We start from the raw sequence: 144179 nt of genomic DNA on the forward strand, positions 1-144179 counted from the left end.
GAGGTGTGGACTGATATCTTTCAGAATATTTAATCCAGTTCCTTCTGCTTGAACGCTGGATTGTGCAGTGGACTCTTTCATAGTCTTCGTTGAGGGTCTGTACAGATGCCATCATGGCGATGAAATCTTTGAAGGGAATTGATCTCTAGGGCTTGTCTAGTTGTTGTGGTTTCCGCTAGTATTCAGGGTTGTTGTGGTCGTCACAATGTGCTGTTCCACCATCTGTGCTGCTTTTCCCAAAAGCATTGTAAGCCTAAATTGATCGCAGAATGTCAGCAATGTAGCTACGATCAACTTAGGTTTATGATGCTTTTGGGAAACGCAGCCCTAGTCTGGATACAGACCAAATCCGGGTGACTATCTCGGGATATGAATGAAAATTTTGAAGGCCGTCCGTCACTTTGACAGATTACACTGAGGGTGATCTATTGTCACATCTAACTGTAATTCCCACTCCTGTCCAGTTGGTGGCGAGTGTGCTCCTGTGTAACAGCAGAGAACTGGATCCAGAACAAAAACGAAACTGTCACGAATGATAATGTACCGGCCAGTACCCAGAAGTTACAAACGATCTATCACGTCACATTTATTGCTTGAATTTTCTAATGAAATGGACAGAATTTGAAATCTGAGACTGTTTCATATCAAAAGTAACACAAAGCTTAGCCTATTGTGATTTATTGGATGAGAGGAACACTATGTACTGTTCAATCATCAACTGAAAACAGCATAAACCAAAAGAACGATTGGGATTTACAAATCGATATTGGTTCATTAAAAATGAGAATATATTAAAATCGCTGTAACTGTGGGGTGTGCTGTTGAACATGAAAAGTTAAGCAGTGTCATCTGTTCATCTGTTCTCTTCAAAATAAATCATAAGCCTATATTGTCCTGTAGGTTTTTCAAAAATGAAAATGTCAACAAAAATATAAGCAATTAAAACATGAAAATTAAAATGACAGGTAATAACAGATTATGACTGAATTTTTACGACCCGGTCCATCAAAATGACAGACAATGTTAAAGTCTAATGCAACCTCTGCATAAGAGTGTTTTTTTTTGTTGTTGTTGTTGTTGTTGTTGTTGTTTTGGTTTTGTTTATTTTTTTGGGTTTTTTTTAAAGCCCATTTCTGCAACTGAATAAAAAAAAAATGTAATTGCATATTATAAAGTCAGAATTGCAAAATAAACTCACAATTTTTAAATGTAAAGTTGGTTTGTATCTCGCAATTGCAAGTTTATATGTCATAATTCCGACTTTTTTCTTGCAATTTAAATTTGTTATAAAGTCCAATTCTGAGGAAAAAGGACTAATTTGTTCTCAGAATTGCAGGTTATCTCACAATTCTGGCTTAAACATAAAAAAGTCTGAATTCTAAGTTTATATCTCACAATTCCGACTTTATTTCTCAGAACTGTGACTTCATTTTTAGCATTTGCCAGTTTATCACGCAATTTTGAGAAAACAAAAAGTCAAATTGCGAGATGTAAACTCGCAATTGCAAGAAAAAAAAGCCTGAATTGTGAGATAAAAAATTAAATTACTTTTTATTTATTTATTTATTTATTTTTATTCAGTGGCAGTGGCAGAATGGGCTTCCATAGTTTTTTTCTATAAATAAATACAAAAACCCTCCATATTTTGCAGTGCTGTTTTTGACATTTGACTCGGCCCAACTTTATTTTAATGCAACTTCTGTCTTTAAATAGTCAAACTTATATTCAGTCACACTCATACTTCAGTCACACTTGTCTTTAGAACACTGTATATAAGCAACACTGGCTTGTACATGCAAGCAGCGTATTGACCAAATGGTAATTTTCTGTGTAGGCATAAGCTGGTCTGACCTATATGAAAAATTGTAACTTTGAGTACATTGTGACTTCATGAGGAAATAGTGAAACCATGACTGCAGGCTCTTTCTCTCTATAACCTATCTAGCTTTTTGAAACATCAACACTAATAGAGATGATGGAAGGAAGATCATTGCAAGTATTGAAACACCACTGTTAATTCTTTTCTAGCTTGGCAAGTTGCCTTTGGTCAAACTGACTGACTTATCACCTCCATGAGCTTCTCTAATATGATTTTCACAAGGCACTATATATATAAGCAAACACCAATTCAAGGATGTAACAGAGCAAACATGCATATATATAAAAGGAAATAATCTCCCAGGTAGTATAGCGATGTATAACATAATTAGATTTTGCTGTGCAGTTCTTTAGTACGGATTCAAAAGTGAACGGACAATGATATACTGTTATAATATTTGACCACAGGGCATTTTGAAATGCTTAAATGAATGTTCATGTTGCCCTTTGAAAATATAAATACCGTCAGTTTACAATTTATGGCTTCAGAGTAACCAATACACCATCATAACAGCATTGAGGAGTTTAGATGTGAAATGTTCTTGAGAAATAAGGCCTTGATTTGTTACAGAATCCCAAATCACATCAACACAATAGTCACACACTGCCTGTGCTGGGAATTGAAACATTATACCCATGATTACTTTTGCAAAATAATAAAAAAGGAAGGAAAAAAATGTTCCCAAGGTTCTCATTAAATTATTTGTAGACAGAGATTGGACTCTGGGGACAAATCAATGTGTTTAATAAATACCCACTTTCAGACTAAGCTCAACTCCCAGCAGATCAGACTAACCACACAGAGTTAATTGGCTTGTGGATGGAAGGTTGATCCATTGACTCCCATCAATCCCCGCTGACTGCAGTCAGTTAATCACCAACCACTGACATCAACAAAGGTAAATACTGTATGACATCACTGAATAATGCATACATTTTAGTTGAGATGGCACTATTGATCTATAGTTTTAAATGTTCATACTTACTGGTTATGTGTGTAAGACACCTATTTATAGTCTTTTTCTACAAATGAGAATCATGCATAATTCAGTCCTCTGTGGTGTGCATTATAAAATACAAAATGATCTTGTCTTACTAAAAAACTACTTAAAAAGTAACACAATAACAGGGAGTTCTGTGAATGTATAGTCATTGTAAATTATAAGATGACTTGTTCTTTTACTTATTTAGAATTCTGAGATATAAACTCACATTTGACATTTTTTCTTGCTATTCTGTGTCTCACAATTCTGACTTTCTTTCTCAGAATTGTGAGTTATAAATTCCAATTCTCAGAATTGCAACTTTGTCACATGCTGACTTAATAAATTGCAACTGTGAGTTATAAAGTCAGAATTGCAAGATACAGACTCACAATTCTGAGAAAAGCTTTTATCACACAAATCTGAATTTTGTTCAAATTGTGAGATATAAACTTTCATTTCTAAGGAAAAAAGACTGATATGTGCTCAGAATTGCAACTTCTTATCTCATAATACTGACTTAATACCTTGCAGTTACGTGTTATAAAGTCAGAATTATGAGATACAGACTTGCAATTCTGAGAAAAAAAGCCTGAATTCTAAGTTTATATCTTGCAATACTGACTTAATAAGAATTGCAATTTTTTTTTTTACAATTGCTAATTTATATCACGCAATTATAAGAAAAATTAAACTCGCAATTGCAGGAAAAGTTGGAATTGTTAGATAAAATTCAGTTACCTTTTTTGTTTTTTAAAAAAAGTGTTTATCTTAAAAGAAAAAAGAAAACCTCCATATCGTGCAGTACTGTTTTTGTCTAATTTGACTATTCAAATAAATAGTCCCAACTTTATTTTAATGCAACTTCTATCTTTAAATAGTCAAACTTATAACAGGCAGACTTCCAACTGTACATTGCACAGTATTTTTACTGTAAAACTACACTTACGCTTACTTTTAAACAATTTTTAACCATTTCGTCACCTTATATGGTGCTATCTGACATTTTTGTCAAAATTTAGTTATTTACGTTTTGCTATTTGGTGACAACTTACTTACATTATGTGATGTTTCTTTTGTAAGCTGTGTACATTTTAGGCCTTTTTTAGAAAACAAAAATGGTTCTATGGAACGGAAAAACTTTGAAGCTCAGTGTCTTAAAAGTGCTCAGAATGCAGAACCTTATAATTCCAAGGCAACGATTTTACAGGCTTTTACTTGAAAAATTACTGTAGAATAATGTTTTTGCAGTGTATATTCTAAATATTTTTTTATTTGATTTTGATTATTTAATTAGTTTAATTTTGATTCATTTTGTTTTAATTAGTTTGTTTCAACAACATTGTACCATGCATGAAAATGATTAATTTTAGAGCAAAAAATAAAATAAAATAAATAAAATAAAATAAAATAATACAATAAAAAATTAAATTGCAGCCAATATTTGAAATGAATGCATTTATCTATTTTTAATGCATTCTATGTGGAACCACTGATCAACTGATGTGTGCAACAACAACAAACAGTACTGGGGAATGGCAGACCACATTTTACATAATAACATATAGTTAAACATTCTACATAACATCAAAAATCATAACATCGTAATCGTGTGGATTAAGCAGCACAACTGTTTTTGAATTGATTATTATAGTTGTTTTCTGTATAGAAAAAGTGTGTGTATGTGCGTATACAAACACACACATGTACGCACACACACACAGTGTGACACACTTAAAGGATTATCAAAAAAAAAGAACATAAAATAAATCAATGAGAGGTCAAAGAGTTATTAATTCAAAGAAATGTGCAGCTTATTCATGAAAACTGTGGAAAACGCTTTGAAGTAGGTGGACAAAAACCTTGACCAGAGCTAAGGAACCTTGGCGCCTCATTGTAGACCACCTGACAGTGCAATTCTTTGCCAGTGGGAAGTGCTGGTGTGAGAATCACTAAATTGTATTAGCCATGTGACCTTGGCACAGTATCAGAGTTGGGTCTGATCCAAAGGGATATAATAAGTAATGCAGGAGAGCAAAGAGGAGCAGACAGTGTAATGGACCATTTGACCAGAGGCAGACATTTAGCTCTGAGCCTGAAGAGGGCCAAGATGTAACACTGCAGTGCTGATAACATGAGAGCAACTGAAGGCGGAGGAAACCAAAGACAAATTCACCTGCTACACATCATGGAAAGGGATAGCTATTCTATCATCATTTACTCACCCTCAGGTTGTTTTAAAATTGTGTGACTTACTGCTTAACATAAATATATTTTGAAGAATGTTACAGTGCTTTCCATACAATGGAATTCGATGAGGTCTAACGTGTTTGGAATTAAATTTGAAATATCTTCTTTCGTGAATGTACTATACTTTTGTGATTTTTATAATCTGATATGTGTGACCGTTTTTAATCTAAAGAGACAAACCAGCACTGTTTGGTCCATAAAGTGAAATCTACAGAGACTTCATGTCTCTCCTCCATTTTCTTTTAAGCAGGAAATATGACAAACCCGAACAAAGCCCATTTTAGCAATGCGGTGAGCACCGTGGCATGAAAAAATTACACAGAAGTGGTTATGAAAATGTCACGTTATGCAAGGGTTGAAAAGAGATTCTTGTAATAAGAGATCCGGATAAACCTTTAGCACTGAAGATGATGAAATCGATCTAAATATAAATTAAGTAAAGGTCAACAGTGTGTTCGTGGACCTGCGGTTCTCACCTGACTTCAGCCGCATATGTAAGTAGGTTATATTGCATGTGATTAGAACTGCTGAACGCTGCTGCCTCTTTACGGTTCTCAAAATGGTGTGATGTGGTTGTACGTGGGAGAAATTTAGGTATTACATATTGCTGCAAATTCAGTGAACAGTAAATATGTTCAGTCAGGCATTTTGATAGAATTATGAGGTCTCCATCAAAAATACCACTGAATTTCATACCATACAATTAAAGCCGTTCATGTATAATGTCAGTCTAAATATTTACCTACAAGTGACAGTTCAGCCCAAAAAGAAAATTTGCTGAACATTTACTTACCCTCAGGCCATCCAAGATGTACTGTAGATGAGTTTTTTTATTGGAACAGATTTGGAGAAATATAGCATCACTTGCTCACCAATGGTTCTTCTGCAGTAAATGGGTGCTGTCAGAATGAAAGTCCAAACAGCTGATAAAAACATCACAATTTGATCCACATGACTCCTGGTGATAATTTAATGTCTTGTATAGTTAATAGCAGCGTGTTTTTAGTAAATAAATGCATAATTAATGCATTTTCAAAAGAGAACTCCAGAACAACAATTTGCAAATAATTTACTCACCCCCTTGTCATCCACGATGGTTATGTCTTTTTTTCTTCAGTCGTAAAGAAATTGTTTTTTGAGGAAAACATTTCAGCATTTTTCTCCATATAATTGACTGCTATGGTGCCCCGATTTTGGACTTCCAAAAGGCAGTTTAAATGCGGCTTCAAACGATCCCAAATGTGGTTGTAAACTATCCCAGCGAGGAAGAAGGGTCTTATCCAGCGAAACGATCGGTTATTTACATAAAAAATATATATATATATATATACAATTTAAATACTTTTTATTCTCAAACGCTCATCTTGCCTTGCTCTCCCTGAACTCTGTGTATTCTGGCTCAAGACAGTCAGGGTATGTCGAAAAATTTCAAAACCATCCTACATCATTGCAGAAGTTCCGCCCCAGTCTTTGCAAAGTGAACATGCAAAGAAGATCAAACACCCTTAACACCCTTAACAAAAAAGGTAAAACAGCAATATAGGATGATTTTGAAGTTGAGGGAGAGCATGAGATGGGAGTTTTTCAACATACCCTAACTGTCATGAACGGGAACAAAAACAGTCCAGGCAGAGCAAGACAAGACAAGTGTTTGGCATTAAAAAGTTTAGATTAGTTTTATTAGAATTTTTTTATTAAAATAACCGATCGTTACGCTAGATAAGACCATTTTTCCTCAGCTGGGATCGTTTGAAGCCGCATTTAAACTGCATTTTGGAAGTTCAAAATTGAGGCACCATATCAGTCCATTATATGGAGAAAAATGCTGAAATGTTTTCCTCAAAAAACATAATTTCTTTACGACTGAAATAAGAAAAGACATGAACATCGTGAATGAAAAGGGGGTGAGTAAATCATTTGTAAATTGTTGTTCTGGAAGTGGAGTTCTCCTTTAACTTCAAACCATTGCTTCTGGCAAAAATCATTTTTTACCACATAATATTCCTTTCTCCTGTGAAAAAGCCATCTCGTCTGAATCTAGAGAGAAATATGCATAGATCGAGCACTATTTACAACCAAAACAGTTCTAAACAAATTCGTTTATGTGAGAGGAAAACAGAGATGGACTTTTTTTGCTGAAAGTATCATTATTATAGACTTGTATTTTGGCTAGAAGTGACAGTTTAAATTTAAAAGCCTTAATGATGGATTTGTTTTTTCTTCTTCTTACATGCAGGCAGTTCTTAGCTTCACAAGATATTAAATGAGGAACTGGAGTCATGTGGATTATTTGTAAATCATTGTGAGTCAGTTGTTTGGACTCTCATTCTGACGGCACCTATGCACTGCTTAGGAATTTATTGGTGAGCAAGTGATGTAATGCTTAATTTCTAAATCTGTTATGATGAAAAAAACAAACTCATCTATATCTTGGCCAGCCTGAGCTCATTTTTCAGTAAATTTCTTTAAAGGGATAGTTCACCCAAAAATGGAAGCATCACAAGCCGGCTGTTGTGAACGCGCATAAGACAGTTGGACATTGTGGTGTATCAGAGGTAAAAAAAAAAAATATATGAATACTGTTCAGTTTCTTACACAGACCAGTTGTTTTGTGTCTTAAAGCGGTCATCGGATGCAAACTTCACTTTTTCATGTTGTTTGAACATTAATGTGTGTTGGCAGTGTATGTACAAATCTACCCTATAATGATAAAAATCCATGCAGAGGTTTTTATTAATCTGTTAATTAATTAATCTGTAAAAATAATATCCCCTATCCCCTTTTTCAAATCGAGCCGTTCTCAGATGCCTGTCAGTGTGCCATCACACCGCCTGAGGCCACTCCCACGATAGTTGATTGACATGAGCTTCTTACCTCAGACCAGCTGTCACAGTCCAGTAACTTTGCTTGTTTCAATGCCGAAGCAGGGATGTAAGTTAGACAAGAATATCTTTTTGCCTTTATTTGTAACATGGTAGTTAGGAAGTTTAGCGGTGTAACAGGGTCAGTGACTGATCCGGAGTCGTTGGATCCATTTGCGACACTTTATTGAACAAAACTCGGAGTAAAACAGGCTGAGTTAAATCCACGGCAGACGGGGGCAACACAGATAATCCAAAGAGTAAACGATAGTCCAGGCAAAAGGTCGGGGAAGGCAGCAATAAATCAAACACGAGTAATAAACAGTCCGATCGGCAACAGGTAGGCAATACACAAGAAAACGCTCAGGATTGAATAGTCAGACTAACCAAAACTTCGCGAAGAGGCCCACCAACCGGGAGGGTATAAATGGCCGCCAAGGGGAAGTGACCCGAGAGGACCCGGAACCGGAAGTGGAGGACCGAGGTACGGGATAGTGGGAAATGTAGTGAGTTAAAAGTCCGGTGATGGTTCCCGCTGACGGCGGTCGGAGGGAGCCACAGAGACCGCGTTTGTGACAAGCGGCTAAACGCGGCTAAATGCGGCTAAAATAAACAAGCTTGTTATTCCACAGGGAGAAGAGAGGGGTGGGGCGAGCAGAGCTCATTTGCATTTAAAGGAACAACCCCTTAGAATGAGATGATTTTTGCAGAGCTCATTTTGACAAGGTAAAAAGGGTGTTGTTTTACAAAACCATTGAGAATTTTTAATCAAAGTATATTAGAGACTTTTCATTAAGACCCTAAAGAATCATATCAACTTGTGGAAAATGGGCATCCGATGACTCCTTTAAGACCTCAACGTATCGTCACGAGCTGCAGGGTTTTGTCTGTGTATGTATTATTTTTTATTTTTTTTATTTTTTGACTCTCAAAGCCACGGGTCCCATTGACTGCCATTATATGACTGACAGACTGCAATGGTTTGAGTTAAAAATCTTTGTTTGTGTTCTACTGAAGAAACAAAGTCACCTACATCTTGGATGCCCTAGGAGCAAGCAGATAAACATCAAATTTAAATTTTTGGGTAAACTATCCCTTTTTTATTCACCCTCATGCCTTTACAGACCGATAACAATACTGGACCCCACTGACTGTCATTTGTTTCTTTGCTAAAAAAAAAAAAAATACATAAACTTTAGTTTAAAAAATGTTTAAAAAGAACATCCTGTTATCAGTGGCAGCTGAAGAAAAAAATGAAAATGCATCGGGTTGAAATTTCATCTTCGGAGCTTAGTGTCTAGTGCTTAGATGATTCATTGTTATTTGTGTGACTTATCTAATGCATATAAGGCACATATTGAACTTCCTGTGAGTGTAGGATGTCACATGTTCTTTTCTCTGCTTGTGACTCACTAAATTGTTTTGTGCTCTAGAGAACAAGCATATGTCTTATTGAGAAAAAATAAATAAATAAAAAAACAGCAATCGTCATTCCTTACAGTCATGCCTCTTCACACATCTCAGAGTGAAAATTTACATTTGGAGGCAACGTGAGACATCAGTCATGAATTTGCATGGCCTCTTTTAACCTCAGGCAGAAATGTCATTTTTAATATTATTTAGTTTGAAATCCCTAATGTTAACATGACATAAATAAATATAGTTATGTGTATTATATTCAAATAAACATACATGTTAAAACAAAGGCACCTGCACTGCTCATAAACACGGCTGCACATTCATTTCAAATGAAATAGTTCAGTGTGAATGGCAGTATTATATAAAGAGACTTAGAGAAATAGTGGCTAATATATTTAAAATAACATCAAATCTGAGCTTTAAAGCTAAGCCAGAAAACTCTGAAAGTAGACAGAGTGACAAATGTTTAAAAGAGGATTTTTTGCTTTAGCGCCAGATTATATAATGGTGTTAAAAGGGGCAAATCACATTTATCTGTTTTTGTGCACTATAGTGTTTTGTAACTGGCAGATTTTACAGTAACAGGATCAAATTAAAGTGAAAAATAGATGAAAAATCATCTAAACTATCATATTTATTAAATCAATTGATTAAGCGTAACTTAAATTGATGTAGTTCATGATCCTACGGTGTAAAGATGTTTAATACTGTACATGCTTGATAATGTCCTTCATATTAGATAATAAGCACAGTTAGCTGTTGAAAAATCTATATGTCAGTCTGCTGCTTTGGCACATGAACACACATGCAAATATAAGAGCCCTCACCTACACCATCCTCACTTTGTTGGATGTACGCTGTTAAAGTGCTATGCTGTCAAATGAATTTGCCGCTAGACGATTTAGAGGAATTTTAAGAATTTTATGCAGACATTTACTGGGAACATGCATATGTATGTTTCATTATTTTGTTTAACTTTCAGTGCAGATTTTTATGTTTTTTTCTGTAGCACTCCACATTAAAACCAAATAGCAGTAGAAAAACACCCACCAGAGCAGACTTCATAGCTTTTATTAAGAGCTTAACCGTGTGTTAAGATACATGTTGCCTACACTGCTAGATTTCTGTATTTATATGCTACAGTTTTGTGGGTAATCACCCCTGTACACGGTAGCTAATCAACCCAATCCTTGTTGAGGTGCATCTTGGGCATTGCACAGTAATATCCAGATAAAAGACTTAGAGCAAGCTAATTCTGAACTAAACTTTAATTAAGGTTAAGACTTTATTAAAAAAAAAAAAATGTGTTGGGACACATGACAATGTCCTTAGGTGAGATATCATGGCAGTGGATGCATGGTAACATGGCAGGGTCAGTTAATGGTTCACTGTTACCGCTCACAGTAGTCTCATTCAATGTAGCCTAAGGTGATACTGATGCTCATCCAGCAAAACAGACAAGACAATTTAATGTCTTTAAATGGATTAAACAGACATTCTGGCATGTGTATCTACCAAACAGCTTAAAAACACATTACAGCTTTTGAAGAATTCCCTTAAAAATGATAGCAATCAAATTACTCTGCGCCTATTCACCGCATGGGTCAAAAAACAAATTTCCCCCCCTCACAAAATAAATAAATAAAATGTAAAATGTTGCTTTGAAGACAACAAAACAAGCTATTACCTGTCCAGCAAACCCGCAGTACTAATCAGTGCTGAGGAGATGTTCCTGCCCTCAGACAAAATCACCACATCTGCCAGTCATCCATTCCTCCATTAGATTAAACAGCCTCAAACAGGCACAACATGCAGGATGTGGAGTTTAGTTTAGAATCCTTTTAAAAAGTATAGTAAATTATTCAATTAAAAGGATCGTTGAACCAAACATGAAAATTCTGTCATTAATTACTCACCCTCATGTCGTTCCGAAAACCGGAAGACTTTAATTCATCTTCGGAACACAAATTTAGATATTTTTGATGAAATCTGAGAGCTTTCATTGGAAGCCGTTTCTGCCATTTAGTTTGTTGTTGTTGTTGTTGTTGTTGTTGTTTCTCACCATTGTGTGATTTATAAATTTGTAATTGCAAGTTATGAAGTCAGAATTGCATGATATTAAAATTATAATTGCAAGAAATATAGTCAGAATTGAAAGATGTAAACTCACAATTGTGAATTTTAAAGTACAACACTGAGGGGAAAAAAAGACTGATATATTCTCAGAATTGTGAGCTTCTATCATGCAGTTCTAAGGAAAAAAACGTGTTATTAACGTAATTTTGGGAGGAGTACACCCATCTAATCTTCCAATTAATATCCAAGTATAAATACAGCCTCTTACCACTTCTGTTGTTAGTTTTTTCGGCATCCCTCCTCTTCTCCATCTCCTCTTTGTATGCATATTTATTTATTTATCTTTCTGTCCATAAGGGGGCTATCGGAGCTAGAGTAGAATAGTCTCTCTGAGCCCTCCGTTGCAGACATCAAGCCAAATCTGTTTACCACGAATGCTAAGATTATATGGGCACACAAACTCATGAAGTCAGAATTGACTTTATATCTCGCAATTCTGACCTTTTTCACACAATTCTGACTTTTTCTCAGAACTGTGAGATATAAACTCGTAACTGTGAGTTATGAAGTCCAGTACTGAAGGGGAAAAAAGACTGATATGCTCTCAGAATTGTGAGTTTATGTCTCGCAATTCGGACTTTATAACTCACAATTGCGTGTTATAATGTCAGAATTAGAGAAAAATATTTTCGAGTGAGTAAATTGTGAGATTTAAACAAAAAAAAAATTGTTTATATCTTGCAGGTTTGATTTTTTTTCTCAGAATTGTGACTTATTTCTCAGACTTGCAACTTTATTTCTCAGAACTGTGACTTTATTTCTCTGTTTGAGTTTATAACTCGCAATTGCAGGTTTATATCACACAGTTCTGAGGAAAAAAAAAAAAAGTCTGTTTCCAAGTCAGTCTTCCAAGTTTTCATTTGAGTCAGTCTTTGACGCGCGTTCATGAAAGTACCACGACACATGCGTGTACATTCCTCTGCTTGTAAACAAGGCGCATCACATCCCTTTCCAGGCCTTGAATGTGTCAGTTGCGTAGCTGTCTATGCATGATCAGAAAGCTCTTGGATTTCATCAAAAATATCTTCATTTGTGTTCCATACATGAACAAAGGTCTTATGGGATTGGAACAACATCAGGGTGAGTAATTAATTACAGAATTTTCATTTTTGGATGAACTAAATATAAAGTGTGCAAACGGTCATGCAAACGTTTAATACAAAGGGAAAAAAAACCCAAATAAATAGGAGTAACTGCTCAGGGGTGCTTTTCCCATACAACAACGCAACTTTCTAATTAACAATCATAGTATGATGCATCGTTGTGGAAACGAACTAGCTAGTCATGAGTGTTTCCCAAACACGGTTAAACCACATTAGTTTAACAATATAGGGCCACTATTAATGACGTCACAGACATATGGTGGAGTAATAAATCTTTACAATGCTACTGTATTGAACATGGCACCCGATGACTAATTTACTATCTTTGTTCCCTGTCATTTCACATTATTTGACGTTTTATTCATTGCGGGTTCCCTCTTACGTCATACTCTGGGGTTCCCCTAGGCATTTATGCACATGCGCACTCTTCAAAAACTGCATTTAATGAGGACGTGCAAAAATACATTGATTAAAATGCATTTATATTTAGACAGAATGGAATTGTACTGCATGTTAGTTGCTTATTGTGCCCAAGAGCATAATTTAAGCCAATAGTGTTACAAAACAGAAACTATGCTGCTAACCACAGGTAGAAAGCTGTAGTTCCAACCACGTAGGTTTGAGACACTGTTTGCGAATGTTCATTTGAACTGTGGTTTTGGGAAACACTGAACTGTTGAACTATGTTTGTTAACGAAGTAACTCGCAACCATAGTCGGCTAATGATGCTTTTGGGAAACGCACCCCAGAATGATGCTGGATATTGGTAAATATCTAGTGAAGTGCCAGTTTTGAACATCCAGTTGATTCATTTTTATTACAGTTTATTATTGTATAATATACTATTTAAAATACATTTTGAATAATATGTAATATTTGTAATTATATGTAATATATTTTTACTGATTGCTTTGTATGTTGTGACTTTTTAGCAGAAGTTCATAATGTTTTTTTTTTGTTGTTGTTTTTTTTTTGTTTTTTTAATTAATCTTTGATGATGTATTATCACTTAATGATTTGCCTACATGAAATGATGATAGCCTAAATTAATTGCAGGCCATTATAATGCTATGTACCAATTGTCATCGGTTCTGCTTTGGTATATTAACTGTCCCTCTAATTTGAGGCTGGAAATGACAGCGAGACTATTCATAATGTATAAGGCCAATTACCAAAGACCATATTAACACTGTCCTTATTTGGTATTATCTGTTATAATTTTTCTTTTTTTTTATGAGTTCTCATTATGTGCAAGATGTAAAAGGGATTTGGAATCATAAGGTGCATGCCAGATAATAGCTACCATTAGAAGCTCTCTAATCAGCTTTGCCCTATTTCACATGAAATCTAAGCACAGTATTGCTCCATATGAAGAGAGATTAGATTGAGTGAGAGCTCTTTGCTCAGATTAGTGGTGGTCTGTCAGAGAGGTGGATATTTGTTTCCTAAATGATTGAGCTGGAGAAAATGGCTGCTCTTATCAACAGCAAAGAACCTTTAACCATTTACCAAAGGTCAAGAGTGTATGCAGAGATTTACTCGTAATGAGAGCCTCCATTGGTTCATAATGATAGTCAAAGGAGCTTTGCTCAGGGAAAACATCTATTTTCAAAGGTGAAGCTAATAAAAATTGAGTTGTTTTTTTATTTTAGCAATCAGAACTTTGTGTGTCAGAAGAACGTGCGTATCCAAGGTTTAAACATGAAAAGTTCTATGCGCTATTTATTGTCTTGTGAGTTGAAAAGACAGAGCGGCTGATTGGCAGGCAGACTGTAAACAGTTCCATCATTGCCTTTCAGGAAAAAGACATTTAGAAAGTCTGTCAGTTCAGCCATGACGTATCTCTTCTTTGTGCTTTATTGCAAATGGCAACCGTAGTGTCCCGTACAGCACTTCACTCTCTTTGATTTGCATGAGGTTTTTCAAGGGCAGAACAAAGACTGAGGGCAGCCACTGCCGGCCGTCTACCAGCGTGCCAAAGACATTGATCACTGACCTGTCTTGTTACGGTGACATAAACCTGCTGCTGCGGCCAGGGCTTAGCCTCTAGCCCAGATCAAAAAGCTCTCAGGCTGAACGCGGAGGTGATTAATGCCTTCTGTTACAGCGTGCTCTCTGGTCACTGTGTCAATCACATGGACAGATGCTTTGTCATAACACTGCAAACCCAATGCTGTTGCAGAATCTGTGGATCTAGAGGTGAATCATGCTATTTTTTTACAAGTCGGTGTGAGTATGCAGGGAGAAGATGTGTTGGAGGTATACCTGGGTCTGTTTTTTTGCAAAGTTTTCTCTCTCTTCTACTTAAAATGCTTTTCCCTTGCCATAGTTGCTTGTGGATTGCCTACTGGAAGGATTTGTGAGGCGCTCTTTTCAGTAAAGCTGTTTTGGAATTATATGTATAAGTGCCAAACAAATAAAACTAATTAGGACAGCTTGAAGTAAATTATGCATAATTCCTTGTGAAAATATCCATATTACATTAAGCTATAGTTGGGATTTGCATGCTGTCGGTGACCTATTTCTAAAGTTTGTGAAATTGTTGTGCCCATTCAAAACTGAGGTGGCAAGATTTTTTTTTAAAAAATATAAAAAAATATTATAGGTAAAGAGAAAATATTGTCAGTCTGTGAGTTGCAGTTGCTGAAGGTCATTTGCGTAAAGAAAAAGAAAATTCATATAAAAACTATTTTATTAAATATGTTCTGTATTGTATTTTAATATTATGTAATATTTCAATTAATACTGTTATATTGTTAATTGTTATGTTAATCATATTGTTAAGTATATTTATTTCAAAATTAATTAATTAATTAATTAATTAATTAATTTAGCTAGCAGAATCTTTAGGGTAAGTCTAATAAATGAATACTGTTATAACTTTCTACTGTTATATCTATCTTTCTTTCTTTCTTTCTTTCTTTAGGGTAGGAAAGCCCATTTCCACCACTGAATAAAAAATATAAAAAAAAGGTAATTGTGAATTTTGATCTCACAATTCTGACTATTTTCCTCATAATTGTGTGATGCAAACTCACAGTTTGGACCTTTTTTTTTCTCAGAATTGTGATAGAAACTCACAGTTGCGAGTTGCGAGAATTGTGAGTTTATATTTCGCAATGATGACTTTTTTCCCAGAATTGCGAGTTTATATCAGTTGCAAGTTATCAAGTGTGAGATTTGCAATTCTGAGAAGTTAGTCTTTTTTCCCCTCAAAATCTGACTTTATAACTTGCAGTTGTGAGTTTATATCATTCGATTCTGAGAAAAAAGAATTTTGAGTTTATGTCTCACAGTTCTGACTTGTGACTTCTGACTTCTGACTTGTTCTGACATGAATGAATGGATGGATGGATGGATAAGTAAATAAATAAATAAATAAATAAATAAATAAATGAAGGTGTCTTCGGATTTAAAATGAAGTTCCCTTGCGTACTACACTACTACTACTACCTTGCGTACTAAAAAAAAAAATATATATATATATATATATATATATATATAAACCAGTGTCTACTTCAAAGTGCCAGGTTTAATTGAGTGTGTTTTGTAATTATTTGTAAAATTTACTTGCAATTTCTGAGTGGAAATTGTTTTGTTTTTTTAAGGGTACACAAAAAAATTAATTTTTACACAAAAAAGTTAATTCAGGCAATATTTAAAAAATAAAGTAAATTCTATATTAGTACTCAATTCAAGATTTTAGAAATTAAGTGTAAATAACAATGTGCAAAATTAAGTAAAACCTACTTAACTTTTCTGATACTGGTGTTCCCATGATGCACTGCAACACTATTTTTTATTTATTTATTTATTTATTTATTTATTTTATTATTATTATTTTTTTTTTGTTGTTGCTGTTTTCCAGCTGTATTTACACAGTTGTATCACTGCTTTCGTTGTTAGGTTTAGTAACTTGTGATTTTGTTACATCTGGAGCTCATTTTCTACTCAAAGACGACCCACAGAATTTTATCGTCATTGTGCACCAAGTATTGAAGTCTCAGTGTTCAGATGAGTGCCGTAGTATGCATGGTGTCTATATGATATCTATTGTATTATTTACTTGGCTGTTCCTAAATAACACAAACACTTCAAAAGCATGGTTTAATTCAGTGCTATATTGAAAAAGGTGTAAAAGGTCATTTTTACTTAGTCTTAACTTTACTGGCCAAGCTAAAGTTATTTATTTTCATTGTTAAATTTACTTAACTGAGGTACAGTAAGTAGATTTTACTCAACAGTATTTCTGTTTAGGTAAGATCAAAGATATATGTACTGTATGCCATGGCTAATACAACAACATTACAATGAGCGACCTGTAGTTCTGTTCTTGGCTTTCTCTACAGCCCCTGACAGAATTGCTTTATTATCCTCTAAGCATCATCCCACAGACATCACGCACTCCTCTGACATTTGGCCTGTGACAGGAGCAGAGATGAGGGCAGAGGAAATATTAACATTCTCCACCACCTCTCCATCTCCTACAAATCTGACAACAGTGCCGTGGGTTAAGACAAAGTGGAGTGACAGCGGGTCGAAATGGCAATTCTCAGACCAGGGAAAAAAAGCCAAAGCACAAAACAGGGAATGACGAAAAGGAAACGTTTGATGCACTGACTGAATGCAAGGTCTCCCCAGAGATTGGCATTCACAACAGCTTACTCCTGCTTTGAACCTCTTGTAGGGGCAGACAGTGTGAGGACATTAAGAGCGAAGAAAGGCAGAGGGAGAGATTGTGATGGAAACTCTCAGTGAAATAATCAGCACATGTTCGACGCTCCTAGCCATGGAGCGAGAAAGCAAAGAGAACAAAGCTTCGGCTCACACGGGGCAGGAGAGCATGGAGGAAATGGAGTGGAAGAGAGGTCACTGTCGGCGTTTTCTCTTTCAGGACTGAGCATGCTGTGAATTGTCTCGTGTATGGCTGCTGTTTAAACACAATAACATGCTCGAGTTTGAAGTGTAATGCAAGAGAAGGGCACACCACTGATCTCAAAATAACAACCTTCAACACGGAGATGTTATTTGGGTTTCAGATTACATTATATATAATGCACGGATCTCTGGAATACGTAATCATGATTGATCATGACTGTTTTTCCAGTCCAACCATTTTTCAAGTCCAGTCTAAAAGAACAGCATTTATTTGAAACTGTATATTTGTAACATTATAAATGTCTTTTCTGTCACTTTTGATCAGTTTATTGCATCCTTGCTAAATAGAAGTAAAATAAATTATTAAACAAACAAACGTTTCTATGGTAGTTGTAATGAAACATTGTATCCATAATATTTAATATTAATAAAATAAAAAAATAAAAAAGTGAACATTACCAGTGTTCAAGCGCTTTAAGAAATTTAAGCAAATATGAAAAAGCCTGTAACAACCTAAATCAGTGAAATGTCATAAACACACAAAAAAAGCATTTTTGATTTGACAAAATGTTTATGACAGTTATAGTGCTAACTGTGGTCCAATCTCTCTCAAACTTTGTATGTTTGCTCAGAATTACTTGTCGCATATGCTCACCAGGTTTTGTGAAGTTTTGAGTTTTTGTTTAGGCTTTATAGGCTTTTGGGTATATTTGGACAGGCCCCTTTTCTAAACTACCCATTTATTGCTTCCCAACGGGTAAATTTCAAGGTGTTTTTTTTTTTTTTTTTTTTTTTTTTGATAATTTATGACCTAGAGAGTCCAGAAAATTGTAGAGCAGTGGTTTCTTTCAGACTGAACTAAAACCCTAGGACTAGTTCACAAAAGTATTTCACAAACAATTTGATTGATGGCAGTGGTTGTAGAAGTTGTTCACAATGAGGAGGGTATGATACAAATATCATGCATATGTGTGAAAAACCACACAATATAAGCATTTACACCCTTGAAAAATGCGATAATTTGTGGCCAATTTCTTTCAAATTTCTCACAGACCATGGTCCACTTGGTCCACTTTGGACCAAGACTGTGTGTACCAATTTTCATGTCGATAGGACGAATGGTTGCATAGTTATGGGCGTTTTAATGTTTTTTTTCCCTATTATAGCACCACCAAGTGGCAAAATCTGCAAGTTTTTTCATGTAACCTCAGATTTAGCTCTTGCATACTATATGTCTTGTGAGTTTGGCAAAGACATCTCATTCCATTCAAAAGCTACAGCCATTTTAGTAAAAGCAACCCTGCTGCTTTTGAACGTTTTGGCATTCCTTTGCGATGCAGAATTGAAAGTTCAACTTTTTTTTTGATTGATAATTATTGTATTATTATTATTATTTAATTTTTTTAATTTATTTTTTTTTTTTTTGTGATAATTGATACCCACTCTCCAGAGAATCTTCCTGCACCTAGTTCACAAGGTTTTAAATGAAAATTAAATAATTAAATTAAATTAAATTAAATTAAATTAAATTAAATTAAATTAAATTAAATTAAAATCCGAAAGCAGGCATTTTTCCAGGATTCCAGTGACATAAGACACTTGAGCCTGCAGCAAACGGTTTAGGAGTTATGAACGATTTTGTACTTTTGATTGCTGTTGCACCCCATCAGGCTGATTGGGGCGAGCCTTGGTGACATTTTAGACAGTGTGAGTACTACCATCCCTCCAAGTTTCAAGTCTCTACCATTTACCGAGTGCCCACTGCCCGATCAGTTTTACATGGAGATTGCTGATCCTTGGCTGTTCTAACAATTGCTGGTTTCAGTCCTACGTGTTTAAACCCCCAATAAAAGTTTAAAATAATAAAATAAAATAAAATAAAATCTGTTGTAAATATGGATGATTTCCTGGCAGGAGATTGCTAGTTCATTTTTTTTTTTTTTTTTTAATCGTAAAGCATTATACATTGCAATGCGAAATTTAAAATACATGTAATATTACTGTAAGTAAATCAATAAGAAAAAATCCTGTTATATTAACATAGTACGTCATTATTTTTACAGACTTTTCTTGGCGTATAATGGCTGATTTTTCTTAGCAGAAGCTGCAGCTGTATAAAAAGAAAATAATTTCTCCCCAAAAAATGCTTTGTTTGTATCAATTTAATCAGTGGCATCATGTAAAGCAAGCTACTCATTATCTCAGAATAATCCCCTTCAGGATGACAAAAGAGCCCGCAGCTTTGCATTAGGGTCACGCTCACCCCATCAAACTTTAATGTTGTGATGATGACCAGCTGGCAATATATTATCCCTTACATATTAATATACATAAATTTTCAAAGTCATCTTATTTTTTCTCTGCCTCAAATGAACAAAGCAACTAAAACTTAAATCTGAAAGCAGCTGCATCTGTCCTAAACACATCTTCCTATGAGATCACACTATAAAAAAATATTATTTCATCCATAGCTTCCTGTTGGGATTACCTGCTAAATATGTAAGTCCACTAGATCTGACTGAGCAAGATAAAGTTTAGAGCGTACCAGCAGACCACCCCTTCACTTTGATCAAGAGTATTACCCTTGGAAAACAAGCAAGCTGTACAGAAATAAAGTCCTCCTTCGATCCCTGTCAGTGCAGCTGACATTAGAATCCATCACTGTCAGCAAAATGAGTGTCTGCATCAACACTATCCAAGGTTTAAGCTCAAAATAAACAGGATATTTCAGAATTCTAGGATAATAGCCAGGCCGAAGCAATGTTTCCTTTTAAACCACGAACATTACCAGCCACTTTGATGATTCTAAATATATCATTTAAAAGGGATATTTCACCCACAAATGAACAATCTGTCATTATTTACTCACCTTCATGCTGTTCCAAACCTGTGTTTTTTCTTGGTTTCGAACACAAACAGAGATGTTCAGGGTGTTGTTGACATTGCTCTTTACTGTACTATGAAATTGAATAGTGACCAGAGACTGTCGAGCTTCAAAAATGCAACAAAAGACCCATATGACTCATGTGAAATATCCCCGAACTGAAGTCTATTATTTATTGCAATCTTCCCGTCCACCAAGTCTCAAAGCATAGGGACTATTTTTATGGTGCTTTTGTCACCTTTGGAGCTTGAAATAAAAAAAGTAGTGTTCACTAGAGTGACCAAACCATTTTCCTGGATGTCTTACCATTCTAAATTGCCTAATATGTCTGGATTTTAGCTTTGTTTTCCTATTTGCTGAAGGTAATGACTGAAAAGTAGTTTGACCAATAGTGTGCAGGCATTGTATATAATTGACCAGTCATGACGTGCAAGGAGGTGGGAACTACAAAGAACAGTCAAAGCAATGAAAATGTGTGTTCAAGTAATGTATGAAGACTGTACACTCTAAAAAAATGCTGGGTTAAAAACAACCCAACTTGGGTTATTTGGCAACCCAGCGCTGGGTACATATTGGACAGAACACATGCTGGATTATTTTGACCCAGCTGGTCAGGTTAAACATTTTTAACATGCTGGGTTATTTTGTTTAAGTCAACTATTGTTTAAAAATTATTATATTGCTGGTTTAAAATAGCCGGGAACTTATAAAAACACACAGAATTACTAGAGGCAACAGCAATTATCAAAAGAAGAACATTTATTATTAAGCAAGAAAACATGGACAAAATACATGACAAATTGATTTATTTGAGTGAATACTGCAGAGTTTACAATATTACATACATTTAAACTCATTTAACAAGCATTTTAGACATAAAAAAATGTAACATTTAAAAGTAGAATTTTAAGTGTAGTAAACAGTTCTCTGTAATAGCTTTTTACTGAAATTCTCATGCTGGTGTTTCGCCGAAATCTGAGCCTGTGAAGGGCTGCTGTTCGCCGGGTTAACTGCAAACTTCAGACCGTGGCTTCGCGTTTCACTCATAGCTGAAAGATGCAAAAACAAAGCCAAAACCCACCAGGACATGTCTGGGGAAAACAGGACATATGGTCACCCTAGTGGACAGTATTTTTTATACCAAGCTCCAAATATGTCAAAAGCACCATAAAAATAGTCCATTGTAACAAATAACACCCTAGCGTACACACTCGGCTAAATTTTTTTATGTTTCACAGAAGACAGAAAAATCATACAGGTTCACAAAACCTTAAGAATGAGTAAATGATGACCAAATATACATTTTTAGCTAAAACACTATTCTAACTAACTAACTAAAGATGTTGATCCTAGACAGATATACATTTAAAGAAAAGCAGTAGGTAGTGAATGAAGTTAGTTGCTAGAGTTGTTGTATTACAATTCTTTGCGCTTTCGCATTAATTGTGTAAAAAGCATGTGAAGTGGCCTCGTTTAGTGAGGTATTGCGCAATGAGACCATCTCACACTTCTGTGTTTAGTGTCTTGGGTTCTGCCTTATGTAACTCCAAATACAACAAAACATGTTTCTTTAAAACCATGAATGTGAATATTAAAAGACTTCTTCTCTCCAAGACCAATTTGATGAACAAAAACATTAACATTTAAACAATTTAGGAACAGCTTGTTTCTATGCTTGTAGCTGTTACTGTGTTTTGGTTTAATAGACCTGCTGGTGTGCGCTTGTGTCAGGGGTGTTTCTTTTGAGGCAAGGGAGGCAGTGCCTCTTCAAAATATTGGATGAGGAAAAAATTTGTAGTACAAAAATAAAACAATGCAAATATTACTAAATATGATATTAAAATGTGTATAAATAACATTGTCCAACAGCGACATCAGCAGGTAAAGTTACAGTAACTGAGAATGAATGGGGAAAGTCACGGGAGGAGGCAATGCCTCCATCGCAGTATGATTGGATATGACTGGTTATGTTCGGCTGTGATTGGTTCATGCAATAAACCCCGCCTCTTGTGTTTGTGCAATTTCAGCGTTCGCAAATCAGTCCGAATGAACAATATAATGCTGTTAATGGGAAGACTAACTGAAAAAAAGTAAACAATACACACACTTAGGTATAACCATTTTGTTACATCAAGATTAGACTTAAAATGAAAACACGAACTGTGGAAGTTTTTAGTTAGTAATCAGCTTGGTGAAATTTAACGTAAATCTCTGTGTCTGTGACCAATATTTAAGTTTTGATGACTGATGATCCGAAAAATTCTAAACTAGTTAAACGTTAACTAGTAAAAAGAACAGCAGAACATGCGTTCACTAATACAATATATTGTTTAAATTGTTGCTGCCTTGAGTTATTATTTTGGAATAAATGTAAAATGCTTTAAAACGCCAACTTGATGAGATTCATACTTGGCTTTAAAAAACAGAATAGCCAAGGATGGACAGGATAAGCCAAGGCAGATCAGATGGAGGGCAGAGCCAGGGAGAAGACAGGAGGGACCCTGAGCAGGAAGAGCCAGGTGGGACCCAGGCTGCAGCCATGAAGGCGACCCACGGCGGAGTCGATGCAGGAAGGAGCCATGGTGGAGGAAGGGTAGACGACTCCAGGGGGCAGACCGATGGTGGCGGAGCAGGCGGGAGAGGAGCCTGAGGTGGGAACAGAGAGCTAATAGCCTGGGTGATGCTGAGGATCTGGATGGGCCAAGGTGGAGCAAATTGTTCCGGCGACCGTGGCGGAGGCAGGGATCTGGAAGGCTACAGTGGAGCCAGAGCGACAGAGGACCAAGGTGGAGCCGGAGGGAAGGAGGAGCCTGGCAGAGCCAGAGGGATGGAGGGATGAGGAGTAGCTTGAGGAGTGGAGTTCTGAGGCGGCGGATGATTGACGACTGACCAAGGTGGTGTCGGAGGGACAAGGGAGCCCGGCGGAGTTGGTGGACTGACGGGCCACGGTGGAGAGAAGGGAGCTAGGAGCCGTTGTGGAGCCGCTGGTTCAACAAGCCGAGGCAGAGTCCAGGACTCAGAGGCTGGAGGCGTAGACAAGGGATCCTCCAACCACAATGGCAATAAAGACTTGCAGACTCACGGTGATCCCACCACACAGATGGTGGGCTAAGGGTGAGCATAGGGGCTGCCAGGAGACAGCGATCTCCAGCTCTGTTGCTCTTCTGGCTCGTTGATCACAGTAGACATGGGCTCTTCGTCTGCAGTGGGCTCGGGCTTTGGCTCCACATAGCGGAGTGATGGTGGGCAGGGCTCTGGGTCTGGCAGTGTTCTGGATCTGGGGTAGACACTCTCCAGACACCAGATAATGGTAACCAGATAACTCCAACTCAGTCCAGTAGTGTCTGGGAGGTCGACGGGACGATGCTAATTTGCCCCGATCCAGAACAGTGAGCTCAGCGTAGCATCGTCTAATGCTGTTAAAACAGCAAGCTGACTGAACTCAAGAGCATACTCCAAAAAAGGAAGGTCTTTACGGGCTAAAGAGGTGAATCTAGCAGCGGTATCCATAATAAAAAAACAAACAAGACATTGAATACACAAAATGAATGGAAAAGGTGCCACTTACTATTCTCTACTTTCTACTGTAGGTCCGGTCTTCTGTCACGTTGCATGGTCTATAAAACAAGCACAAAGAAGAAGATCAAGTTAAATAGTCTTTAATAAATCCACAAGAGGTATCTCCACCAACAGAAGGGCAGAAGACACACGTAGGGACGTAGTAGACCAAACGAGGAAAAAACGGGACAACTAGGAATAAATACACAGGCAAATGAAGATAATTAGCAAGACACACTTGAACCAAATTACATAAGCAGACATAGATGGAAAAATGGTCAAACTGAGCACATGAGGGATGAAATCAACAAAACAGTTTATTGGTGTGACAATTACATTGTTCATGTAAAAACATAAAAAGAGCAAATGTTTATTTAACAAAGAAAATGTGACTGGGACATTAATTTACATTTGATTAAAAAAAAAAAAAAACTTTTCAGAACACTTTTCAGTGATATTTCAGAACACCACTGACTTGTGTGTACTGTGTCATGCCACAGAGTATGTTCATTACCGCAGTAACTATTTGTGACATTACAACGGGCATTCCCTAAGTTCATTTCCAAAGGAGGATGGGTAATAAAGGATAAAGAAGCTTATGTAGGATAAAAGTTGTCACCGCTGCTAACAGCATACCCAGCATCAAATGCAATCTCCCTTTGTGTTGACTGTGAATGTAAGCAGTAACCAGTAATACTTCAGCAGGGGCTGAGTCACTTTCCTCCAAGCACAGGTCCAAACTCCGCTGTATTTGCCTCTGCCGGAAGGGATTTCGTTGCTCACTGGTTCTGAATTATCTCCTCAGCTGTTGGAATGAATGAATGGATTTCTTGAATGAATAGATTAGGTTTACTAAGTACTGTACCTTACAGTTCTGTTGTATGGCTTGACTGTATATTACATTACCAGTTCATAAAAGAGAAAATGCTTTGGAAGTTCTTTAGAATCATGCCCGTTTGTTGAGTTCACTAGTATATTATGACTCAACACGTCTACTTCTTATCAAATATTTAAAATTTCATTTTTTTTTTTTTTTTTACCTGTCTTCTTTAGTCGTTTTTTGAATGAACTTCAAATCTGACCTTGTAACTCAAATGGCCACCAGAGTGACAGTGTCCAGATTAATGCTTCCTCTTTAGTGATCTCGTCTCTCAGAGCCGTTGCCCTGGCCATGAAAATAAATTACAAGTTGCCGCATCCATCCATCATATTTAAATAATGCCAAAGTGTAGAATTTCAATGTGACACTTATCCCCAAATTCAAAAGATATGAGATGTGCGGTCTCCCATCTCATTATAAAACCTCAGGAGAACAGCGGCTACAAACACATGACGGCATTTTCTTTCAACATTGACATTCAATCAATGTCTTAGGGTGTACTTAGGAAAAAAAAAAAAAACTGATTAAAAATAAACACAAGCATGAGCTGCCAAGCAAATTAAAAAAATGAGCTGTCAGCTACGCCATTCATTCATACATTAATTCATTTATTTTATGTGTAATGTTATGTTATAATGATTATGTGATGAAGTTATGTATAATATAAACATGTATTGTTTCAATATAAATTTATGTGAATGTATTTGGACATTCATAACTCATAGCATATATAAAATCTTACAGGAGAGCTTGAATAACTGTAACATTTAATAAATGTAATGTCTAGTAACAAAAAATAACTCAAACCTCTACAATTTTCACCTTTGAGTTATAAATTATTGCTTATATATATTTATATCCTCCTAAAATGTATCCATGATTTGTCTTCATATGTCAAATGCTTGATGATGCTATTCAGTTTCTCTCAAAGAGGCAAATGAAATGGGATTTTCCTTTGCTTAACTGCAGACAGATTCTCATTCTCATCTTCTGGCTATGAAACGGTGTTCATTTATTGGAGTCGAGCCAAAATGACAGTAAATGTGGTGAGGAAGAATCCAAGCAGCAGAGTGAGGCATTACAAGGTAGAAGATAATCTGCTGGGCCACATACTCTGTGGCCGGGGCTGAAATGAAAGCTCCATATCAGTATAAAAATGTTTATTTGTTTGTGAACATGCCATGATAGAAATCGTGTCTTTTTCTGGCTCATATATACACACTGATGTGCTACACAGTGATGCACATATACAAGATGGGCATCGGCAGGAAATGAGAGGCTATCATGTTTTCCACTGCTAGGCTTTTCTCCATTTCGCTGAGGTGTAACACACACTGTTGTGATTGTCTCAGCAGAGCTTGTGTTTTGTCACAGCAGTATAGAAGCCCGCCAGTATGTCGTAGCACGGCATGCACCCCTGAATGTCAATAAGCTAGTGGCCTCTGACTAGCCCACTGTCTAACGGACCATTACCCGCTGTGATGAATTCTGTGTCTATGTCAACACTTTGACCCTGTGCACTGCCTTGCTGTTGCTTCTCACACTGTGTGGACTTTATCACGTTTAGTGAGGGTAAGAGTATATCTACTGTATCATGTCTAGAATTGTCAAATGAAAGCATATTTACAATTTAGCAATGGCATATTACACAGGCTATAAGTACTTCTTCTTTTGTATATCTTCTGTGCTTCAATACACAAGAGGTTAATACTAAGTAACTTACATATTAGACACAAAAATGCCAGTTATTTTGTCAAATTTTTGCTTTGCTAATGAAAACACTTACAGGAACGCTCCACTTTTTTTGAAAATAGGCTCATTGTCCAACTCCCCTAGAGTTAAACTGTTGAGTTTTACCGTTTTTGAATCCATTCAGCCGATCTCCGGGTCTGGAGGTAGCACTTTTAGCATAGCTTAGCATAGATAATTGAATCTGATTGGACCGTTAGCATCTCAGTCAATAATGACCATATGTAATGACGATATTTTTCCTATTTAAAACTTGACTCTTCTGTACTTACATCGTGTACTAAGACTGATGGAAAATGAAACATTGTGATTTTCTTGGCTGATATGACTAGGAACTATACTCTCATTGTGGCATAATAATCAAGGAACTTTGCTGTACCATGGGTGCAGCAGGCGCAATAATATTACGCAGCGCCTGAAAGTGACCGGTACTAAGTTTGTGTAGATGCAGAGTTGCAGCCGGCAGAGTTGGCGGCTGCATAATATCATTGCGCCTGCTGCACCCATGGTATGGCAGCAAAGTTCCTTGCTTATTACGCCGAAATGAGAGTATAGTTCCTAGCCATATCAGCCTAGAAAATCGCAACTTTTTATTTTTCACCCCTTTTTGTACACGATGTAACTACATAAGAGTCAAGTTTTAAATAGGAAAAATATTGAAAATCTTTGGTCATTTTTGAGCTGGATGCTAACGGTCTAATCAGATTCAATGATCTGTGCTAACTTATGCTAAAAGTGCTACCGCCAGAAATGGAAAATGAGCCCATTTTCAAAAATTATTTAAAATAAAGTGTTACCAAAGCATTTACTAATACTTCATTAAAATGTGAATAATTTTAACAAAGTAAGAGAGATCATACAAAATGCCTTTTTATGTTTTGTTTGTTACTGTCCTGAGTAAGATATTTTACATAAAAGATGTTCACATATAGTCCACAAGACAAAAAAAAAAAAAAAAAAAAAATACCTGAAATTATCAAAATAACCCCCTCCAAAAGTTTGGGAACCTTTGGTTCTTAATACTGTGTGTGTTTTGATGGTTCTTCATGAGTCCCTTGTTTGTTCTGAACAATTAAACTGAGCGCTCTTCTTCAGAAAAATCCTCCAGGTCCTGCAGATTCTTTAATTTTCCAGCATCTTTTGCATATTTGAACCCTTTCCAGCAGTGACTATGATTTTGAGATCCATCTTTTCACACTGAGGACAACTGAGGGACTCAAACACAACTATTAAAAACAGGTTCAAACATTCACTGATGCTCCAGAAGGAAAAACGATGCATTAAGAGCTGGGGGTGAAAACTTCTGAACAGGATAAAGATGTCTACATTTTTCTCTTTTTTTTTTTCAATAACTTTTTTTTTTCCCCCCATTTAGTACTGCCCTTCGGAAGCAACAGAAGATACTTGCATGTTTCCCGAAAGACAAATTACAATTTACCTTGATCTTCAAATTCAGAGTCCCTCAGTTGTCCTCAGTGTGAAAAGATGGATCTCAAAATCATACACTAACTGCTGGAAAGGGTTCAAATAGGCAAAAGATGCTGGAAAACTGAAGAATCTGCAAGACTTGGAGGAATTTCCTAAAGAACAGTGCTCAGTTTAACTGTTCAGAACAAACAAGGGACTCATGAACAACTATCACAAAACCAAAAAAAAAAAGTCATAGATCATTCAGGTAACCACACACAGTATTAAGAACCAAGGGTTCCCAAACTTTTGAAGGGGGTTATTTTAATAATTTCAGCTATTTCTTGATCTTGTGGACTATATGTAAACATCTTTTATGTAAAATACCTGTTACTGTAATCTAATATGGACTAACAGGGTGTCACGCTTCAGGCAAGAACAGACTAACAACGACGTAATGAAACAATATCTTTAATAATCCACAAGGAACACTGGAAACACAGGGAGGTAACGTTAACGTCCGACAAACGACAAGGGGAAACACACGCTATATATACACACAGACTGATTACAAACACAAGTGCAGACAATGAGGGAGATACCAAAACACACAGAGCTGCAGGGGGAAATGATGGTAGAAACCAACTAAAGAGTCCAGGGGTGTGACATTACCTCCCCCTCCCAGAAGGCGCGTCCTCGCGCCGACAAACAGGGAAAACAAAATGTACAAAGTCTTAGGAGGGGGCTTCGGCGGAGGACGGACACCCGGGAGGAGGGCAAAAGATGGAGTCCAGGGTGATGATGGAATATTCCATGGAGGTGATGACGGAGGGAGGAGCCAAGGAGGTGACAGGAGGGGGCTGGAGCAGGAGGAGCCAGGTGAGACCCAGACCGCAGCCATGATGGAACCCCACGGTGGAGCCGATGGAGGGAGGAGCCATGGTGGAGGAAAGGCTACCGACTCCATGGGGCCGACCGACGGAGGCAGAGCAGGTGGTGGTAGAGCCCGAGGCGGAGACGGAGAGCCGATGATCCTTGGCGACACCGAGGATCCGGAGGGCCCAGGCGGAGCCCAAGGCTCTGGCGACCAAGGCGGAGATGGAGATCCGGAGGTCCGCGGCGGAGCCGGAGCTGAGGGCTGAGGCTGTGCCAGAGGGATGGAGGAGTTCCACGGAGCCGGTGGGATGGAGCGACGAGGCGCAGCCGGAGGAGTAGAATCCTGAGGCGAAGGTGGGATGACGACAGACAAAAGCCGAAAGGACGATGGAGCCTGGTGGAGCTGGTGGACCAACGGGCGACGGTGGAGACGAGGGAGCTGAGAGACGGGGTGGAGCCGCAGGGTCGGAGGGCCGAGGTGGAGTCCAGGACTCAGAGGCTGAAGGCGGAGATGAGGGATCCTCCAGCCATGACGCCGATGGTGACTGGCAGACCTGCGGCGAACCCACCGCACAGATGGTGGGCTGAGGGTGAGTAGAGGGACTGACAGGCAGCAGTGGTGGCATGGCTGAAACATTATGGTTCTTAGACTGAGGGAGGGTGGGTGGGAAATCAGAGCAGGTGGATAGTTCGGAAATTACAGAGAGTCCAGTATTAACATCCTCAGAATTATCAGGTATATCGTTCATTGTCAAATGTCCCAAAATCCAATTCAGCTCACCCTCAGCGGTGGTGCAGTGGGTAATGCTGTCCTCAGCACTCTCATTTTCCACTGACCCCTCCACCGTCGTGGTCATTGTGGCCGGCTCACGCACCTGATCTGACGGCTCGTGCAACTCCGTCATCGGTGGGCTCTGGCTGGGATTCCGCGGGTCGGGGTGGCTGGCTGGGTTCTGGGTCTGGAGTGGCACTGGCGAGATTATCCATGGAACAGGCGGGGAACAAGGATCGGTTTCTCGCCAGTGTCCACTCCACAAACGCGGCGAAATCCGCTCGAGGGCCGTCTTCGGACGACGGCGCTCTGCATGACGCGTTGAGGCTGGCGTCATAAAACGCACAGAGCGCGTCGTCCGGGTAGCTGGTGGTGTGAGCTATAAGCTGGAACATGATGGTATATCCCTCGAGCGGTAAATCCCCCTGCTTCAGCTGGAGGAGGATGAATTCTGGTCGGATGTGATACATAATAAACACACAACGGAAACAAAAGACTGGAAAACGAAGGATAAACAAAACGGGGGGGAATACACAAAAAAAAAAACTGTGTAGGTCGGACGTTCTGTCACGCTTCAGGCAAGAACAGACTAACAACAACGTAATGAAACAAAATATCTTTAATAATCCACAAGGAATACTGGAAACACAGGGAGGTAACATTAACGTCCGACAAACGACAAGGGGAAACACACGCTATATATACACACAGACTGATTACAAACACAGGTGCAGACAATGAGGGAGATACCAAAACACACAGAGCTGCAGGGGGAAATGATGGTAGAAACCAACTAAAGAGTCCAGGGGTGTGACACAGGAACAGCTGTAAGTTCATTAACTAACGTTAACAAAGATTAATAAATACTACAGCAAATGCATTACTTGTTATTTATTTATGCATTTAACTAATGTTAACTAATAGGACCTTATTGTGAAGTATTAGCAAAATTTCCTCCCATAATGCAAGAACTGCAATTACAGTAGCAATTATACCTCTTATAAATTCTTATAAGAAAAGTCCTGCCACTGATTTTGTGCTAGATGAAAACAAGTTTAGTTTTTACATTTTTGATTTGCTTCAGGGATAAATGCTCTCTGACACTGTGTAACACAGATGCCAGATTAAGAGATTGGATAATGGGCCCCTGTCAAATCTGCTCATTTTAAGTCATTGCTATGGCTGGAGGGTCTGGTTTAACTTCACTCTGAAAGTATTGGGATGTCAGATCCCTTTATATTAAGCCTAAAACATACTCCGATCATGCAGCCAAATGTATTTATCATCACAGGCCCCGGACTGCTCACATTGTCAGTAAAGATATAATTCCATGTATTATATTTGTTAGGAAGTGTTTGGTAGAATCTTAAATGTTAAAGGGGACATCAGATGCAAAATTCACTTATACATGGTGTTTGCATATAAATGTCTTAGCAGTGTGTGGACACAACCACCCTGCAATGATAAAAATCCATTCACTTCTCTTCTTTTTTTTTTTTTAAATTACCAAAGAAACCTAAACAGTCTGAATTATTAAGCTGTTTTGATTTTATGAGCAATATGATGTCATATTGCTCAAGCTCCGCCCACGACCGCTGACGGACTGTCCTATATCGGCATATTTCTGCCCTCAGCCAGTTGTGCTCAAGCAGCTATAGTGACAACAATGTCTTGTAAGCAATGCAGGGTTTTTCTAGTTGGAAATAAAAGAGGGGTGTGGTGCTGCAGACATTCATGAAGACCCTAAAGAAACATACCAACCTGTGGAAAATGTGCATCTTGTACATTTTTCTTTTCTTTTTTTTTTCAGATTTGATTCTTCTGTGAAGGCCTGTGTTTAGTCACACATGAGTTTTCTTGTGTGCAGATGTAGTCATTACCAATACAAAGAGTTGTTCAGTGTCTGTGGGAGATTAGATTATACACTGAAAGGTCTAACCTCAGAGACGGATGTCAAGTGATTTATGGGCTGTTAAGGTCTCACACTAGCTACACACTGTAATGGGAAAGAATATAGTAATTAGAGGCCAAACGACTTTGGTGAAAATTCATTCACAACAGACTGAGATTGAAATTGAGTCAAGAATCTGACCGCCACAAAGATGAGGTTCCTAGCTGTGCAGAATGGAAGTAATGTCCATTTACAGAACACAGTCAGAAAATAGAAGAACAGTTATATTTCTTTCTTTCTTTCTTTCCTTCTTTCCTTCTTTCCTTCTTTTGTTCGTTCTCATTCTTTCTTTCCTTCCTTCCTTCGCTCTCTTTCTTTCCTTCGTTCATTCTTTCTTTCTTTTCTTCGTTCTCTTTCTTTTTCTTCATTCATTCTCTTTTTCTTTCTTTCTTTCCTTCGTTCGTTCTTTTTCTTTCTCTTTCTTTCTTTCGTTCGTTCGTTCATTCTTTTTCTTTCTTTCCTTCATTCGTTTGTTCGTTCTTTTTTTCTTTCCTTCATTTGTTCGTTCGTTCTCTTTTTTGTCTTTCTCTTTCTTTCTTTCTTTCTTTCTTTCTTTCTTTCTTTCTTTCTTTCTTTCTTTCTTTCTTTCTTTCCTTTGTTCGCTCTCTTTTTCTTTTTTTCTTTCTTTCCTTTGTTCATTCTCTTTCTTTCTTTCCTTCATTCATTCATTTTTTTCTTTTTCTTTTTCTTTCTTTTTTTTTATTTCTTTCCTTAATTTGTTTTCTTTTTCTTTCTTTCCTTCATTTGTTTGTTCTTTCTCTTTCTTTCTGTCATTCTCTTTCTTTCTTACATCCATAAATACATACATCCATAAATAAATAAATAAATAAATAAATGTTGGCTATTCATCCATAAAGAATGAATGAACTGACTAAGTGCTTAATTTGCTATGGAGCTAATGGGTTCTCACTTCTGTCTTGACAGCACGGGTCGTTAACCAGGTACCTGTTTAATGGATTTAATGTATGTAACACATACTGTGACAAATCTAGCCATGCCTTTGTATTTTTAGGTATTTTCTCTTTTTGTTTTATTTTTTTAATATTTGAGAGTTGCAAAGTTGACAATTTTGTTGATATTACCAAAGAAGTGCGAAAGTGTCTGTTTTCAGTAAATGCCAGAGGAAGAAAGGGGTCAAATGCTGTTACAGCTTTCAGACAGAGTTCATTCCCACTTGAGAACTCAAAAATAAATGGTCTTCGGTGCACTTTAAATCAGCTCCTAGAATAGTATCAGGTCACTAGACTTACCCTTAATGCATTTACCTTTACTGCCATTATCACTCTGACACAGTTATTACTCATAGCTGGTCTCCCCAATATAATACATCCTGTTGTGTGTCTGGATGTTTGAATAGATAAAAAGGAACAAAGGATGTAATTGAAATCTTGATGGTCTTTTTCATTAATTCTAATCTTGGGATGAATGAATAAACCCAGTATAGAAAGCACAGATAATTTTCTCAAGAATAATGGAAAAAGAGGCAGTCCATCAGTCTTGAAAATGAGGAGCCACCCGAACCTTCATGACAAAATATGTACCTTCGTTAGCAATAAGTTGTTTTCATGTTGTATGTCATGTTCATTGAAAAACATCTCTCTCTGTTGTTGGCATTGACACTGGAATAAGCTTAACAATTTTTAGAGAAGGACAGTAGGGCAGTGTGCAATGTGCTCTTTTGTTTTGCCCCGAGCACCTCTGGTTGGGTTATGCAGGCTTAAAGTGAAATTGAAGCATGTGAGCACGGGCCGCAGAACAAATCCTCCACCCCAACCCAATTAAACATGCATCTCAATGGAGCCCTGAATGGAGAGGAGGCATTTCAGATATTGGATTGAGATGTTTATATCATATTATGTAAGCAGAAGTGTAAAATCAGAGGCTTGTTCGTTGGAATGTTGCCTGCGTTTGGTGCCATTTGCACAGTGAATTCAAATGCTATTTTTTGAAGATCATAATCCTCTTGCAGGCATCTTTGCTCTCAAATCCAGTCAACAGGTATCTAAAGTTCAGTCCTTCACTTTTCCAGTACTTTTTCTAAACCGTAGGGTTCACAGTGAGTTTACATTTATTTTTGACTCAAGGATCCTTTTAGCCTAAAACGATGTGTTTTTTGGATATATTGGTCTTTGTTTTCCTTCCAGAAACAAAATGCAGCAAAATTATTTTCTACACAAATAGTTTAAATTAGATTTATTGGTAGAATCTACAATAAGGTGTCATTTGTTAACATTAGTTAATGTATTAACTAACATGAACGAACATTAACTAATGTTCACAGTGCATTAACTAATGTTAACAAAAACAGCTTTTGATTTTAATAATGCGTTAGTAAAAGTTGAAATTAGCATAAAAGGAGTTCCAGAACAAAAATGTATAGATAATTTACTTACCCCCTTGTCATCCAAGATGTTCATGTCTTGCTCTCTTCAGTTGTAAAGAAATTGTTTTTTGAGGAAACAATATAGTGGACTTCTATGGTGCCCCCCGAGTTTGAACTTCCAAAATGCAGTTTAAATGCAGCTTCAAAGGGATCTAAATGATCCAAGCTGAGTAAGAAGGGTCTTATCTAGTAAAATGATCAGTTATTTTCTCAAAAAAAAAAAAAAAAATGTATATACTTTTTTACCTCAAATGCTCATCTTGTCTAGCTCTCTGTGAACTCTGTGTATTCCGGTTCATGACAGTTAGGGTATGTTGAAAATCGTCCTACATCTCTGTTTTACCTGTTTTTGTAAAGGCCATCTTTGCATGTTCACTTTGTAAACATTGGGTTGGTATTTCTGCAGTGATGTAGGATGATTTTTAGAGCCATTTGAAGCTGCATTTTAATAGTTCAAACTCAGGGGCACCATAGAAGTCCACTATTTGGAGAGACATTCTGAAATGTTTTTTTTTTTCTTTACTACTTAAGAAAGAAAGACATGAACATCTTGGTTGACAAGGGGTTGAGTAAATTATCTGTAATTTTTTGTTCTGGAAGTGAACTTCTCCTTTAAGATTAATTTAGAGCAGATGCATGTTACTACATTACACTTAACAGTAATTTGTTATCAGAGGTGACAATGTGAAAGTAATGTCCATATGGCAGAAATGTACAGTTCTAAAATAATACAAATCATCTAATGAGATGCATTCAAGCATAAACTGTGAACAGGCAATGTTTACATGTTATGATTATAATAATAACAATGTAAGAAATTTACTGTGTGTTGTAAAAGTAAAAAGCATTACTAAAAAGTAAAAAAGGAATCTATTTCAAATCTTTGATTGAATGTGGTCATTTATCACCACTCTTGACACTCACTCATGCTTGAATTCCACCTAAAAATTTGACACAAGATTCATCCAAGTGCATAATCTGTTTTTTCCCACAATTTGCTGAGCAATGATTTGCTTTGTTCAATATCCAAACTCCCATTTGCTGTCTTATGCATGTCTTCACAAACACAATCAGTAATGTTTCTAATAGTTACTCAGCAGTTGTACTGTCAAGGTGATGTGTTTTGTTTCATTATTACATCATAACACTTATGAAGTCAGTAGCCAAAGCTTAAAAGAGCAACAAGCCATTCAGTTTTTCAAAATAATCTTGCAAATCTGTGTTTATCGTAGCATAAACTTGACACCTGGTCATTAACTGTTTTATAATTCTGATACAGCTTTAGCTATGTCATGCTTAGCTGGGGATATAATAGTTTTGTTTTTGCAAAAACAAAAATGTATTTGACAACCAGACAGCAAAGCTGATTAGATGAAGAAGAATTTAGATTGTATTATAGTATGATTAAAAGTTTTTGAACAGTAACATATTCAATATTTTTAAAGAAGCCTCTTCTCCTCAGCAAGCCTGATCTAGAGTACGGCAAAAACAGTACAATTCTAAAATATTTTTAATATTTAAAATAACTATTTTCTATTTGAATATATTTAAAAATGTAATTTATTCCTGTGATTTCAAAGCTAAATTTTTAGCATCATTACTCCAGTCTTCAGTGTCACACGATCCTTCAGAAATCATTCTAATACTCTGATTTGCTGTTCAAAAAACATTTATTATTATTATGTTGAAAACATAGTAGAGTATTTTTTGCCTTTATCATCATTTTTGAACAGTTTAAAGCATTCTTGCTAAATAAAAGTATTAATTTATCCAAGTTATCTTTGGATAACTGACCATGCTGATCTTTGGATCATTCTATGCATCAAAGAATCCTGAAAAAATGTACTCAACTGTTTTAAATATTATTAATAATGTAGTAATAATAATAAATGTTTCTTGAACAGCAAATCAGCATATTAGAATGATTTCTGAAGGATCACGTGACACTGAAGACTGCAGTAATGATGCTAAAAATTTAGATCATTGGAATAAATTAAATTTTAAAATATATCCAAATAGAAAACGGTTATTTTAAATAGTAAAAATATTTCAAACTTTTACTGTTTTTGCTGTACTTTGGATCAAATAAATGCAGGCTTGAAAAAAAAAAAATCTTACTGTTCAAAAACTTTTGACTGATAGTGTATGTTTAAATGTTTATATATTATATTATATTATATTACAATCTGTGTACTCACATACAATTACGATTCGTTTGATTTAAAATTGGCATCAAAAAAATTATATGTGCATATTTTAATGACAGCATTCAACATCATAATCTTAGTTCAGCATCATTTCACATAAGCCATTCTCAAGCCCACCTGCAAGGACACCAGCGGAGCTGAGGAAGAGGTGGAGGCAATGTAAATAAATAAATGGAGTTGAAAAGATAAATCATCATCCTGTGCTGAGGCTGAAAGGACAGGGGGAGACCTGGAGGTAAATGATGGATGGCCTCCGAGAGCAAGCCGAGAGTTTGATGACTCGAAGTTGCGGTACATAAAGCTCCTTCTTTTCCCTCAAGGCCTTTGTTTTATCACATTTTCATTTTACCTTTCCACAGAGCTACCGCCCTGTTCTTGATGCCCTCTGTTATGTTATGAGCTGACAGGGTAGCCTTCCTTCTGAAAGAAAGAAAAAAAATGGCCTTCAGTCTTGAGGGGCTCCGCATACACAGGCATCACATCCTTCTTGCTTCCCCCACGCTCCCTCTATATTATTAATTAGGTTTCCTTCTGGAGTCACATTATTGCCTTAAACCAAACACTGCCTGCACTGCTCACCGTTGAGAACATGTGTGCCTCTCCTGGCTGCAGATGGAGGGGGAGAGAGAAAGAGACTAAAAGATAAAGCGAGCGAGGTAGAGTCAGAGATGTAAAGCGAGAGAGTGAGCGAACGGATAGGAAATGCGAGAGGGAAAAAAGCAGAGCTGACTTTCTCTGTGTGTGTGTGGATATGACAGCGTGTGTAGCCGGCCAATCAGAGCGCGCCTCCTGAGCTGCAGCAGGCTGGCAGATTTGGGAGCTCTAGCGGTTCTGTTCTGGACTGGATTGAGCTGCTGCACACATACTCTCTGTGTGACTTAAAAAAAATGTGGAGGAACGTTGGGAGCGCTCCTCCGTATTCCAAAGCCTTGTCATCTTTTAAGGAAAGACTGAGAAGGTAAGAGGCACTCTGTGTTTTTTTTTTTTTTTTCTTTTTTTCTCTTTACTCATCTGCTGATTGAAGCTTGAGTGCTGCCTCTGTTTGTCTGGCTTGTGTGAGGTGGCGTTCAGAGAAAGTCTGAGAGTTGGTCTAGTGTACATGTGGTCGACGTAGACGAAACCGAGGAGCGGGATGAGGGAAGGAAGGCAGCGTCTGTCCATTGATCTGTGCCTCTTTCATTACTCCAGCACTTTATTGTGGCCGCATGCGATTCTTCAAAGCTCCGTCTCACTTTCCAGTGAACAAACAGCACAGCAAGTGCAGCTGTTGAAAGCCCTTGTGTCTGATTCTTTAGTGCTTCTTGATTGCCTTGAGAAAAATGGACTGCAAGCTTGCTTGCTTGCTTTTTTCACTTATATTCTTTACAAATATTTAGTTAGGATTATTTATTTGGTTTTCTCAGATGATACAATGGACTTCAAAACACATGCTTGTTAATGTTATATATATATATATATATATGCATTCTTCATCATTCTTAGAAAATCATTCAGGCATTCAGAGTAAATTGAAAATGCCTAACAATCAGACACTGAGGGCTGTCTGACAGTGATTAAGCATTTAGACCAGCCTGTATTTGATGCATGGGGGAAGTTGTGGTGATGCCTCCATGCAGTGGACATGCCAAGGTGACAAACGCACATCAATGGATCCCCTGAGTCCCTCCCCCGATATTACTAATCCTGTAGCAGGCAATCAGTCTCAGCATCACCTTCTCCTCACGCCACTGGATTGACTGCAAACGGCAGGGAGAGCTTTGAGGTTACAAAACCACTTCAGTTCTATAAAAAGAACTGCAATTTAGTGCTGTGAAGTGAATAAGACATGAGAAGTTGAAGGGAGAAAAAATATTAAATTGAATAAAGTGGGCTGAATCAACTGCACTGGGGAAATTTTTACCGCTTTAGTGTCTCGAAGGTTGTCTCTGATGCATGAGCCGACCTGAACATGGAAGGAATGTTTTGGGTTTAGTCAAGCTCAATTGGCAGCACTTGTGGTACCAAAAAACATTTCTGCTCATTCCTTGTTTTTTTTTTTTGTTATTTTTAAAAAATAAAAGCTAAAAATCTAGGTTATCGTGAGGCTCTTATGAGGGGGTGAATTGAGACTTTTTGAGAAATTGAATTTTATAGAAGCACCTAAAGCATAAGTATTATTTAGCTGTTATCATATTTATGGTAATTTTAGGGTTTTATGTTGCAATGGCAACTTTACACAGAAAAATGTTAGTAAGACAAGTTCACTCATTTACACTCTAAAAATGCTGGGTTAAAAACAACCAAACTTCGGTGATTTGGCAACCCAGCGCTGGGTAAATACTGGACAGAACACATGCTGGGTTATTTTGACCCCTGCTGGTTGGGTTAAATGTTTTTACCAAACATGCTGGGTTATTTTATTTAAGTCAACTATTGTTTACATTATTATTATTATATTGCTGGTTTAAAATGGACTAGAACTTATAAAAACACACACAGAGTTACTAGGCAACAGCAATATTCAAAAGATGAACATTTATAATTAAGCAAGAACATATGGACAAAATTCAAGACAAATTGAATTTATTTGGGTGAATACGGCATAGTTTACATACATTACATTTAAACTTGTTTAACAAGCATTTTAGACATAAAAATGTAATATTTAAAAGTAGAAGTTTAATTTTAGTTTATTCAATCATTCTCTGTAATCGCTTTTTACTGAAATAGCGGTAATTTTCATGCCTGTGGGTCGTCGAAATCTGAGCCGGTGAAGAGCTGATGTTCGCCGGGTTAACTGCGAACTTCAGACCGCGGCCTCACGTTTCACTCTTAGCCGAAAGATGCTATGACTGACTCCAAAAACGGCCCATAAACAAACAGTACTGACATTAGATAACATATTTTAATATTAAACTCAGTACAATAATGAATAAAATCCATTTATTTTATGCAAAGCAAAAGGCGTTCCCATCCTGCGAAACAACCGCCGCTGACTGCCGTCTCGCCCTTATGTTGCGTTGCGTAAAATAATACAATTAACAGCACAGTAAATGTTTTATAAATGAAATAAAATGTATACAAACCTTTATTTTGCTGAAGAAGTGCAAATCGGCGGCACTGAGAACCAGTCTCTCCTGTAGAGCACTTAAAAAGCGCGCTCTCTGACTGACTGTAACTCAGCAACTGGTTTGTCTCATCAGCCACTCAGCGGTTGGTTAGAAAAAAATAACCCAGCAGCTTAGTTACAGAAAAACTACCCAGCACCTGGGTAAAAAAATAAATAAAATGACCCAACAAGTTGAACCCAGCATTTGGGTTAAAAACGAAAATAAACCTGGGTAAAATATTAAAAATAACCCAATAAAATGATCCAACGAACTGACTACTGTTGAATCAGTGAGTATTTTAATGTTTACTTATTGACTTACTCCATTCTAAGTTCCCTCACTGTGACCTAAATCTTTGCTTTTTTTAGAGTAAAGGAAAAGCCAAATCTAATTTTTGTGGTAAGTGCTTTCGATTGAGCTTAACTTGTACTGAACACAGGAAGTGTTCCTTAAACGTTATCTCACAATGCAGAATGACTCCTAGATTCAATTTACATCACTAACGTTCCTTTTTGCATGTATACAAAGATTAATGCAAGCAATGAGTGGGGTAGAGAGCCGACAGGAACAAACATGGAAAAATGTCATTGTGAAAAGACGCCTCTCAGCCACTGTTCCATCCGAGCCTCACTCCATTCCAATTAGCATCCTAATTAGCTGCACTGGATTCTAATCAGTATTACAAATTTGTTTTGAAGACCTCGAGAAACCTGCGTGAATCAGTCGAGACCCTTTTGCTCTTGAAGTGCAGAACAAGGCCACGTGAGTTATCGCTGCCTCCTGGCCTGCTGTGGTTTTAGGTGTCGCTGGAACAGTGTTTTGTTTACATGTGTGACACCATTTTTCTTTAATCTTTAACACCAGACGGATACTATTTTTGTATTTCTGTACTCAATTCACTTAATTAATGAACTGATGCTTTCTGTATTCTGCATGAAATTCACACTGTGGCACAAATCCACAAAATGTCTTCCTTTTAAAAGGCTTAAACTTGGAAACTGATCGTTATGTAAAACTGGTCGGATTTGGAAAAATTGGTCTGGATGTAATATCATGGGCAGATGTAGTTTGGATGGCAAATTGCGAGGATGAGTGTTCAACGGCTGAAAACTTTGACAACTGTCTGTTTTAACATAAACCACTGGAAGAGCCTGAAAGAAAGGGAGCTGTCACCCAGTATTAGTCAAAATGCACTCAAAAAGCAATTTCTTTTCAAGGCAACACAATAAGCTTGAAAGAGCAAGTAAAGGCTTTGCCCTCCCTCCTCCTCTTGAAAAAATCTTCAGCAAGACTCAGTAAATAAATTGCATTTCTGATTGAGCAGATGGACATTATTCTGAATGAGAAGCTAGCATATTCATTTCCTCTCAAAACTAGACTCAGGCTTCTGCTTTTATTCAGCATAGTCTGAAAAAAATATTTTCTTGGTCTTTTTCTTTCATATTTAGCCAGTAAAAAGCATATTTATATGTTTTATCCTTTTAAAAGATGTTTTTAAAAGCACAACTGGCTAACATGGCTAATTCCCTGCTTCCACTATTCGAGGTACAAGGTGTCAAGCATGCTGAGATTCCTTGTAGAAAAAATCTCAAAATACAATCCACTCCTTTGTGACGGACTCACTGTCCAGTGGCCTGAGGCCAATAGTCTGGTAATTCTTATCAGACTGGTGCTCAGAGTTGCATCAAACTGGTGAGTTCAGTCAGGCAGGTTCACATTAGCTACATTTCATCACACAGATGAATTCAGATTCACAGATGTGAGTTGCTGCATTTAGAAATGTTTATTTTGAGTCCTGTGCTCATCATAATCATTTATATTTCAAAACGCAAAGTCTGAACTGTGTTTAAAGGGTTAGTTCACCCAAAAATGAAAATTACCTAATGATTTACTCATCCTCAAGGCATCCTAGGTATATATGACTTGTTCTTTCAGAGAATTACAGTGTATTAAAAAATGTCCTGGCTTTTCCAGGCTTTATAATGGTAGTGATTGGGTGTTGAGATTTTAAAAGTCCAAAAAAAAGTGCAAGAAGAAAGTCATATACTGTGCACCTAGGATAGCTTGAAGATGAATAAATCATGGGGTAATTATCATATTTGGGTGAACTATCACTTTAATGTGAGAAGCTTTGTTTATGTATTTATTATTATTATTATTTTAATGATTATTCCAGTTCTCAAATTTTGTCTTTTAGCAGTAGGGATTTTTCCAAATACACTTTTCGCAAGTTACATTGTTAGACAAGTAGGTGGCGAGTGACTTACTTGATTTTGATTTTGAATCATTCAGTCAGTCTATTCATTCAAAAATGAAAAAGAAAAAAAAAAAAAAAAAAAAAAAAAACTCATGATTCAGTCACAAATGAACAAGTACCTCTCTTTATGAGTGAATCATAATTCATTCAACTGATTCAAACAAAAATGTTGATTTATTCAGGATCAAAATATGCGTGTCTTTGAACTGACTTAATTGATTTGTTCAAAAAAATCATTGTGATTGCGTCATTCTTTAACCAGACTATACAGGTAGTGTACAAAATTTACAATGGTACAGACAATAGTGAAGTCAGGAGTGAAATACATTTTTGATTCATTTTATTGATTTGTTCAAAAAAAAAAAAAAACTTTTAAATTGACTTTATGAGTGAGTCATTCTCTAACCGATTTGTTCAAAAACACTGATTAATTTATCAATGAAATAAGTGAGTCTCTAAATCATTTACTCAGTCGATTCATTGGAACATGAAACATCACTGCTGTATGTTGCTCAGTCAGTAGAATGTTTGTCTGTTTTCTTTTACGGAACAAAAATGAAGTAACTAGCAATTGTGTCTGAAGTGTAAGTTACTCGGTATTAACTTTATTGCGGTCTTGTGACTGACTGTACCCTGTTCCCATCAATACCCATTAGTTTCACTTCAGATTGGTATAGTGGTTTCAGGGCTCAAAAGCACCAGTACACTAATGCTTTTCTATGGAAAAAGAGAGCAAAAAGTCATATCTTGAGTTTAAAATGAAGTTCATAATATCAATAAAATCTTTTCGTGGTTATGTAATCTTTCTTTTACTTAGCTGATGAAAGATTACCATGAGGTACTTATTCTCCTGCTATAGCTAGTGAGTTAATTAGTCACAATAGTGGACTGCTCATTGAATTCAGGACACTAAAACACTGTGGAATATGGTTTTCTTGTTCGTCCCATTCATTGATCCATGTGTGTGCACATTCAATCAGTATTTTTGTCTGGTGATATCATAAGATGTTTTGAGTCACAAGATCAGTTGAGCTGACACATGCTACTGTTGACTGAAATAAGATCTTCTCACATTTAAATTCTTCTTCTTCACCCAGTCTCAAAATTAAGTTCATTTATTTTCATAATATTCATAAATAGCTCAAGAGTAGGCCATCTGTTGCCAGCAAGAAAAACAAAGCAACTAAAAAATACTTTTTGTGTGCAATGCATGAATGACACAGACAATGAAACAATTTTGAAATATTTGGCTTCTAGGAATAAGTATTCAACATGTCATGACATTTGTGAAATTGTTTTCTGATATGCACCACTGTTTCCACAGTAACACGTCGTGATGCATTATAAAGTAAATTTAACTAGACTCTTGTTCTGGTTTGTATAACAATGGTCTAAATATATGGTTAGCCCAACAGCGATTGCTTTTGACAGAAACTGATGTTTTGCCCTGTAAGCTAATGCATAGACTCCCTCTTCAGTCTTGAAGAACCTACTACTGACTGTTAAACCTAACCTAACAGTTTTTTATTCTCTCGTAGTCAAGCTAGAATAAAGAAGTATTTAATAAACTACTTAGTAGAAATGAGAATAATAGCTAGAAAGCCTTACCTATTGTGTTAGTGGTCTAAAATTATTCTCTCATGCTATGTCAGTGGCTCTTTAATAAGATTATATAATAACAAGCACTTTTAATGAAATGCATTCAGACTCATGTCGCAGATTCATTCTTTAATTCCGGCTGCTTCTATTTCGGCTATTGAATTATTGACCTATGTGCACTAATGAATACACAGTGTTTGCAATGCTGCATGTTCCCATCGAATACATTTTTTTGCTTTTTTTTTTTTTTTCAAAAAAACAAACATTGTGAGGTTCTTGAGAGATTAAAGTTGCATTCACATGCCACACATGCCATCTTACCTTACAAACAAAAGTGAGTCTCTCAGATATCTCTCTGTCAGTTTGTGATGCACCATGAAATATTTATTCCGGTCATATAATGTTAGACCCGTGGGACATGGCTTTAGCTTTACTGTGACTTTTTCAAACACATCTTGGAAGAAAAATGTTCAGATGTAGCTTAGGTGACAGGAAATGCCCACCCTGCAGCATTTCCACTGTTGTTTGTTTATTTGTTCTCTGCTTTTTTTAGAAATCCGACATTGCAATTTCCATTAGTTTTGAAGAATTCTAACCCTAAGGCGCTAGGTATTTCACTCGTCCATGTCAGTAACCCTCACGCCATTGAGGAATGAAGAGTATGAGGGAGTTTCTCCTCAACAAGTGACAAATCTGAATTGACAGTGAGGCAGAGTCGTCGAGAGCTATCAGCTTCTTTTCCGAGGTAACCAGGGACATGCATTGATCCCCCGAATGCCGTTCAGCCGTTTGAATAGACTCGCCACGCTGGAGCTCTCATTTCACGTCCCTTGCACCAGCAGTCATGATCCCTGCTATTATACTCGAACAGCTGTTCCATCAAAAATGTATTAGATGTTTCGCCGAATGGCAAACAGCGAGATCGCGATGGGCTTTTAGGCCAATTTTCATATCTTAGATCTTCACGGGCAACAGCTAATCCGAACTTTTCAGCGGAATTAAAATGTAATCGCTTGGCTGTGTTTCATTTCGCCCCCATGAAAGTACAGTTTGTCCTCTTTCCCTCACACAGATGTTTCGTGGATATCTGCCATCGCCTCCAGTGAGTCTCCAGTGGACGCCGGCTCCCCGACGAATCAACGCGTCTTGTTCTCGGCCCACGATGTGAGTGCCGTCCGACGGGTCTCTCTGCGACAACAGGATTTTAAACCATGGCCGTCAGCCAAGCCCTGCGAACTGGTCCGACCGGCGTCTAGAGCCGCCCACCGCAAGAGAGAGACCTCTGGGTGAGCGAGAGCGGGAGTTCAAACGTTGCGACTCTTTAACATGAGAGCAGCCAGCAGCCCTGCCTGTCTGTCCCCTCTGCTGCTGTGCCTGTGTGTGCTCCAGAGGAGCTATGGGACCCCTTCTCCACCCAGCCCCACGTTCGCCCACAACCAGACCAAACTGCCCGACGGCGACAAGGACTCGCATCATCGGCCCAAGCGAGGCTGGATCTGGAATCAGTTCTTTGTTTTGGAAGAGCACATTGGGCCGGATGCCCAGTATGTGGGAAAGGTAAGAGCCCTTTTTTTTTGTTTCGATCTGTGTGCAGGTGTGGGAATCTGGTGATTATCCGAAACAAACTGAGCCGTTGTTTTTTGTTCCTCGAAAAGAGAGCTGTTTTAACCAGAGACAATGGCTGTGCATCATGTTTTTGGATTCTAACTGAAATGTGCGATGTCACTGTGTTCTTATAATCGTATTTTCTTGGAAGTGAGTAAATAGTGCAGGTGACTAATCAGAAACAATATCCATGTTTCTCCGAAGAGCATGTTTTTGTCAGAAAATTGATTCGGCCTTCATATTAGAGACTGAACTGTTACATCCAACCTGCTAATAACAGTGTAATTACTGTATTTTCGACTGTCATCCACAGACAAATGCAAGTATCCAAGTATGTCTCTGTTGATTTCATCATCTTCATACGCAAGGTTTTAGACAGCTAACACGTTCTTATGATAATCATTTGGAGTACCTTATATTCTGGGACTCTGGAAACGTTCCAGAGATCCCCTCTGCCGGTTATAAACGTCAACAGCGGTACAATCAATTATTTTGCCCATTCGGTTCTGTGAAGACTGGCCAACTCTGTCGGCTCAGATGAAACTGCAGTGTTTCATGGGTTGGAATAATACAGGGTGACACTGACAGCTTTTGACATTGGCTCGGTGAGGTGAAGGTTAACGTGAAGATAGCAGAGTTTATGAAGAAATGGCTGAGCAGCCATCAATTGTCTACACCTACATCCCTCAGGAACTGAGCCAAGTGTGTGTGTGCCATGTTTCCTCAGCTCCATTGGACAGGTTTGCTTCAGATCTGCCCACTTGAGTGTAAATACACGTGTGCTCATGTGTGCAAGAGATGAGAAATGATTCCAGTTGTATAACGGTTCCATTTAGGATTCTTTCTTATTATTAAGAAATAAAAAGAAATTGTATTTCCAAATGATGTCAATAACAAGTAAATTTCCAACAATTAAATGTACATTCTTTTAGTGGCAGCATTACCACAGTTCAAAAATTGGCCTTTGTTGCAATTTAAATCGGTACACTAGACTAGTTAATGAGACAGGTTATTCATTAATAAAAGTTAATCTAGTCATTCTGTATGATTTTGAGTCACTGAAAAGAACCAGTTCATAAGAGTCATTTGACTGGGAGTTTGACTACTGGTCACACTGTACGATTTTGATTCACTGAGAAGAACTGATGTATAGGAGTCTTTCTTTCTTTTATTGGATTGTGGGTTGCATTATATGGTTTTGATTCACTGACAAAACAGATTCATTTTGTGAGTCATTTGTTCTGTAATTGGACTACACTGGTTTAGCTGTATGCTTTTGATCCACTGAGAAAATCTGATTCATAAGATTCATTATTTTGGGAGTTTGACTGCACCAGTTGTGCTGTGTGATTTTTGTTCACTGAAAAGAACTGGCTCATAAACTCATTCTTTTGGGAATTCATTCCCAAAAAAAAATCATTAGGAGTTATTATCGGGAGTCTGGGTATAATGGTCCTGCTATGCAATTTTGATTCACTGAGAAGAACTGACTCATATGATTCATTCTTTCTCTAACTAGAGTAGTGGTTATACTATTTGGTTTTGATTCACTGACTAAGCTATCCATTAGAGTTCTAATCTAATCTTTTTTGTTATGCAGGTAGACTGTGCTGGTCGAGCTGTATGATTTTGAATAATAGAAAAGAGCCGGCTTATAAGAGTCTGATTTTGGTCTATGATTTTAATACACTAAAATGAGCTGACTCGTAGGGGTCATTCATTCTGTTGTTGGACTACTGGTTGAGCTGTATGGTTTTGATTCATTAAAATCATTTGTTCTGTAATTGCACTACACTGTATCTTCCTTGCTTTGACTGTTCCGGTCCCTTACACACTGGTTGTGCTGTATTGCTTTTGATTCACTGAAAGAAACAGACTCATAATAGCCATTCTTTCAGGAGTCTGATAACACCAGTCACACTATGATTTTGGTTTACTGCAATGAAAGAGTCTTTTTTCAGTAACTGGGTTACTGGTTGCCTTGTATTGTTTTGAAATACTGAGAAATCCTGATTCATTAGAGTCACTGTTCTGTAATTAGACTACACTGGTCAAGAGTCATTTTTTTGGGAGTCTGACTACACCAGTTGTGAATTGGACTAGACTATAAGTAGTCTTTTTTTAAATGTAGTCTTTAAAAGTCAGTGGAGTCAATTCAAGCTCTTCTTGTAATAGAGCAGACCTGGTTAGACCCTGTCTGAGAGACTTTTGACTAACATTGAAAAAGAAAGGAAACTCAGTGTGACAACATTCTTACTTGTATTGAACGGCAAAACATGAAGCCAAACAGTGCCCTTATTCTGCTCACATGGGTGCCACTTAATTTTGTGCTGCTGCGGTGTGACCTGTCTGTAAAAGATTTGAGTGAGCTGAATATTTTCTCTCAGGCCTTCTTAAACTGCAGTGACAGAAATGGGTTGAGGCTCTCAGTAGCCTCCTACACTCTTCTCCACTCGTTTTTTTCACACCTTCTCCTGCCTGGTCCCTCCAGACCACCATCTTTTCTTCTCTCCACTTCAGTGGTCAGACAAAAAGAGGTTTTGGGGGCCCAGACAGACCTGTTCTACTAAAACCCTGCCTGTCCTCAAATATCTAGTGATGGGAACATAAACTATGTCACTTCATAAAAGCAGATGAGAAATTTCAGTGGGACCAAGTTTTGTGGGTTAGAAATGGAGCATACAGAGATGATATTTGGTTGGAAGGAAATTATCCTGAAATGTGTTGGCTGCAAAACAATTCTACACCCGCAGAGCTCTGGAAACTAGTGACGTTGTTGCTGTTTGGTCATCATATTTTAAAGGAATTTATGGTAAATTACAATAACCACATGCATAATGTATGATTTTTAAGGTTCCCTAATGATTTAATTCACTATGTTTTTACTAGGTCAATGTATTTTTGCCTCGTTTTCAAGGTGAAGGATGTAAACAGTGTTTTAATTATTTATTCTAATTAGTAATAATAAGGCTGACATGGTTTTTGTTGTAGTTTTTGTCTTTTGATAAAAATGTCCTTTAAAGGATTAGTTAATTTCCAGAATACAAATGTCCTGATACTTTACTCACCCCCATGTCGTCCAAAATGTTAATGTCTTTCTTTCTTCAGTTGAAAAGAAATAAAGGTTTTTGAGAAAAACATTCCAGGATTATTCCCATAAAGTAGATTTCCTTGGGAGGAAATGGGTCAAAGGGCCAAACTGCAGTTTCAATGCAGCTTCAAAGAACTCTACACAATCCCAGCTGAGAAATAAGGGTCTTATCTTATTATCAAAAGTAAAATGTATATATTTTTAATCCAAAATGTTTGTCTTGCACTAGTTCTGTGATGCACGTTTACGACTTCACGCATTACGTAGTCACATTTGAAAGGTCGTGTGGTTAGTTCTTCGTCTGTGTACACCTCATTTTCTCCTCCAACTTCAAAATCTGAGTAAACACTGGGTCAGTACTTCCACCTCTGTCACTTGTTAACTTTCCAACGTGACTATCTAATGTGTGAAGTCAAGCTAGTGCAAGATGAGCATTTGTGGTTAAAAAATATATATATATATATATATATATATATGTATGTATATATGACATGTTTTGCTCGATAAGATCCTTATTCCTCAGCTGAGATCTTGTAAACCCATTAAAGCTGCATTAAAACTGCAATTTGGACCTTCAACCCATTGGTTCCCATTGAAGTTCATTATATGGAATCCATCTTTCACCACTAAACGTTTCAACAAAACACTGTATCATGATTTGCAAAAGAGCATCAGCTAAATGAAAAGAAACTCTTATATATTAAATTATTATTTTTTTCTTTTGTCAAGGAGCATTATGCTCATTGTCACAGAAGTGATACATCAGTGGTATCCATTGGTTACACAATCTACACAATAGCAGATGAAGTTTCTGGCAGAGCGAGAGACACAACACTCTCATGAGGTTCAATTCAGCTGCTCTTTGATTTATTCCATGCTCCCCTTTTATATGAAATGAATAACATGAGAATGTTGCCAGCATATACTCGAGCGCTTCTTCCGTTTGAAAAAAGCAAAACAGAAAATATTTGTTTAGTGTATTTTTGCCTAGCAGATACAATTTGTTCTTCATACTGTAGATTATTGCTGTGGTAAATATTCTCCCTTTTCATGTGGAAAGGCACATACACACACACACACATCCAGAAAGAGATGCGTACGCACACAAACAGCTTAAGCTTTGAAATTTGTAATAGAGAGCTAGCAAGCTCCTGGCGCTCTGGAAGGTCTCTTTCTCTGTTAATCTCTTTACTAGCAGACTGGTAGCACACATTAGTGTGAGTCTGTGATAACTAGAGAGGGTCTACAGTAATGTAGACAGATAGAGATCAGTCCCTTGCAGTTCTATTGGAGTCTGTCCGGCTGATGAATATCTGTCACTGCAGCTTTTAAGATGGAGGATTACATTAAACCGCTCACCTCCTTCTCACTAATGGCAAATTACCAAACTCAGTGCCGCCCATGCACGCTTCCTTATTCTGACGTGAAGGGCTCTTGGTGCAGTGTAAAATTGACCTTTCCATCAGCACGCCGGCTTTAATTTGCGGTTAGCGGCGAAGGCTGAGCCCTGATTTAATCAGTCCTTTCCTTCTTGTAGCGTGGGCAGTTTATCAAGCCCCTGCACAAGGCAACCTGTGCTCTCAGGTCTGCGGCAGCAGTAACCGCAAACCCTGCATCATGGTCATGTCTGCAGAGAGAATTGGTTTTCATATATGTTCAGTGCAGTCTTAATGCAGACATCCTTATGAATATTAAAAAGACTGTCAGAATTAGGTCGGTCAAAGCACCTCTAATGAGGGGCTTGTTTTGACAGTATAGGGTGTTGTTTCTTCAAAGTCTCATTTATATGTTTGCACACTAATATGCACTCTTAAAGGGACAGTCCACCCAAAAAATTATTTACTCACCCTCAAGTCCTGTATAGTCTCAGACTCAGACGTCACACCCAGACCGTTGGTACTCAAAATTAACTTCAGGAGTTTCAAAATCGTCATCTGATTGGTTGAATTCTACAGGGTTTCTGGGAGACACGTGTGTCACGTTCTTTAACGTTCTACCTGGGGCCAGTTGCATAAACTTAGCCTCTATGTTAAGACAGTGTCTTAAGAACTAGTTTGACCAACTAGCGGTTAGCCAAAGGGTAATCAGCCTTATTTTTTGCATTCAGCTTAGACTAATCTACATTTTTATGTAACTGAATTTAAATAATGATGACCAGTTTTAAAGAAAAAATTAGCTGACTTACTTTTAAGACTAGTCTTAACCTTTTATGCAACTGGCCCCTGGAAACAAAGATGGCGTGATGCCAAACTCCCTCAAGAAAGAAGAAAGCCGTTGTGTTTACTGTGACGATGAGCGCTTATCTGGATCAACTAAACATTGGATTTTCAAAATATGTAAAGTTTCCGGCATAGGCTCTTTAACCCTTAAAGGAGAAGTTCACTTCCAGAATAAAAATGTACAGATAATTTACTCACCCCCTTGTCATCCAAGATGTTCATGTCTTTCTTTCTTCAGTCTTAAAGAAATTATGTTTTTTTGAGGTAAACATTTCAGGAATTATTTCCATATAGTGGGCTTCAATGGTGCCCCCAAGTTTGCACTTCTAAAATGCAGTTTAAATGCAGCTTCAAATGGCTCTAAATGATCCCTGCCAAAGAAGGGTCTTATCTAGCGAAACGATCAATCATTTTTGGAACAATTGACAATTTATATACTTTACAGTATATAAATACAGTTAGGGTATGTCGAAAAACTCCCGTCTTGTTTTCTTCTTCAACATCAAAATCGTCCTACATCGCTTACATTTTTTTGTAAAGGGCATTTGATGTTCTTTGCCTGTTCACTTTGTAAACATTGGGTCAGTACTTCTGCATTGATGTAGGATGATTTTGAAGTTGGGGAAGAAAATTAGATTTTTGACATACCCTAACTGTATTGACCGTATTTGAACCGGGAAAAAAAAACAGAGTTCTCGCAGACTTAGACAAGATGAGCGTTTGAGGTTAAAAAGTATATGAATTGGCAATTTGTTTTGAAAATGACCAGTCGTTTTGCTAGATAAGACCCTTCTTCCTCAGCTATGATCATTTAGAGCCATTTGAAGCTACATCCAAGTTCAAACTTGGGGGCACCATAGAAGTCCACTATATGGAGAACATTCCTGAATTTTTTTCCTCAAGAAACATAATTTCTTATTGACTAAAGAAAGAAAGACACAAAAATCTTGGATGACAAGGGGGTGAGTAAATGATCTGTAAATTTTTGTTCTGGAAGTGAACTTGTCCTTTAAATGCATGACTGTTTCGCCAATCATTATTACATATTCGGGTCTTTAGAGAACCGGACCTATATATCCAGCACAGATGGATCTCTAACTTCTGCAGTAGCAAAAACTCTTGATATTTTAAGAACAATTACAGAAGAATAAAATAAAGCATATTTCGTTACCTTTTGAAACTTAGAAGGGTTCAGTTTGAGCAGATGATTTTACCATCGCCGTCATCGTCAAAACACGCTTCCACAGTACATTCAGCATCTGGCTCATATTCGTGATTACAACCATATTCGCAAAACTATCATTTTTAATGACTTCAAAATCATCATCTATCAAACTGTGCCACCTCAAGGACTAAAGGTGAATTGCATGTATTTAGTCATCAGATACATATTTACATATTTTTGCACACAAAAAAAAAAAAATATATATATATATACTATTACACATCCCGGGTCTCTAGCACCCCTATACACTTTTTACAAAAAATCAATCAGAAAACAGACATTCTTTAATACTGTATTATTTTTTTCTTGTTTAATTGTTTATAATGAATAGATTGAGAAATACTAACAAAACTGATGTCAAACTTAAAAAAATGAAGGAGGGAGAGGGGAGTAAATTACGTCCCGAGTCGCTAAAGACCCGAGGTATGCATTTAAGGGTTAAAATACATCTAAGAGTTTTTCACACCGGTCTGTTGTTATGGGGACGTTTCCACACCCCTAAACATGATGTGGCACAAAACGAAATGTGATTGGTTGCTTTACCTGTCTGTCATATGTCCTCTTGGGTGGTCATTGGCTATTCAAAGCAGCCAAGGTTCCCAGACCTTCTGCCGTCAGTCTGAAAGTCTGGCTACACAAGTCCTGTATGACTAACTTTCTTCTGTGGAATATAAAAAAGTTATTTGAGAATGTTGGTAACAAGTTTTGGCTTCTATAGAGTTCCATTATATATATTTTTTTTTCTGTACAATGAAAGTCAGTGGGAAGCAAAAAACAACATTCCTCTAAATATCTATTTCCCCCACATAGAAGAAAGAAAGTCAAACAGATTTAGAACAACATGAGCGTGAGTAAATAATGACATTTTTCATTTTTAGGTGGACTATCACTTTAAAATCAGCATGAAATGGAAGTTGCAATCCCTTTTCTTCACTATTGTGATGGATATCCTGTTTTTCAAATGGGAAGAGGGAAGGGAGTTATTTTGGGTAAAGATTATGAGGGCACATACATTTTATAAAACAATGATGTGCACTGAAAAATCATTTATAATTCCATAAATCAATAAAAATTGTCAGTTTTGATTTCATGGTGGCTTTAAAGCACTGAAATGTTCACGCTGCAAGATTTAGTAGCGTAACCTCCTAGCATGCATACATTAAAAGGTTTCTGACCAATAGTAGGTGTTCTAATGGATCTAAATGCATCACTTTTGCACCATAATAAAATGTCTTGGAGCTCTGAATAAAGCCCAGACGAGTGTGGGTGTGAGTATGTATGTGTTTGACAAGGTGTGCAAACACTCAGTGGTCACTATTATAATTTAATAGGAGAATGTGTTCCGAGGCGGATCGAGTCTGCTTAGCATGCAAGATGTACAGCACATCCAGTTTGTTTCAAATGGTTAATGAGTTTCCATTGTGCTCAAGTGTTTGCTTTCATTCATAATCCTATTAATCGCATTTGATGCATTTGTATTTCCTAGGCTGGCTGCTTTCAGATTTAAGTCTATGTCTGTCTGGCAGGTTTCTCATAGTCTTTCATTTGTGTGGTAATGTCGTGCAGGGGAACAGCGTCACACTTTCTGCTGGACGAGTCGATGCATTCTATCTCCCACTCATCTGACTCCCCTCCTTTTTTGTTGTTTTATGTGACTTTTTTCCACACAGGATGTTGAATTTTAAAATCCTTTTAATGCTAGTCATCATTCTGAACACATTTGTTGAGTTCTTGAACACAATGCCCTATTTTAAACATTTCCTCCTTGGATCCTTCTTCTGAATTTCTAAATCTTCACCTTTAAAGGTACAATAGGTAAGACTTTTGAATTTAAATATCCTAAAAACACTAGAACAGTGTTATATATTTTGCTGACTTGTGTACTTGCATTATCCCAAATGTTTCAAAGAATGTTTAAATCCAGAGAAATAAGCAGTTTTAGCTAGTGGCCCGTCGCTTGTCATTGTGTTGCCTGTCAGTGATGTTATACACCGTCGATTTCCAAGGGATTTATTTTGTAGAAAACATGGAAACACCAAAGACGCTTTAATATGTAATGCATTTTATTAGACAGGTGATGAACGCACAGAGTAGCATTATAACAGGACTTTTAACTAGGACTGCCCCCTAATAGTCGACTAACCGTTAGTCAACCAGAAGTGGTCAACCAAAATTTTAGTAGTCGCTTAGTCGCAGAAAAACAAATTCCACAGGAAGTGGCAAAGTCACGCAGTCCTTGATAGACAGATCATCAACGGCTGATCTATGTGGTAATACTTACGTGGAAAACAGGAGAAACATTGTGCGACAACAATACAGTTAAAATGCTTTTCAATCCACAGATCACTTACATTTACAATGGATTTACTGTAGTAACAGTAACTGTGGTAGTGTGGCAGAGATTTTGGATATTCATACCGATTATTATTAATGTGGACATATACACGACCAGTAAACAATTTTGAACTGTCAGATTTTTTATGGTTTTTTTTCCTTTTCTGCTCACCAAGCCTGCATTTATTTGACCCAAAATACAACAAAAGCATTAATATTGTGAAATATTTTTTACTATTTAAAACTGCTTTCTATTTGTATATATTTTAATGTAATGTAATGTAAATAATGTAAATTCTATTTACTGAACTTTCTATTTATCAAAGAAACCTGAAAAACTTCTGCTCAACAGTTTTTAACATAATAATAATAATAAATGTTTTTTTGAGCAGCAAATCAGAATATTAGAATGATTTCTGAAGCATCATGTGACTGGAGTAATGATGCTAAAAATTCAGCTTTTAATTGACAGGAATAAATTACATTTAAAAAAATATATTCACATTGAAAACAGTTATTTTCAATAGTAAAAAAAAAAAAAATCAGAATTGTACTGTTTTTGCTGTACTTTGGATCAAATAAATGCAGGCTTGATGAGCAGAAGAGACTTCATTAAAAATCCTACTGTTCAAAAACTATTTTATATATATATATACATAGCATCCGGCCCCCTGGTGTGTCCAGGTCATCAGATCTGGCCCCCTTTAAAAAAAGTTTGGACACCCCTGCCATAGAAGAACCTTTTTTGTCTACATGGTTCCATAAAGAACCTTTAACATCTGAAGGACCTTTCTGTTTCACAAAAGGTTCTTTGTGATGAAAGAAGGTTCTTCAGATTATAAAAAGGTAAGAAAGAGATGGTTCTTTAAAGATCCTTTGACTGAATGGTTCTTTGTGGAACCGCTCAATCTAATGTTAACCTAGAAAAATGTACTGACTAGTAGCACGTTACTGCATGATAGATGGAGGTGCCTGCCCTTAAAATGCTCCATCAATTTTGGTCATACAAATAAAAGCAATACATCTTTTGAATCTGTAAAGACTCTACGTTTTTTGTGTGCACTCAGAATAACAACTAAATGGTGTGCTTTCATAAAATAATGAAAGCAAACAGGATGCGCTTTCGGCCTCTTTGAACTTGAGCTTGAAACTTCGAAACTCTGTGTATAATTGCCTTACAGACATGAAAAATATATTTCTAGAGAGTGAAATGTCTAATTTAAATGAACCAATTCAGATAGAAAACAAATATTTTCAGATTATGTAATCCATATGAAACGCATACAGGCGCATCCACTACTGCAGAGAATCTGCCAGTGCGCTATGGCAAGCTTTTTTACATGCGCTTGAGCGCTTATTAGGCTATGTAGGCAGTTAAAGGCTCATTATGGTTTACTAATAAATGTGCAACTAATAGTTAACTAATGCTTAAAATGAATGACTAATAAAACACCACTGCTTTATCCCACATACGCATGACTGGAAGCAGTTGACTGGCATAAAAGAATGCTTTTGAGCCATGTGTCACGCCCCACTCTGCTTCTTAGTACAGTGACTTTAATAAATTTTTAATAGCTCATCCATGAACGTGATTTCTGCCCGAGTCCCGTCGGATTAAATCAGCTGTGGGAATGAAGCCGACAACTTCCATGATTCCACACTTAATCACAGCATCATCAAACTATGCCTTTGTTTTTTTTGTTTGTTTTGAATATGCGCCCTCTAGCAGTGAAAATTTCATACTGTGCCTTTAAGGTGATGACAATAAATTGTTCTTCTTTTTAATTTTGTATGTTTTTTTGTTTTCAAACATAATTTATTGTCATTTATAATTATTATTATTTATTTATTTATTTATTTGGTCACACTTCATTTTAAGGTCCAATTCTTGCTAGTTATTAACTATGAATTTTGCCTCAATAAATTTCTAATTTGCTGCTTATTAGTGGTTAGTAAGGTAGTTGTTAAGTTTGGGTATTGGGTAGAATTAGGGATGTAGAATATGGTCATGCAGTATTTGTGCTTTATAAGTATTGATAACTAATAATTAACAATAAAACCAGGAATGAGCAGTGAATAAGTAGTCAATTTATTTTTGAACATCTTGTAAGATCTGCACAATCATCTTCCTTTATGTGTAAAAAAAAAAATAAACGAATAAAACTTAGGATAATTAATTTATCCTTGGTTTATAAAGAGTTCTTTAGTAATAGATAAATGTAAGATTCAAATACTCAATCCGTCTCTTAGAGCAACCTGATGTATTTAGAGAAGTGAATGGTTATTCCATAAATATCTGAGGCAAGTTCAAGACAAGGGTCACTCTTTTTTTAAGTACAATGTAGGAGGATTCTTCAGTCTTCCATACTGCTGGATGCAGCAGGTGAACATGATACACAGCAGGATGAAAGAGGCGGATATGAGCATCCTTAAACAGTAGCGGTGGTTTGGGTGGGTCTCAGGTTTAGCTGTGTGGATATGAGCGCGTGTTTGGTATGGTTTTATACTGTATGTGCCCTGCTGCATTGCAGCTGTAACCAGGCATATACTCAAAGTTTTGTAGATAAAGGAATGGCCCCAGAAATAGTGTGGTTTCAGGCCCGCCTGCCATATATATCTATGAAGGTGAATGTCCCTCTTAGCCAGGGGGAAAAGGTTTGGAAGGTGAACGTCATTCTGACTAATTGCTCACTGCGGTGGGATTACACAGGCTGCCAAGAATTATGGGAACACAGTGGGAAAAAGAAAGCTGCTTGAATAGCAACCCAGCAACATGCCAAGTAATGTTTTTTTATTTTATTTTTTTTCACACCAAGGGCCGTGCTCTGCCAATTCCTGCTGCGCGCACATTTTTTTTTTTTTTTGGATCAGACTCATTGCTTTTTTTTTTCTAAGACCACATTAGTGATCATTAGCAACTGAAATGGCAGTATTTATTGTTGGATAAGTGGCATGAAAGTAGCAGTGTTTCACAGTTTCAGGTGATGGTCTAATCTAGCTCCCTGTACATCCCTAGTTGAAGCTTTCTGCTGTTTTGTATGCATATTGTTTTGCGGTTTGTGTCGCTGTAATTGCACAAGCATAGCATATGTGTTACTAATGAAGTATGTGCCACAGATGGTTTCATATATTGATTTTACACTGAAAGCTCGCATGAACAGACGTGATCCTTCATGATGCATCTCTGTAAACATATGGGTCAATTACATACAAGAGTGTCCATGCTAAAGAAAAGGACAAATCTTGTTTGAAGCACATGTGCCTTAGACATGTTGTTTTGAACATTTTTGATAGCATTTTCTGTTTTAATTTAATGTCTCTAAAATGGCATGGCATCCTCGCTATGATTGTTTCCTGTCTGTTGTTGTTCTTCATGTTGGTTGCACCATGATTTTTTGGGGGGTGAAAGAGTTGTATAACATTGTACCCATGTTTGGGGTTATTGACGTGAAGATAAGTTGTAGTCAGACATATGGAGAAGTCAACAGACCAAGGGCTGCAACTTATTTTGCTAGTGCATAAATAAATAAATAAGTAAAATGAGGTCTTTGAAGGATCAGCATAATAGCTGTAGACTGCATATTTCCTTATGCAAATTCTAAATACTTGTTTGGATATTTATATTCAGCATCACAGAAAATTCTTACCTTGAGGCAGTAAAAGCAATATTCTGTTACAGAATTTCTTATTGCATAACTAATATGAATGTGTCGGGATTAAGCCATGTTTATTAGGAGGTATCCTTTCACCCCTGTGATGCATGTGTATTTCACATGAAACTCAGTTTGGTTCTGGTTGGGAGCCACAGGCTTTAGCATCATGATGTCAGTCTAGTGTATAATGTCACTCTCTACTGTGCCTTTTTTTTTTTTTTGTACCTACGAGTTAAATTTGTCATGAAAGAATTTGGTAACGCTTTAGATTACAACCCGCAAAGAACTACGTAAGTAAACTGAATTTACGGTGTATGTTTCTGTAATTATAGTGTACCTATAAAGAACGTACATGTAGGTATAAGGGAACAATATGTTATATTTGGGTAATAAGGGGATAACAAACCAGATATTCAACCTTCAAAGAGCTACATAAGTATACTGAATTTACGGTGTACGTTTCTGTAATTATAGTGTACCTATTAGTAGGTATGTGTAGGTATAAGAGAACAATAGGCTATGTTACGTTTTGGTAATTCGGGGGTAACAACCACATATACAACCTGCAAAGAACTGCGCAAGTAAACTGAAGTTACAGAGTATGTTTCGTATTTATATTGTACCTACGTGTAAGTATAAGGGAGCAATATGTTACGTTTGGGTAATAACGGGGTAGAAAACAGATATACAAATAATTTATAATGGATTAATTTTAAAAAACTTAACAGGTACCTGTTCTATTAAATCTTAAATTTGGTGTATCTATACGTAAGCTTTTTAAAATTACTGGGAAAATATACTCTTGTTCCATGTAGTTACAGGGTAATTGTGCCCTCTGCGGGCTGTAAATTAAAGTGGCGATTGTTCCCCTCTTGTTCAACGAAGTTACAGGGTAGGTTCAATACATAAACACACAATCTGAAAATATATCTAAAAATATTTTTGTATAGTCGCTAATCCCACTTCTACCTCTAAACCTAACGTTAACTATGACTGAACAGTAATAAAAATATAAAAAACAGGAAACTGCAATCACAATCATTTATTTATTGCAAAAATGTCAACAGCCATACAAAAAGTAATCCAAATAACGATGCGTTTGCAGCCGCAGTCCTCTCTGGCGGAATACAGTAGGTTTGAGGTGCAGTAGGATGAGAGCAGAATTTAAATTGTTAATCGCTTAAAATATTATCCAGATTATTGTCTTGATCCACTCCTCGAAGGCGCCCGCGCGTCATTCCAACACATCTCACCAGAAACACGGCATGTCGTAATCTGTGACGAATGCAGGCGAGAGCCAATGAACGTCCGAGTTTCCTGTCGCAAAATGCACTTTAGCACGGGTTTGTGGCTGTTGCTGCTGGACTCGCTGCTAGAGGTGGAGATGAAGATCGCCGGACAAAACCTTGAATTTGGTTCTGGTCCTCGCAAATCGTATGGATTCTGAAGATCTGGGTTACAGCACACAAATAAAATTGTTTAATTTGTAATTATGATGCGTGTTCGGTGTATTTTATGGTTCTGTTGTTAGTCACAGCATGTTAGAGAAAACGCCTTTGTGTTCCACCACGGCAAACGAAGTTAATATTACATGAATGATTAAACGATTGCAGAAATATTATTTATTTTAAGGGTTTAACGTGTAGTCATGATAACATTATGTAGACCTATTCTTGGAAACGAGCTGGCAACAGAAATCACACAGAACAGAATGAAATGTTATAATTTCATATTAAGTAAACGTTAAATGTTTAGATGATGTAAATATGTCAGTATTGTACATTTAGTGTCTGTAAAAATGTAAATAAATGTACATTTTGTAGAACCACATTTTACGTCGCGTTTTTATATGTATTGTACCCTGTAACTTCGTTGAACAGGAGGGGAACAATCGCCACTTTAATTTACAGCCCGCAGATGGCACAATTACCCTGTAACTACATGGAACAAGAGTATAATTTCCCAGTAATTTTAAAAAGCTTACGTATAGATACACCAAACGTACGATTTAATAGAAAAGGTACCTGTTAAGTTTTTTAAATTAATCCATTATAAATTATTTGTATATCTGTTTTCTACCCCGTTATTACCCAAACGTAACATATTGCTCCCTTATACTTACACGTAGGTACAATATAAATACGAAACATTCACCGTAACTTTAGTTTACTTACGCAGTTCTTTGCAGGTTGTATATCTGGTTGTTACTCTCTATTACCAAAACGTAACATATTGTTCCCGTATACCTACATGTACGTTCTTGAATAGGTACACTATAATTACAGAAACGTACACCGTAAATTCAGTATACTTATGTAGTTCTTTGCAGGTTGAATATCTGGTTTGTTATCCCCTTATTACCCAAATATAACATATTGTTCCCTTATACCTACATGTACGTTCTTTATAGGTACACTATAATTACAGAAACATACACCGTAAATTCAGTTTACTTACGTAGTTCTTTGCGGGTTGTAATCTAAAGCGTTACCAAGAATTTATATTCCAATGGAGCAAAAAGGTGCAATTGCAAGGGTATTCATTTAGACTTCTTTTAGTACGTGGACATTGTGGGTGAACGACAGTCATTGGGGTATCCTTGTGCTCGTTTGGTTCATGTAATGTGAGTTCTATTTAAAGAGCATGCTAATTACAAATCAAGAGCATTCTGTGACAGGAGCTGGGACACACCACAGCCATTATTTGTCATAAAAGATGCTAAAGCTTGAGCTATACGAATTGTCATTTATCTCCATAAAGGTTATGACAGGAGTGTTTTTAGTCTTTGTCTTCTGATCATTTATTTCTAGTTCTTTGTCATTTGATTTCTTGTTTTCTTAAAGTAAGATGATTTACGAATGCAAAGCCTGACATTTAAAACTATGCTATAAAGTTGCTGTGAATAAAATCGGGACCAAACGTCTGAGAGCATAAGGAGAAATTTATTTTGTAATTTTGCCTTTTTTTTATTGGAAATTTTATCATCATAACAATTTGAATAAAAAGTATAAGTGACAAAAAAGTTAATAAATAAATTCATTAATAACATCTGTCCTTTATGTCAGTTTATATCAAATGTGATGCATGATCTGAGAATTACTGTGTCTTTTTGAGGCCACTAAATTGATTGTTTGGTCATTAGGATTCAACTGAGAATTCATTTTATATTTGAGCAAAGTTCCTAAATTTAAAGAGATTTTAAATTTTGTTAATCAGAGAGGATATAAAATTGCAGTTCAAATCTGAGTGTAAGGAAGTACAGTTCCAATGAATTGAAATTAAAAGAATGAATGTAACTGTAAGTTTTAACTAGAAGCAAAGTTTTGAACACTGTTCAGAATGGATGGATGGATGAATGAAATGTCAGCGCTAGAAATTTGTCTTTAGTTATATTTCATCACATTTTAAATATAGTTATGTTTTGTTGATCAATGTGGAAGAATACTTAAAGGGATAGCACACCCCAAAATGTCATTAGCTACTCACCTTCATGTCGTTCCAAACCCGTAAGACCTTTGTTCGTCTTTGGAACACGAACAAAGATATTTTTGATGAAATCTGAGAGCTTTCTGACCCTAAATAGACAGTAACGCAATGTGTTCAAGACCCGGAAAGGTAGTAAGAACATTGGTAAAATAGTCCTTGTGACATCAGCGGTTCAACCATAATGTTATTAAGCTATGAGAATACTTTTTGTGTTCAAAGAAAGCAAAAATAACAACCTCTGACGTTCCGATGCTCTGATGCACACATGCGTTTTGGTACTGTCATGAACATGCATCAAAGACTGAAACAGAAGAGAAGAAATTGTTGAATAAAGCCGTTATTTTTGTTTTTTTTGCACACAAAAAGTATTCTCGTAGCTTCATAAAATTAAGGTTGCGCCCCTGATGTCACATGGACTATTTTAATGGTGTCCTTATTACTTTTCTGGGCCTTGAACGTGGTAGTTGCGTTGATGTCTATGCAGGGTCAGAAAGCTTGGAATTCATCAAAAATATCTTAATTTGTGTTCCGAAGCTGAACAAAGTTCTTACAGGTTTGGAACGACATGAGGGTGAGTAATCAATGACTGAATTTTCATTTTTGGGTGAACTATCCCTTTAAATCCCTGAATGCATTATCTGTGTTGAATTTTTTATGATCTGCAGTTCAGTAAATTCCCTTTACTTTGCAAATTCACTTGCAAGGGAGACTGTTTTTCATTCCTGAATTTTGCACAACTCTCTACCCAGATTTTCCAAGTGGTCTCAAGCGTTTGGATCCCACTGTGTCTCTCTTTCTAAAATACTGCATAAATAATCTGCATTTCAGCTTAGCACGATGTGTCAGCATAAGTAATTATGTGGTTTTAACACCTCTAAACATTTACATCTGGTCCGAGGAAAAATAGCAATGCTACAAAAATAAAACTATCATCTTTTTTGTCATTTTCAGTTACACTCAAACTCAGACAAAGGTGATGGCTCCGTCCAATATCTACTCTCCGGAGAAGGTGCCGGTACCATATTCACAATCAACGAGTTAACGGGCGATATTCATGCAAAGAAAAGCCTGGACAGAGAAAAGAAGAGCCATTATGTCCTCCACGCTCGGGCCGTCGACCGCTTCACCAACAGAGCCGTGGAACCCGAGTCCGAGTTCATCATCAAGGTCCAGGATGTGAACGACAACGCCCCCCAAATTCCCAGATGGCCCCTTTTCAGCCTCCGTGCCTGAGATGGCAGACATCGGTGAGCCAACAGTCAGGACCTCGGGGCTCTGGGTGGGGTATCTGTGGCTGTGCTTAGGGAAAAGAAGATCGTTTTGTCAGTAGAGCATAGGTTTTATTAGCTGGCTCATCAGTTTCAGACCACAGAGTCCCACTGCAGATCTGCGCCTTTCTGACCTGGACACGAGCTCATCTCATGCTGCTGGTTGGTTGTGGTGGATTTATAGCGGGATTTATTAAAGCTATTGTTTCTTATATAAAGCCTCTCAAGAGGATACTACACATCGTCTGTTGTAGAAAAAGTGATTTCAGGAGTAATGTCAAAATCGAACCAGTATCTCACATAAAAACCTCAAAAGTATATTCGCTCACACTTGGGGTGCAAATATTTTGAAGTGCTTCCAAACGAATACAGCATTCGATAAACAAAAACCAGTTGTGTTTACCTCTTTTTACACCCGTATCTCAATTTGAAACGTCAATGTTTTATAGATCTGTGCTATCCACCCTAATACATGAGTAATCCACATGCAGAGCTTGCAGTCTGCATCAATGGCAGTGCACATCAACCCTGCAGTAAATGGACTGTCAGGAAAGTGCTAATTGTCCGCAGAGTTCTTCCTTCCTATCTGAATCAATTGGCTGGACTCAAGCCAAAGAGCTGTGAAATTATCATTCCTCACAACCTGTCGACACAATGTTCCCCTCCGGGCACAGCTAGGGTAAGGGCAGGGTTTATTTCGCACTTTTGGCCTTGAATCGCTCTCCTTCATCACTTTTATTTGCTCTCATGTTCTCAATAAGACTTTTAAAAACATTTTGAGTCTTTAAAACTAGTTGAGTCTTTAAAAATATAACACAAACAGAAAGCTATATACATATGTGTATGTATCTGTTCCTGTTGTGATTATTATTTGTAGAGCGTTCAGATCTAACGAGTATTTGTATATCAACTAAATTATACTTCCCATATAGCAAATATGGCTAGGTTAATGAATAAATAATTAAACTGCAGTTTAAAAAAAAAAGTATTGAAAAGGCAGTTTTTAATGTTACGCAAAATGCGATACATCCGCTCAGCCAATCACAGCGCACCATTTCCCGCATTGTAAACTTTAAAGGCGGCGCTTTGAATACACCCTAGTTTTCCTATCCTAGTTTTCAACGTTGAGTAATGTATCACAGACATATCAGATGAATCCTTTCATAAACAAAGCGTACAGAGAGTGTAAATAAGAGATTCACTGTGCAGTATAGAGAGCTTCGTTGATTATAATGGAACTTTGTGAGATGGCGATGAACTAAGATGAGTGACAACTTTTAATGATTATTAAGGAAGTTTGTAAATGAGATACTGATTTAATACAACTGTTAAATAAACAAGAAGTTAATATTAAGTGACTAACATTGTCTGACTATAACACTGTTGCCTGATTTTGCTCTATTTCGTCGAAACAAAGCCACATCTGAGCTACTGCACATCTCTATTCAAACAGCTGTGTTTCCGTTATGAATGAAAGTGCGTTTTTAAATGGATCTAATGAGTCAATGAATCAATTACCCATTCATAAAGACAGTCACTTGCTTTATTCCTGAATGAATCAGCCATTCGAAGGAATCAAATGAATGATATGATTCAGTAATTAAACTCTGGATTTAAATTTTTAATGTTATTATAGCCTAAAGATGCTATGTGAAAGTTTGAAACAGAAAATAGTGGTTTTCATCTTGCCACTTTCTTGGTAAAGAAAACACATATTTACTCAAATTAATCAAAATGGATTTATAGCGTTTTGGAAACAATCTTTTCATTTATTTTGTATCATTATAAAACCAATATTAATAATATTCATTATTTATTTTATACACTAATGTTTATATAAATGTTTTGGTCCGTAAGTTTTTTTTTTTTTTGTTTTTTTGTAACACTAAGAATGAACAATACTTCTACAGAATTTATGGTAACACTTTATTTATTCTCACTTTTAACAAACCATTAACTATGGCTTTTGCCTCAATACACTCCTAATTTTCTGCTTATTAATAGTTAAGGTATTGGGTAAGACTAGGGATGCAGGATATGGTCATGCAGAATAGGTGCTTTATAACTGGTGATAAACAGCCAATATGTTAATAATAGGCATGCTTATATTGAAAATTGTTCCCTATACTAAAGTGTTACTGAATGTAATAATCTTAGTTAATGTTAATTTCAGCATTTACTTATGCATTATTAAAATCACAAGTTGTGCTTGTTAAGTTCATGCACTGTGAACTAACAATGTATTTTAGTTAAGTTAGAAAATAGACTGTATTTTCATGAACTAGCATTAACAAAGCAGGGCTCTACAGTGCGACCATTTCAGTCGCACTGAAAACTGCATGCAACTACAAAAAATTTACTATGAAACTATTATTTATTTTTTTATTTAATACAACTGTTAAATAAACAAGAAGTTAATGTTGAGTGACTTCCATTGTCTGACTATAACGCTATTGCCCAATTTTCCTCTATTTTATCTTCAAAAATAGTCTGAAACAAGTCACAACTGAATGCATCTTGATTCAAACACAGCGGTGTTTCGTTTACTAAATGAATCTAGTGAGTCAATGATTCAATTTCCCATTCATAAAGACAGTCACTTGCTTTATTTCTAGATGTATCAGCCATTCGAACGAATCAAATGAATGATATGATTCAGTAATTAAATCAGTGACTTGCCGCCACCTACTGGCAGATTTAGTTAAATTTTTTAAAGTATCTTTTCAGTTATTTAAATGATTTAATATTTCTGTATTAAAAAATGTATATTTAAAACATTAATCTCAACACGAATTTATGAATTTTATTGCACTCATGCTGCCTCTGAGCCTCATTAAACATCTTAAAATACACGTACAAGCCACTTTTGTGTTCTTTTATGCCACCTCGGTAGTACAAAATAATTGTGTTAATATATACTAATTTCATTTGATTGGTGACTTATTCTACTTGTTCTTATTCTGTTGTTTTAATTAGAAATAAAAAAGCTATACTTTAAAAAATATATATACTTTTTAAAAAAAAAAATTGACATTAAAGATGACATTTAATAAAGTTAGATGCCATTACAAAGGTAAAAACAAAATTCACTGTAAATTACTTTAAGGAGTCAAATATCACCTTGTAATGGAAAGACTAATTTTTGATCAGATTTTTTGATTATTGATTAGAAGGTGCTCTTAAAATTTTGACTGTGCTCCTAAAAAGAAAAGTAAGTGTAGAGCCCTGCTAAGATTAAGAAATACTGTAATAAATGGACTGTCCATTGTTTGTTCATGTTAGTTAATACATTAAAATTAAACGGAACCTTATTACGTTACCTTTTTTGTTTCTTTGTTTGTTTGTTTTGGCTACATTTATTTGATCAATAATAGAAATAGAAGTAAAAACTGTAATGTTGTGAAATATTATTACACTTAAAAATAACTGTATTAATGCATTTTAATTTTTTTCTGTGGTGGCAAATGTTATGCTGTTTTTTCTTGTTCTTTTTTAATGGCTACATTTATTTGATCAAAAATACAGTAAAAACTGTAATGTTGTAAAATATTATTACACTTAAAAATAACAGCAATTACTCCGGTCTTTAGTGTCATTTACTAATTTATTGTTGTGTTTAATATTTTGTGCAGGCTGTGATACATTTTTTCTTAAAAAATAAGAATATATGTATGATCTAGAATATTAGTTTTTGGATATATGATATAAATAATAAATACAAGCAAATGATTAAGCTTCAAATCACACTGTGCACATTTTCAATCATGAGTTTCTCACTTTAATTATTTTCGCTTCACGGGCATGCCATTGCATTATAATTTTAGATATATTCATCAGAAATATTACTTTGTTCTATCTTAAATAATTAGCTTTTTGTTCAATAAAATTCGTATTCTCAAGTCATTATTTGTGCCTTTCTGAGTAAGACATTCTGCATTGGGTACAGAACAAACACCAGCAGTGAGCTGGCAAGCTCTCTGACTCCACTTTACCAAGCTGTGATGAATTAATCACTAGCAACACAGATAGAGCCATATAAGCTGGTTGAGGGCCTCTGGCCTTTCAAGAGAGGCTATTCTAGAGCCTGGTGCCTTCAATCTTTTGTGTTTGTGCTCTTTCTTAAACTGCGAATGCGTCTGAGGCTAGAGCAGCGTTATCGCCGACATCCAAGCCCCACACACTTCGTAATAGCATTGGGCGCTTTAAGGCTTGGAGGAGAGAGGCTCATGACAGGTGAATTCAACCTGGTACAGGTCAAGGAGGCCTGAGATGAATCACTTGAATTAGCATGCTGCCTCCGTCGGAGCATGCTTGTGGCATGCATTAATGAGAACGAATGCGAATCTGAGCATGTGAATAATTTTAGCAGTTTAACTTGGACATATTTTTTATGTCCACGCAGGAACGTCGGTATTCCAGATCACTGCCACAGACGCCGATGATCCCACCTACGGAAACAGCGCCAAGATCGTCTACAGCATTCTCCAAGGGCAGCCTTTCTTCACCGTCGACCCCAAAACCGGTACGCAAAGACCTCACTCTCTACAAATAACCTGTTTTATGGACATTTTGAGATGCCTTCGACTGTAGAAGGCTGCTCTTGAATATTTTCTGATTGTTCCTGTGAGCTTGTGCGAAGTCACCAGTGGGTGAGTCATTCCGCAATAATAGGCTGTAGGAAACACAGATACATTTTCCCTGTAAAACAGCTTTCAGGCTCACAAAGGAACTCCCAATTTATTGCGCTACACTATGTGGATAATAATTGATGGGTTCTCACATTGTTGAGGGGCTTTTATACATGTTGTTTCCACCTTTGAAGTGATGTTGTTTTCCACATGTTGTTTTCCTCCGAGACTGAGGAAAAAGCCTCTCCCGAATGTGTTTTTTTGTCGCAGAGACTTCAGTCAGGCATTGAAAGAATATATTTAGATTTGTACACTCTTCCGAACGGAGCTCGGACTCAGGCATCTGCTTTGAAATTCCAATAAATCATGCGGGAAATGTGGGAAATATCACTCTCAATTGTATCTCAGAAATAAATCAATAAACCTACATTGAGGGCGATGAATATGGATGGTTTTCTTTGGAGACTTACATGGTACACTCAATTACTCGTACAAAGCCCGGGTGGATAAACAAATCATTTTCATAATATTATCAACACGATTGAAAAGTCGAGAGCTCGGCGGCGTACGACCCAGACTACACCGTTCTGCGACGGCAGAAAAACGGCCAAACCGTGGCCTACTTGCAATGATGTACCGCTCGCCTAGAGTGTATATCCTAATTTAATGTCTGCCTTCCTCCCTCGTTTTTTCGTTCTGTGCTTAGTAGCCATTTGGTTCAATTTCCACAGTGGTGGTGTTTGTTTATGTCAAGTTGAATGTGCCTGGAGGGTGTTTGTCCCAGTTTGAAAGCGCCAACCTGCAGAGTGTTTATCCCATGATAGAGCCTATTTGGTGCAGGATAAATTTGCTTGGCTTATATGCGACTGAGTGTGCCAGGGTGGTGTGTATAGATGCACAAACATCTACATCAGCAGTGTACGAGGTAAAATGGTGAGTAGCATCTGTTCCAGCTGTTAGTGTGTGCGTGGTTTTTCGGCAAGCGCCTTGTCAGCAACAGCATGAGCTGCTGACCCAGGAGACTCAGCTTAGTACCAATACATACTTCCATCCCTCAGATATCCGCCACAAAATTGCGCCAATTTATACAGAATTGCTTCATGGGTACTCCACTGTGCATTTATTTATTATGTGTAATTGCTCATTCAGTCTCCCTCCCGCTGGGACCCGTGGGATTGTTGCCATCCTCCAGTGAAGCGGTAGATCTCTAATGGCGGTTTGTCTTTTATTGGTGTCTTCAGCGCTAAAACTAAGAGATTGGATGGACTGTAATCCCTCCGTGGTCACTCTTTCAACTCTCTAATCCCCTGTTTGTGGCTATCATGAAGGTTTTGATGGGATTAAGAGGCCGTATGATAATGTTCACATCAGGGGTTATCATCATAGGGCGCTGATTTAATGTTGCACTCTTGCATATCAGCGTTGCTTCTTTATTTTGGCAGAAAGTGCCTATACCCTTAGCACTGAGAGTAGTGTGTGTGTGTGTGAGTGTTTGAATCGCTCTCAAATAATCCAATACTTCTGTTTTAGAGTGCCTCTTTTGCTCTAGGAGAGAGCTTGTCTCCTCTGTTTGAGCATCAGAGCTACAAAACTTTTCACATTTTGAGTTTATCCGTAGATAAACAGTAGGTGGTGTTGGGAACGCTACCCTTGAAAGTGTAGTTTGCCAAGCTACAAGCTGAAAATTAAATTTTTAATGAGAGATCTTTTCTGGTACAAAAACAAAACAATGAGGGTTTTTCAATGAACAATGTCAATAAGTGACATAGTAAAATAAAAAAATATATACAGTTGAAGACAAAAGTTTACATACACCTTGCAGAATCTGCAAAATGTTCATTATTTTACCAAAATAAGTGGGATCATACAAAATGCACATTATTTTTTATGAGTCTCGTTTGTCCTAAACAGTTAAACTGCCCGCTGTTCCCACAAATTCTTTGGTTTTCATCATTTTTGTGTATTTGAACCTTTTCCAACGATGACAGTATGATTTTGAGATCCATCTTTTCACACTGAGGACAACTGAGGGACTCCTATGCAAATATTACAGAAGATTCAAACACTCACTGATGCTCCAGAAGGAAAAACAATGCACTAAGAGCTGGGAGTGAAAACTTTTTTGAATTTGAATATCAGGGTAAATTTAACTTATTTTGCTTCTGGGGAACGTGTAAGTTTCTTCTGTAGCTTCTGAAGGGCAGTACTAAAGAAAAAAATATGATATTTAGGCAAAATAAGAAAAATGTACATTCTGTTCAAAAGTTTACACCCCCGGCTCTTAATGCATCATATTTCCTTCTGGAGCATCAGTGAGTGTTTGAACCTTCTGTAATAGTTGAATATGAGTCCCTCAGTTGTCCTCAGTGTCAAAAGATGGATCTCAAAATCACACAGTCATTGTTGGAAAGGGTTCAAATACACAAAAATGCTAAAACAGACAGAGTAATTTTTATTAATTCAACGATTATTTTCTTTTGTGAACTATATGTAAACATCTTTTATGTGAAATATCTTATTCAGGTATGTACTAAATGAAAAATAGCATGCATTTTGTATGATCCCTCTTACTAAAACAATTTTGCAGATTCTGCAAGGTGTATGTAAACTTTTGACTTCAACTGTATATCCCAATTTATATAACATCAATATTCATAATTATGAATATTGTAAATGTATTTTTATAATATTTAACACTATGATTAATAATATTTTAAAGTACATTTTAATAATAATTGTATAATATTTAAACTTTTTTAACAGGTTACATTCAATTCAATTCAATTCAAATTTATTTGTATAGCGCTTTTCACGATACATATCGTTGCAAAGCAGCTTTACACCAAATTGACATTTTTACAATATATGTAGTAGTAGCTTGATGCACATATGGCAGAGATGTGTGGTAAAGATCAATTAATGACGTAATCAAACAGACAAAGAACACTATAAATTAGTAGCAGAATTCGGTAGTGCTGTATGTTTTCAGGGTTGGCATCATCTGAAGTCCTCTGTGGGGTTGGCATCATCTCTTCTTAAGTGTTCTGGATCCACACTGGAGCTTGTGAATTCCTAGTTACCATGGGATGTCAATCCCATGGCAAAAACAGAGAACAAATAGGAACATAATTAGCGTAGCTGCTGTTCAAACTAAGAAAAGGAAGGTTTGTTAAACCAGAGCTAAAAGATTAATAATGAACATTTGATCAGATATAGCTGCAGGAAAAGTTTGAGATGCATTATTTGAATGCTTGGCTAAAAAGATGCGTCTTTAATCTAGATTTAAACAGAGACAGTGTGTCTGAACCCCGAACGTTATCAGGAAGGCTGTTCCAGAGTTTGGGTGCCAAATGTGAAAAAGCTCTACCTCCTTTAGTGGACTTTGCTATCCTAGGTACTACCAACAGTCCAGAGTTTTGCGACCTTAGGGAGCGTGATGGATTGTAGCGTGGTAGAATACTAGTTAGGTACGCAGGAGCTAAACCGTTAAGTGCCTTATAGGTAAGTAGTGCTATTTTGTAGCTGATGCGGAACCTAATAGGTAGCCAGTGCAGAGACTTTAAGATTGGGGTAATATGATCATACTTTCTTGACCTGGTAAGGACTCTAGCAGCTGCATTTTGGACTATCTGTAGCTTGTTTATTGAAGATGCAGGACAACCACCTAGTAGTGCATTACAATAGTCCAGTCTAGAGGTCATGAATGCGTGAACTAGCTTTTCTGCATCAGAAACAGGTAACATGTTTCGCAGCTTGGCAATGTTTCTAAGATGGAAGAATGCTGTTTTTGTAACATGAGAAATATGATTTTCAAAAGACAAGTTGCTGTCTAATATAACACCCAGGCTTTTGACTGTAGTGGAAGTAACAGTACATCCGTCTAGTTGTAAATTGTAAGTCAAAAGATTCTGTGTATTGTTTTTAGGTCCAATAAGTAATATTTCTGTCTTATCTGAATTTAATAGCAGAAAATTGTTGGTCATCCAATCTTTTACATTTTTAACACACTCTGTTAACTTCGATAATTCAGAAGTTTCATCTGGTCTTGTTGAGATATATAGTTGAGTATCATCAGCATAACAATGGAAACTAATCCCGTGTTTTCTAATAATATTACCAAGGGGCAGCAAGTATATTGAAAATAGTAGAGGACCTAGAACAGATCCTTGTGGCACTCCATACTTTACTGGTGATAACTGAGATGACTCCCCATTTAAATAAACAAAGTGGTAGCGATCAGACAGGTAGGATCTAAACCATCTTAAAGCCTGCCCTTGGATACCTGCATAATTTTGTAGTCGATCTATTAGTATGTCATGATCTATAGTGTCGAACGCAGCACTAAGATCAAGTAAAACTAGCAATGAGATGCAGCCTTGGTCTGATGCAAGAAGCAAGTCATTAGTGATTTTAACAAGTGCAGTTTCTGTGCTGTGATGGGGCCTGAAACCTGACTGAAATTCTTCATAAATATCATTTTTTTGCAAGAATGAGCACAGTTGAGCAGATATAACTTTCTCTAAAATTTTAGACATAAATGGAAGATTAGAAATGGGTCTATAATTTGCCAGTTCACTAGGGTCTAGTTGTGGTTTCTTAATAAGAGGCTTAATAACCGCCAGCTTGAATGGTTTAGGGACATGACCTAAAGATAACGATGAGTTGATAATATTGAGAAGCGGTTCTTCTGCCACAGGTAACAATTCTTTCAGTAATTTAGTGGGTACGGGATCTAATAGGCATGTTGTTGGTTTAGACACAGTGATGAGTTTATTTAACTCTTCCTGTCCTATAGCGGTAAAGTACTGCAGTTTTTCTTTGGGTGCGACGAAAGAAGTTGACATATTAGATGCAGTATAATCTACACTGGTTATTGTATTTCTGATGTTATCTATTTTATCAGTGAAGAAATTCATAAAGTCATTGCTATTAAGCTGTAAAGGAATATTTAGATCAGGTGGCGTCTGGTTATTTGTTAATCTAGCCACTGTGCTAAATAAAAACCTTGGATTGTTTTGGTTATTTTCTATGAGTTTGCGGATATGCTCAGCCCTAGCAGCTTTTAAAGCCTGTCTGTATCTGGACATACAGTTTTTCCATGCAATTCTAAAAACTTCCAAGTTAGTTTTTCTCCATTTGCGCTCAAGATTGCGAGTTTCTTTCTTGAGGGAATGGGTATTACTGTTGTACCATGGCGCAATACGTTTTTCTCTAACTTTTTTCAATTTGATGGGGGCAACAGCTTCTAACGTATCGGAGAAGATGGTGCCCATATTGCTAGTCATTTTGTCTAGATCCTGTGTATTAAGGGGTACACAGAGCAGTTGAGATAAATCAGGCAGGTTATTTGTAAATCTATCTTTGGTGGCTGGAACAATAGTTCTGCCAAGACGATAACGTGGAGCCATATAGTTAATATCAGTGATACGCAGCATGCACGATACAAGGAAATGGTCAGAAACATCATCACTTTGAGGTACGATATCTATATCAGTAAGATCAATTCCATGCGATATAATTAAATCTAGCGTATGATTAAAACGATGAGTGGGCCCGGTGACATTTTGCTTGACTCCAAAAGAGTTTATTAGGTCAGTAAACGCAAGTCCTAACGCATCATTTGTATTATCAACGTGAATGTTAAAATCTCCGACAATTAGCACTTTATCAAAATTAACCAATAGTTCTGAAAGGAATTCTGCAAATTCTTTTAGGAAATCTGTATATGGCCCTGGCGGTCTATACACAGTAGCTAAAACAAGAGATAGGAGAGATTTCTTTTGCATATCTGGCAGAGTAACATTAAGCAAAAGTATTTCAAATGAATTAAGCCTGTATCCTGTTTTCTGAGTAACACTGAGAATATCACTATATATTGTTGCAACACCACCACCACGACCACTCTGACGGGGCTCATGTTTATAATAGTAGTTTGGTGGAGTGGATCCATTTAGACCAATATAATCATTAGGTTTTAGCCAGGTTTCGGTTAAGCAGAGTACATCAAAACTATTATCTGTGATCATTTCATTCACAATAACTGCTTTCGGTGCAAGTGATCTAATGTTTAGCAGCCCAAGCTTTAAAAATGGTTTCTGTTCGTGTATTTTGCTTTTTTCTGGTTTAATTACGATCAGATTTTTTCTAGATCCTGCATTAAATTTATGTTTTGATCTCACTATTCGAGGAACAGACACAGTCTTTATAGATTGGACAGTGCAAGTACTCTCATTTGAAGGGTTCCATTATATTTACACCTTATGTAAATGTGTTCCAACCATTTGCTCGAGAGACAGGAAATAAGCTGAGGCTGAATGAAAGGCTGGAAAGCAGAACAGCTTGAGTTTGCCGTCCCATGGTAATGTTTACTATAAAATGGGTACCAGCTGACAAAATACTTTACACACAGACCCCAGTGCACAGCAACATGGGCAACACAGGGCTGTTTACTTTATATGAGACAGAAAGGACATTCTAGTAGAGCATGTCTGATAATTATATACGTTCATTCAATCGTGAAGCCTTTATTTGCAATACCACTTTGTGCTACTGAAAAATGTAGTCAAACTAGCAGTGTTACTATTTTTAGTTAGTTATTTTCAACACTGGATATATGGCTGTACTTGCACTTGTCAGTGGCTTACCTGCTATAACTTGTCTGTATTTGGTCTGTATTTATGTTATAGACAGATCTTAAAGCAAACAAATCAACCATGATGTAAGTTTCGTTTGTATTTTATAATTTTTTTGTCCTTGAAAAAGTCAATTCAAAATATCATATCTTTTTCTAAGGTATTTAATATATAGATTCAGTGCGGGTTTTTTTAGTGTTAAAATGTTTATATAACAGATGCTTATTTGTTTATTTTCCCTTACTGTAGAAATTACATATTGCCCAAGCTACTGTACAATAACTTGCATCATTGTGTCTAATCCTCTTAGCTGAGAATTACCTCTGCTGCACCTTTGTGTAGTAGTTAGTTCGCCCCATTTACCGAGGGGTGATGCTTAACCCGCGTGATGTTTCTCACTTTCCCTATAAGGTTGACTGTCTGTTGTTCCATAGGAAATCAAACTCTCAGTACAAAGAACAGGGCTTACCCAGTTCTGCATCGGTGTCTGGTCCTGTTTGCTTTATTTACTTTCTGTCTCTGCTTTGTGGCTACTAGCTGAATACTAAGAGCCTGTTTAACATGAACATTTTGCTTTTTTCGTTTTGTTGTCTGCTGAAATCCCCTGTCCTGGCAGGTGGTGTCTGCTCTCAGTGGGCTGGGTGCAATCTCTATGACATTCTCTGGGGCTGAACACTGGCGTGTGTTTATTTGTTCTGGCGGATTGAGGTATCTGTTTGCATATTTTTTCTCACTCCCATTGGTCGTGTCCATTTAAAAGAGAACATTGCATGTTCGAAAATTTAAACTGTCCATCTTACACTTTCACACATAACATTAAAATTTAAATTCTCTTCTAGTCATTTCCTCAAACGTCCTCTGTACTTCTTGCTAACATTTTGGACTTATGTAGGTGTGTGTGTTCATATTAAAGGCATAGATCACCCAAAAATTAAAATTCTGTCATTAATTGCTCATCGTTATGTCATTCCAAACCCATAAGACCTTTGTTCATCTTCAAAACACAAATTACTAGTTGCATCATGGTGCTGTTGTGAATGCGCATCGAAGACTGACACGGAAGAGAAGAAATTGTTGAATAAAGTTATTTTTGTGTTTTCTTTGCCCACTAGAAGTATTCTCATAGTTTCATAAAATTACAGTTGAACCATAGATGTCACGTGGACTATTTTAACAATGTCCTTACTACCTTTCTTGGCATTGAATGTGTCAGTTGCGATGCTGTCTATGTCAGAAAGCATTTGGATTTCATCAGAAATATCTTAATTTGTGTTCTGAAGATGAACGGTCTTACAGGTTTGGAATGACATGAGGGTGAATAATTAATGAAAGAATTTTCATTTTTGGGTGCACTATCCCTTCAGAAATACATTCAGAAATATATATATACTGCCCGAATATTTTATAGTATTTTTTTTTTTCTAGTCAGAAAAATGCATGAAAAATGTGTGTTGTTACAGAGATGTTAGATACTTACTGTTTTCTACTCGTCTTCCTTCCTGTATAGTATTACATTTCTGTATTCATTTTTAAGTCTTCTCAGACAAAAAACACTATACCATATTATATATCAGCAGACTGTCAGATCGTTACATCATTTTAAAACATAAATAGAAAAGTACAGGATATGTCCTACGTTAATAGCTTGGCTTGAAAACGCATATTTTCTTTGATTTCTGGATGATGGATACCCTTGAGTGTAAAAATATCAAGGCGCTTCATATAGATTTTTGATGAAACTGTCAAGAAGTGTCCTATATTCACTAACAAGTAAATAAAATGTTTCTAGTGCTATGTACTGACAGAGCTTATGCTTTTTTGAAATTATGCTATTTATTTCCAGTGTTTTTAAACAGCCCTTTGTAACCCATATTGGTGCACTGGGGCCTGGGTGTATCATGTCAGTTTGTGCTCATTTCTCAGTAAACATTACCATGGGATCTCATAGCGTAAAGGGGCACAAATACAAGTTCACATGGCAAACGCAAGCTGTTATGATTTCCAGCCTTTCCTTCATCCCTGTCTTATCCTCTATCTCCTGAGGGAACGGTAGGAGCAGATGGCAGCCTTTGCTTTAAAGCTGTGGAGTATGCAGGAGATGATCACCAGCGTGCTTTGTGCAAGTGTGTGTGCACATCTGGAAAGCAAGGTTCATGCTAAGGGCTTAAACCGCATAGGAACAGTACATAGAGGTAAGGGGTCAGCACTCGCCTGCTGGTGTGTTGTCAAGCTTGAATAGAACCTGTACAAGGTCAGAGCAGGGCAAAGCAGAGGATAACCACTTGCTGTGAGCTCACCGCCTCAATAACCAAAGGTCAAAGATTAGCAGTGCATACATGATATTCTGGACACACAACCTTCCTGTGAACAGGGCGCTTATTGCTTGGAAATGCCATCAAATGGCAATCGGTTTGATTTCAAATGATGGTTTGCCCAAAAATGATTTACTCTTGTTTAACGTGCTATCTTCTATGGAAAAACAATAAAATGTTAGCCTGAATTTCCAAGCTATTCTCTTCCATACAGTAAAAATGAATGGTGAACAAGATTTTCTGACTTCATATCAGTCTGATCCTCACACTGAGATATACTGTAATGTAAGGCTTGAAATATAGTGCATGAGTTGTGTGGACTACTTTTATTTAGCTTTTATGGTAATTTTTTTTCATGGAACTTCATAGCTCCATTCACTCATTTTCCATGGACAAATGTAAATGAAAAATTTGCAGTCATGGCCGTAGCCAGCTATGAGGTTCGGACCTCGGTAAATATTTCATGTTCAAAAATAAAACTTGGTCTCTGAATGATGAATTTGAAACTCCTCATATGAGTGTCTGCATGTATAATTCAGTTTAGACCGTTTGCAAGAATGTTTAGCGTCCGTGGTGTGAGAATGATTGCTGTGAGACACTGGCGGAGTGAACGAAGCTTGAGAGAGTTGTGATTGAAATATCTGGCAACACTAAATTGCTGGCACTTAAACTGACAGTAATCAAAAAAGCCAGTGTAAAGGTTATTACTAACAGGATACCACATTCGATGAGGCAAACACAACAAAAGAAAGAAGAAAAAAAAAAAAAACACACCAAGATTGGCTGTCAGAAACATTATCAGGGCTATCAAAAACAGTAGCATTTAACAGTAGTACACAGATCTGTAGAAGAAGTATTTTACAGAAAAAAATGAAATATGCAAACACTAGCCATGGTATAGGAATGTTGGTTGTTTTAATTAGGGCTGTGTAGTTTAACTTGTTAACTTAATTAGTTATGAAAAATAACGCGCTTAAAATATTTTAACACAGTTAACGCACTGGCCCCGCCCCCAGACCTGTACGTCATGTTATATTTCACATAGTTGACTGTTGACAAATATGATGCAGGGCAACAACTCCACAAATGCAGTTATGCCCTAAAATTCAAGATATTGGTGCAAACAATACCCCTGTATGTGTTTTGTCTCATATTTATATATATCACGTATCACACAATATCACACGGCAGCAAGACCAATATGACACGAGCGCTGATTTTGTCCCGATCTATCACAAGCTTAAATGCTATTTTTCACAACAGTTCAGTAAACAAAACACCATATTATGTGTTTTTGCTCAATTTTGCAGAGAACATATTACCTTTGAAGCCATAGCAGAATTGTTGCGCATCTCCAAGCAACACAGCGGTGTTTAGTTTCTGAATGAATCCACATTTTGAACGAATCATGTGAACCAATGATTCAGAAGCCCATTCATAAAAAGAGCCATTTCCTTAATCCCTGAATGAATCAGCTGTTTGAACGAATCAAATGGATGAATGAATGACTCATTAAGACATTTACCGCCACCTCCTGGTGGGCTTAGTTTCTTACTTAAGAGTATAATTTCATTAAAATAAAATACAATAAAATCATTTACTCTGTCATCATTTACTCACCCTCATGTTGTTTCAAACCTTTCTTTTGTGGAACATAAAAGAAGGTATTTTGAAGACTGTTGGTAACAAAGCTGTTTTGGTTAACAATGAATTTCATCGTATGAACCAAAAATACTGAGTTCAAATTATCATCTTTTATGTTCCATAGTTTACGTTAGGCCGTTGCAGCCTAAATGTTTATGTGTAATAAATTCTGTTTAATCAAATAAAATATTTCTTTCTAAAGCTACAATTTTCTCATTTAACACAAAAATAGCTTTAAATAACCTTTTTTGGGTATTTTCACAGTTAAATTTATTTTGTGATTAATTAGATTAATTAACTGAAACATTTGAACATTTGAACAACTGAATTCATTTGATTAAAAATATTTATCGACTGACAGCCCTAGCTTTAATATTCGTACTTTAAATCAGATGCCCATTTTCCATAAGTTGGTGTGATTTTTTTTTTTTTTTTTTTTTTTAGGGTCTTCATGAATTGTCTGCAAAATACTATAAAATAAAAAATGAATAAAATAAAAAAATATGTTCACAGCAACCTGTTTCGGTGAATGGCTCTTTAAATGATAATGAGCTACTGCTCACCCCGCCCCTCTCTTCTGTTTTTTGTGTATTCAGTGGCATATAACCATCAAAAACAAAACTAATGACTCATGTCAAGAGAAAATAAATACACTTATGTTCACTTTTACATCCAACTACAAAACACCTGCATTGCTTACTACAGCTACAGCTGCGTTGTCACTACAGCTGCTCAAAGAAAATGGTGAAAAGCGTAACTGGTTGAGGGTGGAAATATGCAAATATGGGACAGTCCATCAGCAGTCGGACATCATACTGCTCAGAAAATCAAAACGGCTTAATAATTGAGACTGTTTAGGTTTGGGGGATTAACAAAATGGAGGGAATGCATTTTTGTCCTTGTAGGGTGGTTGTGCCACACACTGCTAAGACACAGGAAATATAAATACCATTTTGAACATCCAATAATGGGATATGGGTTATGTAGGTCAGCAGGAGCTATATTTATCCTTTCTGCCCTCTGGATCACAGGTGTCATCAGGACAGCTTTGCCGAACATGGACAGAGAAACTAGAGAGATGTACTCCATCATCATCCAAGCCAAAGACATGGCCGGCTCTGTCGGGGGTCTGTCTGGATCCACAACAGTCAACATCACACTGACCGACGTCAATGACAATCCACCGCGATTCCCTCAAAGTATGAGCCTCTGCTCTCTTTCACCATGGAAAAAGTCTGGATTTTAGGCACGCCCCTTCTAGAGAAACCATCTAATCCTTAAATCCCTTTGAATGTACTGTGAATTTATCCCAAATGGCTGAATTGGTTTAAGCTTTATTCTGTGAAAGTAAACAACTTTTATTGAGCTTGCTCAGGTTTATCCCGAATAAACCCTGCAAATTAGCTGAGCGTATGCAACACTTTAATATTTGTAGCAAAAGATTTCAGATGTTTAATGAAATCGCATCTGTTGTGTTTGTATTTATCCTCCATTTCAGAAAACTATCAGCTGTATGTGCCAGAATCTGCTCAGGTAGGGAAAGCAGTTGGTAAAATCAAAGCGAACGATGAGGACCTTGGCGTCAACGCTGAGATGACATACAGAATTACCAATGAAGAAGGAGCTGCCATGTTTTCCATCTCTACAGACAGTGACAAGAGAGAAGGAATCATCTCCCTCAGAAAGGTCTGAACTAGACGTTCACATAAAACCAATGGGCTCAACAGCCATGTAAATTCATGTCTGCTCATTCAGCCATGCCCTGTCTTTTCCCAGGCTGGCTAAAATGTCTTTTTTTGCTTCTCCCTTGATGTTATTACTGATGTCCTTTTCTAGCCTCTGGACTACGAGAAGAAGAAGGCATACTCTTTGAACATTGAAGGTGTCAACACCCATCTGGATCCTCGTTTTTCTTACCTGGGTCCTTTTAAAGACACCACCACGCTTAAGCTCATCATTGGGGATGTTGATGAAGCTCCGGTGTTTACTATGGACTACTATATCATGGATGTGTATGAAAACGCTCCGGCTGGGACAGAGGTTGGCATGGTAACCGCTCAAGACCCGGACAGCACAAGAAGCAAAGTCAGGTGAGTTTTCAAAGACAGTAATACCGGTATATGTGGCTTTGAGGTATATTCATATGTGCAAATGTCATCGCCTACCTCTGCCAGTAGTCTACAAGGAGAACTGTTGTCCAACAGGCTTGTGTCTCATTCAGAATTGAATTTAGAATGTCTTTCAAATTCTAATTAAATAAGCATGCATAGAGTCTACCAGGGTGCGATTTGTGAAAAAAGCAGAGGGGAGGATGCTTTTGAAAACTTTTTTTCTCTGCCCATAGGCAGAGGCTGACCCAACTCCAGTAAGGCTATAGCCTAAGTAACCTAATGATAGTGTAATCTGTTAACAACGCACATTATATACCTGTGTTTTTAGGCAAGTACCAGATAATAAGTATCATGAAATGTTTTTAATACGACCCCGGTTGAAAAAAAAACAGCATATGCTGGTAGGTAGGTTTTGATTCTGGGATGTTAGTTAGGTAGGTTTTGATGCTGGTTTAAGATGGTCCTTTGCTGGTTTATGCTGGTCCTTAACTGGTTTATGCAGCATAGACCAGCAAAGGACCAGCATAAACCAGCTTAAACCAGCATCAAAATCTACCTAACCAGCATCTCAGCATCAAAACATACCTACCAGCATATGCTGTTTATTTTTTCACCAGGGACGGAAACTGTGCCTAACGTGATCACAATTTAATAAAAACATTGTAATTTGGCCTTTTAATTGTAATGATTTCATTTCAAACAATGGATAAATTATATAGAGAAAGTGAGCAAAATACACAGTATCAGCAGCGGAGCTTTTTGAAACTCTTGCGTCTCAAAATGATTGTTACTTTTTCGAAGCACTCCAATAGGATCACAAATCATTTGACTCACGGGACTTCAAAGCGTGTATCGCGAATCATTTGATTCAAAATGGGACTTCAAACCGCGTATTGCGAATCATTTGATTCACAACGGGACTTTAAAGCGCCTATGGAGGGGTTCGCGGGGTGTTTTTATCCTCACCGGGGATAAAAATAATTCAGCAGAGGCAGGGATGCATAGACCAGAGACTGTTAGACTCCAGGGTTAGTCTAACCGTCATTTTTTGTTTGCCAATAGAATGTTGGTTTGACAAAGCTTTATCTAAAGTTTTAAAAGCCTTGAAGTTTGAAGGTTTATATATCAGAGAGACCAAAGAGTGTATTCTGTGGCTAGTTAAATGCATTTATACAAATTTTCAACTCTTTAGGTTAAGCATCTTAACAAAATATCCTGAAGTAAGGTCTACTGAAATGATGTGTAAATTGTAGGTGACAGGAGAATGTATTCATAAGGCTTAATCTGCTTTTATAATGAATGGTTAACAGGATTTTATTTTTTTTAACTCAAGGACACATTTATTTCAGCATTAAAATGTCTATTAAAACATTTTTATATGTGCATCTAAAATGTCTGCCAGCATAATTTGAATGTGATCTTTTCTGCCTTGAAATTTTAGGTATTCCATCGACCAAAATGCAGAAGGTGATGCACTTTTTAGCATCGATGTTGACAGCGGACTTGTTACGACCACTAGGAGTCTAGACCGAGAAGAGGTAGCCTGGCACAACATCACAGTGATGGCTTCAGAGATTGGTATGTATGATTCTGGGGCAGAAATTCTGTCTGTATTTATTGATTTTTTTTAAAGTTGGTTTCTGAGGAAAACAGAGGGAACCATTTTACCAATGATATCTTTATATCGAATTAGACATTCTTCTTGAACTATGGACTAGGAACACCTTCTCCAAGAAGGAATCATAGGCCCTGAAGTCTAAATCATCGATACTGACCAAAACAAATGTCTCCGTGAAGGAGTGTTGCATTATGGGATTGATGCTGAGGCTGCTGTTAGCATGCTGATGTGGCTTTGAAGGTGGAAAGGGTCAATCAATTTTTCTTCTCTTTTTCCTATTTGTTTTCCTATTATTTATCTCTCTCATTTTTTTTTTTTTTTTTTTTTTTTTAACAGATGCTTATCTAAGCAATTATCTTTCCTCTACACTTTTCTTCACAGTGGTGTTCAGCTAATGGGGTGAAACTGCCCTCTGTAAATGCTTGCTGATAGTGGGCTGATAATGTTAGGTCACTGTAGTTAATCTCAGTTCCATCATACCGAACAACGTTGCCCGACTCCAGAATGGGTGTAATGTTTCCCTCACTGATTTTAAATTCCCATCATGCTTCAGTGAATCTTGTGAGAGAAGCATGAATCATATATATATATATATATATATATATCACTGTAAGGTTGTAAATATGGTAAATGTTAAAAAAAAAAAAAAAGGATATATCTTTCAACATATGTAATATAGTACTTCTTCAACTTCAGGCTCACATTTTTGCCTTTAGTGTATAGGACAGTAGAGGAACAGGAAGTAGTGTGGGGAGAGAGAGAGTAAGAAAGCAAGAGAGGATTGAAAAGTGCCATGAGCTGGGACTTAAACTCAGGTCGCCCCTGTGTCACGAGGCTCAGACCACTTTAATGTCCCAGGGGCTGATTTTTATAAAAACCAACAGATTTAACCTTTTTGCCATATAAAAGACACATGAAACTAGGACATTTGTGTTATGTTTCAGATGCATTTAATAGATGCATTTGTATATATTTTGTTATTTTATCCTTTCTGTCAAAAAATAAAAAAAAAAAAAAAATTTAATTGAAAATACAGTATAAAAATATGACATATTACTATTCTTAATTTTAAAGGGATAGTTCCCCCAAAAATAAATATTCTGTCATTAGTTATTTCCCCTCATGTCGTTCCAAACCCGTAAGATCATTGTTCATCTTCGGAACACAAATTAAGTTATTTTTGATGAAATCCAAGAGCCTTCTGACCCTGCACTGACAGCAAAGTAACTGACATGTTCAAGACCCAGAAAGGTAGTAAAGACATCGATAAAATAGTCCATGTGACATCAGTGGTTCAACTGTAATTTTATGAAGCTACGAGAATACTTTTTGTGCGCAAAGAAAACAAAAATAACGACTTTATTCAACAATTTCTTCTTTTCTGTGTCAGCCTTGTGTATGGCACATTAACTATATTAATGATGTCATATACCTTTTTGGGCCTTGAACGTGGTAGTTGCGATTTCATCAAAAATATCTTAATTTTGTGTTCTGAAGATGAACAAAGGTCTTACGGGATTGGAACGACTTAAGGGTGAGTAATTAATGACAGAATTTTCATTTTAGGGTGCAAAAGTTTTTCACCCCAAAATACACAGTCAGTGAAAAGATGAAAAGGAGAAAAGGAGTGAAAAGAAGAAATGTGAGACATGTGATGCGGGCAGAAAAATCAATGCAGTTATCACTTGTGAGTAGATTTCAGCTGCAGGAATTTTGTCAAATTCATGTAAAAATATGATTTAATTGTTCATATTTAGGATAAATACAAATACTAGCTGTGAATTAGCAAAACAAATGAACCAGATATTTTGTTCTAAAACTCAAATTTCAATTAAATATTATGCAATTAAACATCATTTGAGATGTGCTGGAAATGACACTGTAAGTGGTAATTTTCAGAAGAAAATTGATGTACAGTTGAAGTCAAAAGTTAACATACACCTTGCAGAATCTTCAAAATGTTCATTATTTTACCAAAATAAGAGGGATCATACTCAGTGTGAAAAGATGGATCTCAAAATCATCCAGTCATTGTTGGAGAGGGTTCAAATACACAAAATGCTGGAAAACTAAGGAATTTGTGGAAACTGAAGGATTTTTCTGAAGAACAGCGGACAGTTTAACTGTTCAGGACAAACAAGGGACTCATGAACAATTTTCACTAAACCTAAAAAAAAGCACACCGCTGTGGATCATTTAGGTAACAACAGTATTTTGAACAGGGTAAATTTAACTACACACACTTTTTTTTTAATCAACTTAAAATAATTTGTTACCTGGCTGCCTTAAAAAAAACTTGAGAAAGTTTAGGCAACTTAAAATGTTAAGTTTTACTAAGTGACAACTTGGATATTTGCATTGATTCAGCTTACTATTTTAAGGCAGCCGGGTAACAAACAGAGCCTTTAGGTTTAACAAACCATATTTTTAGTTTAGTTAACTCGAATATCTAAGTTGTCACTTGTCAATTTTAAGTTCAGCCAACTCATAAGTTTAGTCAACTTGAAATGTTAAGGCAGCAGGGTAAACAAATTATTTTAGGTTGATTCAACAAATTGTGCGTTTTTGTTTTTTACAGTGTATTATTTTGTCTTGTGTACTATATGTAAACATCTTTTATGTGAAATATCTTAATCAGGTCAGTAGTAAATAAAAAATAACATGCGTTTTGTATGATTCCTGTTATTTTGGTAAAATAAAAATTTTGGTAGATTCTACAAGGTGTATGTAAACTTTTGACTTCAGCTGTATGTATTGTTTAACATTACTATTGGACAAATAAACAAGTGAGAGTAATATATGTTCAAAAGTTGGATATCTTTGTCTTGTAAATAAAACATGGTATTCAGCAGCAAATGACTCAAGCTTTTTTGCCAGTGTGTCCTGATATGGAATGATTTCAATCATGTAAATTCCCCATACATCCATTCATTGTTGTTTCACCACTTATTTTTGTAATGGTCTTGACAGAAAACATCCATGATTGAATATTTGTCATATATTGTTTTTTTCCAGACAATCCAAATCTGGTGAGCTATGTCCCAGTCACAGTCCAGGTCTTGGATGTCAATGACAATGCCCCCTATATTGCCACAGACAGCGCTCTGGTTGTGTGTGAAGGCTCCAAGGCAGGCCAGGTTAGTTATCTCCTCTCAGTCCTTTGCTCAGTGTGTCCCCATCATTCTTTTTCAACCTGTCAGTTCCAATCGGAACCCCTGAAACCGTTTTTCCTATCTGCACTCCTCCTTTTCTCTTGTCCTTTTCTCCTACTGTATTTCTGAACCATTTCTGTTTTCTCAAATCATCTTTTTTTCATGCTTAATTTGTCTTTCTTTTCTCACATATGTATGAACACACACACTCCCACCTACACTAACGCCATGGACACATGCATAAATGGGAAACACATACGCTGCCTTTATGATATGTCTGACACCATCAAGGATGGATTTATCTGTGGCTCGACAGACTTTGGAGGCTCTTAAACCTATAAATAATTCAGCGTGTACCAATGTATTCACCGGCAGATAGCAGTCCACATCAACCGCACTAGGAATGGCTCACAGGAAATGTTAATCGTTGCACATTGAAATCTAGGTCCATGTGCAGCAATGCACAGCAGTGCTGCGGCATAGCCGTTATAGCTTTACCCTTGAATGAGATTACGATTTAAGCAGTTAGACACACACAATTCACACGCAGTGGGCGACAATACGTTTTTAGATTAAATATCAAGGGTGCTCTTCGAACGTTTGTGTCCGCTGTGCTGGTGGTTAACCATAAAGAGTATTTAAAGTGATAGGTCACCCAAAAATGAAAAGTCTGTCACTGTGTTGTTTCAAAACCTTAAGAATTAGGTTAATCGTTGAAACACAAATTAAGATATTTTTAAGAAACTTGAAAGGTTTTTGCCCCTCCACTGAAAGTCCAGATAGCCAAAACTTAGAAGACCCAAAAAGGCCACAAAGACATTAATCAAGCGGTTTAATTCAAGTCTTGAGAAGAGATACTATCGCTTTGATGAAGAGATTGAATTTAGACCATTATTCACATATAAACACACAGTAATAAAAACCTCTCATTAAAAATATTTTCATTTGTGTTTTGAAGACTAACCAAATTGTTGGGTTTGGACCACATGAGGGTGTGTAAGTAATGACAGAATTGTCATTTTTAGATGAGCTATCTGTTTAAATAAAGGTGGTAAATTATTCTGCCTCAAAGAAAGTGTGTGATTAATGCACATAGTTGTGTTTTCATTTCGGAGTGCTGCTTAATTAAAAACTGCTTTTAAAGCACCACTGAGCTTTTTTGTTATATATATATATATATATATATATATTCGCCTTCATTCAAACCCAGTAAACCATTTACTGTCTTTTATAAGGCAGAGGTCTGTTCATAAGTGAAGAAATTGTCCCTCATTTATTATGACTTCTGGTCTGCTGGGCTCAAACCGGTCCATCTAACATCTAAATAAAATCCTCTTCCCAATTACTGAAATTCGGGATTGTAACTTTGTAAGATAATCAGGGATTGCTGTCATGCTGTGGCCCTTGATTAAGTGTTTCCACAGAGATAAGGCAGAACCGCATTTCTTGTACTGGCATCAATTCACAGGAGGCTTTTTTTCTTTTGATCTGCTTGCACTCATTCACAACAGTACGCTGCATGAAACAATGCACTGTAATTTTGGAAGAGATCTGTTATGCAATGACGCAGGCTGTTTTTACACTCTGCTCGATTGCTTGGTCCGAAGTTCTATTTTACTCCCTTCTCCATTTAACAGTATGTCTTTATTGTAGTTTTGGGCATAAAGTGCATTATGTTTGCACCATTGATTTGTGATTGTCTTAAGCATCATTAGGAATATGATACAGAGCTGGGTAGATTACTTTGTAAGCTGTTGCTGATTCCAAATTACATGACAAAAAGTGTAGTCAGTAACGTAATTCCATTACAGTACATTACACATTTTAGGTAATGTAATCAGACTACTTTTTGATTACTTTTAGATTACTATTGACCTATCTTGTTTATTATATTGATTTAAATAGGATAGTACTGCACCATATTGACATAAAAATACAAAGAGTAAGAAAATGTATTTCATTTGTTGTTATTAACAACATGAAGTGCATTAAACATTGTTACATCAAGGTTTCCCAAACAGGTGTTTGAGAAGGAACTGCAGGGGGTTTATAAGTTTAATGAAAAGTTAATAATTAATAAATAGTAAAACAAAAAAAAATTAATTGAAATAAATACTTTAAAAAGCAATCAAAAAAAAAAAACTGAAACTAAAAAAAAGAAATATTTTATTTGTTTACCTGCATGTTATGTGACCATTAACCAATGTCAGAGAACCAATGAACATGCAAATGTGAAAATTATTGAAATATTTATTTTAAAATCTCAGGGGTACTTTAAGTAAATATATCAAGTGAAAGAGGACCAGATGACAAAAAAAAAGTAAATTTGTCCATTTTAATGTGTTAGAAAGACACTTCCAACAAGTTCACTTCCAGAACAAAAATTTGCAGATAATTTACTCACCCCTTTGTCATCCAAGATGTTCATGTCTTTCTTTCTTCAGTCGTAAAGAGATTATGTTTTTTGAGGAAAACATTACAGGATTTCTGTCCATATAGTGGACTTCTGTGGTGGCCGCGAGTTTGAACTTCCAAAATGTAGTTTAAATGCAGCTTCAAAGGGCTCTAAATGATCCCAGTCGAGGAAGAATCTAACGAAACGATTGGTTATTTTCTACAAAAATTTGACAATTCATATACTTTTTAATCTCAAATTCTCGTCGTCTTTTAGCACTGTGTGAACTCTGTGCATTCCAGTTCGAAACAGTTACGGTATGTCGGAAAAACTCCCATCACATTTTCTCCTCCAACTTTAAAATCGCCCTACATCACTGCAGAAGTATCAACCCTGTGTTTACAAAGTGAACATGTGAAGAAGATCAAACGCCCTTTACAAAAAAGGTAAAAGAGTGATGTACAGTAGGATAATTTTGAAGTTGGAGAAGAAAATGAAATGGGAGTTTTTCGGAATACACAGAATACACATTCACGCAGAGCTAGACAAGACGAGCGTGTGAGGTTAAAAAGTATATAAATCATAATTTTTTTTTTTTTAAATAACTGATTGTTTCAGCTGGGATCATGTAGATCCATTCAAAGCTACATTTAAACTGCATTTTGGAAGTTCAAACTCAGGGGCACGATAGAAGTCCACTATATGGAGAGAAATCCTGAAATGTTTTCCTCAAAAAACATAATTTCTTTACAACTGAAGAAAGAATGACATCTTGGATGACAAGGGGGTGAGTAAATTATTTGTAAAATTTTGTTCTGAATGTGAACTTCTCCTTTAAATAACCTACAGAGTGATAATTCAAATAAAAATTAACGTGTTCATCAGTAGCTGATGCATTATTGAAACACTTCTTAAACTTGAATTGATTTTTGTAAAAAAAAAAAGTGCTCAAATGCTGCCACCTGAATAATGACTGATCTTTGTGTGAATGTCCACAAAACTTGAAGATTTTCTGAGTGTAAATAAGCAGTAGGCTATTTTAGAAAGGAAAATTTGAAAGAAAGGGAAAATCAATAAATTCTAAATAGTTTATTGCTATTGTGTAAATAATATGTAATCGTCATCTATAAAAAGTAACTGTAGCCTGATTACGAGTATTTTAAAATGTAATTTAATTTAATTACAAGTACTTATCTTATTACGTAATCCACATTACATGCAATCAGTTACTACCAGCTCTGCTAACCAATCAGTATATTTTGCATTATTTTATGACATGACTTTACAACAAAAGTGTGTTGAATTTATAGAATTTTAGTTTAGGGTCGGTAAGACTTTATATATATCGGCTATAGGCATAAGGCCACAGGGTGAAAACTGTTTGCTCTGGAACAAATAATACATTAATGACACCAAAGACTGGCCGTTAGATTAATGCAAGACAAATTATATCTCATGTTTAACCACTATAGCGGCATCGGAGCCAGCTGCGAATTCCTGTAGAACTGGCCTAGGTAAGGCAGCTCTCAGCGGGTCATGGGCGCTGAACGCCGTTGATGCCGCGGAGCTCACGTCTCTGGAAACACTGAAGCAAAGAAGGAACCATACCAAATCACCAACCAAATGATCCGAAATCTGACATCAAACCGGTTCACATCCAGATCAGATGCTCTGGTGTGAAAGTGTCCTAGAGAGAGAAACCCCTGGCCTAACAGGCGTGGTGCAGCACAGGCAGGTGAAGAGCTTCAGTAATTGGTCCAGACTCTGCATGAGAAGATCCCCACTTGCAGCTGATGTGCTAGCAGGAGCCAATTAGGTTAACAAGCTGACAAAACATCATGAGTCTGAGCAATGCTTCAAACCAGCTATCTGTTCAATGACTGTGATCCAGACACCCAACTGGCCGAGGGGCTTTGGGTCAGCGGTCTGAAGTTAATGTCTTTCAAAAGTAGAGAGGAAGACGAAGCCCAGGTGGTCCAATTACATTTCTAGGTTATAGGGAGTGACAAAACCTGTCTCTCAGAGAAGCAAAAGTGTCTGTTTTAGATATTTTTAGTGCTGTTTTTCATTCAACCTTAATTTTGGCAAAAGAAGGAGCTAAGCTTCAGCTTGTTTTCTCTTGTTCTTGGTGTAGGTCATTCAGACCATCAGAGCCACAGACAAGGACAACTTCGCCAATGGTCGGTTCACTTTCGCTCTACCAGAAGACCTTCCAGCGAATCCAAACTTCACTCTGAAGGACAATGAAGGTAAAAAACACACACAATAACAAAACCACACTTCCACAGGATTTGTTTTGGCTTGGTAAAACATCTAATTAGAAATAGTTTGACACGCTAAGCCCGTATTTTAGGAGTTAGTTACAAAAACTAATTCCATATTCAGCACTTAAGTTGTACACAGGCTCTCATGAAAGTCAAATAAGATCTGACTGATCTAAAGAGGCTCTCCATGGTGTCTCAGTAATGGAATCTTTCTAATGTTTTCCAACTGATTTCTTGATGTTTGCTCAGGGCAAACCCTCAGCGCCTCTCCACAAACATATTTAGTACCACATGTTGTTACACAGATCACCCTCATTTCCAGCCTTCCCCTCCTCTTCTTGCTCTTTTTTTAATATCGTTGCAAGGCCAACAGATCTGTTTCCTCGGAAACCAGGTCTGTGTTTGTGTTAGCTCAAGGCTCCCTGGTGGAGACGGCTGGGCTGTAATGATTTCCTTCTAATGCCGGACCGCTGCTTCAGTGAATCAGGGCTGCAGGTGGACCGGTCAGAGTTTAACAGGGCAATCAGGGAGATAAGAGGCAGACGCTAAAAGCCCAGAGTTCAGAAGAGCCAGTGCTTCAGAGCTTTATTTGAGTTTGTATCCCAGCCAAGGTCCCCTCAGACCGCTTCATCCTTAAATAATATCCTAACGGATGGACCATTACGGACCATTTTACACGTTAGGGGTTGGAGCGCTCTGTTGCGCCTGCTGTGATCGGGTGGGTGTGGAGGACTGTCATCCTTGATCACGTAGATGTTTCTCTCCTGGCGCCGCAGTCATTATGCCAGCGTCCATACGACCAGAGCACTTGCCAGGGTGAGGCGGAAAAAGTATGATGGACAATCCCTGCGGAGGTGCACTTATTTCCCCCCTGGGAAATGGCAGTGAGTTCAATTGAATAATAATCATCTTGACTGTTATGCTCTTTGACGTAGTTCATATTCTGAATCTAGGAAGCGTTTTAATAAAGTTCTCCGCTGAATGGGTGAGGGAACGCGTGACGTGCCCCATCCGCAGAGATAGCCTACGTCAAGTTTGACGCCTTGCCATGGTTTTGGCAAGAGCGTTTGTGTTTGTGTCATCTGAGATGTGGGACGCATTACATCGAGAGGGTCCCTCCTGGGCCAATTCACTGCAATTCTCTCTCAGGCCATTTATCTCCCACCCTTTAAACACTCACATTAAGTTATAACAGCTAGAACGATCAGGACTCATGCCAGAACTGCAGTATTGGCAGTATTTGTTGTTGTTGCTGCTGTTTATTTATTTATTTATTTGTATATTTGTTGCACAACGCATCTCACAGTGAAGATTAATTATCTGCAGTACATGCATGGTTCGCTCTCATGTTTTTCACAGGGAAAGTGTTTACGAATCACTGCTACTTAAATCAAAGCGCAACTGTGAATTTCCCATCCATGTATAATTACAGACCACGTTTTCTGCGTTGTTTGTGAAGATTCGCTAATGATCATTCCACCCTCTGTCGTTTCATGTTCATGTTTTTTAATAGTGTTTGGACAGATTAAATGGAGTCTACCTGCAGGCCATTTTATAAAACCCCCACAGCATGAAATCAAACACAAACACGCTAAACCTAGAGGTCATTACATGAAGGGCTGATTTAGAGATGCTAATTTTGCTGGTGTTAACCTTAACCCTGAGTTTGAACATTTTTCTTACTGTAGTATCTAATGCATTCACAATAGATGCTGGTCTGCATGCATTAGACCCCTGGAGAGACACAGCCCTGCCTCTTCTGCACTGCCGTAGACTTGGGTATATGGACAGTACGGGCTCAGAGACTAGCGAAAAATATCATATAAAAAGTGATAGCTCATCCAAAAATGAAAATTCTGTTATTTATTACTCACCCTTGTCGTTCCAAACCCGTAAGACTTTCGTTCATCTTCAGAACAAAAATTAAGATGTATTCGATGAAATCCGAGAGCTTTCTGACTCTGCATAGACAGCAACACAACTGACAACGTTCAAGGCCCAGAAAGGTAGTAAGAACATCATTAAAACAGTCCATGTGACATCAGTGGTTCAACTGTAATTTTATAAAGCTATGATAATACTTTTTGTGCACAAAGAAAAGAAAAATACCAACTTTATTCAACAATTTCTTCTCTTCTGTGTCAGTCTTCGACGCACGTTCAAGTGTCAGTTGCATTGCTGTCTTTGCAGGGTCAGAAATCTCTCGGATTTCATCAAAAATATCTTCATTTGTGTTCCAAATACAAACAAAGGTCTTAGGGGTTCGGAACGACATGAGGGTGAGTAATTAATGACAGAATTTTCATTTTTGGGTGAACTGTCCCTTTAAGGAATATTGTAAATGTAGTCTTTTCATTCTTAAAATCAATGTATATTATTTTTCTTTCTAAATGAAATCATCAGTTAATTGGTTTCTTTCATTCCAGCAGTTAAATGACTGTTTACTCCTTCATCTTTGTATTTATGTCTATATATAAGCTTATGCATGCATACTTTCACTGTTATTTTTATTACTTTAAATTAAAGATGCATGGTTTTTCAGTACCATACAATAATATAGAATATCTGTCAGCCAATATTAATAATATAGAATGTTTATCAGCCAATATTAGAGGTGATTTTTTTTATTTTTCTGCATCATTTGTATTGTATATTGAATTTTATAAAACGGATAGTTCTGGTCCTTGATTCAGATTGATTGAGCCACGTCGAAGCTGTTGTAAATTATTCTACAAACATACACCTTTGTTTACGTTTGTGTGTTGCTCAGCAATCACTTTGTTTTGGCAACCACAACCGTTTCTGAGGAACTACATTGTTTGGCGAAAGAATAGTGTTTTTATTAATATCATTATATTTTATTTGCTCTGTTTTATTTTGTAAAACTTTACTATGTATATGGAATAACAGTTTTATATAAGCAACAATCCCTGTAAAGCTGTGGTTTACAGTGAATTTATAACAGCTAAGGGGGTTTTAGGCACTCCTCTTCACACCGTGTCTAACAACATCTCTTAGCTGTTATAAATTCACTGTAAACCATGGCTTCTTGGGGCTTATTGCTTTATTTTAGCACTGTTAAATATCTTTAGCCAAAAGAATGTCCATTTTTGTACTGTACATTATAATGCTTGATGCCTTTTTTGGACAAAATAATATAGAATACTAATATTTGTCATTTATTGATTCTTCATTGATTTCCAGTTATAGCCTATTCATTAACTTGAGGATGATCATCGACAGGAGGTTTGAAAACACTGTATCAGATAAAAAATATTCTCCTTTATTTGATACAGTGTAAAATGAATGCATATTTGTTGTTGTTGGAGCCTGGATGAAATCCGGTATATTGTTTGGATAATTTTATGCTGTATATAGCAGATTGTGGGTAAATACTTATATAAAGTAAATACTCTGTCTAAACCCTGATGAGTTGTAACAGGCAATGTTCCCAGAGGTGTAAACACGGTGCATTTGTATAGCTTGATTGATATTAAAATGTTCCTATCAATGTTAAACCCAAACCCACGCTCTTGCTCTCCTGGGAGCTGGTATTCAGAGGGAGACGGAATTCATCTTGCAACCCAAACCCCATCAAACCCTCCCAGGCTGCAGAGTCAGAAGACACTAGCTCAACACACATCTGCAATGTGAAGCAGCAGCATGACCGTGCATACACTGAGGTGCTTACGACCTGCCTGTCTGTGGGTGTGTGCGTATGTGAGAAAGGGAGGCAGCGACAGCTAGAAAGAAGGTTGCACAAGCACAAAACCTTGCACAAGCCTCTCAAAAATGAGAAAAGTTGGAGCACTGTAGGGAGTTAATAAAGCATGACGCTTTTGTCACTGTGTGGGGTTTACAGGCTGTCAGCACACCGGCACTTCCACACTGCTGTTGGGAAGGTACAGCAGTAAAGCAAAATGTTGTTTTTTAAATCAGACAGAAGTAAAGATGGGCCAATGTGGATTAGAAAACATAAACATTTTTTTTTGCACTCCCAGCTTAAAAATACATTTATAAAATGCATTGTTCCATCTCTAAATTCTGATTTGATTAACCAAAATTGAAGCCATTATAAAGTGGTGTTATTTATATTTTCAAAAGTTTTATTTACATTTCAATAAATATTTTTGAATTTACAATCACTTATGCTCACCAAGGCTGCATTTATTTGCTCAAAAAATATCTCCTCATAGATCTTTAAAGCTACTATTACCAAACTCAGGTCAGACCTTCAGGCTGTTTTCTTTTCTAACTGATCCGGCTTACGGGATTTGTAAACCATACGATCAAAACCACCCAAAGTCCCATAGAATTTTTTTTTTTTTTTTGAGGGGGTGAAAACTTTTGGACATTAAGACTTATGGTGTATGTAAGCTGTCAATTGCTAAAGTAAAGCTTAACAACTACAAAAAAAGCAAAACTAGGCAAAACCTAAGCTGGCTGGCCGCTTTGGCTGGTCTCCCAGGTTTAAAGTGGCTTAAAGTGGATTTAAAGTGGTTTTGGCCACTTTTTAGCTGGTCAAGCTGGGAGACCTGCTAAAAGCCCAACCAAGCTTAAACCAGCTGTTTTTTTTTAGGTTAAACAAGCTAAGACTGGACAACTAGCATGGGCTGGTTTTAGATGTTTTTTGCTGGTATTTAACAGTTTTTTTTTTTTTTTTTTTTTTTTTTTTTTTTTGTTAAATCAACTGGTTTTAGGTGTTTTTTTTTACTGATTTTGCTAAATTAGCTGGTTTTAGCTGGATTTTTTTTTAACTAAATCATGTAATGTTGAAGACAGTGCTGCTTAATATTTTTTTCAAAAATCATGATACATTTTTTTCAGGATTGTTTGATGAATGGAAAGTTCAATGAATAGCATTTCTTTAAAATTCACTTTAAATCACTTTTGATCAGTTAATGCATCCTTGCTGAATAAAAGTATTAATTTAAATTGAAAGAAAAAATTCTCGCTGACCCCAAACTTTTGACTATAATATATACAGCAAAAATTATGCACTGTGGAATGTCTTTTATCATAGTGCTGTGGCTGCGTTTTATCTCTGTTGTCATTTCAACACTGAAGAATCCAAAACCATATCAAGCAGCTTGAAAATGAAGTAACAGAATGCAATATTCAAAAAGCTGTTCTCCATTCTCAGAGGCAACTGCCGAGAATGGGGAGCGAATTGTTTTGTTGGCTTCTGTTGCACGGCGTCATCATGCATGCAGCCAGCGAGAATAAACCTCTGCTCTCTCTGACAGATAGCAGCGCGAGCGTGTTGGCGCGCAGGCAAGGCTTCAGCCAGGCGGAACAGGAGCTGTACCAGCTGCCCGTGGTTGTGTGGGATGGAGGAGAGCCCCTCCTCAGCAGCACCAGCACGCTTACGCTCAGGGTGTGTCCGTGCCAGCGTGGGGCCAGGACGCCAGTGTGCAGGGCTCAAGCCTTCCTGTCCTCGGCCGGTCTCAGCACCGGAGCCCTCATTGCCATCCTGCTGTGCGTGCTCATCCTCCTGGGTAAGACTGAAAACACAACAGCCAAGAGAAGAACTTGGTTCTTTCCTTCATGAATTTGCCACCAGGGAAAGAGCAGAAACATACAAAGGGGTCCAAAGTTCTGTATCCAGAAGTAAAATCATTCTTTCTTTATATATTGATTAAAACTGAAATAATCACCATGTCGAGTGAGTTTTAAAGATAGATGTCTTTTTTAATTTTATTTGTGTTGTTTTTTGACAGACAGACATACATAGATAGATGGATAAATAGATGATAGATAGAAAGCTTTTTTGTCTTTTTTTTTACTTTATTTGCGTTGTTTTTTGACATAGATGATTGATAGATAGATAGATAGATAGATAGATAGATAGATAGATAGATAGATAGATAGATAGCTTTTTGTCTTTATTTACATTGTTTTTTGACAGACAGACAGATAGATAGAAAGATAGATAGATAGATGACAGAAAGTTTTTTTTGTCTTTTTTTACTTTATTTGCGTTGTTTTTTGACAGACAGACAGATAGACAGACAGATAGATAGATAGATAGATAGATAGATAGATAGATAGATAGATAGATAGATAGATAGATAGATAGATAGATAGATAGATAGATAGATAGATAGATAGCTTTTTTGTATTTCATATTTTATTTGCATTGTTTTTTGACAGACGGACATAGATAGATAGATAGATAGATAGATAGATAGATAGATAGATAGATAGATAGATAGATAGGGCTGCAACGATAATCGCACGATGTCGTGAGGCGCGTTTAGTCGATGAAGCCGGTACTTTGATTAGTAGTAAAGCTCCATCACGTGCGTTCAGCTGGAGCGGCAAGTAATACACAGAGCCGTAAAGCACTGACTACTAATCAAAGTACCGGCTTCATTGACTAAACGCGCCTCACGACATCGTGCGATTAATCGTTGCAGCCCTGATAGATAGATAGATAGATAGATAGATAGATAGATAGATAGATAGATAGATAGATAGATAGATAGATAGATAGATAGATAGATAGATAGAAAGATGCTGCTTTCTTTTACTTGACATCTTGAGAAACACTACTTGAAATTCACTGGTTGTAGATGAGAAGTTTCACCCTGCAGAATGTGTGAAAACCCCTCTCTCACTCCAGTCCACTGACAAGGCCAAATATAGACACTACTCAGGAATGCTGCACAACTGTGTGGGCTGTAAAACCAGGAGCAACAATCGTAACATGCACATACCTGAATAGACAGGAAGTGTTGTTAATAATACATTTAAATATAATGCAAAACAGTCTTTTTGCTTGCTAGACTTCAGACACTCTTTCCAATTTACAGCATAATACCCAAACACAATACTGTGGCTCCACTCCAAAATCTACCCTGCTAAAAAAAAAAAACATGTTGTTCAAGCTTGAGCTGGTTTGCAAGTTTCAGATGATCTCCCTGACTTGTCAAGCTGATCTGTTGGCTTTCTGTAGAGTGTATTTTTGCAGTTAAACCAGCTTTGTCAGGGTGGGAGACCATCTTAAGCCAACCAAGACCAAGAGAACAGCTTTGAGTTAAGTGAGTGTTTTCAACATTTGACAGCAATTTAATTCACTGCCATCATGAAGACTGTTCCCAGAAGTAGACAGTATATCCATCAATGGAGACAGGATGTATCCTTAATGATGAACAGCTGAGAAAAATTCGCCCTGTTAATAATGTCAGTAATACAGTTATACTGTATTTCATCGAATAAATGTATTTTGCCTAATCTTATGTATGCTATGCAATTCTAAATGTATTAAAATACTGTTGTTAGCAATGAGGTGATTTAATAATTCCAAATAAGATTATATTGGGTCGTTCTTAAATTAGGGGTGAAGAAAAAGGTTTTCCTTTTTTCTAAAAACCCAAATGTGACCTTACATAGCTGCTTTGAAACAATCTATATTGTATAAAATTGTATATAAATACATGTGATCTGTGAATAAAATGCCATCTATGTTTACTACTGTCAACCTTGTTACCTTGACTGGGTAACACAGTTGACAGGTAACTTAGTTGACATTTTTTGTGTTTTGGGCCTATATTTAACATGGAAGTCTAGAACTACTGAGCATATGGTATGTTTAGAAATATATTTTCATTAACAAAACATAAGTTTTAGTTAAATTGGCTTGTTAAAATTTGCTGCAATAATACTTACTGTTGACAGTCAGTTAATCCACTCTTGACACAGGTTTGCTAGTTTAAACAATATTAGGGGAAAGAGAAAGAACATAACTTCTAGTGTTTCATCCATGTGCTTCTAGAGGAAATATCATCAAACTGTGCAAATTATGTGAGAATGGGACAAACCATTCCTTTTTGATGGGGGGTTTTAGTGGGTAACTTTGTTGACAATGGTTTTTCGGACACAAATAAAACAAATTATATCATAATAAACATTTATTATTTTTGAAGCACACACCCAAATGTCTTGATAACCTAATTTAACTGAAGGCAAAACTATGAAATAAATTTATATTGGAGATCATTTTTATGCCTAAATGCAGAGTAGAATGCACAGCTCTACAAAATACCAGGGTTGTGTGTGATACGAACATCATTTTTGAACAAAAGATACAGCTTTTTCAACATATAGTAGTGTGATTGGGAAAAATATTAATGTGTACTAGGAAATTAAGCATCAGGGCTTTATATTGATAAAAATATACATTTATGATTTAAATATTTTAAAAGTATACCTTACGGACATGAGATGTACCCACAAAATTATAGAATGACCCTATTGTTTATTAATATTTTAATTAGTTTACATTTTTAGATTTATATTGTGCATCTTTTTTTGTATTTTTGTCATTTTTATGACAATTTTAGTTTTAGTTATTTTAGTATATCATGTTATACTAAATGGCAACTAACTAGCTGAAATAAAATAAAAGTTTAATTTGTTTATATTTTATTTCATTTCACATTTATTTTAAGTAACATAATTTGTTGTTTTTATGGTTTTAGTTTTAGTTAACTATTACGAGGGTCAATGTTAGTTACTAAGCTACCCTGCATTATTTTAGTATCATTGATATGCTATTATAGTTAATATTCTAAATACTTAATTTTTAGATTTAGATTTTGAGTTATTTTAGTACTCAAAGTTAAACTAAACAAAAATGAGACTTTTTTTATATTTTATTTTATTTCAATTAATGTTCTTTTTTTTTCCAAGTACCATTTTTTTATTATTATCATGATTATTATTTTGTAGTTAATGATTGTTGCTGCTGCTTTAAACGGTAGCTGTTTGGAACAGGGCAAATCTGTTTGAATGAAGAAGCTCGTGGCTATTTATGGCAAAACACCATTGATTTCACATCAGCACATGAGTGATTAAGTGATTATTTGCCCAGACAAAGCTTTTCCCCATATGAAAATGTCAGCAAGCAGATGATTGCACATTTCATTTTGTACGCCCATGCGATGTGTCGCAACTCCCGATAGTAGTGAAGCTAATTCACATCACCATTTACACGGATGAACAAACTAAGCTTGTGTCTCCTCTCTTGTAGCCATCGTGGTTCTGTTTGTCACTCTGCGTAGCAAGAAGAGCAAAAAGGAGCCTCTGATCATCTCGGCGGAGGATATCAGAGAGAACGTAGTCACGTACGATGACGAGGGAGGAGGCGAGGAAGACACAGAGGCCTTTGACATAGCGGCGCTGAGGAACCCCGCCGCAGCCGAGGAGATGAGGATAAGGAAGGACCTGCAGTCAGAGGTGTGGAGAGCAATGGCCACCGAGCCTCTCAGCCCGGCTTTGACCTTACCGGACGAGGACATCCACGAAGTGATTAAGCTTAAGGTGGTCGAGGCCGACCGGGACACGAGCGGCCCTCCGTACGATTCCCTTCAGACTTACGCTTATGAGGGCCGCGGCTCCCCGTCCGGTTCCATCAGCTCTCTGGACCTGCCTGAGCCCCAGGCAGAGCTGGACCTCAGTGAGGTAGACAACTGGGGCCCTGAGGTCCAAATACTGAGCAGAGTCTTTCAGGAGAAAGACCAGCAGCACGTCCCGTAATGGCTGCGCATGTTCTGTAAACCAGAAGTTGTGTGTCGTTTCCCAGATGTCCGGTCAAATGTGACCGCAGTGAAGACTGATTTTTTTTTTTTTTTTTCCGTCATCCAGTTTTGCTGTGGGATTATTTGACTGTTGTTTTTCACTGGCCTCTACAAGTGGAAGTTGATTTTTGAAGAAAAAGTTTAAAATTGAGAAAAAAATGAGAACTCATAAAGGAAGCTATTTTCCCTGGTGTATATTTTCTATTGCTTAATAAAATTCATGATTCCAGATAAGTAAAGCGTGCCTCTGTTGCATATTCGTCCATTTCCAGCAGCTACAAAAGTGTCAATGTCCCGGCTAGTTTAGGATGACATCTTTCATGCTAAACTGATAATTTCCTCTTCGAAATAGAAACTTGATTTCTGTTTTCACAGCCTGTAGTGTTTAAGTTTCAACTAATGTTTATACCAGATCGACATTGGACGTGGAGTGTGCAATATTTAGTATAAATCACCTCTGTCAAAAGCAAGAAAATAACTTATTATAATTCTCATGAGCAGAGAGAGTTTTAATTGGATAACAACGGCATTCTGTGAAAGATAATTGGATTCAAATGCTTGAGTGGGCACCTTTTATTACTTTCCTAGGACTTATAAATCAACTGTGAAAAGTCTGTGTTGCAATCCAGTCCTGATCAATTCCCACGAGCCTCACAACATGCAGATAAAGAGCCCACGGACTGCTTTAATAGCCACCGTAATGATGATGATGACTTCGGAGCGTCAACGCGACGGCGGCTTTTACTGATGTAAGTGCGCTCGGCTGTCACAAGTAGTGTTGGATTGTTTAAGAGGATGATTTTGTGAATACTGAGGGAGTTTCAAAAGTGGGATCATTTCCTCTCACAATAGCATTAGCTAATTAGTAAGCCTAGTCCGGAAACATACCTTCCGACAGATACATCAGTGATTTTAAAGAGAAAGTTTGTTAAAATGATGACAGGAGGAATTTCTTGTTTTTGACAGGCTACGCATGGGTTGGCTAATTGTACAAACTGTCTCGCTTTCTCCATTTTCAATGTAGACCTAAAAGGTTTAATATACTTAAATTATTGTAAGACCTTATTTCTCCAAATTAATTCTCTGAAAACTCAAGTCATCAGGTTCTTCTTATGTGGTCTAAAATAGTGAACTTAGCCATTTAGTTTAGACTTAATGGGAACCCCAGGTATTAAGACTTGTATGGCTTGATATAGATGTCTCTAACTGAAATATGTAGTAGAAACCCCTTGAAAGATTTACGGTATTTAAAAATCCACGTAGTGTATACATATTTTAGACTATGGGGGCACCATTATTTTGATTATGTAAAATGGTTGCACTCTTTAAGCTACTGGCACTACCTGTTGTTATTTTTACCGCAACACAACACTCAATATAATATACTAGTAAAATGACCACAGCTATTGAAAAAGCTTACAGGTGGCCATGGGTGTCGCTAGGCTGTAGCCCCCTTAAAACGACTACTGAGCCCCCTAAAAAAATTGCAGTCGGTTCCGCATCTACTGTAAAGTTTTCGCTGCGTTCACCCCTCATCACACCACAGCTGTTTCCTCCAGTGAAAATTAAGCACATTTTAACGCATACTTTATAAAACGATCATGTTGCCATTTTCCATTGAAAATTTAACTTTCAATGTAATACATATTACAGTGCATGTGGCAAAGAGGTTTGCATATATAAGCTAAAGAAAGGGGGTTGTACTAGAAATGCAAACAGTAAAAAATTGTGTCTGTAACTACAGTAAACAGGTGTGTGTGTGAGATCAGGAAGACTTGTATTTGGCTTATTCAGTACTCCGATGTTACATCTATCTACACTGTAAAAAAAAAAAAAATTTGTTGAGTCATCTTAAAATAATTTGTTACCCTGCTGCCTTAAAATTTTAAGTTCGGTCAGCTAAAATAAGTTTATTTAACTTGAAATGTTGAGTTGTACTAAGTAACAACTTTTTTTGTGTGTGTTTGCTAAACTTAACAGATGGGTAAGTAACCCAGCTGCCTTAAAATTTTAAGTTGATTCAACTCAAATATGTAAGTTGTCACTTAGTATAATTTAACATTTCAAGCTGAATAAACTTTTTTTTTTAGTTGACTGAACTTAAAATTAAGGCAGCCAGGTTACAAATTATTTTAAGTTGACTCAACAAATTGTTTTTTTATAGTGTAGGCAATGCAGTGGAATACTTCAATAAGTTTATTAAACCACCTCTGTTAGTCAAACATTTTTTATTTTATTTATATATATACATATATATATATATATATACCCTCATTTCCTAAAACGAAAATTCTAGAATTGCCCCTGCAGGTGGCGATGGATATAAGTGTAAGCTTAAACCCAATGCCGTACTATTGATTTTTTTCCTACAAGGAGTCCAAACGCCCCCGGATATTGAGTGAAATCTACCCCGAGAAACTCCTTTAGGGTCTGTGGCATCATGACAAGCTTCGGCATGTTTAGATCCTGCCAGGATGGTATCTAGCATTTCTTTTCTCTGCCATTTGTAAGCTCTTTCAGTAGTTGTGGTCTACTAAAAGCCTCAAAGGCAAAAGGGATAAAGTGGAAAGAACAAAGTGTAGGAAGTTTTATTCGTCCACAGGCATCTTTCCATTGTTTTTCCTTTTCTTTTTAAATAACGTAAATCTGGGTTTTCTACTACATATTTCAGTAAGAGACATCATTTATGTTATATTAAGCCATACAAGTAGATGTTCAGGGTGTCTTCCCCTTCTTTAAAGTCTATTAAATGTGAAAAGTCAAAAAAAGCATACAGTTGCTTTAACTCTGATTTGTGATTTTTAAAAAATCACATCATTTCAATATCACCAAATTACAATGTTTATTTTATGTATTTATATTAGGGCTGTCAAACGATTAATTGCGATTAATCACATATAAAATAAAAGTTTGAGTTTGCCTAATATATGTGTGTGTACTGTGTGTAATTATTATGTATATATAAATACACACAAATTAATGTATATATTTAAGAGAAATGTTATGTACAAAATATTTTTATTTCTAATATAAATTCTATAAAAATTGTAATAAATACATATACTTGTAAATATTTCTTAAATATATACATGAATGTGCTTGTATTTATATATACATAATAATTACACACAGTACACATATATTAGGCAAACTCAAACTTTTATTTTGTATGCGATTAATCGTTTGCCAGCTCTAATTTAGAACTTTATAGATTTAGAACTTTATAGATATACATATAACGTTCTAAATTAGGGCTGGCAAACGATTAATCACAATTAATCGCATACAAAATAAAAGTTTGAGTTTGCCTAATATATGTGTTTGCCTAATATTTATGTGATAAACAAGAACATAAGTAAATATTCTTATGAATATAAAATTCTAAAATGTTTAATATCTATATTTTAATAATGTATGTGATATCAGCAGGCCTCAAACTCACCAGAGGAAAACTAATCATCCTAACAGTGAATTCTCTCAAAACTTGACTCTCAACTGTAATGAAACAACATCAGCATAATTAAAAAACTACATGTCCACATAATCTCCTTTGCTTTGACCAATGATGCATAATTTAATTATTCAAGCACAGGGGCTTATGGCTATTCCCCTAGGCTCAATTTATACTTGATTGTTTTGAGTTATAAAGATTTAAATTCTTAATTTTATGGAACGTTTTCTTTGAAACGAAAGAAGCGCAAATATTTGCAGTGTTATTTCAAAATGCCCCGCGTCAAATGATGTTCAATTAGGACCACCTGAGGTTTTTAATTTGTTTACAGCACAGAGTGCCTGTATCTTTAATATTACATGACCATGTGATAATTAGTCATCTGACTAAGCTTTACAATCTGACCATGAAAAGAAAACCTCACATTGGTATAGCCAGCAAAGAGTTATTGTATTTAAGACCCTGACATTTGATTGGCCAGCATAATTGTAATAATAATTGTTTTATTTTGCCTCACACCTCAGGCCAGTGTGCCTCCGGCTTCATTCTTGACTGATCTGGCCGTTTATAAATCAGCCGTCAAAGTTATATATAATTATTTTGAATTGTTTTTTTATTTATTTTATGTCCACCATCCACCAAAGCACACACGATAATAACAACTCCCGCACACCACACCCAATCCACCAGTGTGTTTTTCTTTCTGTTTCAGCCTTCAGCATTGATTGATAATTTGTTGTTTTTGTTTGCACTGAAGAAGTGGCTATTTTGTTGTTAATGATGATGATGGTGGTGGCGGTGATGATCTAGACTGTTGATTAGCCTCATCACAGAAATGGACTTTTCCTACACAATTTGGCTGCTCATCAACGCTCTGACCCTGATTATTGTGAGCTGAATACATCATTATAATGCGACCAAAAGCAGATAAAATGTTTTAAGACCATTTGAAGTGGGGTGGATGGGTCTTGATTTTTAGTAACTGACCTTTTCAATTTGGGTGATTGACGCTGGATGAAGTACACATAGATTGCCATGTCACTTCTGATTTTTCTTTTGAACTAAATGCGAATTGGCAGAGTGTAGCAATTCATCTCATTGTTCGAAGCATGAAAGGTAATAATTCAGGTATTGTATGAGACTGGCCTACTCAAAATGTATAATAATATCAAAAAATAATAACATTCAAGACTTCTGAGGACTTGAGAGACTTGACTTTCGGGCTATTACATGTGATTTGGATTCAATCTGTTGGCTCCTTTCTTCACAGACCAGTTTTGACCTGTTTGATGGCTGCAGCATGCAACAGTTTGGTAAGAAAGAATCACATATATGTGAGAAAACAATCCCAGAGATTCATGTTATGAAACTGAGATCAGTGACAATACATCAAGTGACTCTGGCTGTATCTAGGTTAGCATCAAAAATTAATTGCGTTTAGGAAAAGATGTTATGACTGAGGGCTGTAGTCATTTTGGATGTTTTGGAACATTTAATTTGAAGAAATTCATTACATTTATTTAAAAATCTTGCATGTTGTGGATTCAAAATTCACAATCAATAGTCTATTTAATTAAGTATTTATTTAAGTTGTTCAAATACTCAATCAGTTCCTGACTGATGAAAGTCTCCCATTACATTTTTTTTTTTTTTTTTCTGGATTAATAGCAAACAAACAAAACCATTATGAAAGCAAAATGGTTGGTGAGTGGCAATTCACACTGAATTTAACAAATCAATCACTAACCTATTAAAAGCCAGTTTCTGCCACAGAATAAAAATAAAGAAAGTAATTGCAAATTAATTGTAACTTTTGTTCTCCGTATTGTAATGCAAACTCGCAATTCTGACTTTTTTTGCGAGGTAAAAAGAATTGCGAGATATGAACTCACAATGTGGACCTTTTTTCTCAGAATTGCAACTGTGAGAAAAATGGTCTTGCAAAAAGAACTCACAACTGCAAGAAATATAGTCTTGCACAAAATAAACTTGCAATTCTGACCTTTTTCTCAGAATTGCTATTGCAAGAAATATAGTCATAATTGCAGGATGATGACATTGCAAATTTAAATCTCACGATTCTAAGTTTTCTGAAATGTGATACAAACTCGCAATTCTGAATTTTTTGCGAGTTAAAAATCAGAATTATGAGATATAAATTCACAGTTTGGAACTTTTTTCCAAAATTGTAAGAAATATAGTCCCACAAAAAGAATTGGCAATTGCAAAAAATGTAGTCACAATTGTAAGTTTAAATCTGTTTTCTCGCAATTGGGAGTTAAAAAAAAAATAAAAAAGGTAATTACGACTTAATTGTGACTTTTCTTCTCCGAATTGATACAAACTTGCAATTCTGACTTAATTAAAAAGTCAGAATTGTGAGATATAAACTTGCAATTCAGAACTTTTTTCTCAGAATTTCAATTGCGAGAAATATCGTCACGCAAAAAGAACTCGCAGTTGCGATTAACATAGTCACAAATGCAAGATGATAATTCTGACTTCTTTTTTTCAGAACTGCAAGTTTAAATCCGAATTGTGATACAAACTTATATTTCTGACTTTCCTGTGAGTTAAAAAGTCAGAATTGCAAACTCGCAATTCTTGCAATTCGGACCTTTTTTCAGAATTGCAGTTGTGAGAAATATAGTCTCACGAAAAGAACTCGCAATTGCAAAAAAATATAGTCACAATTACAAGATGATAACTCACAAATCTGACTTTTTTTTTAGAATTGTGAGTTTAAATCTTGCAATTCTGACTTTTCTCAGAATTGCGAGTTTATATCTCGTAATTCTGACTTTATAACTCACAGTTGTGATTTTATATCACGCAATTCTGTGGAAAAAGTCTTAATTTCGAGTTTATATCATGCAATTTTGAGAAAAAAGTGACAATTACCATTTTTATTCTTTATTCAGTGGCAGAAATGGGCTTCCATACTAATCACTTCAGCTGTAGTGTTTTTAATTAGAGCTTAATAACACGTTATTATTTATTAATAAGATCTGATAACTTAAATTTAAACTTTGTATCAAAAAAATGATTCTAACAATGATACTGGTCTCCATTTGACAATGTCACATGGAGTCCTTAGACTGCAAAACACTCAGGTTTTCAAAGATTGAATTTAATTTTCCTTTTAATGTAGAATTATTTGTTCCCTCAGTTTTTACAGAATACAAGTTACTATATAGGAAAATACAAATACAAATTCATCTCTGAAAGGTTAAGTTGATGAGACATTGTCATCATTTTTATAGTCTGATTTTCCCTTTTTTTCATCAGATTAACTGAGAGCAGTGTTATTCCATTCTGACCGTGTGAACACTTTTGTAATACTCTCACTGCTTACAATGTATTCTCACGTCAACAAGAGTGTAATTTCATGTCCTTATTTTTTCAAAGTTTTATCCTTTGAATAACGAAAATAAAATGGCACTGTGAAAAGAGAGGCACCTTAACAGGCCTGACCTCATCTGTTTCTAGGCTATTAGTGAAGTTTTTCAGTTCATTTTCATATTCATGTCTCAGAAGAAAAAAATAAAAAGCCATAGTCAACAGTTTTTGTTGACAGATTTCCCCTTTAATATCCCTCAGCTTTGTCCTTTTGCGTGCACTGTTCTAATTGTACAGTCCAATTAGTGTTAGAAGAGCTCATCAATGCCGCGGCTGAGACGAGTGGCCCAGTTCTGCTCTGCGGTCATGCACTTAATGTTTGGACCTATCAGACGAGCTCATTGAGTCACTATAATGTAACTGCAAAAGATATAGAAAAACATGATGGCACTAATTGTTAATAAAATGCCTTTATATTAATGCTGTATGATAGAATTGAAGTTAGCTTTGCTTATTTGCTCTAATGAGTTTTACGGTTTCATGCAGCCCACTTTAACAGCTCTCTACTGGGATGATGCTCAGTGAACTTATGCAAATATTTTGGAAAATTAGACACCCAACAGATCCACCAAAAACAACTCAACTGTTAGAATAATTTGTGATTCAGTTGGCAAATTCTCTAGAAGGGTCAAAGTAATATGAAACATTGCATGATTGATTCTGTTCTGATTGATTACTGTCTTGTAGTTTCTCATTGTTCTGGTTTTCATTCAGACGCCTGATGAGCCCATCCAACAGCTAATGACTTACAAACCCAATCTTGGAGATTTTAGAAAAGTGCTTTTTTTTTCCCTCTCTTTGTTTGTCTTTCTCAGATGTACTTGCCACAAAAATAGACCTTGAATGAGTCCCGCAATGTCAAATGCATTTGATCCCGTCTGCATAAATTGCTTGGGGAATCAAACCGTGATGAGGCGAACGACACCGTGCTTGCTAGCGTGCAGCAATTTCCCACGCTGCCTTTGATGACTACTTTTATGGCACAGGAGCTAACGCCGGTGGATTCTCCACGCCCCTGTTCAACATGGCAGCTTGCATTAAAAATAATGAACTACATAATTGCCCATTTCATTACTGGCCCATAGATGACACACAGCCTTTTTGTGTGCAGATTGAGGGTAATTACTTCCTAGGACCTAGATGCCCTTTCCGAGACGTACGTTGCTCTCTAGTGCGAGACTTGTTTATCTACCGCTTTTCTGCTAAGAACAATGAACTCTCTCTAGAAAGCATTTCATCAAAAGGGCAGAGACTTTGTGGAACTACAAATGCCCTCATATGGCTTTCCTGGGTTTTACATTTACTGGCCCTTTTGCAAAACTGACCAAAGAGTCTTCTTGAGCAACAACTTCCTAAGGTATGGGAGACATCAAGATTTGGGGATAATGCGTATGCTGTACAGAATACAAATAGAGTACCTTTAGTAAATGTTAAGGGAGATAAAATTGTTTTCTAAAAGTTTGGCCCTGAAGCTCATGGGATGGGATCAGAATATGATTAAGTGGACACTGTTCAGTGATAGTGAACTACTGTGAACCACTAACACAAGCAACTCCAAGTAAGTCTATATAGGCTAGTTGGTCATAGGAGCACTAGGGGCCAATCTAGACAGGAGAGATGCATCATGGTAACTTCTTCCCAAGGTCAATCAGTTTTTTTGAGCAGGATATTGAAAAAAAGCTTAGGACATATTTTAACTTTTACTGACACAGACTAAAATGCTAGGTTAAATAGCCTATATGGAAAAACTCAGCGGCTGGTTACGTGCTTAACCCAACTTTCCTGGTAGTTTTATTTAACTTATCTATTGTTTAAAATTACTATATGGTTGCCTTACAATGAACCAAAATTGGATGTAAATTTTAAAAAAATCAGACACATAATTACTAGAAGCATCAGCAATAATTAAAAGGGGAACATTTATTAATAAGCAAGTTTTAAAAAATGTTTATTATTTAATTATTATTTATTCAGCTTATGCATAAATGTTCATTTATTGAACATATTAATAAATGTTAATTTACAACCTATTTGGGGTTCTTTTTAGGCAAGAAATATAGACATTTTTAACAATAGTTGAGTTTAAAAAAAAAAATTACCCAGAAGGTTGGGTTAAACATTTAACCCAACTGGTGGGTCAAAAAAATTACAATTTCTGGGTTTGTTCATATTTCACCCAGCATTGGCTTATTTTTAACCCAGCATTTTTTTAGTATAGTAGATAGTAAGTCTGATTTATTTCTATTTTTTATTTCATTTTATATATTTATTTGTTTGTTTGTTTGTTTGTTGTAAAATTGCAGTTATATTGCTGTATATTCAATGATTAGATACACACAAACTAACTAACTAAATAAATAAATAAATATCACAATAATAGCAGGAAAGTCTTTGTAACTGCCACTGTTAAAAAACCTTCAAAATTAAAATGTGTGCAATCCTATATCATTTTTATTATCACAAATATATTATACTAAACAAGATGATATACTGTACATTTACAGTCAATTATAGTTAACATTTTGTTAATTTTTATAAATAAAAATACAAGTCACCTAATAATTTACAGTGAAAACAGTCAAAGGATCTTACAAGGCATTCATCTGGGACAGTTTTTATTTAAATGGTGTTTCTGTGTACTTTTGCTGCTATTGTCTAGGTTGTTCTGTGTTACATTTTATGTTGTTTAACTAACATTTATGGCATTATTGTCTTATATCGATGGTGTTTTTTTTTTTTTTTCTTCATGTAAGTAATTAATTTTTGGTCACCCTTTATTTTAAGGTCCAATTCTCTGTATAAAAGGAGAAGTTCACTTCCAGAACAACAATTTTCAAATAATGTACTCACCCCCTTGTCATCCAAGATGTTCATATCTTTCTTTCTTCAGTCATAAAGAAATTATGTTTTTTGAGGAAAACATTTCAGAGTTTTAATGGACTGATATGGTGCCCCGATTTTTAATTTCCGAAATGCAGTTTAAATGCAGCTTCAAATCAACCCAAATCCAGTTGTGAAAGAAGGGTCTTATCTAGTGTAACGATCAGTTATTTTAATAAAAAGAATACAATTTATATACTATTTAATGCCAAACGCTCATCTTGTCTTACTCTGTTTGGACTGTTTTTGTTCCGGTTCGTGACAGGTTATATCGAAAAACACCCATCTCATGTTCTCCCTCAACTTTGAAATCATCCTATATCGTTTTACCTGTTTTGTTAAGGGTGTTTAAACTTCTTTGCATGTCACGTTGCAAAGACTGGGTCGGAACTTCTGCAGCGCTGTAGGATGATGTTAAAATGATTTTTTAAGTTGAGGGAGAAAATACGATTGGATTTTTTCGACATACCCTAACTGTCTTGAGCCAGAATACACAGAGTTCAGGGAGAGAAAGGCAAGGCGAGCGTTTGAGATTAAAAAGTATTTAACCGATCGTTTTGCTAGATAAGACCCTTCTTCCTTGGCTGGGATCGTTTACAACCGCATTTGGGATTGTTTGAAGCCGCATTTAAACTGCATTTTGGAAGTTCAAAATCGGAGAAATGGAGAAAAATGCAGAAATGTTTTCCTTAAAAAAACATAATTTCTTTACGACTGCAGAAAGAAACACATCTTGGATGACAAGGGGGTGAGTACATCATATGTGAATCTTTGTTTTGGAAGTGGACTTCTTTTTGAACAACCCATTAACTACAGCTTTTGCCTTAATAAACTCCTAATTTGCTGCTTGTTAATAGTTAGTGAGGTAGTTTAGGTATTGGGTAGGATTAGGGATGTAGAATATGGTCATGCACAATATGTGGTTTATAAGTAAGGGATAATCAACAGCTTGCCGTGCATTAAAGGATTTTAAATGCACAACGTGGAGGCTTAGAACGCCCGACATGTTTGCCTCCGTGAAGTGCATTTAAAATACTAGAATGCACGGCAAGCTGTTGATTATCCTGCTTATTCCATGGTCATTTGCCAAGTTATAGAAAAGGTAATAGTGTATTGCTTTTTGCAGCGCAATATTTGACCAAACTGGTAAAAAAGACGGTTATTTTTGTCAGTTATCACATGCAGCTCTAGCATTCTGCCTGCTTCAGACACAGAAATGAAATAGTGCGGTAAGATCACATTTATTTAAATGAATTATAGCATTTATTTCAGTAAATTATCGATAGATAGAGAAAGAGAGAGATGACAGTTTTACCACCTCGTTGCTGAGGAATATAATGTAGCGATCTAGTATCTAGGCTATTTTAACAAGCTTATGTGCACAGCGCAATGCGATCTCTCTCTCTCTCTCTCTCTCTTTCTCTGTGTGTGTGTGTGTGTGTGCGTACTTGTTTTTATATCCTTGTGGGGACCTAAACCTGAATACACACAGACTCATAGGGACTAGTGTCACCGTGGGGACCTAAATTTGAGGTCCCCATGGGTACAAAAGCTTATAAATAATACAGAATGAGTTTTTTTGAGAAAGTAAAAATGCAGAAAGTTTTCTGTAAGGGTTAGGTTTAGGGGTAGGGTTAGGGTAAGGGGATAGAAAATACAGTGTGGAGAGTATAAAAACTAGCTAGCTAAAGTAGCTAGTTAACAGTGCGAATTGATCCCTATCCTAAAGTGTTAACAAATCTCATTAATAAAATACAGCTAAGCAGTTAATAAAATATAGGATTGATCATAACCCATGATCCTGTTTGCACAGGTCAGCCCTGATGTCAGTATCCAAAAGCATTTACATCACAAAACTGGAAAGGAACTGCGCTTATCAGCTCACGTCCAACAAAAACACGTCACTTAAGTCTAGACATCCCCTAGGCACACACGCAAACTTACTCAGTGATGCTATAAACGGCAGATGGCTGAACGAGACTACTTCTGCTTTTAGTTGATCTAGAGAGCAGACAGCAACAACTCAAGGCACTCTTACCAGACTACAGAAATTATAGAAACAATTAGCATCGTCCCCTGTGGAACATTTGGGCAGGACACTTTGCAGCAAAAACTGCACACTGTGAAACGTTTTCGCTCAAATAGTGTTTTCTGTTTCCCCTTTTAAACCTCACGAGTGAAAATTGCAGAAAGTGACATAAGTGTGATTGGGCAGATTGTTCAGGCGATAATTGGATCCAACCACTTAACAAGCAGGTTAATGGCACGACTGTGCCATGCTGATGGCAGAATTCCAAATTCTTGACTGCTAAAAATAAAAACCAAATCCTGTATGACAGATACTTGACCGGCCGCTCAAACCTCTCGCTGTAAACATTTTCACTAACTAAAAGCATGACCGCTGGTCTTCATACTCTTGCTGATTTCTTTAGAGCCACATGAGAGGGAAAGCAGTATATTGTGTCCGCAGTAGTAATCATTTGTCAGGCTGTCATAGGTGTGGGGCTGGCTGAATGGGAAAGTGGTGCCTTCGGGCATAGCTGGGAGCCGGTTTATAGATCTGACGCTTTCTCTGACACTAGAAGTCTACTCGCACCAGGACATTCCTCTGTAGAGGCGCTAATCCAATGAGTTTACTATGACATACTGTGAGGACATGAAGTATAGTCTATAGTCATCAACCTTAGCTGTCCAATCGAGTTACCTCATTCTAGGCTTCGACTTCCACTGTTAGCATTCACATATTATTATTTCATGATTGCCCCTTTTGAATAATTTATTTGAAATGATATATATATATATATACAAATATAAATAAACATTTTGGTAAGTTTACAGTATGGTTCAATCTGTCAGCATAGTTTTATGCATTAGGTATCATGAGCTAACAATGAACAAATTGGTAACACTTATTCACTATTAACTACGACTTTTCCCTCAATAAATTCCTAATTTGCTGCTTATTAATAGTTAGTAAGGTAGTTGTTAATTTTAGGTATTGGGTAGGATTAGGGATGTAGAATAAGGTCATATAGAAAAAAGCATTAATATGTGCTTAATTAGTACCAATAAATGAATAATATTCTAGTAATATGCATGCTAATAAGCAACTAATTAAGAAACTGTAAAATAAAGTTGTACTGTAATTTATCATTTCATTTTAAACAGGAATTAGTCCACTCCAGAATTAAAATTTACTGGTAATTTATTCACCCCCATGTCATTCAAGATGTTCACTCTTTCTTTCTTCAGTCAAAAAGGTTTTTGAGGAAAAAAAAAATCCAGGATTTTTCTCCATATAGTGGACTTTAATGGGGATCAACGGGTTGAAGGTCCAAATTGCAGTTTCAATGCAGCTTCAAAGGGCTCTACACCGAGTCAAGGAATAAGGGTCTTCTCTAGCAAAACTAGAGAATATTTTACGGAAAGGCCAATAGGAAGAGTGCTGAGTTGCCTTTTGCATGTGATGACAATGAGGATGAGTTAGCCTTTGGTAACCGTAATAATGATTTTGTTTGTGCATGTGTCTGTGGCAGATTTTGATGGAAATTAAGACAGGATACATCAATTTCTAAAAGAAATGTGCATTTGAATTGAAAAGTAAATCATGATTTAATAGAAAAAGTCATTTTGGGCCATTTTCCATTGTGGTACATTGTTGCCATATGGCAACGTTTTCCTAAATACCCCAACACCCCCCACCAAAAAAAATTTACTTTGTAAAATTGAAGCTATTTCATGTAATAAAAACTTACCATAGAGGGTTGAGAAACATAATATCGACTGAAGAAAGAAATGCATGAACATCTTGGATGACAAGGGGGTGAGTAAATTATCTGTAAATTCTTGTTCTGGCAGTGATCTTTCCATTAAGGCTTATATGATTTTAGCTTAGTCTTCAAAATTAATAAAACAATCTAATATTAAACAAAATTTGTTAAAGCACACAGTGTAAATGTAAACAGGTGACCAAGGTCATTTTTCAAGCTAAGACTTTATATTGTAAATTCTATTGTACACACGATAAGAGAGAGTCATTTATTACTCACCCGTCCCATCAGCGTCTGGAGCTGAAAGCCAGAGTAATATAGCATATCTGTGAGCTCACCTGTGCACAGTTCAGTACCTGCCTCTGTCACAGCATTTTGGCAGCTCTGTTCCTGGAGTATGAAGCTATTTTTACCTGCCATTCTTGTGTGACTGGAATCTCTGAAGTCAATCAGAACCTCAGTAGTCAAGGAAAAGATAGGCCACACAATCAAGAATGAATAAAAAATGGCAAAGCAGACACAGACAGCAGGCACCGTTAAATTTGAAATGAGGAGCGATAGAAAGCACACTGTTGAAATGGCTGGATGTTTAGTCAATATGGAATGAAGTTAATTCTGTTATGGTGAATTATTAGGAATTAGTACATTTAGCCTGTCACAATAATTCTATACAGTATTGATCAGTGCTTCAGGAAGATTGTTATCGTGCAGCACTAATGGCCTACAATCTTTAACAAATGTTCAGCAGTTTTTAGTGATGTAATAATGTACGCTTTGTTAACCCCCTCCCACTTGGTTACTGTTGTAAGGTTTGACAAGATTTTCCAGCATCCAAATACAGTTATAATAGACCATAAGGCAGACGGTGATAAGTCAGTAATGTTTTTAAGCTGTGTGACATCACTTTAACTTTACAATCTGTTGTCATTAATAATATTGTGCTAGGAATACTAGACTAGTCTTTTTTAAAGCACTTTTTATGCTTCTCTGGCTTACTTGGCTTCTCTTCTGTTTTTGTAGCTTGTATCCAGATGGCACATACTGTCAATTTCCTCAATAAGATTATTCACAGAAATTGATCAGATGCTGCTCAGTCAGTTGAGTCCACATATAATTAGTCACTTGCACATCTTTTTCTCCACATGACACAATATGCTTAAATCAGAACCTTTTACATTAATCTAAGTAGGTTAGAGTTCTATTCATAGACATGTAAGTGACCAGTGGCGGTTTTTAGGTCAAACAGGCATGTCTAATGAGATCTAGATGAAGGTTATTAAATTAACGCTTTAGTCAAATGAGGTGTTCCATCCTTAATGGAGGTATAATGAAAGACAGAATGTATTAAGCTCTTGCTTCACTTCAAGCTTTTAATAAAGTGACCACATGTCAGGTGAGTCAGGTTAACATACTCTGGAAAACGGAGTTTAGCCAAAGTAGTTTTAAGACATGAATCACTTCGCATCTTTACACAGTGACCATTTTATAGAATTGTAAGAATTTCACTGTTAATGTTTGCTTATTGTTTGCACTGGTCATATAGACAGTTTCTCACATGTTGACCAGTCAATTTCCAGCACATTTACAGTTTGAGTGGTCGAAGTTTTATTTGTATTTTTCTGTTTTGGAATTATTACGCAGCTCTATGGAATACTGCTCAGTTGTCTCAGATATTTCATAATAGTCATCTAGCTGACTGAAACTGACCTTTATTTATTTATTGCTCATTTATGGAATAATTTTAACTGTGCTACTTGTGTATTTTTAACTACAAATTTAATTTGTTTCAATTTTCAATTTTCAATTTATTTGTTTATTTTTATTTCTTTCTTTCAAATAAAGACAATGATAACCACTATAGGCTTCTATGCCTTCTGCTTCTTTAGCTTCTTTGCTTTCTTCTTCTATGACTTCTTCTTCAACTTCTTGTATGACTTCTTCTTTAATTTGTGCTTCTTCAAATTCTCAATCTTTAAGTTCTTCTTCAACTTCTATGAGTTCTGCTTTTTCAACTTCTTTTTCCATGACTTTGTCTTCTTCAACTACTTCTAATTCTTCTATGACTTCTTCACCTTCCTCTATGACTTCTATTTTGACTTCTATGATTTGTTTCTTTGAATTCTTCATCTTCGACTTCTATGACTTCTGCTTCTTCAATTTCTTCTTTTACTTTTTGTGACTTCTACTTCTTTGACTTCTTTGACTTTTTTTATCACTTCTGCTTCTTCGAATTCTTAATCTTTGACTTTTTCATCTTCTATGAGATCTACTTTTTTGACTTATTCTATGCCTTCTGCTTCTTCGACTTCTTCACTTTCTTCTTCTATGACTTCTTTGACTTGTGCTTCTTCAAATTCTGCATCTTTGAGTTTTTCTTCGAAAAGGTTCTGCTTTTTCAGTTTCTTCTGACTTCTACTTCTTCAACTTCAACTTCATTGACTTCTATGACTTATGCTTCTTTGACTTCTTCTTCTATGACTTCTTGACCTTGTATGACTTCTACTTTTTTTGACTTCCCTCGAATTCTTCATCTTTGACTTCTTCAACTTCTTCGACTTCGTCTTCTTCTTCTATGACTTTTTTACCTTCTATGACTTCTGTCATTTTTGCTTCTTTGAATTCTTCATCTTTGACTTCTTCTATGAATTCAACTTCTTTGAATTTTTTAACTTCTTTTTCTATAACTTCATTTTCTTCGATTTCTTCTTTGACTTTTTCTGACTTCTGCTTCTTTGACTTCTTTTTCTGTCTTTATCTTCATCGACTTCTTCATTTCCTGTGAATTCTGTGCCTTCTGCTTCTTTGACTGCTTTCTTCTTCTATGATTTCTTTTTTGACTTCTTGTATGAGTTCTGCTTCTTTGACTTGTGCTTTTTCAAATTCTTCATCCTTAAGTTCTTCTTTAACATCTGCTTTTTTAATTGCTTGTGTCACTTCTGCTTTTTTAACTTCATTGACTTATTTTTCCATGACTTTGTCTTCTTTAACTACTTCTACTTCTTTTTCTAAGACTTTTTTTACCTTCTTCTATGACTTTGACTTCTATGATTTCTGATGACTTCTGCTTCTTCGATTTCTTCTTCTACTTTTTGTGACTTCTACTTCTTTGACTTTTTCTATCATACCTGCTTCTTCAAATTCTTAATCTTTGACTTTTTTTTCGAATTCTATGAAATATACTTCTTTGACTTATTCTATGACTTCTGCCTCTTCGACTTCTTTGCTTTCTTCTTCTATGACTTCTTCGACTTCTTGTATGAGTTCTGCTTCTTCGAATTCTTCCTCTTCAATACTTTATATTTCTTTGCCTTCCTCTGACTCCATCGCCTTCTGCTTCTGACTTTTTCTTTAACTTCTGAATTCTGCTTCTTCAACGTCTTTGACTTTTTTTTAGCACTTCTGCTTTTTTTGAATTCTTCATCTTCGACTTCTTCGACTTCTATGAGATCTGTTTCTTCAACTTCTTCTATGCCTTCTGCTTCTTCGCTTTCTTCTTCTGTGACTTCTTTGACTTCTTGTATGAGTTCTGCTTCTTCGAATTCTTCATCTTCAATACTTTATATTTCTTCGACTTCATCTATGAGTTTTTCAGCTTCTTTGACTTCTGCTTCATTTGATCTTCTATGTCTTCTGCTTCATTGACTTCATTGTCTTCTTCAACGATTCTATGACTTCTCAAAGCAGACTTTCTGCTTTGTTTTTTGTTTGTTTGTTTTTAATATTTATAGCTCTGAAATAGTTGTCATTTAATTTTAGTCATTAAAGATGGACATGTCAGATTCTGCCAAGACACAAAGTGTCACCCCATAAATTCACAAATAAATATATATTTCCATTTGCCATGATAATTTTAGCCGTAAAGCCATGTTGATTCATTTGCCATGCCTATGCTGTTAAATTAGCATCACATTAGTTTTATCATGATCAGCCACAAAGAACACAAGATGTTTAACACCCATAATCTAAAGAGGCATTTATCGATCACAACAAAATCATGAGATTCTAAACCGCTTCAATTGTGCAATCTGTAAAACAACAACTCACAGTCTATTGCCCTCTTTATTAGTTATTTTCTTTAAATTAAGCATAGCAATTCACATTTCTCACTCTAAAGCAGCAGGGGGTGAGAAAGCAGCGTGTTTGTCCAAATAGTGTTTTAATGCAAGGTTGTAATGAATCATGTTGGCGCCTCAGGAGGGCCAATACAGAGTAGTGGGCTTAAGCTGGCCGTAAAACTCAGCTCATCTCAACTGCTTTGATATGGAGGCAGAGGCATCCTGCTGTTTGTCTATATCCAGACGCAGGTGCTTTGTGAATGTCAGGGTAGGTTGAGTCAGAGGGATTACTCTCCTGCTTGTCTACCACAGCAGGGAATCTGACAGGCAAGAAGGAGACAAAGAGGATGAGAAAATAATGTCAGTCCGCTGTGACACATTACTTTGACTGTTCTGTCCAACCCCAGCCCCGTAAGATTGCACTAAATCAGTCCTACAGAGATTCAAATGTGTTTACACAATTTTAAAACTGACTATCTTTCAAAACGGAACAGCAGTATTAAAGATTTTAAATGTAATGTCTGAGAACATAATTGCGACAATTATGCGGTCACAACTGCAGTCAGCAACAGCGCTAATAGTGTTTTTTTTTAAACATATATTTAATTCAGTGTCTTAGCTCTGTGCGTGACATGTTGGTTTTTCAGAGTCAGGTCAACTTACGACAGCGTTCCCTCCGAAAACAATTTTCCTTGGCTTGGCTTGATTGCTTCAGCGGGATGATTGATGACACAAGAGTGATGAAGGAAGTTGACATATTGCTGTCTGCCGGAGATGTCATGAGGGCATGCATGGGGAGGTTGATGATATTTTGGTGACATATAAGAAACAGCAGTGGAGACAATGCTCACAAATCTATCAAAAGAGAGCCATGTGCACATTTTATACTCAACAAATAAATAAATGGGACGTGGACATAAAACATAGATTGGAGTTTAAATTAATGTATTTAACCTGTTATCTTAAAGCTTCCAATAAAAGAAAAGATAATCAAATGTACAAATCAGTTACTGAAACTATATACAAAAATGTTAATACTGAGTTCATTCAATAACTCAGATGCAAAACGGAACCAGTTGCACTTGTAATCCAATTGGATTTTTACAGATGCATCTCAGTCTAAAAGCTCTGGCTGCTCAAATCAGATATTAGTTTGTCTTTTGCGTCACTCCTGACGCAACACACAATGATAACGTCAAAACAAGTGATGGAAATGTCAAAAGTGTATATACAGTGTTCAAATAAAACCAAAGCTGGCTGTGACCACAGCATTGAACATCACCAGTCTCCTCCAGATAAGTTGGTTATGTCTGGACACACAAATCTGATCGATCACTTCCAATTAATAGTGCGGACAGTGTGCCTGAAAAGATAAAGTAACTTGGAAAAACAGTTTGATCTGATGAACAGCATTGTCTAGAACTAAAACACCCCCTCAAGTCTGAGTTTTGACTTAGAAACTCAGTGGATTCGTAGCAATCTTGACTTCAGAATCCAAAATGGCTGTTCAGCACATCAACAGGAGTAATATATTATTTATTAGCACTTCTGTTTGTCTGTTCCTCCATAAACTCAGTGGTGCAGACAGTACTATCCAACTTCTATCTATTAACATGATACTTCGGCATAATCTGTTTTTGTTTTTTTTTAGTTCAGAATTCTGAGGTAAACGGATCAAATCTGCTGAAATTTTGTGACAGTGATCACACCTTAAGAATAGTTAAAGAGATAGTTCACCCAAAAATGAAAATTCTGTTATTAATTACTCACCCTCATCTTGTTCTAAACCAGTAAGATCTTTGTTCATCTTCGGAACAGAAATAAAGATATTTTTGATAAAATCCTAGAGCTTTCTGACCCTGCATAGACAGCAACACAACTACCACATTCAAGGCCAAGAAAGGTAGTAAGGACATCTTTAAAATAGTCCTTGTGACAACAGTTTAACCATAATGTTATGAAGCTATGAGAATACTGTTTGTGCGCAACTAAAATAATGATTTCATTCAACAATGTAGTTTCTTAAAATCATTATTTTTGTTTTTGTTGCACAGAAAAAGTATTCTAGCTTCCTTAAATTAAGGAAGTTACATGGACTATTTTATTGATGAGCTTACTACCTTTCTTGGCCTTGAATGTAATAGTACTGTTATTATCTATGCATGGTCAGAAAGCTCTCGGATTTCATCAATCATATCTTAATTTTTGTTTCCTGTAGATGAACGAAGGTCTTACGGGTTTGGTACGACATGAGGGTGAGTAATTAATGACAGAATTTTCATTATTGGGTGAACTATTCCTTTAAAACTAATAAATGACAAAAATACCTGTGCAAAAAAAAAAAAAAGGTTAGAAGGGATTTTTTACACTTTGAAGACATTGTAAGTTTTAATGTGATCTTTCATATTTGAGCTGGGGCATTAGAGTGAGGTTGCTGCAATACATTGAAACTGACTGATATTCAAAGGGCAACCCTAGGGTTTTGATCTCCTTTTAATGCATTGTCATTCCAAGTTCCTCCATTATATAGTGAGAAGAATAAAAAAGTTTAATTTTTATTTTGGGTTGCCTCCAAAATGTTTGACTCACTGCGCCTTCAAAGGATGGCAGATTTTTTTCTTACCATGTTCCATCCCCTGGGTATGTTTTTTATCAGGTACATACCTCCGTGAAGTCAAGGACAAATAACAGAATGGCTCTGAAAACGGAGCGGCAAAAACTTCAAAGAGGACTGTCAAAGAAATCGATTGGGAATGGAGGCACAAAACACGATAGAGAAGTGTAATTGATCTCATTATTATGGAAGCGCGGCAGTTTACTCTCCTTTTGAGGGAGGAAAAAAGAGAATAATTTCTCTCCTCTCTACACAACTGTACGTTATGCGGCTGCTACAAGAGCATGCAGGTGGGGTTTGGCCCATTTCAGATGTTTTATTTTCAGTAAGAATATCAGGGTGAAATGGAAAATTATCTTCTGTTTAAATAGATCGTCTTGATCCTAAAATAAGGAGGATTGTTTGTGCTACCGAGCACATGGGCAGACCCTGACAGAATCTGCAGACGTCTTTTGCATTTTCATTGCTGATTTTAGAGGGAAGTCTGTAGAAGCTGATAATAGGGAAATAACACCTTTTAACAACAGTGTGCATTTACTGCTAAATTGTAATATATTTAGAAATGAGTTTAGCACCAGATTATGTTCACCTCATCTTACCTTATAGTACAGATATGATAAAATGTTTTGAACAGAACAAATCAAATTAGCCCAGTCGCACACAAGGAGTAGCAAATGTAGATTTTTGTGAATAACGTGTCTGTATTTTGTGGAAAGCTGCAGAGTTTCTGTGGAGGTACACAAAAAGATACATTTTAATATGGGATTTATTCCCAGCTGCATCCGATAGGAGGCCACCTTAGGAATAGGACATTTATGCTCTTCTACTGGGAGAGTATTACACCCAGCATGGTGGAAATTCAGCACAGCATTTAGCTCTTTAGATTAGTTGGCGCTGTGTCAGTAGCGGAAGGCGAAGGCATCCCCACAGATAGAGTTAGTAGAGATAAGGTCATGGTAAACACTAAGCCAGTCGCCTCCAAGGGAGAGTGTGACAGGAGACAGTCAGTGGATCAGAAGAAGCATCCTGACAGGCAGAAAGGATTGTCCACATAAACAAAACATCAGACTTGAATTTCTACACTGAATATTTGTAGCAATAGCCAAAAATACACTGTATGGATCAAAATTATCGACTTTTTACTTGTGCCAAAAATCAGTATTATATAAAGTAAAGATCATGTTCCATGAAGATATTTTGTAAATTTCCTCCCATAAATATATCAAAACTTAATTTTTGATTAGTAGTATGCATTGCTAAGAACTTCTTTTGGACAACTTTAAAGAAGATTTTCAAATACACTGTAAAAAACAATTTGTTGAGTCAACTTAAAATAATTTGTAACCTGGCTGCCTTAAAATTTTAAGTTCAGTTAACTCAAAAAAAAGTTTATTCACTTTAAAATGTTAAATTATACTAAGTGACAACTTAGATATTTGAGTTGAATCAACTTAAAGTTTTAAGGCAGCTGGGTTACTTACCCATCTGTTAAGTTTAGCAGACACAAATATCTAAGTTGTTACTTAGTACAGCTTAACATTTCAAGTTGACTAAACTTATTTTAGTTGACTGAACTTAAAATTTTAAGGCAGCAGGGTAACAAATTATTTTAGGCTGACTCAACAAATTGTTTTTTATTTTTTACAGTGTAGTTGTATCTCGGACAAATATTGTCCTATCCTAATAAAACATACATCAATGGAAAGCTTATTTAGGTTTCAAATGATGTATAAATCTTAATTTCAAAATTGAGGTCCAGGGTCACATATGTTAAAGGAGAAGTCCACTTCCAGAACAACAATTTACAGATAATGTACTCACCCACTTGTCATCCAAGATGTTCGTGTCTTTCTTTCTTCAGTCGTAAAGAAATTATGTTTTTTGAGGAAAACATGTCAGGATTTTTCTCCATATAATAGACTGATACGGTGCCCAGAGTTTGAATTTCCAAAATGCATTTTAAATGCGGCTTCAAATGATCCCAAGTACACTTATAAACGATCCCAGCCGAGGAAGAAGGATCTGATCTAGCGAAATGATCGGTTATTTTCATTAAAAAAATACAAGTTAAATACTCTTTAATCTCAAACGCTCATCTTGCCTTGCTCTCCCTGAATTCTGTGTATTCTGGCTCAAGACAGTTAGGGTATGTCGAAAAACTCTGATCGTATTTTCTCCCTTAACTTCAAAAATCATTTCAAAATCATCCTACATAGCTGCAAAAGTACCGACCCAGTCTTTGCAAAGTGAACATGCAAAGAAGATCAAATACCTTTAACAAAAAAGGTAAAACAGCGATATAGGGCGATTTTGAAGTTGAGGGAGAACATGAGATGGGAGTTTTTCGACATACCCTAACTGTCATGAAAATAGCTGATCATTTTGCTAGATAAGACCCTTCTTCCTTGGATCTGGGATCATTTGAGGCCGCATTTAAACTGCATTTTGGAAGTTCAAACTTGGGGCACTATATCAGTCCATTATTTGGAGAAAAATCCTGAAATGTTTTCCTCAAAAAAACATAATTTCTTTACGAATGAAGAAAGAAACACATGAACATCATGGATGACAAGGGGGTGAGTACATTATCTGTAAAGTGTTGTTCTGGAAGTGGACTCCTTTAATCAGACTACAGATTGCGTGCTTGCTCTAAAAGACAAAGGTGACGTGCGATGTACATTTAATCCTTCAAATATTCAATTATACATTGTGTCATGTAATTCTTGGACAGAGAAGGCTGTAGCTCATCTACACAAACCCCCCATGTAGTTCAATGTACATGTATTAACAGACAGAGCTGTGTGACTAGCTGTCAGCCCATGGTGAAGTTGTTGTGGCATAATCAGGACAGGGCATAATAAATGAGCTAAATGAGTTAGCATGTGCAAAAAGTGCACTTACGAATCTGGCTCGAGGAGGATGTGAAACAAACCAACAAGCCAAGTGTTAGGTGCAGCAGAAAAACACAAGAAAAACATCCCAAGGCTATTTTTTCCATTACCATTGTAGTGGCGTGCAAACCCATGAATTATGGAAGGTTGCAAGTTGTGTTAATAGCACAGTCAGTGCTGCCTCTATGGTCGCTCACAATAGACATCCAGCCCTCCTAAAGTTCACCGTGTTTGTATAAAGCGAGCTAAAGATGGACCTCAGCGTGCAGCAGGTGAGTAATGACTGGATTGTTAGTGTCCCTTTCAGAAAAGTGAACCCCACACAAGAGGTTTCGAACCCTCCCAGACTGCACCTGTGGACAATGCCAAGCACTCAGTATAAATAGCCATATTGTCTGCAGGCTGTTAGGCGTTTGGAGTGTGTGGGAGGTGTACGGCCAATTAAAGCTTTTGTGTACGAGCCAAATGCATCGACTCCCTCAGCAGTGACTAAAAAAGGTGGCTCACCCTGATCACTCTGTTTTTGGCTATTGAAACTGAATTGTATTCGATCCAGTGCATGAGTAACTACTTCCAACCTTTTGAGTAGCATATTCTCACTTCACTAATTATTTCTTAGTTTTAATGTGAGACTAACTTAAAAACACTGTCTAACAGACTGCAGTGGACAAGTTCAAGCATAGATGGATTTAGATTTGATGGAGTTTAAAGTAATGTTCATGGCTTGCCCAGCATATACTTAGTGGCTTAGGTTTATATATTTTGCTGCTCACACCATGAAATCAAAAGAGCTTCAAACTATTTGCACTTATAATGTACAGTAGATTCAGCATTTACAATTTTTCAGAAGTTAGTCATCCATGTTTTAAGAAAAAAAAAAAAACACGCCATTAGGAAATGCTGATTTAAGAGAGCACTTTCATAAATACAGGAATAAAACAACCATTCACAGAGAATACATATGGGTCATTCCACGAAATCGGTGCGTTTTGCGTCCCTAAGAAATAATCAAACATAGATTTAGTATAACAGCAAATAAATGTGCAATTTAAAAACAATACTATGTATGCTTTCATCAATATTATATCAAAAAGTCAATTAAATATTATTTAAAATAGTTTAAATAGCATTTATGCTGGTAAGGGTATGAGGTTTTTGGCCTGTCCCTCACTATGATTTTGCTTTTTCAGCAGGACTTTTAATTTGCAAAATGAAGGCAAAATTATATTTTAAAAAATCACATTTGCATATATTTCTAACTATAGTCTCATTGTCAATCAATGTTTTTGGCATATGTATGCATTTTTTTTCTATAAAATATAAATTATTTTATTGGTGTTCCCTGATGTCATGTCAGCCCTGTTACCCTCATCAAAAAAAAAAAAAACGTTGTAAAATAATGTACATTCAACTGACATCACTTCTAGGAGGTTACATCATTTTCTCTCACTCCTCTATTTGCTTGTTAATTCTGACATTAAGCGTCACCTCTTCTGTGACTTCCAGGTCCAAACACTCTATCAGATGACATAAACAACAAACGGTACTAATTATACACTCACAATGTGATATAATACTACCAAAAAATTATAATCCTACCCTTTAACGCCATACTGAAATCCCAGATAGCCATACAATGAAAATATAAATATAAATAAATAAATATAAAAATTATTTGAGCTTTGGACGCTGTGAGCACGGAGACTGTAGTGTACACTGTAAATTTAAAAACGTTTAGCTTACATGTTTAATATGAATAAACAGTGCTCATAAACGACTGCTAAGATAGTATTCTCAAGTAAAATGAGTTGGGGTTTGGACCCAAAAACAGCGTTCGTTGGTGTGTTCATAGCCCACAGTGTTCTATTTTTGATCATTTATGACTGTGGGCCATCATGCAATATCAAACCTGTTACCATTTTTAAAATGTAAGTTTAAACAATTATTTCTTACATTTAATATAATCAATATCTACAAGTGAAATCCTTTTAAAGTGTACAATATGTGCTTTTGTGAACTTGACTATTAGCTAGCAAATAGCAAATTTGTTTGAAATCGTAACAGGTTTTGACATGAGGGTAACAGGGATGACATTGATTAGGTTTGACCCTGTTTTTAAAGATTGTGTAAAATTCAAACATTCCAACATTTCAAACATTCAGTATATTACTGAGCTAATATCTATATCATTCAGTGGCATAAGAGTTCTAATGAAAACTATCTAGTATGTTTTATTGTTTATTTTATTTTTCAATTTTTAAGTGGAAAAGGCACCAATTTTGTGGAATGACCCATATGTACATTCCACTGTCATATTTTCTCAGTATTATTCTATTTAAACATGAGCTTCAGCCATGAGATAATCTCACAGCATTTTGTGACTATTTTATGTTGATTTAGTGAAAATTCATATGAATTTGCTTATGGTTTGTTTAGGGCTGCGATTAGAGACAGGCCTTCATGTTTAAAATTGTTTCTAAAAATGAAATGTTTTTTGTACAATTCACATTGTATTAAATCATACAAAATTGCCACCTCATAAAATAGTTTTTTTTTTCTTTTTCCAGTGCGATCAAGTTTGTAATTTCAGGTAGAAATAGTCATGCCCTAAAGTTATATATTTAAAGACGTAGTTCACCCAAAAATTTAAAATCTGTCACGCTCATTTCGTTCCAAACCCTTAAGACCTTCATTCATCTTTGGAACACAAATTAAGATATTTTTGATGAAATCCAAGAGCTTTCTGACCCTGCATAGACAGCAAACCCTGATAGCACACATACATCACGGAGACGTGTGTTATCGCGAATTTGATGTCTGCATTTACATCTGCAAGACGTATTTTTTTAGAATGTTTGCTTATCTGCAATATGTCTATTGGACGTTTCCTATCAGATGTCAAATAGATGTCTATTAGATGTCTTTAATATGTGTATGATTTAGAATGTATGTAAAACTGACATCTGAAAGATGTCTGTCAGATGTTTGTACACAGCAGATGCTTTTCAAATCGAGAGATCTTTAACAGACATCTTGCAGACGTACGTGTGCTATATGGGAAGCTATTGACACGTTCAAGGCCCAGAAAGGAAATTTGATGACAAATAAAATAAAAACAAAACAAAATAAAATAGCCCATGTGACATCAACCATACTTTTTGTGTGCAAAGAAAACAAAAACAACTTGTTTATTCAACAATGTCCTTGCTACCTTTCTGGGCCTTGAATGTGTCAGTTGTTGACTATGCAGACTCAGAAAGCTCTTGGATTTCATCAAAAATATCCTAATTTGTGTTTTGAAGATGAACGAAGGTCTTACGGGTTTGGAACGACATGAGAGTGAGTAATTAATGACAGAATTTTATTTTTGAGTGAACTATCCCTTTAACTATGACATTAGTCATATGAATTTATGTGTGAATAACGACCACTGACTACATGTTAGCACATTTTTCTTAGTTGATGTATTACATAACACTTTGTGGTAAGTTTTAGTACATTCCTCAACTCATCACTACACTGTAAAAAACAATTTGTTGAGTCAACTTAAAATAATTTGTAACCTGGCTGCCTTAAAATTTTAAGTTCAGTCAACTCAAAAAAAGTGTATTCAACTTGAAATGTTAAATGGTACTAACTGACAACTTAGATATTTGAGTTGAATCAACTTAAAGTTTTAGGGCAGCTGGGTAACTTACCCATCTGTTAAGTTTAGCAAACACAAATATCTAAGTTGTTACTTAGTACAACTTAACATTTCAAGTCTACTAAACTTATTTTATTAATATTTTATTCTTAAAATTTTAAGGCAGCAGGGTAACAAATTATTTTAAGCTGACTCAACAAACTGTGTTTTTTATTTTTTACAGTGTAGTTCATATTATGGTAATATTTAATTTAGGTATTGAGGTTATTTTAAAGTGTTACCAATGTAGCTTTTTTATACAATAGTTCAAACAAATGACATTTTTATGAACTTAGATTTTTGACACAATATTACATTTGAAAAAAAAAAGAACTGAACAGAATGCACTGTTATAAAGAAGAATGAACTGTTGTCTGTCCCCAAGCAAAAATAACAGCAGTGTTTTGATCCTAAATGAATCAGTGTTTTGAGTGAACGACTCAGTGATTCACTTATAAAGACAGTTACTTTTCTCCATCTGTACTTGCGGTGCATCGATGAGAAAGAGTCACTGAAAACATCCATCACTACTGCACAGCAGAGAAATACAAGGAGTGAAAAGTGCCGCTTATTAGATTTTTTCCTTTTGTTTTTTTCCTCAGTAAATCAACCAATGGCTTACTTATAGGTGTCTATAAGAGAAAGTATTTTAACATCGAAAGCAAGGAGACAGTGATGAAAAAATGATCTAAAAGCACTCTCTCTAGGTATCATGTTACATCTCCGGGTAAGTGCTGATTATTTTGCCCCAGTGTATTGCACTTGTCTGTCTCCTGTTGTGTGGAGTGCTTCAGCATACCCAAGTACGTTTTTTGCTACTCACTTGTTCATTGGAGTTGAGGACTGGGAGGTGTCCAGCAGAGTACATCGCTTGGAACTGCGATAGAGGGTAGAAAGACAAGAGCTGCCAGCTGTGTCTCCATCTGCTTGCATCTGGCATCAAACTGAGACTGACTCGTGAAGCTCTGCAATAGACGCTTGTGTGATTCAAAGATGGGAAAAAGCCTTTTTGATTAGCCAGCAACAAAACCACAATTTCTTTGACATGATTAAAACCTTAACTTGCGCAGTGGAGCCCCATTACATCCGTTCATTACAGACATCACTCATTGATTAAAGTTTTCAACTGAGTGTTTTTTATCCTCAGGAAAATAAAAGAACTAGAACCATGGAAGAAATAATAAAACAAAAAGCCCCAGATTCTGTAATTGGCCTTTCAAAAAATACTGCACTTTGTACTAGCTGGGGAATTATAGGTTCCTCTTCTGTTTTATATTGGAGTTCAGGGAAGACTTTTTCCACTATGTTCAAACAGATTGCTTTTTCTTAATAAATATAACCTGTCCTAATCAATATGATTTTATTTTAACAGTGTTCTGTAACTGTAAAACCTTCGAAAATTGTCTAATATTTGTTGTTCCCCTCTCTCTTCCCGCTGATAAAGCAGCCTGCTTATTTGGCATGACACATGTAACTGCCGCTGGCTTACCTGCCATGAATATATTTGCTGTGTGCAGTATAAATCATGGTAAAATATTATCAATGATACGGCAGAGAATGATTACAACAACCATTGTAATCTCTCGTTAATCAGGTCTGTCACAATATCTGAGGAAAGGAAACATATCTAGGGGTCACATTTCAAAGAATGCATAGCTGAGTACAGAAGAGAGATCACTTGCCGTGTGATATGATGGTGTTAGTTGCATAAGGCCTGATCTGGTGGTCATGACTCCCTCCTTCCACATTAATTCAAGGCTATCAGCTACTGAGCACGTTCGACATGAAAGAAGCCTGTACCATATATATCAGCATGGAGCACTGAGCATACAAAATAGCTTGGGATGCTTTTATCATCACAAACTCGTCCGCAGATAAGGTGTCAGCCATTTTCAATGCATTTCTCTTCCATAATCGATTCACCAATCGCTCTAGTGTACACTTTAAAATTGTGTAATTTTTACAGAAATAAACAAATGCTACAGTAAAAAACTGTACAGTAAAAGAATTGGTGACTCAATTATTTTCCTAATTTTTTTTAAATAAATATTTTTAACTCAAAAGTAAATATAATAAATATGCTTCTTCATGCTTCCACAATGTCACTAATTTTAATAATTTCCACCCATAAAAATAAAGGACCCAAAAGGGTGTTTTTGCAGGGATTCCATAGAAGAACCAATTTTGCTTCACCAAAGAACCTTTCAGTAAATAGTTCCTACAAGAACCATTTTGAAGAATGTTTTAAGAATCTAAAGAACCTTTTTTGACTATAAAGAACCTTTTCTGCATTTGAAAGAATCCATGGATGTCCAAGGTTCTTCATAGAACCATTGATGCCAAAAAAGAATGTTTATTTTTAAAAGTATAGAATTTGCAAAAAAGGTGCGCTAGACTGTAAAAAAAAAAAATATATATATATATATATATATATATATATATATATACACCACTCTAAAACATCCTGAAAAATCCATGCTTGTGAAGGTTTTGCATGATGCTCTTGTAAACATTTTCAGTGTCTGAATCGGGCTTGAATTGGTTTGGCAAAATTGACAGAATTGTAAAAACTTACAGATGCTCATCTGTAAGTATTTACAATTCTGTCAAGATGAAACACATGGTTAAAGGAAAACCAAATGACACAAATGATGTCTCTTACTGAAATATGTAGCTGAAAACCCCTGAAAGAGTTATGCAATTTAAAAAATCCACATCGTTTTAGACATATTTTGGACTATGGGGGGACTATGGAGTATTTCAAGTCAAGTATGGACTATGTCAAGTGGTTGCATTCGGTGAGCTACTGGTGCTACCTGTTGCTGTTTTTACCACAACACAGCTCGAAAAATAAAATACTGATATGATGACCACAGTTACTAAAAGCGCTTACAGGCACCAATGGATATAAGCGTAGGCTTAAACCAAATGCTGTACCATTGATTTTCCCCACAGGGAGTCTAAATGCCCCTGGATATCGAGTGAAATCCACGCTGAGAAACTCCTTCAGTGGCTGCGGCGTCATGACAAGCGTCTGCATGGTTACGTCCTGCTAGGATGGCATCTAGCATTTCTAGTCTCTGCCGTTTGTAAGCTCTTTCAGTAGCTGTGGTCTACTAAAAGCCTTAAAGGCTCATCAGGGCTAAAGTGGAGAGAACAAAGACGCGGGTCTTTCAGAAGTTTTATTCATCCACAGGCATCTTCCCATTCTTCTCTCCTTTTCTTTTCGCTAGGAAAGCAGTGAAGACATACATCGCTTCTCTTGTTGCCATTCGACTGAAAATACAATCAAAAGCCACACAATGTGGCATCGTGTAAGTACTTTATTTTCTGAGTAGTGTTGTGGTAAAAACAGCAACAAGTAATGCCAGTAGCTCACCAAGTGCAACCTTTGACATCATCAAAATAATAACTCCCCCCATAGTCCATATGTATAAAAATGATGTGGATTTTTAAAAATAATATATATGGGTTTTCTACTAAATATTTCAGTAAGAGACATAATTTACATTATATTAAGCCATACAAGTCGTAATACCCCGGGGTTCCCTTTAAGGGGCTTGTCATTTCTGGAACACAATCTGAGAGGTTCGCCAATTACAAAACACTGGTCCAGCTAACCAATCAGAGCACATTTCATATCTCAGAAGAACAGATTTCATGGAAACAGAAACTAAACAGAGGTGCGTTGCATTTCCCAAAAGCAACTATGGTTGCAAGTTCTGTCATTACCAATACAGTTCATTGGAACTTGCAAAAATATTTAGCTAATGATGCTTTTGGGAAATGCATCCCAGGTTGTTTGAGACAGGCTGGGAAGAAAGGTGATGCAACAATGTAAAATATGTGAAAAATAATGAGTTTTTGGAACAATCAAGCATGAAAACCTATTTTAGTACACCCTGCAAATCAAAACTTCATAAAAGAGCATAACTGGATCTTTTTAATGAATCAGATCAAACTTGTATCACCTGTATTATTATGGTGGTTATCATTAAGCTACATTTTAAGTTAAAAAGTAAATTTTGATCAAGTAGATTGATTTCCTGTTATAGCAGGAATATGAAATATATGATGAAATATATGAAATATATGTTATAAGATGTAAAATATACAGGCACCATATATGCTATACTGTAATATCACAAACATTGTCACAGGTTTTACTGTGAAGTTCTGGCAAATTAAGTTTATTGGGTTCATCCCTCCACTTTAATTGTTCAAATGCCAGAAAAATAACATTAGGTATGAAATATTGCATGAAATGTATTCATTTCTGTAATAACAGTGCAAGTACAGCTAAAGTTCATTTATTTATTTATTTATTTATTTTACCAAATTTGACAGGTGTACCCCATATGTGTATTAAAACATGCAATATGGTGCAGTGCCTGGCATTTACGTCTAAAATATAATTGCAATGTGTAAAGCCAAAGGTATGGTTTTCTAATGCTCAGTGGACCACCTGTCTAAGCATTTGGAAGTTGACTGGAGTTTTAATGATGTCTGTTCAATGCATGTTCTATGTTTGTGTGGTGGAAAGGAGGAGGAATTAAGTGAGAGGTATCATTCAGAGAGCGCAAGCTGTTGGCAGCTACACAGGGGGTCGAAATGATGAAACATTCATTTCTTTAAAAATCACAACTTTCAAAAGAGCTCACAGTGTTCCAAATAAAAAAAGGCAAAAAGAAGTTCATAACAGGTTCTTAATTATAGGAAGGCAACGAAGAGGGTGGCAATGACATTTCAGTGAGTGGACCACTTTTGTAGATGATTAACATTTCCGTTGGATCAAAACGTTTCCATTAGCAGGAAGAATTTCAGCCGTGACTGTATCAAATGCACATCGGGTGGGCTTTCAAGTGCCAGTTGTTCCATCCTAGTGTGGAGAGACCACCTAGAAATACTCTGCATGAAATCCAAAATGTAAAAAGATGACTTCTTGCGCCATCACCGTGCAAATCATTTGCATTCACATTTCAATCCCTTTGTCTTGATTCAATAGTGCTCTTTCAAGGACAAAAGAGTGATGGAAAGTATCAAAGGACATTACATATGATAAGCTGCATGTACTGGAAAAGAAGTTCCCTAAGGCATTGTTGGCTTACTTTCAGACAGATTTGGACACAAACTCTGAAAACTGTTTGTAACAAACTTGATGCAATGCACTGCAAATTTTACGTAGCCAGCTGAACCTTTGTGTCTAGAATTTTTGAGAATCTTTCTGTGACGTTTATAGAGGAGCATGTATGAGAAAATGCTCGCTTACTCAGAATCTGGACTAACCTGACACTGCTGAACATCATACAGGGCATACTGTGAGTAACGCCGATCCTCACTCTGGCTTTAATCTTAGATGTATCCTGGAGGAAAAGCAATCTGTAGCAGAAGTGAATCCTGCACTTTCTCTCTCTCTTTTTTTTTTTTATTTTTTTATTTATTTATTTTTTTTTTTTTTGGCACTGTACAGATGAAATTCTGAAGCTGTACGTGAGACAAGGCAGATGCACAAGAGCACAATCCACTTGTTATTATGGCTATTTGTGTGCCTCTTTCCTACAAAGTGCCAGGGGAGTTTCACAGCTATTTCCGAGATCTGCTGAAAAGCTTTATGCCACTTTAGACTGGGTCAATTGGTATTACTGATGAGAGTACAGAGAAAATACAGCATAACTTATTACATAGGCCTACAGTTGTAGTTCATTTAAATTAGTCAGTCATGTAGAAAATCTCTTTTTTAGTCTTTTTTAGATCTTGTCCTCCTTTGGCAAATTTGTAAAAGAAAACTTTTTTGTTAAAAAGTTATCAAGGTGGATGTTAAATGTTAACCCTAATGAAACACAAATTTAGCAAAAATAACCTCTTAACTGCCACAATGCCCCACCCCTTTAAAAAAAAAAAAAAAAAAAAAAAAGACATGAAAACGCACTGAATTTAAGTAGTTGTAATTCATGAATGCTTTGGAATTCAGACCTAAGGTTGGTCTAGTGTTACACTGTAAAGGAAATGTGCTGAGCTAAAAATGTATTTTATAAATAAATAATTGAAATATTTGACAGTATATGCTGTTATAAAATCAAAGCCATACGTCTAACTAAATTATGTTCCAAATTTGAATTTGGTATCACAAAAATTAAGGTTCCTGAGCTTTAGTGCTATACCTAAAATAGCCACCAGATGACAGCCAAACTCTTTTTAAATGCATTTTCGTCACAGATTTATAAAGTTTTGATTATAAATTGTTGTAGCAAATTTTGCAATATGACAATTGACATCACCTACTAGAACAAGCCGCTAAAAGATTTTAAGAACCATTTCCATTATAACACAATGTCTAATTTCAAAACGGTTTTTACAAGAATGAATTTTGAGTGCTTAAGCCTTCGACTAAAATGTGATGGGGACAAAAGACCATTAAAAAGATTTCCAAGTTAACAGTTTAAACACATTGCAAAAAAAATAAAAATATGATTTAAAAAAATGACATAGTATGTAGCCTTTTTTTTTTTTTTTTTTTTTTTTTTTTTTTTTTTTGTTTTTTTTGCCATTTCTATCTTCTGTTTTAAAAACTAAAGGTGAATCACCGTCACTGATTTATTAGTGTTCAGACTTTATTGTGATTGGTAGGAAAAACCAAAAGAAGCAATCAATTCAACGCCATTGGCTCTGCGCTGTTATGTGTATATTATTCATTAGAAGGAACGCCCTCCGATTGATTTTTATCCAGTCATGAACGCACTGCAGCAGCACTAGGAGAGTCGAGACACGTGGAGAAGAGATGTGAGCATTTTTAGCAGAAAACGCTGCGATAAGTTCAAAATCAGCAAACAGATTTATATCCTGATAAGAGAGAATGTAAAATCTTTTTTTGGTCATAGTTCAGCTACCCTAATATTAATGAACCAGTAGTGGTGATGGTCAGTCATATTCTATATAGTCTTTTCCAAATTAAAAATATTTGTGCAAATATCTTATTTGAGTATTAATGATGGTACCACAGATTTTATTAAATATACAAAAGCAAAGGAAGAAAAAAGATGGTTGGCCATTGCATTTTTAAGGTCAACAGAATTGTGTGTGATTAGTTATAATGTGTAACACTGTAAAAACGTCTAAAAAGAATTATGGTGCAACATGAGCAGATCTTATAATGCTACAGTCGACACTTTCTATTCATTTTCACTTTGTTAACAACAGACGTAATAAATTTAATTTGTTTGCGCAGGGACGTTTTTTCCCCCCAAGGCCCCATGGCAAGTTTGTAGTGCTTATAAGATAATGATATAATTGGCTTTAAAAGATTATTTACATGTTTTTCTTTGGTTTTTATAAGAGGCCAGTAGTCCTGTGGTGCTTCCCAAAAGTAATTGACCCTTCACAAGCAGCCTAATCGGCAGGCGATCTGATCAATCATAATGCTGAATCCACCATTTTGTCCGACAAATCAGACAGAAGAGTAGTTTACCTTAGGTGGACTTAAACTTGAAACATTGTCTGTATTGATGTCTTTCCACGGTTAAAAAAAAAAAGTTTGTTCTGATGTTCATTCATGTTTTTTTTTTTTTTTGTGCTTTAAGTAAAGTACTAATAAGGCAATACACTGATCTGTCAGGAACGGTATTCATTGTTTGAATTTCCTAAAAATTACAACATTTTAAAGCTGAGACCTTGTTTTATAGACCTTGTCTGTCAGGTTGTCAGTTTCCTCTTTGCTCCGTGATGTATTTTTCACTGCATGAGAACAGTATGTGCACTACTTGGTATAACTAAGGAGGGCAGGTTTTTGTGAACGGTCAATTGGTTGAAAGTTTCACTGTTGCCAATAGTTCAGTGGTACTTGGAACTACCCCTGAAGTGTTAAAATGTAAATTTTTTCATACTGAACAGTTTCGTGTTTATTTGAATATATGCTATATGTCCTAAAGCAGTCCTGGTGCTTCTGTTCTTACTTCATCCTCAAAAGTTTGACCCAAACATTTTAATCATTTCAAAGTTTCTGTTTTCTCCACTGCTAATTTTGTCCCATTATTTATATGACAAAGTGTGAAAATTAGCTGATTTTTAGCTGAAAATTAGTTAGAAATTAGCTGTTGCATTTGACCCTCATCCATATGGTGGTCTCTGCCATTGGTGAGCTAATAGATAGTCCTGATTGTTCAAATTTTTTGGTTTGAGACGGTTTTTGCTGTGTTGAACTGGTTGGTTTAGAGTAATGTGTTTCCTGCACCGTAGTGTTTACACTTTTTGGTAGGATTGACCGACTAAAGATTTATTTCTAATTGACTCTGCTGGGAGGCAAAATGGGGATTATTATTTCTGTTGGAATTAGAATTATTTTGCTGTTTGCTCTGCATGTAATCTCACTTCAGTCTAGGATTAACAATTGAGATATTAAAGATTTCCTATGTGATTTCTCATTTTGAGTGTAATCAAAACCTCCCAAGTTGCCTGTTCAGCAGGTCTCCTTGATCCACGTCTAATGTCCACATTAGCGTAATTTAAACAAGCGCAGACCGTGTGCAAATATCCTTCAATTTGTGGCCATTTGAGGGAAGATCCATGGAGAGCAGCACTGTAATAAAGTCAGAAGGCTTAAGCCACTGTTCTTGTGGGAGGAAAACCTTCAATAACACTCACACCTGGCTTAACACTCCCCTTTTAACACTCATTTATTTTCATGTAAAGGGAGAGAGAGGATCATTTATTTCATTTGTAATGAAATGTGAGCACTGAGACTGGGGTGGTATTGATTGCGCGCATCCACTCCATCACTTCTGGCCCTTCCTTTGATTGGGAGATGTGCATGCTCGTGGAATCCCTAAGTAGATCTCCACAGCTGTCATGGAAAATGGATGGAACTGACAGGCGGACGTGACTGACACATCTCTTAGGAAGGTTAAAACCCCACATTGTGAACCATCTCCTGCTAATGCAGGGCTTATTTTTAGTTATTTTGTAGACCATGCTCATTAGAATGGGAAATGTGTCCTGTACATAATGGTGTAGGCAAGGGTGGAATTACGAATGCAGTAGGATGCCATCCGCCTTGTTTTACCAAAATGGAAATGGGGTCTGTCTCTTGTTAAATCTGAATTTTTCACATTTCCTAAAAGTTTTTTTTTCTCCTTCTGGAAAGCGGTTCATATCACAAACAAGAATATCTGAAATTTATATCAGATATTCTTTCTCAAATATACTATGATTGTACATTTTATAATCATCATCATCACGTTGTGTTTTTTCTTCCATTAATAGATGACAGGTTTTTATATAACACCTGTCACTCTTGAGCCAAACAGGCCATTATATATCCAAAGTTCTAGTATGAAACTCTAGATGGTGCAATCCGATAGGGCAAACTCAATCTGACATAAAAACATCATAACACATGGGACAGCTGATTGGTTCTTTGTGTATCGCCTGTATAGATCTGCTACGAGCAGATCATGTATGCTATATGGGGGTTGTTTCATATATGTTATATGTGCAGCAGCAGTAGTTTTTACATGTTCACAGCAGCTTGTTGTGGATGTATTGGCAGTAGCAAGTCTCGGTACCAGCAGCGTAGCAGATCTATTCCACCAAGACCAAAAACATTAACATTGTCATGTTATATATTGTCATGAAATATATTTATACAACAGTTCTTTCTGGTCCTAGAATCTGATTGGCTGAGAGGAGTGCGATATCCTAGTGATTTCGGAACTTCACCATTTGTGTCATTCCGCAGTATTTCTCATTTCGAGTGTCATGGCGGATGCCCAAATCCACTATAATTTTATAAATAATACTGTAGTTTTTTAAGCGAGTATGTACTTGTTTAGACTTCAAATATGCGATTTGTTAAAAAAAATAATGTCTATTTGAAAATTTGCTTCAGTGTTTTCATAGATGTGAGCTCCTGGGCATCAACAGCTCTTCGGTGCTCATGAACCCCCCGAAAGCAGCCTTACCTTGGCCAGATCTTCTGGAATTTGCCGCTGGCTCTTAGTGTTTTTATATGGTCCTATCGTCAGCCTGTGAGATCACAGATTTTATTTAATTATTTACTTCCTTTCATTAACGGAAAGTGAACCAACACCAGCATAAGGCTAAAAGCAGCCTAATGTCTTCAATATGACTTAATTTATGTTTAACATGAAACAATTTAATAGAAACATTGTAGGTTATTAATGCTTACATTTCCTTAGTTATTCAAAAAGCAGCTACAGAAAACGAGCGAAGAAAATTAACATAATGACTAGCCTGGCCTAGTGTAGCACGAGTTTATGCATTTTAAAAAACACGATGGTGCCATAGGTGAATACAATAGTTGCATCACTGTATGATGAATAAATCTCTTACCTCTTATTTACACTGCACTTGTCTGCAGTCTGGAGAGGGGCTTTTCCCCCCAAAACAAATTACTTTGCCCACCTTCTCCACCCTCTTCCCTCCTTGCTGAATGTGATCAATTTCAAAAGTGATAGTAAAAACCGGAAAACAGCGCATAAGAAAGTGATTGTACGCTTTTTGCGAGCGTCAACAACTGCATGCAACCCCAGATTGCACGCTTCCCACCCGAAATGTCCCACGCACCGTGATTTGTGCCCCCCGTAGAAATTTAAATGCCACCTGATGGAGGTGTCCTGCCACCAGCTCTGCGACGCAGCCAATCTAGTCAATGCTTGCTTGTGTGATATCTCTGACTATCGTCGATACACGATACTATCATCTATCGGCACAACCCTACTGGCTCTGGTGTCTCTATAGTGGTTAAACATGAGATATGATTTGCTTTGGGTAAATCTAACAGACAGTCTTTGGTCTCATTAATCTATTATTTGTTCCAGAGCAAACCGTTTTAGCTGAGGGCAAAATCTCATCACGTTATATTTTATTATTTAAATAACTGACCACTGTCCATATACTTTTGACTGGATTGTCTAGCAACTTTTAGAATGGCTGTTGTTGTTGTTTATTTAAAAAATATTGTTCAATAAGTATTTCATATAAATAACAGTCTTTAATAATATTATTTAGTATTGGGAAACTGTGTGTGTATTTCAGTTACGTTATTCCGCTAGTAGATTGTGATGAGCAAAGACTTTTATATTGAAAAAGGCTGAAACAGGGTTGTAAACAAGGAAGTTATTTTTACTTTCCACAACACATTGTAAGACACAGCCAACAAATGCACTGAGCAGCTCTGTCATTGGATATAACCCTGAACAGATGAAAAGATACTACAACAAAGATATTGCTTTCTTCAACGGACATTCAATGTTTTATTGTGAATTATGTCAGTAAATATTTTAACATTTACTCATTGGCCTCATTCAGTGCCTCACTGTAATCCATATTTTTGAATAGAAATAAAAAATTCATTTTTGTCCTATTCAACATAATATCACAAAAAAACACTGTTGGTCGAATTTAACTTGCACTGAACCTGAAATATTTTCGGAAAATATGTGAGTTTACAGACTTCTTAAATGTTTTTCTACTTGCCCCATTTAGGTTAAGTCAAAATAGTCAGGTTCAAATGTGAGTGCATGTGAATGTATTAACATGCTATGTATTCATACCTACTTTGCTTTTGACAACATTCATTTTTCCCGGCCAGTGACATAATTGCTTGCTGATATTTTCCGAGATGCACTGCATTGTGCAGATAAAAGCATTAAATGTCAGCCTCTGCTTACAGAGAGAGTGGTTGTGCGTTGGGTCATCGCTGAATCCCAAATCTAAAAGGCGGATGCTTGAAGGTCACAGCTACAGCTCAGATAGTGTCCTTAGGGAAACATGCTTCCATATCTGCTTTATTTCAAAGACGACGGTCAACAAACCTGTCATTTTATCTGGTGGCCATCCTTCCCGAGAGCACTAAACTCCCACACTGTTTAACCAGTGCAGCTATGTAATGTTATGCTATATTTACTTTTAATATCATATCTTTTTTTTTTTTTAAATCCGGCTGTGACACAATTCGGTCTTTTAAATCTCATTTCACACTTTCACATTTGAAATTGTTCTTGTCTTTGAATAAAGCAATGTAACAATTTTCTCTCTAGGGCAATGTTGCCAGCTGTCACATAAATGTGTCCTCTGTAAGAATGAACAGTAGAAACATCTAATAACATTGTCACACTGCTGAACCTTCCATGACAGCAAACTTAAAAACCAGAGGTGATGTGTGTTTTTGTCACTGCATAAACAAGAACGCCCATCACTGTGTCTTTTGAGATTTGGGGGGTAGAACTGAGCTCTAAAGATGATGCTTCTATTGCTTGGTAATACCCCATTCAGGTATTTAGGAATTATTTTCTATTTAAATGTTGTCACTCGCATCACAAGGTGAGATCCTTAAATGGAGAGGGGAAATGAGTGTCAAGCATTTGTCATTTGTATGAGGATACATGTGACACTCTTTTAACAACATTTTTAATTAAGCCCCTTTAGTCAATTATGGTGAGTGATTAAAGATTTTAACATTGAATTAGCAGAAGAGTAAACTCTAATGAGCTTATTTTAAAAATGTAACACAAGGGCAGTTAAATTGCCAATATTCTCTGTTTGTTGTAAATGTTATGGACCAGTAAATTGGACACTACTTATTTACTAAATTTTGTAAAGTAGTAATGAATTGATATTATGAAACAACACAGATGGAAATATGGGAGTGGGAAATAATGTAAGGGCAGGAGTAATAATGATTTCTACTTTCTTGGTTAGGCCAGTAGTTTTGATTTTACTGGGTCGTCAACAGTGGTGTAGCAAGTTAGCCCCGGGCCCATATGCAAAAAATTTGTACGGGCCCCCCAATCATTATGGGCTCCAACTCTGTTAACTTGTTGTTTTATTAAGTAGGCTACATAACGCTACGTGAGTATTTACAAGCTGTTTTATTTACGGTATAAATGCTTGGAAATTATATTTAACATTTTCAAGTCCATTCATTATTTGTGGCACGTAAGTCTCAGCCTATAAATTCTATCAATTTCATCATAAAATACAAACAACAAATGTGTTTTTACGCTCTCTAATTTGTAGTGAGATAACTATTCGTCTCAGATCAAGCGGCATGTGAATCAATTATCTTTTCCTCTTTAATATTTGCAGCATGAAATAAACATGAAGAAATATTTGAATGCATGTTAAAAAAAATAATAATAACGATGTCTCATGAAATCAATCAATTGGTTAAAAAAAATCGTCAATAAAACATCTTGTGAAGAGTCTTAATAGTAGTTTTTATTGCTGTTTTTCATGTTAAATATGAAATATTTTTGGGGGGGAGTAGGTGGAACTTTCACATTAACTTTACGCAATAACATGATTTTATTACATAAACTCTTTCGTTTTAAAGTAGCAATTTAAAGCATTTCTAAAGATATATTTATCGTGTATGTGAGACAAATATTCGAGTTTCGGATCATTTTTGTAAAGAGTTCGTCCTCAAGAGATGGCAGAAAGCGCATGTTTGTTTTCTTTATTTTACAAAAGCACAACATTTTGTTGATATTTTGAGTGCACACAAATAAAAGTAGGCATTTTACAGTTCCGAATGATGTATTGCTCTTACCTTTATGAACAAAAATGATAGCATATTTTAGGTTCCCACTGTTAAAAAAATGCAAGTAATTGCGGTGGCGCTTCCATGTCCTGCAAAGTGCACTTTAGCTTCTACTCTCTGAACAAACAATTGGATATGCACACATTTATCTAGGTTAAATGTTTAAATTAATATTGTGAAATGCATCAAGTGTTTTATGTCTATAGATTTTATTTTAGACAAGTCATGTTGATTTATGCATCAAACATATGCTCAACTCATTGCCGCTAACCGCTTGGTAGTTACTTTTAAAATACAAAAGCTTGAATTTAACAAACATAAAACATATTTTTAAATTAACTTATTAAAGAAATGAAATGAAATCTAGCCACTTTGCCATTAAAAACCAAAACAGAACTATTTTAATGGCTGCAACAGCAGCTGTGTAATAAACGCAGGCTCTGTTCTGATAAGCTGATGGACAAGGGCAGGGCTCGAGCTTAAGCATCTCAGGCCAGGGCTGGGCCCATGCAGGGCTCTCTCGTTTCAATTAAAAGTTCCCCCTCAGCTCGGCGGGCCCCCAATCTGCCCGGGCCCATATGCACCTGCATACCCAGATGCTACGCCCCTGGTCTGCGAACATTTTCACCAGCCAAGCCAACACACACAAATTTTCACATGTATAATTTATGACTATAATGTAAGATTTATATTATATTTATAATTTTTGATTTTTTAGATATATTTTATAGTATTGTAAAGTGAAATAAAACTGTAATTGTAATTTGTAAACTATTGTGCATTTTTTAAAATCAAATATTATTAACATTTTGATTATTTATTTATTTATTTATTTATTTATTTATTTATTTATTTATTTGTACAATTTCAAATTATTCAGATTTCAGTTTTGCAAAGAAATGTACATTTAGGCACAATTAATTTTTTTACAAAGCTAATTTCAAGCATTGCAGCGTAAGGTTTTTTTTTTTTGTTTTTTTTTCCCCCTTAAAAAACAGTTTAACAGTTTAGGGTAAGAGTAAGATTTTTCTTTTTTTTTTAAGATTTCTGAAGGGTCATGTGACACAGAAGACTGGAGTAATGGCTGTGTTTTTGTTTTTATTTATAATATTCAAAATAGTTACCGTTTTCCTATGTTATGGGCATTGCTGGCTGCTTTTCATTATTGAACTTCATTATTCAGTCCATTTATGCAGTATATTTATTTATTTAAAATTCTTAAAATTCCTAAAATTTCAGTTTTGCAAAGAAATTTAAATTTAGGCACAATTTATTTGTTTACAAAACTAATTTCAAGCACTTCAGCATAAGCTTAAATGTCATCAGAAACACTCTGTTTAACAATTAAGGATCAGTAAGATTTTTCTTTTTTTTTTTTTTTTTACGATTTCTGAAGGATAATATGACACTGAAGACTGAAAATGTAGCTGCTGAAAATTCAACTTTGCCATCACAGGAATACTTTAATTCTTACAAAAGAAGTTGGTTGTTTTAAAAAGTAATAAAGCTTCAATCACATGCAGACTTGTTTAGCATAAGACACTTTAAAAACTTTGAAAAACCATACCGAACCCAAACTTTTGAACAGTAGTCTGAACTGAGTCAAGTGTCTAAACTTTCAACTGTTAATGTGTATTTGCACTCCTCTCCCTGTGATTTGTTGGATCTATTTCAGATACTGCTACAATTACTCTCGCAATCCTCTCGCTCTCTTTTTTATGTGAGAAATGTCCACCAGAGCTTTGATCAGACGAGCAGATTGCTTCTCTCTCCCTCTCTCTCCATCTGATTTCGCCAAAGGTCAGAGCTCCGCAGGAGAGCCGAACCGAACAGATCTGCGGATTGTGTCTCTGAGAATTTCAGAGAATGGATGAAACAAAGACAGCACCCCTTTAAGGAAATCCAGCCAGCTCTGATTCCCTCCAATCTGTTGGGAAATGCTTTTGTCGAAATGTGGTAAATGTGAACAAAGGTGACCTTTCTGTGCATCTGAAGGGAGGTCTTCATTCTCCATCCATTTGTGCAGGCCTAGCCTTATATTCATTGAATATGAGGCTGAAGAAAGCTATTTACACTGTAGCCTTCAAGATTCAAAGCAAAACACCTTACTGCACCATGCAGTTCCTATGAGTGCCTGCAGTGTGCTTGCTACTGAATTATGATTTTTCTTAAAGATCAATATGTATTGATTACAGATCTGAGAGCTGGTGTGATCAACAGTATGTGTTATGTTAGTACCACAGGCTTTGTAATAGGGATGCACTGATAATACAATTCTTAAAGAGGTAGTGACATGGATTTTTTTTTTTTTTTTTTTAAATATGTTCCTTGATGTTTACTTCTAATGTTAATAAAGTTTTGCACAAATAAATATGTGAAAATTTTGATTAAAATGTGTTTATTTTCAACCCTCATTCTGCCCATCTGTCTGAAACTACTTGTTTTAAGGGGTCCTTTAAGGCTTCTCAGTAATTGGCCACCGTTATGATTGGCTAACGTCATTGCATAGGAAACCGTATTAATGCTCCCTCGCTATTGCATGTGAGTGTTTTGACAACATAAAAAAACGGTCGTTTCCAGACAAAGCATTATGAAATAATTTACTTATTTACTTTCATTTTGGAGCTTGATTAAATAAATGCTTTGTTTATAATGAGGAGGACGTTATTAGCTATGAAACTTGGAGTGGAGAAGTGAAAAGTGGAGTCCACTTCCAAAACATAGATTCACATATAATGTACTCACCCCCTTGTCATCCTAGATGTTCATGTCTTTCTTTCTTCAGTCGTAAAGAAATTACGTTTTATGAGGATATCTTTTCAGGATTTTTCTCCATATAATGGACTGATATGGTGCCCCGATTTTGAACTTTCAAAATGCAGTTTAAATGTGTCTACAAACGATCCCAAATGCAGTTGTAAACGAGTCCAGCCAAGGAAGAAGGGTCTTTTCTAGCAAAACGTTCAGTTATTTTCATTAAAAAATACAATTTAAATACTTTTTAATCTCAAACGCTCGTCTTGTCTTGCTCTGCCTGAACTCTGTGTATTCTGGCTCAAGACAGTTAGTGTATGTCGAAAAACTCCAATCTTATTTTCTCCCTCGACTTCAAAAATCATTTCAAAATCATCCTACATAGCTGCAGAAGTACCGACTCAGTCTTTGCAAAGTGAACATGCAAAGAAGATCAAACACCCTTAACAAAAAAGGTAAACAGCGATATAGGATGATTTTGATGTTGAGGGAGAACATGAGATGGGAGTTTTTCGACATACCCTAACTGTCATGAACCAGAAAAACAGTCCAGGCAGAGATGAGACAAGACGAGCGTTTGACATTTAAAAAGTATATAATTGTATTATTTTTATGAAAATAACTGAGCGTTTTGCCAGATAAGACCCTTCTTTCTCATTTGGGATCATTTGAAGCTGCATTTAAACTACATTCTGGAAGTTCAAACTAGGGGGGGACCATATCAGTCCATTATATGGAGAAAATATGAAGAAAATATGAAGAAAGAAAGACATGAACATCTTGGATGACAAGGGGGTGAGTACATTATATTTTAATCTTTGATTTGGAAGTGGACTTCTCCTTTAATGGTACTATGACCTCTTATATGCCAAACTATCAAGGTAAATTTGATTTATCAAGTCATGACCCTCTTAATTTACAAATTAAGATATTTTTGATGAAATCCAAGAGCTTTCTGAACCTGCAAAGACAGCAATGCAACTACAACATTCAAGGCCCAGAGAGGTTGTAAGGACATCGATAAAATAGTCCATGTGACATCAGTGGTTCAGCCTTAATTTTATGAAGCTACAAGAAATTTTTGTGCGCCAAGAAAACACAAATAACATTATTCAACAGTTTCTTGTTATCCATGTCAGTCTTTGACACACGTTCAGGAGAGTACACGCGTGTGTCATGGTACTGAGGTAAACGTACGTTGAAAACTGACATGGAAGAGAATTGCTGAGACAAAAAGTATTCTCTATGAAATCAGAGGGCCAGAAAGCTCTTGGATTTCACCAAAAATATGTTAATTTGTGTTCTGAAGATGAACGAAGGTCTTATGGGTTTGGAACGACATGAGCGTGAGTTTTTAAAAAGCTAAAAACTATCCCTTTAAGATTTAACAGTGTTATTACACTATAAGAAAGCTGATCTTTGTCCAGCCACAAACATAAAGTAACATGGTATTCCTATGTTTTTGGACATTTAACTTGGTAATACCCTAGTATTCTTTGTATAGAAGCATCATCTAGGCTGCCACACATGTATCACTTTGCCTAGTTTAATTTTTTGCATTTTTATTGTGATGAAATACCAATTTCACTTGCAACACAATGACGGTGATGCCTTTCGGCATTGTGTAAAAGTTAATTTTCTGCATCCCTGACAGCACCAAACAGAATTGTAACAGATAATTATGACTCATTTCAAACAAGTTTATCTCTCTTATGTCTTCCATGGTGAAAAAACATAATTCTGCATCAAACTGACACGATTGGTTAAACCAATGCGAAGTCCAGCCCAGTTGGGCTTCTCAAACACACAAACTACATTTCAGTTTGCATTTTATATTCACTTTACATTTCATATCTCTTATGAAATAGAAAATGCTTTATACAACCCCTCAATGGATTCATAATGTTGCGAAAATGAAATGTTTGTCTGATAGACGTGATGAATGAATGAGTATATCGTAAGGTTTGCTGATGACTGTCCCATTTCATTCTCAAATTTAATGTTCCCTGCTATCAGCTGCCCTCTTTTTTTCATAAAATATTTTAAATTGGGCCCTGATATTCAGATTAACTTTTAAAGCATATCTCAGTCACATTTTAATTACTCTGAGCATGTGCTCAGACAGAAGCTCAATTAAAGCTCATGTATTAATAATTAAATTCCAGGGTAGACTTACAGATGGAGAAATGAGACCATCATTGCACTCACTTATCTATCTCATTCATAATTGCTAATTATGTGCCTTGCTAGTCTTAATGATGACTGGGAGCGGCGCGTAACTTAAGTCACTTTCCAGAAGCAAATTCATATCGTGGGGTAACATGGATTGTGTCAGCAAATTTGAAACAGTTGATACTGTACAATGTCAAGCAGTCAAGCGGGATGTCCGAGAGCCACAACACATGTATTTAATTTCCAACCTTCTTAAGGAGTTTTTACTTTTTTCACTGATTTCTATCAAGCTGATTCTGTAAAGCCTTTTCAGTGGAAAATCTTAAAACCTAAAGTAACACTGATCCAAATGAACTGATCCAACATTTGTAGTCACACTTTATCAGGATCACTGATTTCAGAGCTTGGTGGTGGGCTCACAAGTTCTCAGTTATAGTTAACTCATGTTGGGTGTCGAAACACAGCTGACTGTTTTTCTGCATGCCAGAAGTGCTAAGATGGGAGCTGCATTCTGGGGTTGTAGAACAGCAGCTTGTGTAAATGTGTGATGAAATGGTACAAAGTGTTCACAGAACATGTGATGAATAGTAATTAATGACACCAATATGCCGTTTG

General features: G+C 36.3%; 1 protein-coding gene across 1 annotated transcript; it reads left to right on the plus strand.

Moving 5' to 3' along the window:
* Nucleotides 1-37014: 37014 nt before the first annotated feature.
* Nucleotides 37015-98563, plus strand: cdh18a (cadherin 18, type 2a). The gene is given in 13 exon segments (XM_051129976.1): nucleotides 37015-37133; nucleotides 44193-44677; nucleotides 61685-61924; nucleotides 61926-61980; nucleotides 66404-66523; nucleotides 78249-78416; nucleotides 78716-78903; nucleotides 79054-79307; nucleotides 80770-80906; nucleotides 83962-84083; nucleotides 88628-88742; nucleotides 94004-94255; nucleotides 97792-98563. Coding segments are annotated over 12 exon segments (2388 nt in total). The 5' UTR covers nucleotides 37015-37133; nucleotides 44193-44446; the 3' UTR covers nucleotides 98298-98563.
* Nucleotides 98564-144179: the final 45616 nt, after the last annotated feature.

This window comes from Labeo rohita, chromosome 2 (assembly GCF_022985175.1).
Source record: "Labeo rohita strain BAU-BD-2019 chromosome 2, IGBB_LRoh.1.0, whole genome shotgun sequence".
Classification (NCBI taxonomy): Eukaryota; Metazoa; Chordata; class Actinopteri; order Cypriniformes; family Cyprinidae; genus Labeo; species Labeo rohita.